This window comes from Sciurus vulgaris (assembly GCF_902686455.1).
Source record: "Sciurus vulgaris genome assembly, chromosome: 6".
In the NCBI taxonomy this organism is placed as follows: Eukaryota; Metazoa; Chordata; class Mammalia; order Rodentia; family Sciuridae; genus Sciurus; species Sciurus vulgaris.
In genome coordinates, this window is record NC_136466.1 from 66,095,556 (window position 1) to 66,239,734 (window position 144,179).

Genomic DNA, 144,179 nt, shown 5'->3' on the forward strand with positions numbered 1-144,179 from the left:
ATAAAATAGCTTTCTCCATTTCAATCCCTAATACATCCCCTGCTCACCTTCTTCTAGTCATTGGTCTGTCTTCTACTTATTTTTCAATTGGTGCATTATGGTTAGATATGACATTGGACTGTACTGTCACGCATGCATATAGCATAATTTGATTGACTTCATGCCCCGATTCTTCCCCTTTCCCTCCCCTTCTCCTCTCAAAAACTGTATTCAGCATTAACTGTGTGACCCATAATTTACCTTTCCAAATCCAACTGACCAAAAAACATCAATTAAGCTTAAGTCATAGGTAAATTGATTTTTTAAAAAAATTCTAACTCTTGCCCAGATATGAATCATTCTGGTAATATATTCATTTCAATGAGCACTGGTGACATTTCTAAGAAAAAAAAAAAAAACAAAACAAAACTCTGTGGTTCACTAGAGCTTAATCAGAGTGAATTTTATGCTAAAAGTAAATTTGAAAAGAAATGTTCACAGTTGTTTTTATCACCTGTCCTCATTAGTTGCATCTCTTCATTTTCTAATTAAACACAGTAATTATAGAGAGTTCACATTCATGCAATTATGTGAGAGAGAAATAAAGTTATGTCAGTGTCAAAATTATGGCATATCATTGCTGCCTGTGTTAAAGAACATGTAAAGCCCAGAGGAGAAAAGACCTGGAGCTACAGTAGAACCTCCTCATTGCTTGAAAGTTGGTGGTAGGGAGGAAAAGAAGGAAGGAAGGGAGCAGTTAAGTCATGCCTTGACAACACTAGAGTTGCCTAATTTCCTGTAACACTGTGAGCTTTCACTTTGCAGAGTCCCCTTAGCATCACTTCTATCTAGCTCCCAAGCACTTCTTCCCCTATCAATGATTATTTCTCAGAAGATTAGGACTATTAATTTATACTAAGGTGTAAGTGACTTATAGATAATCAACCATGCCTGCCTTTTTTAGTTTTGAAGTGTTACATTTTTGGAGGCTTCATGTGTGTCAGATCATGTGAAGAACATGATCAGTTACAACTGTTCGTATCTTCCCTCAAGGACATCATTGTTTCACAGTAGCCAGAGAACTAAATGAATATTTGAAGAATATAGTGAAAGGTGTCAGAAAAGGAAGAGAGTAGAGAGTGGTTAATTCCTCTTAAGATGTTGAACTTCCTCATTCAGCATGAGCTCCTCGTAGTCCTTATAGGCAGGAACTCTGTCTCATCTGTCATGTATCCCAGAATCTTACCACAGTGTCTGGCACATAGATGCTCAATAAATATTTGGTGATTTATTGTTTTCAGAGATAGACTAGTTGGTTTCATCTATAGGGCCTTCAGTGTATTGTTTTAGAGCCAGTGCCTTAAACAGCTTCTAGAGTGGCTCCCACTGACACCTACCTCTGGATTCCCTTGTATAATCACCTGCCCCTGAGTGCAGGCTGGACCCAGTGACTTTCTTCTCACAATAGAATATCACAAAAGTGATGTACGTCCCCTCTGAACTTACATTACAAAGACTATAACTTTGTTTTTCATTTTTATTTTGGCTCATCCACCTGATGAAGCCAGCTGCTGTGACATGAGCTGCTTTTGGAGGGGTTCACATGACAAGGAGCAGAAGGCGGCCCCCTGCCAAGAAAGAGCCAGTGGAGAAACTGAGGCCCTCAGCCAGTAACCTGCCAGGTACTAAACCCTGCCAATGACCACAGGCCTGAGCGTGGCAGGGGCTCCTTCCCACTGAGTTCAAGATGACAGTAACTGGCTAGGCATGGTGGACCATGCCTGTAATTCCAGTGACTCAAGAGACTGAGGCAGGAGGACCACAAATTTGAAGCCAGCCTCAGCAAGTTAGTGAGGCCCTAAGCAACTTAGGGAAAAACCTGTCTCGAAATAAAAACTAAATAACTAAGTAGCTAACTAAATAAATAAAAGCCAGGGATGTAGCTCAGTGGCAAAGCACCCTTAGATTCAATTCCCAGTACCAAAAAAAAGGGGGGGGGGGCAGCAACCTTAGACCACACCTTACCTACAGCCTGGGAGAGAACAGTGAGGAAAGCCACTCAGCTAGGCCAGGCCCAGACAATACACTGTGAGATGATAAGGATTGTTTTGAGATAGGAAGGAAGTTTTGGGATGATGTGTCACCCAAGAATAGATAATATAAAGTCAGACCATCTTCTATCTAGGTTTTTACTGATTGAATCTTTTATATCCAAAGGTTTTTTTGCATGGAAAGGAAAACCCACAATCATTTTTTTTTTTGTTTGATACTCAATTTATTAAGCTCATGAATCTGATACCAAAAACTGAAAACCAATTTTTCTTGGGGCCTTTAAATATTGATTACATATATATTAAGCAAATCATTTTAAACAATTTAAGCCAGATACAATTATATATTTAGATGGCCAATACTTTTAAACACTTCTACACCTTAACTCACAAACATATAAAAACAAAAATTACAGACTAATTGCCAGAGTTTCACTTAAATCTATTCTAAAACATCAATATCAAGGATCCGATGCTTTTCTCATTTCTGTGCTTGTTTTTCCATGCTCGTTTTGATATATCTGCAGGTTTCAATATTATTATTGTTACATTTTCCTTTCTGGGGGTCACAGAATCCTTAGGCAGACTCAGAGAAAAGATTATCTTATCAGAACAGCTTAGATTGCAGGAGTTGGTGCCCTGGATGATTAATTCTTGGGCAGTCTTGATTGCTTCTCCCAAGGTGATTCTAATCCGAACCACAGTTCCGTAGCAAGCTTTTCTACAGTTACTGATGTCTGTTATGCCAGTGAGACTATTTCAGGCCTTATCTTATGCCTAGGGTTTAATTTTTACAATCTAGCATCTGCCCCTGAAATGAAAAAAAAAAAAATTATCACCTGTCCATTCTTATATAACTGATTATCTTGACATAATCAAGTATTGATTTTATGTCTTAGCATTAAAAGCAGACATCCTCCCTATTGGCACTGAGATCTAACCTCCCAGGAGTTGAGGGGTAGAGCCTGTGCTTTCCTTTGCAGGTCACCTGGTGGTCTGTTACCTTGGAAAACACTGTCGAACCCTCCTTCTTGTTGGATATCGTGAGCACCCACTTGACCTGAGCGACCCTTCTCTTCCTGGCACCTACTTTCTCTGGGATTATTTGGCTTCCGGTTTCCAGTGTTCGTTCTCCTTAAGCAGACAGAGAAAGGCAGATGATTATGTCTCATGAGCATACAAAATTAATAGAAAAACTATCAAGCCCTCCTAATTATTAAAATCAGGATACAATATGCAGAGTAGATTATATTCACTATTTTTGTACTGCAATGAAGTTGGAGGCAGACGTCATGTTAAATTTTCCACCTTGAGTCATTTTGAAGTCATAGACCTTCATGAGACTCTTTCTATAAGCTATCATGATGATGATGGTGATCGTGACTTTGATGATCAAATGGTAACTTACCTCAAAAGACAGATCACCTTGTTTCTAAATGGGCAAGACTAAACGACAGTATCTGAGAATGCACATTTGGGTGATAAAACTATATTAAAAAAAAAAACCTAAAGAAAGTTATCAACATAACAGTGAACACAAAGAAAGGGAAGAAGCGTAACTGACTGAGGCTCGTGGAAGGGGCTAACGGAATGGGTCCAAATTCTAGTTTTTGACCTGGGCATACATTTATTTTGTTTTGTTTTCATTATCTGAGCTTTCTTTTTCCAAATCAATTTTTATTTTAAACACTGTCACTACTCATTGGGAGGCCCTTTATGTTGACTCTCAACCTTTACACTCCAACCCTGAAACATTTTCTGCAGCAGGAGGAGAGTGGAGAAATATTCTGAAATTTTTTTCTGTCCTAAATCATGGAATTAGCTATTTTCCAAGTGATTCTGTTTCCTTTTAGTAGAAAATAATTTTAAAGCCCAGGAACGAGGCCCTGGAAATGCTCTAGAATGTACAGTGAGCCATAGGGCTATTGATGTACTTTTAAAGGTTATCATTTCACACCGATATTCCCAATTTAACTTACTATGTTGCTATTCCATGCTTTTCTTATTCCATATAATAACTTACAAAGCTTTCTCCTTACAAAGTTTTCACTAATTTACAAAGCTTTCTCCTGAACTGACAGTACTTTGCTGTATCATCAAAAGAGCCACAACATGCCTTCTGTCAATCTCTTCTATGGTATAGAATTCCCAAACTTCTGTCATTCACATAATTCATAATTTTGGCCATATTTTCCAAATTAATAATTTTGTTTCACTCCTATTCTTGTTTTCTTGATATTTTGGCTTCATCAACATTAAATTGACCTGGAAAGAATCAGCTTCATATTAAGCAGTAATATCTATCAAGTCACAGTGTGTGAGTGCACCCGTGTGTGTGTGTGTGGTAGTGGGGATTGAAGCCATGGGTGCTGTACCACTGAGCTATGCCCCTGACCCCTTTTTATTTATTTTATTTTATTTTGGGACGAGGTCTTGCTATGTTGCCCAGGCTGGCCTCAAACTTGCCGTCCTCCTGCCTCAGTCTCCCAAGTTGCTGGGATTACAGGTGAGTGCCACCATGCCTCACAAGATAATTGTGCTTAAGTAACTGGTCATGTTTTTCCAGTACACATTAGGATAATTCATTCATGTTGGAATTTGAGGGGGCTCCATAAATGTCACTTTGTTCATGGCTTTTAAAGTTTTAAGTTATTTGAGGGGATTCAAGCACTGTTACTTTATTCATGGTCTTTAACTATTCAAGTCCATTAAGCTTGTACCATGTGGAAGGTAGACCAGGATCAGGAAGATGTAGCTTAAAACATCAGCTTCATTACTAATGAAAGCTACTTTGAGGGATGTGGCTTAAGTGCTGGACAATTATGGGCTTCCGAAGAGTGGATTGCAGGCTTTGGCAGACATTTCTACCTGTGGGTTGTCCCTATGGTGGGGCCCCATTTGCTCAGAGACCAGAACACAAGCAGATACCATCTTCCCCCCAAAAGATCCCAAAAGACCAGGAGGGAGATAAACCACATCCAATTTTTCCTTAATACTCATCAGTTAGGCAGAAGTGAGTAAGGGAGACCACAGGGGCCAGAAGTTATATTCCTGTAATTAAGTTATATTCCTGTAATTAGAACACAAAGCTAAGGGAAATGACTCCTAATAATACACGTTTGTCCATGTACCGAGTCAAAGCATCTCAAGTACACTTCTGGGGAAATTCTACTACAGTGATTAGTTACAATAACACACATGTGAGGTTCACCTCATGAGATCTTGCTTGGGCACCTCTTCTGCATCTCAGTTCACTTGCTGTATTTGGAGGAATAGGTTGATGTGGAAGAGTGTCTTAATACAGCTTAGACTGCAGCAGCACATGCACCATCTTGGCCTGCTACTGTGATTGGTCTAGCAGAGGTCAAAAGGGCTCATTCCTGGACCCACTGAGTCATCACGGTAGCCAGAGAGGGAATACACTCTCTAGCTTAGCCTAGGTCTCAGCGGCAGGGTGGCATATAGGGTAGGAATGTAAGTAGAGCATCTCTCCAGAAAGACTTGGCTATGGTTGTAGAAGGATGTGTATGGATGTTGGGGAGGGAAAAACCAAGACACATAGGACTCTTCTCTTTCATGCCCATGTTTGATGTTAATTCCTTGGGAGAGTCTCCCTGGGCACACACGGAATTAGATGCTGCTTTTATTCCCTCTCAGCATTCCATCACTTTTCCTCCAAGACAAAATATGTAATGTGTATTTAGTTTTGTGGTGACTTGTTTAGCATCTGTTTCTGTCACAGAAAATAAGCTCCTTGGATCTGGTTTGTTCATTGTTTCTTCCGTATCTAGAAGAGTGCCTAGTGTGTGGGAGGCTCCAAAAATTATTATGGAAAGAAGAAACAGCAATTACTACCGATTTAGATATTTATTGATTTTATTCTGTCTCTTCCTCTTTTGATTTTTACATTTTTACCTATTTTAGATAAGGACATGGGGCATTTCATGGTTGATTTTCTGTGTTAACTGGTAAAGGAATGCCTAAGTAACTGGTAAAACATTTCTGGGTGTTTCCTTTAGGTTGTCTCTGGATGAGATCAGCATTTGATTCAGTGGAATAGGTAGAGAAGATTCTCACCAAAGCATCATCCAGTGTGTCGAGGGTCCAGACAGACAAAACAACAGAGGAAGGGTGAATTTACTGTCTCTTCTGGAGCTGGGACATCCATCTTCTCTGACCCTTGCATATCAGAACTCCAGGTTCTCAGGCCTACAGCCTCTGGGACTGGCCCAGGGGCCCCCTGTTCTCAGGCGTTCTGCCTGACACTGAGAGATGTGCCCTCAGCTGGTTCCAGGCTTTTGGACTAGGACAGAATTACGCCATGAGCTCTCTTGGTTCTCCTGGCTGTGGATGGCAGGTTGTGGGACTTCCTGGTCTCCCTGACCACATGAGCCAACTCCCATAATAAATCCCCTTATATATCTCTATTTATTCTATTGGTTCTGTTTTTTTTCTTAAGAACCTTAATATGGATTTAAATATTGGGAGTTTTGGTCAAAAGACACATGGCTTGTTATGTCTAGGTTAACAAGTTGATACATTTTAGTAAAATGGTATGGGTAACAGATTGGACTAATAAAAGCTTGAATAATTAATGCTTCTTTAATAACATTAACAGTGTAGCAACATGTAAAAACATGTTTCTAAGAATCTATAAATCAACCTAATACATTAAAGTATTACAAAAAAAACTAAGCAAAACTGTATTTCTCATCCTCTTATCCTGTCTATAAGATGAAACACTCCTGTTATATACTGGCTTAGATAAGTTCCGTTGGTTGAAGCATGAGACTTAAAGATTTCATTTTTATTAGCCATTAGTTATCTAAGAATTTTCATTGTAGGCAAACTTTCTTATAAGCTGTTTTGCCTCAGCTTCTTCACCTATAAAATGGATAACAATAGCATGTGGCTACTGTGGTGAGGATTAAATTGATTAATCCATGCACATTACTCTAAGGCTTACAAAAAGAACAGCGCCGGGCATGTATTAAGTGCCCAATAAATGTTAGCTATTATTATTAAGAGCTTGTCTTATTTCCTTTATTATTTTATTTAAATAGCTGTTCCACTACCAGGTCCCTTATTTATGCACTCTCTTATGTGAAACACATGAAGGATTCAGCATTTAATGCTTATTGGGTGCTAGAGATACAAAGAAATATTAAGACCTCCTTGTCTTAACTACAATCTAGTTCCAGCAGAGTATTTTAACCTATGACACAATTGTAGAAAATATCTTTCCAGGGGAGCTAAGTCTAGACTGTTAGCTTTTCACTAAGGATTTTTTTTTGTTTGTTTTGTTTTGGTACTGGGGATTGAACCTTTATTGAAGCTTTATTACTGAGCTACATCTCCAGACCATTTTATTTTGTATTTTGAGACAGGGTCTTTCTGAGACTGGACTCAAACTTATGATCCTCCTGCCTCAGTCTCCCAAGTCACAGGGATTACAGGCATGCACCACCAAGCGCAGCTTACTAATTAGGCTTTTTAAGGTTGGAAATAATAGTGTAAGTTACAAAGTGGCTTAAACTATGAAGTGGATTTATTAGTATAGGACAATGAAAATAGTGTGACAAAATAGAGTTTGGTCTGGGGCCCTACAGTGTTCTCTGCAAGTCCAGCCCATAAGGAATCCCACAAAAACCACACCAGACATGGGAAATCACATAAGGGAGTTTATTAAGCAAACAGAGTGTCTCCCTGCAGGGCAAGAGAGAAAATGAGAGGAAAAGAAAGGGAAAGAGAAAGGGCGTGGGCTAGAGAGAGTGGAAAAGCGAGGAGAAAGAAAGTGAGTCGGGGGAGAGAAAAGCAAGAGAGAAAAGATGGCGGGGTAGCTACCCTGAGGCAGTTGAATTCTGCCAGGCTAACAGGGGACCAATAACGGAGAAGGATACTTGCAAGCTGACTGATGAACCAATAGCTAGCTAGGATGTTCAGACTGACAGTAGTTGGGAGGCGGGGAAATGGCTGCAACGGAAAGGGTCGGGAGAGCAGCTTTGTACATTACATTCCCCCATTTCTGTTTTTATAAGAAAATCTTTTGTTCTTCAGTTCTTTCTGAAGCCTTCTCTCTCCTTCCTGCCTAAGTGACTGGTGAGATGTAAAAAGTCCATTCTCTCAGGGGCAGTCTTCAACTTCCAGACTTCCAGAGGCAGATGGTTTTCATGGACTTCATTTCCTCGATTTGACTGATCCCCTATTTCTACACTACCTGCCTGGCCCCAATTCTGGCTTCATTCACCCCTCTAGTTTTAGGAACTCCTTTACTGCTGTAGGGAAAGGTGGGTCATGACTGATCTGGCTTCTTCAAGCTGGAAGGGGGCAGTGTAGGGTAAGGAGTTTGGAGTTCCCTTTTTAGAAATTGGGTTAATTGAGGGGTCCATGGTAGGAGTATGGATGGGGAAGAGCAGGTTGTAAAGGCATCTGGGGATGGGTGCTTCTATGAGAGAAGAACAAAAAGACATGAGTACTGAAATGAGATTAATACAATATAAATGTTGCAGAATCTGGAACATGCCAATGAATATCATAAAGATGCAGAAGTCAATAATTCCTCACCAGGAGGTGGAAGAACTGAGTTGTTCCCATAACAAGGCCTAGCAAAGGCTGGAGAGGACAAGGCCTTTATTTGGGAACTTTAACATTGTCTAGGTTATCAGGAATATAAACACAACATTTAGTAGAGATACTAGCAAACATAGATTAAGCCTACCTATGTCTGTAGGTCTTAAACTGACTAAAACTTCTGACTCTGGCAGTTTCTCTTGATAGTTATCAGGCACATTTGCCTACGAATCTCTCTTTTGTAGCTTTTAGTCTTTATTGTAGTGGGCTAACACAAGTGTACATCTTAAATTACATTTAACTATATTTCTTCTAAATGCCCAAGAATGGCTATATTTTGGTTTTAACAGTTTTGCTAGGTGTTTAAGATCAAGCTGGTCAAAGTGACCTGTTCCTGTCTGTTAAAGAGTCAGCTGAGTTCCCACAGGGGTCACTCATAGAGGACTTGAGAGCCTTAGCTTTAGTGCTGTCCATTAGGCAGGGTCTCCTTGATGAGGTGGCTTCCCTTGAAAGCACCAGGGATGTCTCCCTTTTTTCTTGACCCTCCTCTGCAGCAGGTGCACTGAGTGGCTTTTCATCCTCTAGTAGCCTCATCAATCTCCTTGATCAGGAGGTTGTGTGACCCACCCAGAGTTGCAAAGCTCCTTAGAGAAGTCCTCTTGTTCCCTGGGTTCAGGCTGACTTTGAGGGCAATACCCAAATATGGACTTTTCTTGACGTCTGTATTTAATCTCAATCTCTAAGTTTGATCTTAACCATCAAGCAAGTCAGTCTCACCAGTCATAAAGTAAGAGTACTAGGTTTTAACTTCAATGTCTATAACTTTACAGTTATTTACCCCCTTTTATCTAATTGGGGTCTACATTATCTGTCCTATAGGTGATGGCTTACTATTTATTTCAAAGTTAATCTATGATGTACTTCTACAAAATATTACAAAGAGTGACCATTCCACAATTACCAAATTTAACAAACACATTTGAGTAATCCCATACATGTCAGCTCTAATTCACTCATCTTATTGTAAAAAAACCAAGATATCAGACAAGTGTAAAAAATCCAAGATATCAGACAAGTGTACCAACAGTATTTGCCATCTCTTTCCTGTGGAAGAAAAGTCCTAGAAAAATTGATGTTAGACATTTTATAAACATCAACATTTAATGAGTTTGACCACCTAGAGACTTTTGAGTTAATTTTAAAGACATTTTGCTTCTATTAGTTTACCCAATTTAAATTGAACCTTTTAAATCACATGAATTAAAAGTATTTGGATCCATTTTTAAAATTTTAATTTTTATGCGCACTCATATTTAACACAAAAGTAAAGGCCTTGTAATGTTTATCTCCATTGCAATGTAACAGATGTTCAAAAATAACTCTAGAGTTGCATAAAAAGAACTGATCAAAAATCATTAACCTAGGTATGTAGGATCAAAATTGTGAGCTCAAAAATATAGCATTTAAGAAAAATAAGAGTCCTAGAAGAAAAATGATAATGGCCATTAATTATAGCATGAGAAAATGGGAAAGAGAAGGGCGGAGAGAAGAGGAAATGGGAGAGATAAAGTATTGTGTTGCAGCCCAGGAGAAATTTAAAATGGACACTTTTTTTCCCTTGGGTTTGAGTCTGGTCTCCCACTGCGCCTTCTGCCTTCCTCCATTTACATTTCAATGTAAGCCTTGACTCAGATCTGAAAGGAGCTAACAGGTCATACTCCTTGCTGGGACATGCCATTGATGGTTGGACTGGTTACTGGCATATATGGGACCTCATGGCAGGAGGACTTGGTGGGCTGGGCAGTGGAATGGAAGCAGAAATAGAATGGGGTAAAGGAGATGGAGAAGCAGAGGGAGATGGAGAAGCAGGGGCTGGAGGCACCGAGCCTGCAGGAAGAGCCAAGAAGCAAGAATGAAGAGACTTGAAGATAAAGAATCCCTTTCCATCTGCCCGCTTGCTCACAGAAGCTGTGTGCCATTACACAAATGAATTTTGATGGCTTTAAGCCGGGGGTCAGGCGAAGGGTTCCCAGGATTGAATCTGCCGAAATAGAGGACCCAGATCCCATGGTGGAGACTGATATAGGGAAGTCTGTGGATAGGGCATCCCAAGGCCAGAGTAGTCGACTGGAGATGAGGGGCAGCACATTGATTATGTTGTCACAGAAGCACCAATGTGTGCCAGGCAAAAGCCAAGGAGGGTTGAGGACCTGACGTCAGTATTTTCAAGAAAAACATGCGCGAAGATGAGCCTCAACCCTGAGACAGAATCTCCACCATAAAATCAGGAATCCACCCAGCAGATAAAACCGACTATAGGGGCCAGCCGTAACTATAAAAGTTGTGGCTGGGGGTACTCCCACCCCTCAGCCGCCTCGAGGGTCTTGGATAAACCAGCATAGGGGAACCCTCCTAGAGGACTCACCAATCTGAAGTCTGGTGATGGATGCAGAGCAGAGCATCCGGGCAGAATGGAAGGTGGGGCTGTGTCCGGGGGCTCTGGGGCTCAGATGGGGTTCCACTAGCTTAAGAGACAGTGGAAGAGCCCATCCTGAGTCACGGCATCAATGTAAGAAATCCCACGAAAACCACGCTGGATACGAGAAATCACATAAGGGAGTTTATTAAGCAAACAGGGTGTCTCTCTGCAGGGTAAGAGAGAAAATGAAAGGAAAAGAAAGGGAATGAGAAAGGGCGCACGCCAGAGAGAGTGGAAAAGCGAGGAGGAGAAAGAAAGTGAGTCGGGGGAGAGAAAAGCAAGAGAGAAAAGATGGCGGGGTAGCTACCCTGAGGCAGTTGAATTCTGCCAGGCTAACAGGGGACCAATAACGGAGAAGGATACTTGCAAGCTGACTGATGAACCAATAGCTAGCTAGGATGTTCAGACTGACAGTAGTTGGGAGGCGGGGAAATGGCTGCAACGGAAAGGGTCGGGAGAGCAGCTTTGTACATTACACAACCTTTTTCCGACTATTGGCTCCTCTCATCACAGGGATGGTGTCTGTTATGATTTTGATCTTAGAACGTGGGGCTTAATGGAAGGAAGTCAGGAAGTCAGGTCATTGGGGGAGGGGATGTTGGTACCTAATGCCTTCCTCTCTCTTTGCTGCCTATCTGTCATGAGGAGAGCAGTCTCCTCCACCACATGCTCTGCTCCATGATACTCTACCTCATCACAGGTCCAAAAGCAAAGGAACCAAATGACTATGGACTAAAATTTCTAAAATCATGAGCCAAAATAAACCTCTCTTCCTTTTAAGCTGATTATCTCAGGTATTTTGTCTTAGTGACAAAAGGTGGAATAACAGAATGTTTGCTCTCCTTAGCTGGGGTAGTCCTTGCCCACATTCAGAGAAGGCAGAATTAGTTTCCAGAAGCCCCCAGATGAACCTTTATTCATGTCTCATTGGTCCAGATTGGGCCTTATGTCCATTGCACTGCCAGTTCCTGGCAATGGAGGTCATTTGCAAGCCAGTCAGTTCCAATCCGAGGTTTAGGGTGGGTCAATTCCCTTCAGGTTCCTGAGCTAGTGATTATTAGAGGTGGCGTGAAACCCTGAAGGAGAACAGGATTCTATTTTAAAGACAGAAGGCAGAGGATGCTGAATAGACAACCACCAATTCCATTTCACCCTTTGAAAGAAGAACCATCTTTTTTTCTTGATACTCTGATCTGTGCCAGGTGCATAACAAATGTTTGATAAATACTAGTACAAGGGTGTGTAGAAAATAGACTTACCCAAGCATATTTATTCGCTTTACATGGGCCTTTGAATCCCAGAAACGCTTGTCCCAGCAATTAGCGCTGCCAATTTTTCTTGTTTAATTCCCCCTCTCTTAGCAACTCCATCTAGTCCCATGATTGCAAGAGGGGAGGCTGAGGCCCTTTCTTCTGGAGTCTCCTTGAGGACTAATCATAAGCTGTGACATTCGTCATTCATTCCAAGGTCATGGGGTACCTTTTGGCTGCTTGGCATCCTATGTCATGGTAGATGAATCAATCTTTTAAGATTTGTGCCCAGAAAAATTGCCATTTTTACTTCTTTTTTATTCCAGCTCTGAGGTTAGGGAAGCAGCTGTTGATGGACTAATTAACATCTTAGGGAGACTAAGAATTATCTCCTTATCCTTTGACAGTTGCTTAATCGGTTGTCCTAAGGAGATTCTGAAGGCATCACTACAATGTTGTTTCATGCAGAAACTACAGGCTGCCTAGCCTCCTGGTCACCAGATGTAACACAGTGGAAATAACTATAGTAAAGATTAGCAAAGCTGTCATGCCTGGTCACATGTAAGGATAATATTAGGGTGCATGTGAGAGGAAAATTTGCTATGTTCCTGGAATTAGCCCTTCAACTTTCACGTGTAGCGTCTGTTTTGTCTTACCTCTAACTAAGGGAAGGGTTCATACTTAGGGATAGGTTCAGGGTAACCAAGTACCTACAATCGATGCATAATACCACGCATAAGTCACTGAAGCTATTGGGAAACTAAAGCAAAGTCAGGACGCATTTTATTCTGAGCCATTGGTACCACATCAATTAGAGTGGACTTTGGTACTTGGATGTGGTGGAGAACACACCTGTAATCCCAGCTGCTTGGGAGGCTGAAGCAGGTGGATTGCAACATCAAGGTCAGCTTGGGCAATTTCTTGAGACCCTGTCTCAAAAATAAAATTAAGCTAGGTGTAGGGGGCACACCTGTTATCCCAGTGACTCAGGAGGCTAAGGCAGGAGGATCATAGGCTTGAGTCTGCCTCAGAAATCAAGAGAGGCTCTATGCAACTTAGAAAGACCCTGTCTAAAAATAAAAGGAGCTCAATATTTAGCTCAGTGGTTAAGTGCCTCTGGGTTCAAATCCCAATATCAAAACAAACAAACAAGCAAACTGTTCTTTTGATAAGATCATCCAGCTTGGTGAACTGATGAAGATGAGAATAAGCGGTTGCTTGAACTTAATTCCAATATGACAATTTTAGGACCAGAACTTTTATTTTCCCAGTGGGGAAAGAATTATTCAGTCATTATTGAATCTTCTACATCTAGGGAGTAATTTCTCCAGTATCAAAGTTTACCTTTTGAAATTTGTTTTCCCATGATTTCACAAGTCACCAACATTTCTTTTGAATAGCTTATGCTTTCTTTAAAAACATCAGAGCCTTGAATCTGTGTAGCATCCTTAGTAGAATGGCCATTTGACAATGTTAATTCTGCCTATCCAAGAACATGGGAGATCTTTCCATCTTCTAAGGTCTTTCTCAATTTCTTTCTTAATGTTTTGTAATTTTCATTGTAGATATCTTTTACCTCTTTGGTTAGATTGATTCCCCAGTATTTTATTTTTTTTTGAGGCTATTGCAAATGGAGCTGTTTTCCTCATTTCCCTTTCAGATGTTTCACGGCTTGCATATAAAAATGCTTTAGATTTATGCGTGTTGATTTTATAGCCTGCTATTTTTGCTGAATTCATTGATGAGGTCTAGAAGTTTTCTGGAGGAGTTTTTTGGATCCTCTAAATATAGAATCATGTCATCAGCAAATAGTGAGAGCTTAAGTTCTTCTTTTCCTATTCGTATCCCTTTAATTTCTTTGGTCTGTCTAATTGCTCTGGCTAGTGTGTCAAGGATGATGTTGAATAGAAGTGATAAAAGAGGGCATCCCTGTCTTGTTCCAGTTTTTAGAGAGAATGCTTTCAGTTTTTCTGTTTAGAATGATGTTGGCTGTGGGCTTAGCATAGATAGCCTTTACAACATTGAGGTATGTTCCTACTGTCCCTATTTTTTCTAGTGTTTTAAGCATGAAGGGGTGCTGTATTTTATCAAACGCTTTCTCAGCATCTATTGAATATGATGGAATATTATTCAGCCATAAAAAACAATAATATTATGGCATTTGCAGATAAATGGATGGAATTGGAGACTATCATGCTAAGCGAAATAAGCCAATCCCAAAAATCCAAAGGCTGAATGTTTTTCCTGATAAGTGGATAATGATATAAAAGGGGGGTGGGAGAATGGGTGGTAAGAGAAGAATGGAGGAACTTTAGATCACATAGAGGGAAATGAGAGGGAGAGGGGGTATGAAAAAATGGTGGAATGGGACAGACATCATTACCCAATGTACATGTATGATAACATGAATGGTATGAATCTACATCGTGTACTACCATAGAAATGAAAAGATGTACCCTATTTGTGTACAATGAATCAAAATGCAGTGTATAAAAATAAAAAAATAAAAAAAAATAAATTTAAAAAAGACAAAAAAAGAAATCAGTGTGTCCTAGTTTCCGATTATTCCAGTTTTCTTTTTCTTGTACTTACTTTGCCCCCATTATATTATATCTTTGCAGACAAAAATTTTGGGAAACCAGATTCTGCTCCCTTTGCATGAGTTATTTGCTTTCTCCATACTTCAGTCCATTCATCTGTAAATTGTGCATAATAATGGTAAGAACGCAGTAGTGCTCCCCTCCATATATCCTCTTCAGGTCCTATGATCCTCACCTACCTCACAGCTGTGTTGCTTGCTGAGACTTGTCCTCCATTGCAGGAGACTTGTCCACCCAGCCCTGGTGCTTCAATGGTGCGCTCAGCTCCAGAGCTTCCTGGAGGATTGGTTGAGGTCTCAGATGGAACCAAATTTGGGGGCAGATTATCTTTCTGCCCAATCCTGCACTCTTTATTTCCTCATGGTATATCTCTCCAAAGCACCCCCAGAACCCCTGTATGTAAATCTTTGTCTTACAGTCTGTTTCCACGCCACCCAAATTAAGATGCTCACCTCTTGAGATTGTTGAGAAGATTGAACACGTGTGTAAAGCTCTTTGGACAGCACCTAGATTTGGAACAGATTATTTCTGATAGTTGTTATTCTAGGTTGGAACTTGATTGACAGGTAATATTGCTGTTTTAGTCAATCTTCTCAATCAGTCCTTTGGGGGAAAACAAGTAATAACTAACCAGAGTTATTGTTAAAAAATAACTCAGTTTACTCTTCCTTTGCCTTGGGGTTCCTCATGGCTGCCTTCTATGCCTTTTCCCTCCTGTCCTCTTTTCCTACCCCCCATTTCACCTTCCAAGACCTTACGTTCTCTCCCTAGAAAGATCTATGGTGGGCTACAGGTATGGCTCAGGGGTAAAGCACTTGCATGCACGAACATCCTGGGTTTGATCCCCAATGCCACAAAAGGAAAAAAAAAATAAAGAAAGAACTTGTTAAAATTACATTAAGGTGCTGGGTGTGGTGGTGCACACCTGTAATCTCAGCTTACAGGGAGAGGTGAGGTAGGAGGATCTCGAGTTCAAAGCCAGCCTCAGCAAAAGCAAGGCAATAAGCAACTCAGTGAGACCCTGTCTCTAAATAAAATACAAAATAGGGCTGGGGATGTGGCTCAGTGGTCAAGTGCCCTGGAGGTCAATCCCTAGTACCCCCAAAAAAATTTCATTAAGGGGCTGGGGTTGTAGTTCAGCACTAGAACATGGGCTTAGCATGTGTGAGGTCCTGGATTAAATCCCTAGCACAAGAAAAATTGTACTCATGTTAGGCCTCATAGGTTGTCTTTCTCAGCTTTCTAAGTTACACTTCCTTTGAAATTCTCTCTGTATGCCTTTGGTCTCATCATTATTATTATCTGTGGTATGACCATAACTGCCCTTCAGTAATTTCTGGCCTTGTCAGTTTGGGATAAGATCAGTCTTTTAAAATTGGTCTTCCCAGACAGGAGGCATCTTAAGTAGATGCTTTTCAAAGTGCATACCATTAATTGCTACTGCTGTTCCAAAGAAAATTTCTCCTTTTGTACTCATAGTGTGAGGCGAATTGACCTTAAAGGATGTAATTTTACCAAACAAACAAGATGAATAAATTCCTTGTTGGATTTTTAAACAAGCAAGGTGAATGAAAACAAAGGTTGAAAAGGAAAATGTGAAAGGCAGCTGGATTTTCAAAGGTCTCAGGAGCTGGACTGGTTTGAGATGGAAGAAGTTTGGGCATTAAAGGGTCTTTTTCTTTGCATTCTTTTGACATATAAATTCACAACAGCTAATTTCCCCCACCCCCAATCTTATTAGGTAGGAGTCTCAGTTCAAAATAATAGAAAACTTATCTCAAATTAATTTAAGCACTGGAGTTCTGGGGCGGTTGCTGGGCTAGATCACAGCTCCCCGCTCCCTCCTGCGGCTCAGTGACCGTGGGAGGCCTCGGAGAGGCGGTAGAGGGGGTGGGAGCTGCGTTAGGGGATTCCTAGAGGACTGGGAAGTTGGAGGCGGGATGTTGAGGTGACCCACGGGTGGGACAGCCATTAAGCAGTCCCACTTCTTCCGTGCCAGGCACTGATCAGGGCTCTTGATGAGCATCATCTCTTAATCCCCAGCACATCCCAGGGAGCTCCACAGGGTTACATCTCTTGGGCCATTAGTGAGCTAAAGGACAGTCCGTTGCAGTTCCATGACTTCAAATCGGTGGACCACTTGAAGGTGTGTCCTCGATACACAGCAGTGCCCGCTCGGAGGATGATGGCATCTGCATTGAGAAGCTGGACACCCTGCAGCTGGAGCTTGAGACCTGCTGTCCTCTGCCAGCCGGCGCCTGTGTGTGCTCCAGGCTGAAACCCTAATCCTTACTGACTGGCAGGATAAAAAAGGTGTCCCACGATTCCTGAAGCTGGGTCAAGATCATGAGTTTGGAGTTCCCCGTAAACATGGGCAACCCAAGAAAGAGAAACTGGAAGGGAAGGTGGGATATGGGCCAGGCCCTGGCCCTGGTCGACCCAAATCCAAAAATGTTCAGCCCAAGATCCAGGAATATGAATTTACTGATGATCCAATTGATGTGCCATGGAGCCCTGGGAATGATGCCCCCAACAGTTCTGGGCTCCTATGGAGCCTCACTGTGCTGATATAACCAGTGAGGGAGTACACATGCTGGAGGAACTCCTGAAAGCCCCAGAAGATGAAGCTGAACATTGCAAGGTACAAATGCTGGACCTACACAGACCAGGAGGAGACAAGAGGGCCCAGAGGTGCCTCAGAATCAGACAGCAAAGCCACGTATCCTCTGCCTCTCCTACCCTGCCAGCCTCCTGTCTGCCTCCTTAGCCCATCAGACTCCAGGGTCAAACTCTCAGCTTTCTTCTTGTACCACCGTCCCTGGACCCCAGGCAGGGGACACCAGAGCCTCAGGCAGCTACCTCAGTGAAGTTCGTCCTTGTCCCTTAATCTCTGTCCCCTCTATTTTGGTTCAGGCCTTCATCTTTTATACAAAGAGCTTCTTTTTTTTGGGGGGGTGGGGTGGGCACCAGAGATTGAACCCAGGGGTGCTCAAACCACCAAGCCATAGCCCTTTTTATTTCTTATTTTCAGACAGGGTCTCACTCGGTCGCTGAGGCTGACCTTGAATTTGCAATATTCCTGCTTCAGACTCCTGAGTTTACTTTAATATTTGAAAATTAATTTTGAAAAAAAAATTAAGCACCAAAAGAGATTTACAGGAAGGATCCTGGTGAAGCTCAGAGGATCCCAACAGAAGCAAGAAACTGGGGAACTCAGGGAATTCAGGGGATGAAACTGGAGATCTGGTGGTACCAAAGTTTCTTTTCATTTTTCATTTTTGCTCATTTATGTCTGGCATTTTGTGTTAAATGGTGTCCTCCAAAATGATGTTGGATTTAATCCCAGTGCCAATCAATGTGATCTCATTGGAAAAGAAAGTTTTTGCAGATGACTAAGAGGATGTATTGGTTTGCTAGAGTCGTTATAACAAAGTACCGTAGACTAGGTAGAGTAACAACAGAAATTTATTTTCTCAAAGTTCTGGAGTCCCTGAGTGAGAGATGAAGATGTCAACAGGGTTGACTTCTCCTTGGCTTGTATATGGTTGTCTTTTCCCTCTGTCTTCACAAAGGTCTTTCCTCTTTGCATGTCTCTAGGCTCCAGTTGTATTGGATTAAAGCCCACACTGATAACCTAATTTTACTTTAATCACTTTCTCAAAGGTCCTGCCTCTAAATATAGTTATGTCAGTTTTGGGGGCATAGCTCAGTGGGAGACAGTGTGCTTATCATGGGTATGGGGTCCTGAGTTTAGTCCCAGCATTGAAAATAAATAAATAGTAAGTAAAGTTACATCCTCAGGCACTGGGGGTCCTTCCCAGGATATCAACACATGAATTTTGGAGTGATACAATTCAGCCCATAACCACTGAGGTCATAAGGATAGCTCTTTATTTTTTCCTTTTGTAGTGTTGGTGATTGAACTCAGGGTTGCTCTACCCTAATCCCTTTAGATTTTTTAAATTTTGAGACAAGGTCTAGCTAAGTTGTTGAGGCTGTCCTTGAACTTGCAATCCTCCTGCTTTGCCTCCCAGGTTGCTGGGATCACAGGTGTGCACCACCATACTCAGCCTAGAAGTCTTGCTAAATAATCAGGGAAGATTAACCAGAGAGGAAACCAAAAATCATCATCCACACCCAGACAGACTTTTCATCTATTCTCCAAAGGGCAGGTCCCCAGAATTACTGGGGGAACTTGACCTACATATTAACACAATTTTTGTTTCAGTGCCTTTCTTCTCCTCATTCTCTCATAATCTGTTGCCACATCCCTGCAGAAGATTCAAGCCCCTATTTCTTTCTGTAGCTCAGGATGCTACTTAAGTTTCAACTACCTGGAACTTAGAGTTTCATTCATATTTCTTATGGCTCCCATAATTAGGCATGTTAATAAAGTTTGTGTCCTTTTCTCTTGTTTCTCTTGTCTATTGTTAGTTAATTTCAGAAGACTCAATTCAAGCCTTGAGAAAGAAATTTGAACTTACTTACCAGATCATGTCTCTTCCCTGCTCAAAACTCTCTACAGCTTTCACACAGATAAAGCCAACTAGAAGAACCTGTGACCTAGGTCCTTGTTTTCTGACATTATCTCCCAGGACTTTATTCGAGTCACATTGGTGTCTTCAGTTTTCTTCTTTCTTTCTTTCTTTTTGGTACTGGTGATTGAACCTAGGGGCATGTTACCACCAAGCTATATCCCTAGTCCTTTTTATTTTTTATTTTGAAGAAAGGGTCTCACTAAATTGCTGAGGCTGGCCTTGAACTTGTGATCCTCTTGTCTTAGTGAATCTCCTTGAGTCACTAGGATTATAGGTGTGCATCATCATGCTCGGCTCTTCAAACAAACAGCAGGGAATGTCTGTCTCAGGGTTTTTGAATTTGCCATTCTCTCTGCCCAGAGTAATCATTTCCAGATATGAGCATGACTTGCTCCTTTCTTTTTTCAAATTTTCTGCTTAAATGTCACCTGAGAGGGAGGTCTTCTTTGGTTCTATTCTAAAAATTTAACACTATGCCTCTCCCTGTCACTGCTGATTATCCTTATTTTTTTAATCCTTATTTTTTTTTCCCTCAGCACCCATACTTACTTACCATGATAGGTATTTTACATATTTATTTTTCTAGGCATTGGACTTCAACAGATCTTCTAAGGTCTCTGTGACTTGTTGGATGATTCAATGATCTGTTTGCTCCTTGTCATAAAATATTTCCTTTCTGCTCAATTGAAGCTCTTGAACTTTCTTTAAGTCTATTATCAATTGCTTTGAAGATGCCATCAGAAGCCTACCAAGAAGACCAGATGGTTACTCAGCTGAGTTCTACCAGACCTTCAAAGAAGAACTTACCCCAGCATTCCTCAGAGTATTCCACGACACAGCAAAGGAGGGATCCAAACTCATTCTGTGAAGCTAGTATCACCCTGCTATCAAAACCAGACAAAGACACAGCAAGGAAAAAACCTCAGACCAATATCCCTGATGAGCATAGATGCAACAATTCTCAATAGAATACTGGCAAAATGTATACGAAAACATCAAAAACAGAGTACACCATAATCAAGTGGTGTCCTTTCCGGGGATGCAAGGTTGATTCAACATACCAGAATTAATAAACATCTCTTGTCACATCAACAGACTTACAGACAAGAATCACATGATTATTTCAATAGACTATCTCAATAGAAAAAGCATTTGACAAAAGTCAGCATCCATTCATGCTCAAAACACTAGAAAAACTGGGGATAGTAGCAACATACCTCAACATTGTAAAAACTATATACACTAAACCTAAGGCCAACATCATAAGGAGAAAAAGTGAATACATTCCCTCTAAAAACTGGAACAAGACAAGGATGGCCCTCTTTCACTTCTCCTATTCAACATAGTCCTTGAAATCCTAGCCAGAGCAATTAGAAGAAAGAAATTAAAGGAATATGAATTGGAAAAGAAGAGCTCAAACTATCCCTGTTTGCCAACAACATGGTTCTATATTTATAAGGCTCAAAAAGCTCTACTAGAAAGCATCTAGATCTCATAAATGAATTCAGCCAAGTAGCAGGGTATAAAATAAACACCAATAAATCAATAGCATTGCTATACACCAATGGTGTATCAAGTGAAAGATATCTATAATGAAAACTACATAACATAAAGAAAGAATCGAACACCTCAGAAAGTAGAAAGATCTCCCATGTTCTTGGATAGGCACAATTAATATTATCAAAATGACCATATTACCCAAAGCGTTGTATAGATTTAATGCAATTCTTATTAATGTTCCAATAATATTCTTTTTTTAAAATTTATTTTTATTGTAAACAAATGGGATACATGCTGTTTCTGTTTGTACATGGAGTAACAGCATACCATTTGCATAATCATACATTTACATAGGGTAATGATGTTTGATTCATTCTGTTATTTTTTTCCAATAACATTCTTCATAGAAATAGAAAAGGAAGTCATAAAATTCATTTGGAAAAACAAGAGACCCAGAATAGCAAAGCAAACCTCAGCAAGAAAAGTGAAGCAGGAGGCATCACAATACCAGACCTTAAATAATACTGCAGAGTTATAGGAACAAAAACAGCATGATATTGGCACCAAATCAGACATGAAGACCAATGGTATAGAATAGAAGACACAGAGAGAATCCCACATAAATACAGTTATCTCATACTAGACAAAGGCACCATAAACATATATTGCAGAAAAGATAGGATCTTTAGCACATGGTACTGGGAAACTGGAATCTATATGTAACAAAATGAAGTTAGATCCCTATCTCTTACCCTGCACTAAACTGAACTTAAAGTGGAGCAAGGACCTACACATTAGACTAGAAACCCTGTGCCTACTAGAAGAAGTAATCCCAGATCTCCATCATGTTGGCTTAGGAACTGAATTCCTCAATGAGACTCCTAAAGCACAAGAAGTAAAATCAAGAATCAATAAATGGGATGGTATCAAACTGAGAAGCTTCTTCACAGCAAAGGAAACAGTCAATGTGAAGAGAGAGCCTATAGAATGGGAATGTCACCTACACCTCAGATAGATTATTAATCTCCAAGATATTCAAAGAACTCAAAAAACTGAACACACACACACACACACAAAAAAAAAAAAAAAAAGAAAAAAAAAGAAGAAAAGAAAGAAAGAAAGAAACCAACAAATGGGCAAAGGAACTGAACAAGCACTTCACAGTAGAAGAAATATGAATGGTCAAAACAAAATATGAAAAATGCTCAACATCACTAGCAATTAGAGAAATGTAAATTAAAATTACACTGAGATTCCATCTCACTCCAGTCAGAATGGCAATTATAAAGGAAACAAGTAACAATAAATGTTGGCTAGAATGTAGGGAGTAAGGTACTCTCATACATTGCTGGTGGAGTTGCAAATTGTTGCAACCACTCTGGAAAGCAGTATGGAAATTCCTCAGAAAACTTGGAATGGAACCACCATTTGACCCAGTTATCCCACTCATTGGCATATACCCAAAGGACTTAAAATCAGCATACTACAGTGATGCAGCCACATCAATGTTTATAGCAGCTCAACTCACAATAGCCAAGCTATGGAAACAACCTAGGTGTCCTTCAACAGGTAAATGGATAAACAAAATGTTGTATATATATATATATATATATATATATATACACAATGGATATTACTCATCCATTAAGAAGAATGAAATTATGGCATTTGCTGGTAAATGGATGGAACTGGAGAGTATCATGCTAAGTGAAATAAGTCAATCCCCAAAAATCAAAGGCTGAATGTTATCTCTGATATGTGATGCTAATCCAAAATAAGGGAGGGTGGGAAGGGGAAGAATAGAAGTCCACAGGATTAGACAAAGGGGAACGAAGGGAAGGAGGGTGGAGGGGAATAGGAAGGACAGCAGATTCAAGGACATAATTTTCCTAGCCTTGCATTTGAATACCAGGGCAGCTCCACATTGTCTACAACCACACACTAATAGGATCCTCATTAGAATAATATTCTCTATATATGTATAATTTGCCAAAATACATTCTACTGTCATGTATAGCTAAAAAGAACAAATAAACAAATATACAATGTTTACTTTAAGATAATACATTGTACCTAAGCACTGTTGCTATCAGATAGTTATGAAACAATAATATAATGCACGAAAGTAAAAAAAAAAGTCTATTATCAATTTCTTCCTTTAGTGGGGAAAGAGAAGTCAGGTTCAAGGATGCCATAAGCCTTACTCATCCTCATTGAAATTTGCAGATTTTGCTTTGTTCTCCCTGTGAATTCCTATGTTGTGCCCTGGTTCCAGTAAGTATATCCCTGTTATTGCCCTGGCCTGAGTATTTAGCCAAAGTCTGAAACCTCAGGTTGCTAGAAGGGAGTTTAGAGAAACTCGGGCACGGAGGCAGGAAGGATCTTGTTTGAGGTCATTACCTATGCTAAATACATGCATAAGGGTATTTACTGTGTACTATGTGCCAGGTATTAAGTACTGGTTAGATCAGAGTGACTAATGCACTGTTTCGGGATCCCATTCTTGAGAATCTCACAGTCTAGTGGAAAGTTTTCATATACAAGCAGATTTTTATAAGACTGGATAGAAAGAATCTATGATAGATGGTTAGGATGGTCAGAAGAGGGAACTGACTCACCAGGAAAGTGAGAAAAGCATAAAGAGGAAAGGGCAAGGCAAGAGTCAGGACCGATGCTCCCTGTCCACTCAATCTCCCAGGACTTATGAGAATCATTCATTCATTCTAAAATGTATTGGATGTCTACTGTGTTCAGATCACTGTGCCTCACTTTTTTTGATACAAAAGATATTTGGTATCTTATGAAATTTCTTTCAAAATATTTCTTTCAAAATATTTTGTATCTTGAAGACCAAATATGGTCATGAGCTTCTAAAGTTGGCCAGCAAATTTCTCAACTAGAGTCCCTGACCCATTAAGTCACCCAATTGTAAAGGTAACTGGTTCCATAATCCTTTCCTCTCCCTCGGGAGATATGCACAGCAAGTAAGATTACCATTGAACAAACTGACTTTGATTCAAAGCCACAGGCCTTTGCTGTTAAGCCTGGCAAGTATTTCTCCTTTAGAGTGCCCTGATGTCCTTGGAATGGACAGGTGGCATCTGTTCTTAGACAAGTCATTCAGCCAACCAGCTCCTAGTAGTGCCAACAAGTTCTGGGTTCCCTAACCTTTCAGGACACAACCTTGGCCTTTTGTGGTCACTTGATCAGAAGTTGGTGAGCAGATGCCCAAGGACACATTCTGGAAGAAATTGGTGGTCAGAGTGGAGTGGAGACAATGGCCCTGGGCTTGACTCTCAGCTACTTTCTGGTAACAGGGGCAGCTGTAAGATTCTGTAGGCTAGAAGAGGAATTCCCCTGTCTTCTGAAGGTCTGCCAAAATGAGAGGACAACAGGAAGATTAAAGGGAGGAAAGGCTTACAGATTTATTAAGTGCAAAAAGGGAAATTGCCAAAGTGTGATTACTTGCTAGTTCAATATGTTTTAAGAAGTTTATGTACAACTTTTCCATGGGAGAGGGGGGGAATGGTAAATCAGTTTTTAGGAGAACAGTAAATGATATCAATGGGTTAGGAGAAACATATAATGGCTTGGGTCAAGGTCCCCTGGGCCCACAGTACAGCCAATGGATTGTGAATATTCTTTGGAATATTAAATTGGGGCTGAAATAGAAGACACTGTGTGACAAGTCTGTTCAACCCAGCACTACAAAAAAAGAAAAAAAAAAGTCTATCCAGGTGTGCTGAAAGACTTACAGACTTCAATCTTTCTTCCTGCTCTGTGAGTATACATAATGAAAGTTCACAGATCATTTCTTCTTTGGTGTGTCCAAACTTTAGGCAGATAAGGGAACTTTGCAGAAAGTCTCTCCTTGCCCTTGTGGGAAAAGAAGCAAGACAAGATTAGAGGGACCTTGATTCTGAACCTGCTTTTAAGACCTTTTAAATTTCTTTAGGTTAAATTGCTCAGGCCTTGTGTGGTGGTGCGTGCCTGTAATCCCAGTGTCTCTGGGCTGAGGCAGGAGGATTACAAGTTTGAGGCCAGGCTCTACAATTTAGTGAGGCCCTAGAAACTTAGCAAGACACTTCTCAAAATGAAAAATTACAAAGAGCTGGGGATGTGACTAAGTGATGAAGAGTCCTTGGGTTCAATCTCTAGTACCTAAATAAATACATAAACCAATAAATCTCTCAGTATGGCTGGGCATGGTGGTGCACACCTAACATTCCTGTGACTTGGGAGATAGGAGAATCACAAGTTTGAAGTTAGCCTCAGCAAATTAATGAGACCCTGTCTTACAAAGTGAAAAAGACTAGGGATGTAGTTCAGTAGTAAAGTGCCTCTGGCTTAAATCCCCAGTACCAAAAGCAAAAACAAAAACAAAACAACAACAACAATAAAAACATAAAAAAAAAACTCAGTATGTCAAAAAGTGCCATAAAGTTGAATTATTCTGAGCCCAACAATACTCTAAACTCCTACAAGCTATAATTACATATTAAATTATATAAATTTATAATTAATAATATTTAAAAACTCATTCCTTCCTAATTATGCTACTATATTTTCCCATTATCTGCATTCTTGTGTTTCTTTGTGTCTATCATATGTGGATGGTGGAAATACTATATAATGGTGCACTATGCACTTCTCTTTCCCACAGAGGCATCATGTTGGTGACATGATAGGAGTATTTATGCACAATAATTGGTAATCCTCAGAAATCAGGCCTTTTTTTTTTTTTCACTACTGGGATTGAACCTAGGACATGTTAAGCAAGTGATCTCCCAACAAACTACCTCCCTAAACCTATTTTTATTTATTTATTTATTTAGACACAGTCTCACCAAGTTGTGCAGAGGCTGGCCTTGAACTTTGATCCTCCGGAGCTGCTGGGATTCTAGCATGTGCCACCACTCCGGGCTTGGCTTGAATTTCAAAGGAGAGCTGTTGGTGAAGCATCCCTCAGCCTCCCCCTGGATATGGTGGACAAGTTGAGAGACTGTCTACAGTTCACCTACGGGAATAAGAGGGAAAGCAGGGCATTTGGACAAGTTAGTGAGGAAATGTTTCCTACTTACTAAGCGAAAAAGAAAGCGGTAACCACCGGAACCTAAGGTGGGAAAAGGAGGTAGGAGGTCTGAGGTGGGAGTAGCACAGGAGAGTAAGCAGATCAGAAAGATTCAGAGTCTTAGTAGAGCACTGGTCTAGGACATGAAGAGGCCCCTTGAGGTTAGTGATTATGAATTTAAAGAGGCCTGTCCCAGCGGGTATATAGCTTCCTGCAGCTTTTTTCTTTTGCCTGGGTGAGCATTATGAGGAAACTTCCTCAAGGCTAGGGTTTCGTCCGACTAATACGAATAACCATGGCAGGGGCAAATGTAGAAGTTACCACCTCAGAGGCCTTCCGTGTTCAACCCAGCACAAATCATGTCCTCTGCCCTGTAACCATCATCCTCTTTATTTTTCTACCTTGTTGACTGCGTGTTAAATCATCTGACTTATTCATTCCCCACGGTAGCAGGAATTGTATTTAAGTCACCGCTGAATGCGGTGTCGATTACAATGGTTGGCACATAGTAGGTGCTCAGAAATATGTTGAAGAACTTACTGAATAAATGGATCAGCTTGCTTATTCTAGTAACATCTGTTCCTTGGGGTAAAAAATCTTTTCATACCTTTTTACTCCTTGCTCCAGGGTGTTTCGCCTTTAGTGAGCAAAGGAACTTCCCGACAGTGTTGGATACACAAGCCAGGTTATTTCCTAGACACTCCTGGGAGATTTGGGCAATTTTACAGCACCAGAAGCCAAACCCATGCCTCAGGCAGCTGGCCGGTCTGTCGTGCGAGCAATGCAATTGCTGGCCTTTGTCCACCAGACTCAGCAACATCCAGGAGGAGGGTTATAGGATCACCCTTAAAGTTTAAGGGAGGGTAGTTTAGTATTTCTTCTTCTTCTCATTTTTTAAGTGTTGTCAACAGCGGTTTAGGTTTGTTCTGCGACTTCAGGCGGTGATGACATAAAAGCACAATCCCAAAGTCCAAGGTTTCCAGGGTGTGGTGTGGTGTGGTGGCTCGCGGGGCCTGGGAGGGGCCGGGACCGCCTGGCGCCGCCGGGCAGATACCGCGCAGCCCGGGAGCCCCGGGCGCGCTCCCGTGGCTCTCGGTTCCCCAGCGCGCCCCCGCCGCCTGCCACCTACATAGGGCGCTGGCGGAAGGGGACATGGGCGCGACCTAGTGTCTGTTTCTCCGAATGGACAATAAAGTTTGCAAAGTTTGAAAAAGCAGAGGAAAGTCCACGCCCCTGGCCGCCTGGGCGTGGGCGCCTGGGGCCCCGGCAGCGCTCCCGCGGCTCTGCGCTCGCGGAGGCGTGGTCCGTGACGGGGATGGGGGTCACGGTGGACGTGCACCAGGTGTACAAGTACCCCTTCGAGCAGGTGGTCGCCAGCTTCCTCCGAAAGGTACCAGCCCCCTCTGGCCCGGCCGGGGCTCGCGTTCTCCCGCGCCGTCCCTGCTGCGGGCTGCCTGTTGCGCTCCCTCCTAGGTCCTCTGTCCCCGCGCAAATCCGACCCACGGCCGAACCACCTCTCGCGCGCCAGTGTTGCTTCGGGGACGTGCGGGGAGAGGGAGGGGGCGAATTTCCTCGAAGACTCCCCGGCTAGGATGAGAGAAGAGGCGCCGTGCAGGGCATCACGTCCACAGCCCGCCCAGCTGAAGGGAGCAGCTTTGGGCAGAGCGTCACTTGATCGACTGACTTGTGGATCTTTCTAGTTCATCACTAACCCCTTAAAGGCTGTTGGAGGCTGTTGAAGCCATTGTCCTTACTCAGCATTATCATTCTACTACCTCAACGCTTTCTCTTTTAACACCTGTGGGGTTTTGAGCTTATCACTTACCCTCTCTGAGCCATGGTTTTGTAATCTGTAAAATGGGGAAAATGTAAAATGGTTTCAGCGCATATGGTTGTTGTGAGAATCCAAACGAGATTATTAATGTGAAGTGTTTATCATAGCGACTGTTTATTCATAAGGGCTCCAAAATATTACTGTTTGTACTATTGCAATTGTGAACCCTATTCAAAAATATCTCTGGCCCTCTTTCATCCCAAGGGCTGTTCCTAGGACTGTTGACTGGTGTTAACAGGAACATGGGAAATTTCTTTGAAAAACTGAAAGCACCCCAGCCTTGGAGTGGACTGCAGACTGATTCTACCTTTAGTTAGTTCTCCGGTGACCTTGGCCAGAGTTCTTCTCCCCAGGACTTAGTATCTGCAAGATGGGGGTGTCTGTGCCTGAAGATCTTTTTAGTTCCTGTCACTTTCAGATTCTTAAGCAAGATTTTCAAAAATTGCAATTTGCCTTGGGCAGTAGCCCTGGGTAGTGAAATCTATGTGCAACCTGGAAGCAAAGCTTGGGGCAATGCTGGGGGAGAGGAAGGTCATCTTTTTAAGTGATAAGGCTTGTTAACAGGTGACATAGTTGGGGGTCCAGGTTATTGAGGGTTAGAATGTTGGTTAACATGGTGTTACTTCTGAGGCCTTTTTTAGAGGGAATATCAGCTTGTTGATATTGTTCATTAATTCCAGTATAGTGCCCAGCACTTATTAGATATTTAGCAAAAATCTGATAAATAAATGAATGAGAGAATAAATTATGGATCTCGTGTAGACTTTGCCTTAGGCTAGGCATCTAGGCTAAAAAAAAATAGTCAAAAAGCCATCTACTTTTTGTTAAGACGAGCATTTTAGAACACTTGTGTTAGCCAGCTTTCCATCTAAATAATGAAATACCTGGGATTAATAACTTGTAAAGAGAAAAGGTTTGTTGTGGCTCATGGTTTTGGAGGTTCCTGTTCATGATCAGTTGACCCGGTTGCTTGGGCTTGTGATAAGTCAGCACATCCTGGCAGGAGGACATGGTGGAACAAAACTATATCTGAGCCAGGGAGCAAAGAAGAGAGTGAGGAGAGGGCTGAGGTCCCATAATCCCCTTCAAGGGCATAGCCCAATGACCTAAGGTACTTCCACAAGGCCCCACCTTCCAAAACTCCACCATCTCCCACTAGAGCTACCTTGAGAACCAAACCTAACATATGGGCCTCTGGGGAACTTTCAAGGTCCAAACTGAAGCACTGCCACCCCTTTGCAAAACTTGTCTGATTGTCATTATGAACAGGTTATCTCTGCCTCCTCAGAACTCAAGAAACACTGACCATCTGCTGGCTCAGATTCTGTTGGTGTCTCATTCCCCAATTAGACTAAGCTTTTTCTGGACAGAACTCACTCCTGCAGAAGCACGTAGCACAGTCCCACACTCTCATTCATAGAGTACTCAGGTAAATGTTTTTCTTTCGTTGCACAGGTGTTTTCGATACTTCTGTGTGCCGGCTCTGCCAGGTCCTAGGAAACCAAAGGAGAACCACAGGCAGGCTAGCTTCTCAGGAAGCCGATGTTATGTAGTAGGTGAGACTGCCATTAACAACGCCAGGTGGTGATAACCCAAGGAAAATACATGGTGCTGTGACCGAGTATCGCAGGGGGCTGGCTGAAGTCCCAGAGGTGGTCTTTAGGGAGGCTTCCCTGAGGAGGTGGCACTTGTGAAATGAGGCATAGAGGAGTTTCCTAGGCAAGCTATGTGCGCTTATGCGTGTGTGTCTGTGTGTGTGTGTGCATTTTCCATATATTGTCATCTTTACTCCTCCCAGCAGCCTCAGGAAGTTGTTATAGCTGACTTCCACTTCACAGAATGGAGAAACTGAGGTTCAGGAAAGTTTAAGCAACTTTCTCAAGTTTCTGCAGCCAGCAGGCAGGATGGCCAGGATTTCCAGCACACCTGCCTCCAAATCTCATACCCCTAACTGGCATGTGCTGCTGACTTGCACATTCTGGACTTTCTGGAGTACTAAGTGAATAAACTGTTTCAAAATCAACTTTTTTGTGTTCTTTGTCTGATCCTAGTCTCCTTTTGCATAGTCTCCTTTTAGGATCTGCTCAACTGGGTGGACCTATTTGTTATCCTTGACGTAAAGGTACAGCTTTGATGTGTGTTGGAGTGAGAACATGGAGTGTTTTAGTTATTCACTGCTGTATAACAAATCACTCCAAAAGTTAGTGGCTTAAACTTATGATAGTTTTTTTTTTTTCTTTTCTTTTCTTTGTGGTGCAGGGAATGGAACCCAGGGCCTTGCATGCTCGGTTAGCACTCTACCACTGAGCTACATCCCCAGTCCTGTTTATTTTGAGACAGGGTCTTGTTAAGTTGCTGAGATTGGCCTGGAACTTGTGATCCTCCTGCTTTAACCTCGTGAGTTTCTGGGATTACAAGTGTGCACCACCATGCTTGTCTCTGATAGGCTTTTAATTCTCTTGATTCTGTGGGTTTTTGTGTGCCATGTGGTATAGCCGAAGTTAATATTGTGACTGCATTCAGTTAGGATCTGCTATGCTGCTTATAAGATGCTTAGCAAAGTGCCTGCGTGGTGAATAAGAACCAAAGAGGACATTTGGGAAGGTACAGTTCTTCAGAGGCTGCCTGGAAAGAGCTATGTGAATATTTATGTGGTGTCAATAAATCAGTTTGTGTTGAGAATGTTCAACTTATATTGTTTGGAGTTATGAACTGGAAGTGAGTAGATCTGGCTTCTAGTCATTGTCCATTCATTGGAGGGATGGGTAGCTATGGGAAACAGTTTTCACAGTGCTTTGAAAGATGAGTCGCACTTTACTTTGACCTTGTGCAAAATAGGAAAGGCATCATTTAGGGTCTTCTCTGTGAGCTTCTAGAATATGGGGCTTGTGGAAAGTAAGTGGAGATATTTATGCAAATTAGAAAAGCATCCTTCTTCCTCTAGGTGGATCCAGCCCTGTGGTCACTGGCCTCCTTGACTGGGAGCCCTTGTACATTAAGCAGCATGTACAACTTGTATAAAACAGCCCTGTTTTCTCATTTGTCAAATGGTAATGCCCTCTACCCTACCTACCTCCCAGGGTTGTTGTGAGGATTAAAAGTGTAACAGTTTTACATGCATATGCTTTTTTATAAGTCTAAAATAGTAAGCATTGTCTTTTTGGCAAAGTATGCTTTTTTCTTTCAGCATATACATATGTGTGTGTGTGTGTGTGTGTGTGTGTGTGTGTGTGTGTATTCCCCCTGCCCCACCAAAGGAAAGTATTTGGCAGAAGGGACAATCATATGAGGATCTCTGGTAAACGTTTAGTCTGATTTTGCACAATGGTATGCTTGAAGCCGCTTTAGAACTGAGGAAGTTCTATTTTAAATAGAATCTACTGATCTATGACTTTTGGTATGTTAGAACTTGCCTTCCAAGTTATAATACATTACTATTTTTAAGACCTGAAGAATGTTTGCTCTTCTTACACCTGCCTATTGGATACTACAGGCAAAATTTTAGCTGCAGGATCTTAAAGATAAGCGGCACTTTGAAAACAAATAATGCAATACCCTTTGTTCATGGAACATAGTGTTTCTCAATGAACTCTTGGTGGAGGAATGCTATGAAACCCACAATGGTTTATTCATCAGATGTTAAACTGTACTTTCCATGAACTGGGGTGTCAATACTCTTGACAGTGTGTTTTGGTTTCTTTCTTTGCATGACTCTTAGCTTTCTAGCTCTCAAAGCTTACAGCTGTTTCATTCCTTTTACTTAAAATCATTGACAAAAAGAACACATTGTATAGATGAACGTAGCAGTGTGGAAGAGCAGACTGCTCTGGAAGAACATACAGGCCTTTTGAATGGGCTTACCTTTTTTGAGCTGTAAGAAAGGAAACTTCTTATATTTCATCTGCCCGGAATTTAAAGTCATTAAAAAAGGACTTAGAGAGTTGTTGTATTGAATGGATTTTCTTGTTTCTTGTTTATATCTACAGGAGGCCAGACAGGTCAATGATTTTCTTATTAGAGAGTCCTTCAGGTGGACTGTGTACTGTAGGCAAAAGACTCACTGTAAGAGTGTAAACTACCAGGGGCAGGGATTTTTGTCATTTGCTTTACATGTATCCATACCCCAAAAGGAACATGACAGAAAGGTAAAGACAGAAACATGTCTTTACCTTGAATACTGTAGTAAAACAGACAGATTAAAATAATTTCTCTGCTTCAATACATGACCTTGGGTGTTATTTATTCTAGCTGGGAGCCTAATGTGCTGAATGAAATGGCATGAGTGTTTACTCCTAAGCTCATAAAGGGGATTTATGAATGGCTATTTCCATTTAGAGTAGAAAGATGATTGGGTAATTAATAATGTTTCCATTTCTGATCTTATCTTTTCTCTCTTGCAAATCTGACACTTACATGTGTGGAACATCTCTTCCGCAAGGGCTCCAGAAATATTTAGGGCAAGCTGCATTTTCAAAATAAATGATCTGGTAAACCATAGAGCCTAACATAACATAATGGCTGTTTATCTTTTTTCACATCTGTAATGATCGTTCTTCACTTCTCTCTTCCTATCCTCAATTCTCCTGGAAGAGTAAAGACTGACTTGAAAGGGAAGGGCACAAATGGGAGGGGCAGGGACTTGACAGTTTGGAGAGCTACCAGCCATACGAGTACAGACAAGCCCATTTGTTTTTCTATGCCTCAGTTTCCCCACCTGCAAAACAAGAGTAACAGACTGTGCCCAGCTGCGTACCCTTATCATCTTAGCAACTGGCTGAGGCGGGAGCATCAGAAGTTCAAGACCAACCTGGCAATTTAGTGCCACCCTGTCTCAAAATAAAAAGGGGTAGGGATGTAGCTCAGTGGTAAACACACCTGGGCTCAATCCACAGCACTGCAAACAACAACAAAACAAAATAGGAGTGATAGTAACTATCTCAAGCCCATAGTAGTGCTTTTAATGTTCTTCATAAATGATGATGATGGTAATAATTTATTAGGTTCCTTCCATGAAGCTGAAAATGAAAAACTGAGAGAAGTAGTCTGTAGAAATCTTCACTAACTTGGAGTAATAAAGGGCAGAGTAAGCATGAATAAAGGTGTACTTTTGAAACGTAAGGAATTTTTTTTCTTTTTTTAGCATTGCTGGGGATTGAACCCAGGACCTTGTGCTTGCGAGGCAAGAACTCTACCAACTGAGCTATACCCCCGTCCCTAAGGTGTATATTTGAATGATAAATTACTTTTTTTTGTTAAATTATCTTTAAAATACTATTTAAGTAATAATTTTTGTGGTTTGAAACTTATCTATAGAAACTGTGGCTTGGTGTGTGACAGATTTTTAATTATCCAAGTATTAATAGTTATGCATTCACTATGTTTATTATTTGGCATTCATTCTAAGTCTGTACATTGTTTTGACCCTGGGAGAGGAGAAGATAGATAAAAACATGACCTTAATCTCAAGGAGCTCATTGTCAAGGGAGACAGAGAAATATACTCAGTTTTGTGACAAATGCTTTCTCAGGGACATACTGCAGACTTATAGTGAAAGGTCAAAGTTCATATTTGAATTTAAGCCTATGAGAGCTTTTAAAGTACCTGTAAACAGTTTGTTACCTTTTTTTAAGGAGTAAATGTTCCCTTTAGTACTTTTTTCACCAATACAGTGCTTTCCCTAATTTGAGTGCAGAGGAAGAGCCAGGGAGCTAATATCGTATCTTCTACAAATTCTGAATTGGTAAAGGATGTATTAGTGAAGTTTCAATGGTCTAGAAAAGTTGGAACCATTATGTTTTAATAATTTTTTAATCATTTAAATGTTTTTGGATTGCAGATAGATGCTAGCAATAAACCTAAAGCTGCCCTGCAGTAGGTTGCAAGGTGAAAACCAATGTCTTGATTCATTCCTTAGTTCCACAGCCAACTGTGTTCGTTGAGTACCTGCCTGGTGCTGGTGTCAGACTTTATAGGAGCTTCTTTCCTTTAATTCCTGTAACAACTCTTTGAGATAGGCATTTATTTTTGTTTTACGATGAAGAAACTAAGGCAGATCAAAGACATTTGCCCAAGACTCTCACGAATGCACTTCCAACTTGGGTCTCTTGGGTGCTAAAACTCATTCTGTTTTTCAACATTGTGTGTTTTAAAAATTTTAGTTTTATTTTTAAACTTCTTGTGTAGAAATAATTTGAAAAAAACATTGCAAAACCAAAGAATTCCCTTTCTAACCTTCCGTAAACCACAGCAAAATTTTTATTTTTTTATTGTTTTGGTGCTAGGGATTGAACCCATCCATGGTCTTGTGCATGCTAAGCAGATGTTCTGTCACTGAACTACACTCCCAGCTCCTAATTTTAAAACCAGGATGTTAACATTGCTACAGTGCTATTAACAAATTTAGAGACCTATCCAAATTTTTTCAGTTGTTCACTAGGCTACTGTTCTAGTCTAGGATCTAGTCCAGGATCCCACATTGCATTTAATTGTCATGTCTTAGTGTCATTGGTGGTGGGTGGGCTGTACCTTAGTTTTTATTTGCCTTTCTAGATCATGTGCTTTTGAAGAGTGCCAGGCAATTATTGTGTGACTTTGTATCTTTTTTTTTTTTTTTTTTTTTACTTTACTGGGAGTGGAACCCAGGGTCTTGCACATGCTAAGAAAGTGTTCTACCACTGAGACACACCCCCTAGCCTTTTGATTATAGGTTTAAAAACTTTGGGTTAGCTGGGCATGGTGTCCCTTGACTGTAATCCCAGCTCCTAATGGAGGCAGGAAGATCGTGTTTGGGGCCAGTCTGGGCAGCTTAGACCCTGTCTCAAAATAAAAAAATTAAAAGGACTGGAGATATAGTGCAATAGTAAAGCACCCCTTGGTTTACACAGTCATTTAAAGTTGAGATAACAGAATTTTCCTCTGTATTTCAATTATAAACTATCTTTTCAAAAAACTTCACTATGCCATTTGCTGAATATTGGAATATTTTTAAAAGAGAGAGAATGCTGTGATGTTGGCTGGCTTTTGTCTAGAATTGTAGTTTGTGCAGGGCAGGACCTTCGAAAAGCGCCTGGGGTTTACCACCATGGTTTCACCAAGGGCAGCATCGTGGTCTGCATGACTGGGCTCCTGTCCTTTGTTCTTTCTGCTTCGTCATCAGACGGTATGAAAGACCAATGAACAGCTACTCAACATATCTGTTGACTTACATGTTTAGTCCTTGATCGTTCAGGTTTTATTTAATCAATGACTCATTTGATCTTCATGTAAAATCAACTTTGCTTTTCTTCCAAGACAGAGCATTTCCAAGGAGTTCACAAAAGGGATTTGGCACAGCTCATGGTGGTTTCTTTCTGTGGCTAAACACCAAATCTCTTTTCAGCATTTTATTCCTTTGCATATACATATTTGGAAACAGCCTGGGTAGCAGATTCCCTTAAAGCTTATAAAGCAAATATGTATATGCTAATATGCAGACTTATTTTCGGTCCTCATGGCCTTCACAAGACTAATCAGAGATCTGTTAGTTCACCTGCTGCCTTAAACTCCCATTTGAAAGTTGGTACATAATGACTCCTTTTGAGGTCATTGACACTTTTGGGGAATATTACAAAAGGCAGGCATTGACTTCTGAGCTTTTTGGAAAGTTGATATTTTAAGAAGTCCTTGCTTTTGTGAGTAGGTTTTTTGAATGATGAATTTTTCCCTTAGGAAATAAGAAAGTTAAATGCCATTTCTTCGTAAGCTCCATCCACAATTGTATTGAATATTATTTCTATAATAAATGAACTCATTATTTTTGTCCTCTTAGTTTTTCCAATTGCTTTGGTTTTAATGTATACTCCTCTCCCTTCATCATTTAGTTTTTGGCCTCTGACCTTTTAATAGGTAAGAAATAAATAAAAGCAGGAGGATATGGCAACCTAGGAAAATCTACATTTTGCATTTGTTAGACTGTTACATATACTATGTATGATGATTTTTGAATAGAATGATATCTTGGCAAAGGGAAAGGAGTTATCTTACTTTGTGAAGAAAATAAAAATAATAAATAAAATCAAAATTAAGTCAATTGCACCTTGAAAAATCTCTCAAATCAACCATAAAATATGTATGTATGGTGTATGTATGCAGCATTGTGGGAAATTCTTATGCACAGGGCAGAATGTGATGTGCTGAACCAAGTTCAAGGAAGACAAGGGCATTTGGCAGAAATCTAGGTGGTCAGACCACTTTGCTTTTAGGAGAGATTCCAGTGTGGAATGGGGAAGGGAGACTCCCAGTGAGGCCCTGCTTATCTGGCAGCTTCACACCATTAGGTTTGTGACAGAAAGACTTCATATCTTAATACTGGTTAAGAGGATTTTTTTGGGACTGGGGAGGGGACTAAGTGAGATCATGTACATGGCTGTCTCTAATTCAGAGCATCCTACGTGAATACAGTAGAAACTTTGTGAATTTTTGGTTGGATCCTGATCTGGCTGGATGAATTCCACGTCACATTGTGCTTGAAAAGGTGTTCAGAATAACCTGGCTATCTGTTTATTGCCTTCCCAGGCTGATTCCTACTGGTAATCTTCCCAGAGCAGCTTTCCTTCTCTCAAACCCTTATTACTGGACTTTAGGTAAATTTTCATGAATTAAAACATGAATATTCAAGTCACCACAAGATGGCATCAGATCATTTCAAGTAATGCCAGGTAGGAGGAGCCTCAGTTCACTACTTATTCAATTAAAAAAAAAAGTTAGAATATGTGCCATTCATGTCGTGGTGTAATGGTATTTAGCTATTGCACATAAACCCCTAATTTCTTTTACCATTCTTGTATAGAAATTTGAGGCTCATGCCTATACAACGCCAAAAGTAGTTGCATAGGAAAATAACTTAAATCTTGTAAATGATTAGTTCCTAGAGTGAACAGTTCATGGTGGCTGTGTTCAGCTTAGGTTTCCATTTTACTTTTGTTATTTACAAACATTGTCTAATGAGCCATCCTTAAGTATTTTACAGTGCCCCCTTCCATGGCTTTTCATTTGCTTATCATCCCTCAGTCTGATTTATTTTCCTCTGAGCAGAACTGATGTATTTATTTATTATTTGTTTTCCCAATTAACATGTAAATTCTGTAAGAGGCTACATACAATTTTATAGCCAGACACTATATCCTGAGTGCCTGGAACAGTGTCTGACATGGTATGTTCTCAAAAAAACCCAAAAAAACCCCAAAATAAAAAAAAAAAAACCGAGATGAAGAAAAAATAGAGCATTTTCACTATTATTTAAATCAACACCTTTGTACTAATAAGCAAGTATTAAGCTTATGTAAAAGTGCCAAGTATTTGAGTTTACAAACTTTGGGAATTTCACTGACAACTCAGTGAAGAATTTGAAAACTTTTATCACTGTACTTCTGTGGTGATTACATTTCTAAATTCTTTTGTAATTTAGTAGTCTCTTAAGAACATATTCTGTATTTATAACATGATATTCAATCAGGATTTATTAGTGGGTATATAATGAGCAAACCAGAACGTGGTAGTATAGGACACAATCTTAGTTACGTTAGTGTACAAGTTATAATTTGCACACAGGCACACATGCTTTCTGGGCCTTGGGGGTCTCAGATTCTGCCTTGCTTCAAGAGCCCTGTGTTAAGTGAAGGTATCTCATGCTGAGAAGTAGATTTTCCAAACCCGACTCTGTGGTGGACATGTGTTACTGAAGGGCTAAACTTCAGAAAACCAGGTGTTGTAATTTTGAGCACTTCTTTTTAGGGGTAAAATGAATGAATGAACTTTTTAAAGCAGTTTATAAAAATCATGTTTTTTGGCCTAGGAATGTAGCTCATTGGTAAAGCATATGGAAGGCTCTGGATTTGACTTCCAGTACCACAAAACAAACAAAACAGCTAACAAACCATGTTTTTCACCAGTTACCAAGATTGCCATTGCCAGAATGGAGGCGTGAGTGACATTTGCCCATGTGGAAGGTCGGGTCCTGTTGAGGCGGTGGAAAGAGTGAGACACTACCCCCTTCACAGACTAGTTTCCAACTAAGGGAAGGCTTGTCATTGAGGTCTGTGTTCCAGATCACCCACTCACTCAGCAAATAGTTATTGGGTGCTTATCACATGCCGGACACTGTGCTGGTCGGTAGAAAAATGGGAGTAACTGAAACAGACACCTCATAGAACCCATGTTCTAAGCTAGGGTCTTTCTGGGGCCACAGATATCTTTAAGCATGTGTGAAAGTGACAAACCCTTCTCCCTGAAAATCAGTTGGTTGGACAGACTCTTAGAGACAGAGACAGGTGTGCAGGCACAGGTGCGGGTACACACCGTGGTGCCTGCAACTGCTGCTGAGTGGGGGAGACCCACGCTCACAATTTCCTGTTCCATTTTTCAGGATTTGGGGCACTTCAAGTTCCAGTCCTTCAAGTGACGGGCCCCTCTGCTCTCACCCCTCAGCTGTCCTGTTGCTCTTACCTCTTGCCCAGAATCTTCTAGTGCCCTGGAGAAGACTTCCCGCTTATTTCCTTTTTAGATTTGATCACATGAGAGGCAGGAAACCTGGGGAGGGGTAGGCCCAGGGGCTCAGCAGGCTCTAGTCAGCAGCCACCTGATTTATGACTTGGAGGGAGTCACTTCTGCACCCTCCATCTCTCTCTTCACATCTGAGTAATGGAAACGGTGGGGCTCAAGTAACTGGTGAGGTAATTTCATGGTAGGTTAAGAGGGCTGGCTTTGGAGGCAGAGAGAGAATATCTAGGGGTAAATTACATTACCCCAATACATTACTCATGAACTCTTTTGAGCAAATTATTTATTAACCAAGCCTTATTTCTCATATATGAAATGGAAAAAAAAAATAACACTTACTTCATGGAATGGTTTTTGAGAATTAACTGAGATAAGGTATGTAAATTGCCAAGGACGAAATGGTAGCTAGTATCAACCTTATTACATCCAAATTCTTTCAAGAGAATTAAATCAGCAAATTAAATATTTATAGAGCACCTACTATTTCCCTGGCATTCTGTATGTCTGTGATCATTATCCTGAGATGTTAATCCAGCCACCAGGCAATGGTTAGGATGGGAGTGAAGGAATTCTTTTTGTATCAGACAGGCCTGATTTAATTTCCTTGCTCTAGCAGGGGCCAGCTGGGTGACTCTAACCAATCCAATCTTTATTCAGTATCCATTTCTGAAAAATGGGGATAACGATATATAACCCATTCATAAGAGAGCAGCTGTTGGATTTACTCAGGATCATGCAATTAAAGCATTAGACAGTGCCTGGCATGAAGAGCACTATTGATTTATGTTAGTTTGGCTCAGTATTGGTAGTATTATATTTGTTAATTAGTTTAACCTCATATCCCCACCCCCACACACCACATCTGCCCAGGGGTAGGTTAGAACTAAATCTTCCCTGGATTTCATACAAGTCCAGTCTTCTCACTTATTCAGTCCTGATGATGAAATTAAGATCCTTGATTTAAAATTGACCTTTACTGAGTGGTTGTTTGGCAAATATTTATGGATCCTGCAAATAGCTGTGTTTACTACTAACTAATTCACTTTGGTAAAAGATGAATTGTAATTCTTCTTTATGTGTTTTTCATTTAGTATCCAAACCCCATGGATAAAAATGTCATCTCTGTAAAAATCGTGGAGGAAAAAATAGGTAAGTTCTTTGAGTGTACCCACATGTCATTGATGATTGTCAGGGATTGTCATTGCTGACTTGGGAAAGATGCATGTGTACATATGTGTGTGTCCTATTTTGTCTTAAACAATTCTCTTGTTACTTTTAATGGTAACACTGAGCTGCAAGCCGGGCACTGTGGTGCACACTTGTAATCACAGTGGCTAGGGAGGCTGAGGCAGGAGGATCGAGAGTTCAAAGCCAGCCTCAGCAACTGAGTGAGGCCCTAAGCAACTCACCAAGCCTCTTTTTCTAAATAAAATACAAAAAAGGGCTGGGGATGTGGCTCACTGGTTAAGTGCCTCTGGGTTCAATCACTGGTACAAGAACGAAAAAAAATTGAGCTACATCTTATAACAGGTAATATTTTGGGGCACTTAATATGTGCCAGGCACTCTTACTTTATTTAGTGAGTGAAGACGTTGATGTGTAGAGAGGTTAAATAATTTACCCTAGGTCTCCTGGCTGTATCTTTACCCTAAGTTTATATATCATTTTGTAGGTGGCAAAACACTGTAATAATAGCATGTTATGAGATGTGACCAGAGAATGGTTACCTTATGGAGTCTTACAGGTACCTGACAATGTGTTTCAGTGCTGGTTAGAGACAGGGTGGACCAATGATGGCTCATGATGCCTGTTTTTGAGAGTTTTGTTGGAATATAGCTACACCCATTTGTTTACCCTGGCTGCTTCCTTTCTGTAATGGCAGAGCTGAGTATTTTTGAGAGAGGCCTTAATGCCCACAAAACAAATTATTTACCATGTGACTCTTCAGAAAATGTTTTCTAACTCCTGAGCTAGAGCTTAGGCATCTCTCCTGTGCTTTGTCGTCCCCATCCTCAGTGGAAGGGTTGTCACTGTTGTTTGAACTTGAGGAATGAGCAGCGTGGGAAGCCGTGACAGTGTACCTCATCAGCGCTCAAACGTTGGAGACCCCCAGACCGCTGTCTAACATGCTCTGCAGGCTTTTTTAGAAGCCATGAGGTGCTCCTCTTGGTTACATGACTCTGAGCTCCTTCTGTGCTTGATAGATGTAAAACTATCTTTTGCTTGTAAGGGTATTTTCTGCACTTCTATAACGATATAAATATATTTAAAAAACATCTTCTTACATACCTGCATTCAGTGTGGGAGGAAGTTGTTATCTGGCATCAGACACATCTGACTCCCAGTCCTGATTTGTTACTACCTTCGTGGCTTAACTTTTGGGAGACTCAGTTTCTTCATCTGAGCACCCAGCTCAGAAAATAATCTGATTTTCAGATTGTTGTGAAGGTCAACATTGAGAAAACAATGTTCATATTCTAAAGAGGCATGGGAGTGTTGATTATAATGTCTGTCATTGTCAAGGGCATCTTCACCTCTGGGAGTGGCTCGTCCTTTTAAAGTGTAAGGATGAGATGGCCAGAGGGAATGCCGACAGGCAGATGGTTTTACAATAATTCTGGGCAGTCAGATGTTTGCAGCTGGGGTCAGGATTTTAACGTAGCTGAGTCCTAGTAATTCTCAGAGCAAATAACAGCACTTCAAAGTTTGTCTCTTTCTTTGCCTCTGTCTCCTGTTGGTTTAACTCACATTTAGTGTGTTTTTTACATACCTAGCACTATTTTGGAAACTTTTCTACAAAACCATGATTCTGCTCACAGAGGATCAATTCCTCTATGAACAAAGAATATGACTTATATAAATTGGTGCTTCAGAGTGTGGTACAGAAGCTGACAGAACTAGATTCTCCATCTTTCTTTCTTTTTTTTTTTTTTGGAACCCAAGGGCTTGTAACCACTGAGCCACATCTCCAGCTCCTTTTAATTTTGAGATAGGGCCTCACTGAGTTCTGAGGCTGGCTTTGAACTGGCGATATTCCTGTCTTAGGCTTCTAAGTCACTGGGATTATAGGCGTGTGCCATCCTGTGCAGTTTAGATTCTCCATCTTAATGGGAAACGTTCTCTTTGGGCCCTGGTCACTGACATTGATAATCCAGAGTAACACACAGTTTGTGATTCTTTTATCCTTGACTTTGGCATATGAGTTGTTTTACTCTCAGTCCCTGATCATAGATAAGGAATATCTGTGATTTGGCCCAGAAGAGTGGTGAAGGAAACTGAGTTTTGAGTTAAACATTTTCTCTAGGAATTCTACATGTAGAAAATTGAGGTTGACTTTAAAAGATTTGTCAAGAATATTTTTTCTTACTTAATTAAAAAATTTTTTTTTGTAGTTGTAGATGAACAGAATGCCTTTATTTATTGTTTTTTACTCTTATGAAATTTTCTTTTCTAGATGAATCAACGGGAATTATCTATAGAAAGAGGATTGCAATCTGCCAGAATGTGATTCCAGAAATTTTAAGAAAGGTAAATTCTTTACAAAATTTAGTCACAGTAAATGTAACACTAAGTAGCTTTTAACAGTTGTGGAGGGAGACACCATTTTCTGATGAGGAGGAGCGCTGGAACTTCCTACTCCTACTTCATTGCTCTTTGGAGGAGGAAAGCCCTTTCCTATCCACCCCACTTTTGGCAGATCTCGCTGGAGATACGCCGTCCCTGTTTCTATTTTTGTCTGTCTCTTCTGTGAAGGGCTCTTAAGGGATGTAGAAATGTTCTACTAATATTGTAAAGACATTCTTGGCATTTTTCATGAAGTGATATTGTTTTCAGTCTGTCCATGGTTAGAAATGACTCAGGTAAAAATGATTAGAAGGGGAAAGTTTGTAAATATTTAGTCTGATAGTAAGGAAGTTAATAGTGTCAGTTTCCTAATTCACTGTCAGAGATAAGTAATTTCTGATAGTATAATGTTCTTAGTGCCTTGTGTAAATCTTTTTGTGTATTTCTGTGAAATAATATTGTTGATCATGAAATCTTCATGATAGCAAATTGTTTTCTCTCTTTGAAGTCCTTAAGCACTTTGGTGATTCTTTGTTGGAAAAAAGGTGAGTGGAAAATTTTAATCGCTTGGCTTCAACCATAGAGGGACTTGTGACAAGAGTCTTTTTTGCAATTATTAGGAAGTAAGAGGAAAGCATTATGATCCACATGTTTAAAAATGCCTCAGATGGTTGTTTCAACCTGCAAGAGATTCTGTGTGTGATTTAGAACTTAACTCGGCTCCTGCTGATTAGCTTGCAAATTAAATTGCTGCGCTGTATGTAGGGAAAACGGCAGCTTCCATCACTTCCCTATCGTGGATTAAAAGACTGTCACATCCTTAGTGGAAAGAAAGCTAATATGTCAATGAAAATGAACTTTCTTTTATTTTCCAGATGGTAAAATGTGTTACACTGCAGCAGCAAAGTATTACTGGCTTTTTCCACAGAGTGCATACCCTGCCTTTGCCCTATACACTCACTTTGAATCTATTATTTAGAAAGGCATTCAACTTTCTTGTATCTCAATTCTTAAATAATTTAAGGATACCTCTGACTTGTACAATTCTGCCTTTGTAGTTTTCCATGTCTTTCCACCTAGGAAAACATACAGTTCTAAGTATTGGACAGAGTTTAAAATGAAGAAAATATTTTACCTGATAGCACCCTGCATGTGAGCCTGTAAGTGGGCCCGATTAGAATCCATCAATTTAAGGAGGCCATAACCAGCCCTAGAGGAGACACGAAGGAGGCTGATAATTTGCTTAGTGTTTAGCAGTTAGGGAAATTAGGCCAGGCACTGTACAGCCTACATAAATCCTGGACCATTTGCATGTCCTCGCCAGCTCTCGGTAAGGTCGCAGTGTGTTTGATTGCCAAAAGCTCAGCATCGGTGAGCCATTGTCCGTGTGTCAGGGGCTCTTGGCCTCTTTATTACCCAAGACTGAAAGCAGCTCTCAATTCCCTACATCACTTACTCTTCTTAAATTGAGAAAACCATCCTTCCTCTGTTGGCAGGTGAGCATTTTAAAGGTCCCTAGTATCCAGTTAGAAGAGGAATCGTGGCTCAATCCGCAGGGAAGAAACATGGCTATACGGAGTCACTGCCTTACGTGGACACAGTATGCATCCATGAAGGAAGAGTCTGTCTTTCGGGAAAGCATGGAAAATCCAAATTGGTAAGGTCGCCTCTGCACGTGTGTGTCTGTGTGTGTATTTTGGGTACAGGAATGCACATATGAGTACATACATTAAAAAACTATGATTCTGTACTTCTGACTTTGCTGCTTGCTTACAACTCCATAAATCCCACATAGTTTTTTGATCATATAAGAAATAATTGGGTAAATGTTTCTTTGGAGGAAAGATGATAGAGCTTAACTCTTCTGATCATCTCTTCTACTTCTGGTGTCTTGTCAGCCTCTCCAGAGGCAGTATTTTTAGTTTGTAGAATATTCATCCAGACCTTTAGCAGATGCCTTAGGGCACTTATATAATATATTCATAAAGGTCAAATATATAGTTTTATATATTGTTTTTACATACATGATTTTATATTGTGTAAATTATTTTACAACTTTTTTTTACTAAATGGAATGTTTGAGCTTTATCCATTTGAGACATATATGTATGTATATATCCAACTTATTCTTTTGCGTAGGATTCAATCCTATGACTATTCTACATTTTATTTAGTTACTTTTCTTTTGATAGACTTTCAGATGGTGGCTAGTTTCTCTCTGTTACAAACAAGAATATAATACCTGTGAAGTATATGTTCCTTATATGTGACCCCTTATGCTATATGTGAGCACTGCTCTAAGTAGAATTTTTAAATGTCAGGTTTGTTGAGATATTATTTACATACAGTAAAATTTACTCATAGTTTACAGTTCTATGAGTCTTGATGAACATATATAGTTTTGCTACTCCTACAATTAAGCTATTGCACATTTAATATATATTTAAAAATTATATATTACAAGACGGTTCAACAGGAGAAAGAATATTCTCTTTGACATATGGTTCTGGGACAACTGAATATCTACTTATGGAAGAATGAAGTTGGACTCCTACCTCATATCAAATATAAAAATTAACTTAAAATGGGGACTGGGGTTGAGGCTCAGTGGTAGAGCACTTGCCTAGCATGTGTGAGGCACTGGGTTTGATTCTCAGCACTACATATACATAAATGATAAAATAAAGGTCCATCAACATCTTAAAAAAAGGTTAAAAATTAACTTAAAATGGATCAAAGGATCTAAATAATGAAAAATTTAAAGCTGTAATACACTTAGAAGAAAACAGGTGTAAATTTTTGTGATCTTAGGCAGTTTTTTTTTAAATATGACAATAGGAGACTAAGCATCGCAAGAAAAAAAACATAAAATTGACTTTATTGAAATGAAAAACTTTTAAATTTCAAATGGACACTGTCAAGAAAGTAAAAAGTCAATCAGGAGCATGGGAGAAAATATTGCAAACCATATATATGATAAGAGTCTAGAATCCAGAATATGTAGAAGATTAGTACAATTGAATAATAAAGGGACAGTCCAATTAAAAAATTGGCAAGATATTTGTGTAGACATTTCTTTAAGATACAGAATAGCCAATAACCACACAAAATCTATGGGGATTATTGGGAAAATGCAAATAATAAACCCCAGTGAGATACATTTCACACTTACTAGGATAGCTATAATTGAAAAGACATACAATAGCTTGGCATGGTGACACATGCCTGTAATCCCAGCAACTTGGGAAGCTGAGGCAGGAGAATTGTGAGTTCAAAGCCAGCCTCAGCAACTTAGTGAGGGCTTAAGCAACTTAGCAAGTCCCTGTCTCAAAATTAAAAAAAAAGTATATATATATATACACACACACACTATATACATATACATATTATATATATGTGTGTATATATGTGTATATATGTGTGTGTGTGTGTGTGTGTGTATATATATATAAATATATATATATATATATAAAGGGCTGGGGATGTGGCTTAGTGGTTAAGTGCCCCTGGGTTCAATTTCCAGTACCAAAAAAAAATAAAAGCAAAAAACCAAAAAATCACACAATAACAAGTATTGGGATGGATGTTGAGAAACTGAAACCTTTATACATTACTGACAGGATGTAAAATCATGCAACCACTGTGGTTTTAATGCCTCAAAAAGTTAAACATAGAGTTATCATTTGACCCAGAAATTTTACCCTTAGATGTATATTCTAGAGAAATGAAAACATGTCCATGCAAAAACCAAAATTTATAGTGGCATTATTCATAGTATCCAAAATATGGATATAGGCCAAATGTCTAGCAACTGATGAATATTTAATGAGATATGATATACCCATAAAATGAAATACTATTCAGCCATAAAAAGGAATGGAGTGCTTATTTATGTTATGACCTGGAAAAACCTTAAAAATATTATGCTAAGTGAAAGAAGCCAGTTAAAAAGGCCACATATCATGTGGAACATCCATGTATTTGAAATGTCCAGAAAGTAAATCCATAGAGTTCGAAAGTAGGCTAGTGATTGCCACGGGCTAGTGAGATCAAACAGGGAGTAACTGCTAATGAGTATGGAATTTTTTTGAGGGAATTTATAAAAATGTTCTGAGATTGGTGGATGATTGCCCAACTCTCTGAATATATTAAATTCCACTAATTTGTACACCTTTAAAAAGTGAATCTTAGCCAGGTGTGGTGATGCACACCTGTAATCCCAGTGGCTGGGAAGGCTGAGGCATGAGGATTGTGAGTTCAAAACCAGCTTCAGCAACTTAGTGAGACCCTAAGCAACTTAGTGAGTCCCTGTCTCTAAATAAAATATAAAAAGGGTTGGAGATGTGACTCAGTCATTGAGCACCCCTGGATTCAATGCCCAGGACCGAAAAAAAAAAAAAAAAAAGGTGAATCTTATGGTATGTGAATTATATCTCAATTTGAGAACAAATTATAAGGCTGGTTCTTAGGACATGAGTGTTTGGGTGTCTGTGACAAGAATTCCATAGACTGGGTGACGTGAACAATGCATGTTAATTCCTCACGGTTCTGGAGCCTGGGAGGTCTAAGATGTAGGCACCTACAGATCCAGGTCTGGTGAGTGCTCACTTCCTGGTTTGTAGATCACTCTCTTCTGTCATCTCCACATGTGGTAGAGAAAACAAGCTCTGATCTCTTTCTCTTCTCATAAAGATACTAATCTCATGATTGGGACTCTTCCCTTTTCACTTCCTATAGATTTAATTATCTCCCAAAGGCTCTATCTCCCAGTACCATCACGTGGTGGGTTAAGGTTTCAAAAAGAATTCTGGGGGAGGTGGGAGAACAGACCTGTAGTCCATAATGTACAGATTGGGTCTCATTGTCCTCCCATGTATTATTAAGACACTAATTTGCACTCATTAATAGCACATGAGAATTTTCATTTTGCTACAACATGGCCAGCCCCTAATATTGACATGCTTTTAAATTTTTACCACTATAATGGGTAAGAAATAATTAATTCCATTGAGATCAGTTTAAATACAAAAGTGAAACGTCATAAGCATTAAATGTGTTAAGAGTAATTATTGCTCTGAATTGTGATTTCAGAGGATAACTTACTGTGTTTTTGTTATTCTGTATGGTTTGATTTTTTTTTAATGCACCTGTCGTTTTAATGGAAATAGTAGAGTTCTCAAGCCCAAATAACTAAAATGCCCAAATCTAAAATCCATTCCTAAAGTCCAGCACTTTTCCAAATCATTACTGCTCCCATAGCTTTAGCCATATAATGATAATTCTGGGATGTTCCAGCAGCCCACTGAATGAATGAGAATGTCAGGTCTTATTAGTATCACAGGTGGATTTGCTCTGGAATACCCACTGGTTGTTATTTCTTAGTTTTCCTCACGGCAAGAGCTCACATAGGACATAGACGGTTGGGATTAAGTGTAAAGGCCGTAACTGGAGAATAGAGCTTTTTTTTTTTTTTTTCCTGTAAAAGTTGTAAAAGAATGGAATTATCTGATTTTCTACAAAAAAGTCTTCCATTTCATCTATTTTACTTTAGCCTTGATTTTTGCATTTGGGCTATCAGCTAGTCTTAAAAGCTGAACCAAACCTTTAGTCATTAGAGTAAAATGGTAATTATTCCTGAGAATCCTGGGAAAGCATTCGTTAGGAACTTTTTCCTGTGTGTGTGTGTATGTGTGTGTGTGTGTGTTTGTGTTGTATGTGTGCATGTATGCACACTTTTAATTTTATTTGAGATAGGATTTCACTAACTTAACCAGATCCTCCCTCCTCAACCACAGTAACTGGGTTTATAGGCATGTACCACTGTGCCTGGCTCTTTGTGTGTGTTTGTTTAAATATTTAAAAATAGTCATTCTGATATTGGAAAAATGATACATGCCTCTTGTAAAAAATATCCATTAATTCAGGGAACAAAAAGAAAAAAATTCTCTTTACCTAGAGATAAAATCTGTTTATATAATTTTCTTGGTCAATTCCTAATTGACACTTAGGTTTTTTAAAATGAATTTTTAGCTATTACAAACAGTGCTGTAATGAAAATCTCTAGAGTCTGTATTTTTACACTTAATTACCTTTTAAGGTAGATTGAGCAAAGTGGAATTTCCAGGTCAAGGTTATATGCATTTTTAATTTTGGCACTTATGGTCTGATTTATAAAAACTTTTGACCAATTAACCCTTTTTTTTTCTTTCTTTTGTCTGTTATGACCTAATTCACTCAAAAACACTGTATTTTATATCACCCACATAGAGGACTCATATACTTTTTGATACCTAGTAGGACATCAGGGTCTAAGCTAGATCCTTTATGTGCTTCTTTTGAGGCTCAGGTTAAATAACTTGCCCGAGGTGATACAGTTGGTAAATCTCTGAGGCAAAATGTGAATCCAGGTATAGACTTCACCTTGAACAAAGGGGTTGAGGAGGGAATATGGAAATTTACAAAAGGTGGGCTTATCTGAGTCAGCAGAGTGCTTTGGGTCCTAGGTATGGAGAATGGGTTTTGTCCTTCATCAGCAAGTGGCCACAGGAAGTTTTCTGAACAAGGGCGGCTGTGCAGGAGGCTGTGAACTGGATTCTAGAGTGTGTGTTCTTAGCTCTTGATGTGGCTTTAGAGGCATTTAGGCAGGCATTCTAAGTGAGTGGGTAGTCTGGGAGTGGAGGATGTCAAAGAAAGAAAGGTACATTATTTCCTCCTTTGCCAGAGAATGTGAGTAATGACCAGCCAGCGCACCCAGAAGATGAAATATGGACAGTTTTTTCAAAAGGAAAAAAAAAAAAAAAAAACAACTCCCCAATTTATCATGGCTCCTGAACCTAAAATTAGACCTTTAAGCTGTGTGCTGGTTAGCAGGTGTGGGTATGTGACAAGAAACCAGATGTCACTTTCCCTGTGCATGGGCTACTGGCTCAATTCAGATATGGCCTTGAAATCGATTTCTGTAGATATGACTAGCCTTGCTCTTTGTCTCTTCACAGAGATCTGATTTTGGCTTTGCACTGAAGTCTCCACAGCGTGACATTTTTTTTTTTTTTTTTTTTTGGACAAGAGCTACATTGGTTGTTACCCCATCTGTTTTCTCAGACAACTGGATAGTTCTCCTCTCCCTTTTTTATGGACCTTGAGATCGAACCCAGGGTCTTGTGCATTCTGGACAAGTGCTCTACCACTGAACTATATTCCAGTCCTTTTTTTCTAAAATTTTATTTTGAGACAGGGTCTCATTAAGTTGCTCATGCTGGTCTTGAACTTGAGATCCTCCTGCTTCAGCCTCTTGAGTAGCTGGCATTACACGTATGCCAACTGGATATTTCTAATGTGCTTTCTTCCTCTACTAACTTTATTTGACATTTTCCTGCTGTAGCTTTTATGGAATGGAATTTCCATTCATTTTGGAAGATGGAGTGATGTGCTATTTTTTTTTTTTTATTCATCTATAACTCTTCCAGAGCCCAGGTTATCACTGTGCCTCAGATAGGTCTTCCGATACTTACTGTATCCTTTCTCCTGTACCGAGTAGGTTGCTTTTTGCTGCAAATAACAGAATCCATGACTCAGACAGTAACAACCCTCCATTACATAGGTTTACTATATGTCCGGCACTGTTCTAAGGGCTGTGTGTGTGTGTGTGTGTGTGTGCGCACATGCATGTGGGTTTGTATACAGTAGGTGTAAATATATCAACTTATTTAATACTTGAAATGACTCCCAGGTTTGAACTCTTATTGTCCCTGTTTTATACACTCAGGCTTAGAGAAGCTAGTAACTTATACAGGGTAAGATGACTGTGAGTAGCCGCGTCACTTTGGCTTCAGAATCTGTGCTGTTAACAGGTAGCGTGCTTTTCCTCTCAGCCAGGAATCATTTCATCTCAGAACGAAGTGGGCTGTGTTCCCATACTTTTATTCTTTTGGCTCTACCTTTCTCTGTATATCCTCCCCCGTCCCACCCGGAGTTTGGATTCCTATGGTGTCCAGGGTCAGCATGCCTCTTTGTCCACATTAGAGGAAAAGATCTGTGAGAGGGAGAGAACCTGTCTCCCAACATGGGGGAAAAGCCCTTTCCTCTGAGACCAAATGAGTCCACTTAGAGTCCCTGCTCCCCTCAGACCAATTAGAGTGATCAGAGGAATGCTGTGGACCAAGAGGCCCTGGCCAGTCAGGACCTGTCCCCAGGGCTAGCGTGAGGTCAGCGCCCTCTCTGGAGTACGTGGAAGAGGCACCACATGCCTTTCTTTCTCTCCTTCTTTTCTCTTCACCGTGGTACTTGGGGTCTTTGTTTTGCATTGGAAGTAACAGAAACTCGTTATTGCAAATGACAGGGACATCTCTGTACTAGTGATCAGGCCACACAGGAACGGGAGAGCCAGCAAGAAGTAGGCAGCCTCATGGTCCCTTTTTTTTATTCTGTCTGACTCATTGATTAAAGAATTTCCTGATCTTGTTTTCTCACACAGTCAGCTGGGCTCACCCAGGCCTGTACAGGGTCTCATGTGTCCCAGTAACTGACTAGATCCTTGGGTTGAAATCCCACCTCTGAAAATAATTGTATGGCCTTGCATAGTTTATTGCTTCTTTATGCCTTGGTTTCCTCATCTGGTATGATGGGAATAGTATCCCTACCTTGGAGTATTATCGTGAGGATTAAAATAGTACATGAGAGAGCTTGGAGTGGCACCAGTCTCTGGTAGTCAGTAAATGTCCGTGTCTGATATTATTACTTTTGCTGTTTTTATTATCAGAATCTTAAAAATTCCTGCGACTTTGATTCTAATACCCAATATTCATTTGTTATGTAGAAACAGTGCTTATAATTATTTACCATTATACCACAAGAACATGCTCCATGTTGAGATTTTGCATTTCCTCAGTACACTATCTCCACAGGTATTGTGAGCTTCCAATTCAAGACTCAAAGGAGTAAGAACCTTCTATTTTAGTCCAGAGTGGAATTTAAGCCCTGGAGAGAATAGTATTCAGGGGTTAATGCAAGCATTTGGCAGGATTCCTTTGTATTTCTAGTTCTTTTCTTGGTTCCTATAGTGACTGGTGGTTGCAGGTCCAGGGTCACCACAAGGCTCGCTTTGATGAATGACCTGAAGGTCTGTAGGCTGAAGCTCTGCTTTGCCTTAGGACACTTGGATGAAATCAGAAAATAGAAAAGTGAATCTTAATTAAAGTCAGCTCTTGTGAGAATGTGCTTTATTTATTAGGTAGAGTAAGGTACAGGCTTTTACTTTGGAAAATGGAATGTATTATTTTAGATTTTTTTTTTTAGGAGAAAGTTATAGTTTCTTCTCCCTGAAACCTTACATTTTGAGATTTTGAGATAGGCTTTTTTTTTTTTTTTTTTTTTTTGTGGTACCAGGAATTGAGCCCAGCAGCATTCAACCAGTAAGCCACTTCCTAGCCCATTTTTAATTAATTAATTTATTTATTAATTTATTAAAGATAGGTTCTCACCAAGTTGCTCAGGGCCTCGCTAAGTTACTGAGGCTGGCTTTGAACTTGTGATCCTCCTGCCTCAGCCTCCTGAGCTACTGGGTTTACAAGGCATGTGCCATTGTGCCAGGTTAAGATAGGCTTTTTAATTTCATACTGTCTTCTCTTTGCATCTGTTCTTTAAAATTTATTAGTCAGTTTTGGGTTCTTGTTCTTCTCTTCCTTATAATAGATTTTTTTTTAATTCTACACATAGTGTGGAATAGTATTATTGTGCTTTTGATTTGATTTTGTTAGTTAAGGCTTTATCCGAGTAACATACTTCTAAAAGTTAATCTTTGTGTAAAGTTGTTTCCCTGGACCTGCCCTTTCACCATAGTTGTATGCTTTTGTACCAAGTACAGGCTTTCCTTGTATCTTCTAGTTGTCACCATGAGGGGAGTCCTCCTCTGATCTTGATGTTGCAGAGCTGTTGTTTTTTGTGTGGACTTTTTGCTTGTGTAACAAGATCACCCCCCTTCCATACTCGGCGTAGCTTCCCTACGGCCACGCCTTCACTGTCCATGTCTGAGGACTTCTACTTTTCCTTTGATGGCTCACATTTCTCTCTTCTGAGATTGAAAATGTTAAGTCTAGAAGAGTGTGTGTCAATAACATTGGATAGATCCATCTGAATGTTGGTTCCACATTTACAAACATACCAGTGAAATTCCTCCTGTAGCTCAGTAAATTTTTCATTATTAGTGAAGTGACTCATATGAATATTTTTCATTCTAATAAATAGGTTTGTAACTTTTTGAAATTTTTAGTTGTGAATTTCTGGATTAAAACATCACAAGTCTCAAGTAATTATCTTATAGATTGCAAACAGTATAATTTCCATGTTTCAAGGGCAAATTTGGGGGCATTTTTCTTTGTGTGTCTATCTTTTTCCTGTCTTGAGTCTTTTTCTTCTTTATTTCTCTAGGCATTGACCTTTTTGATTGACCTCCAACTTGCTTTTGCTGAAGTATTAACATTCTCTGGCTCTGCTGACTTTACTTAGGCATTATTTGTAAGACACAAACCTGATACTAAAGAGTTTGAGGGTGTAGTAAACTAACAGCCTGAATAAATACCACTGTATTCACCCCAAACATGACTCCCTGTGCTCATATTGACCTTGATTTCCAGTACACCAGTGGGTGATGGAATGGTAGCTGAACACCACAACTGCCATGCAGAGCAGCAAGGCCTTCTGTACAGATTGACATCTGGGCTGGAGCCTTGTTTTTGGCTCCATAAGTCTGTCCTCCAGAAGATGCTCATTTGCCTTTTGATATTTGTATTCATACAATCAGGGTCTTCTCTGGTTTTCTCTCCTGTACTTACTGTCTGGTGGTTGTGCCCTGAGGTCACAGTTCTTGCTTTATCTAGCACAGTCTTTGGCTCACAGAGGATGCTTCATGGTCATTTGTCAGATGAATGACGAATGCTCACAGGGATCTAGATAGCGCTCCTTCTGGACTGAAATGAGAATGAAGGGAGGGAAGGGAAAGGGAATGGAACTGGACAAGGGCAAGTGCACATTGGGAAGTTTCTGATATGATTAGTAGGCTATGCCATGGCAGGAGACCTGAAGCAGTAATATGAGGGCAGGTACCACATGACTGCGCCAGTGAACCTGTTGTGTAGTAAGATTTGGAAATGTCTGCTAACTTGTCAGTATTCTGTGGTCATAGTGATAAGCAGATCTGCAGCTGGCACCCTTTTTTTGCAATATCCTGATTTCTCTTTGGTCACCTATGTGCTCTTTGGGCCTGGGAAGAGTTGGCTTCAGCTCCCTTACAGAGTGGTGTGAAGATTTAATAAGATAATAAATGGAATGCTGTACTCGTGGAGAGCATAAAACACTTAAATATAAGTTGTTGTTGGAATTAATGGTGAATAAATGTTGTTTTCAAAGTGGGGTGGCTTTTTAAAGGCACTACTTTTGAAAAGTTGAGTAAGCCATTTATTGAAAAGGGAGGTGATAACTGAGCTGGAAAAAATGATGTTTAGTCAAGAAAGCATTCTATGGCATTTATGAGTAAAAGCTTTTGAAATATCATAGTGGATGACTATTGATTTTTTTCATCTTCCTTTGTCCTTTGGTTTGGGGTTCTGGGTTAGTGCAAGGTTCAGGGGGAAGGTTAAAATGTAGATGCATCATGGTGCTTCTAGTTTTGTAATCAGGGCTCGTTCCAGGTGAAGCTCTAGGTAGATTTGGAAACTTGTGATAACTAGTCATATCCTGAGGTCCTAGTGATAAGCAAACCTGCTGTTGGCATGCCTTCTAGAACTCCATTTTTTGCAAAGTTCCTGTTAATCTTATAAAGCATGACCCGTTGATAATCTGACTCTCCAGCAAACAGTATACACTTATCAGCAGGAGCACAATGCTGAAAGTTTAGCAATATTCAGGTGAGGCCCCTCTTGAATGTATGTTAGAGGAACAATCAATGGAAATAAGAGATGAGGAAGGGAGACTTAAGGGAGACTGAGTAATGTCAACATTTTGTGGCATTCTCACAGAATTTTACATAGCAGACATGCCATTTTTCCTATTTTATTTTATTTTTTGATACCAGGGATTGAACCCAGGGGTGCTTACCCACTGAGGCACATCCCTAGCTCTTTATATTTTTTATTTTGAGATGGGGCCTCACTGAATTGCTTAGGGCCTTGATAATTTGCTGAGGCCGGCCCTGAACTTGCAATCCTCCCGGCAGCAGCCTCAGGAACTGCTGGGCTTACAGGCGTGTGACACCATGCCTGGTCAACCTAAAGATCTTGAGACAATAGAGAGGAACCTGATGACAGTCTACTTAGACTTGGCTCCACCTCCTCTGTCAGTCTGTGCTTGCCACCTGGGAGTGTAACTGCCATCAGGGCCGATTTTGGTAGCTATGTAAAGAGATGGAGAAGAAAACTGGCAAGCTGAGTTCCAGGTTTGCATTTGTGGCTGTATTTTGATGTGTCTGCACTCAGGTGAAGGCTGCTTCATTTCCTGTGTGCCTGACCCTGAGGGGGTGTGGCATCGAGGGGAGTTTTGTTGGTAATTCCTAGCTAGTCCTGTTCAGTTCTCCTCTTAGCTCTGGAGTGATTCAGCAGTCTCTGTGTGAAGAGAGGAAAACCTTCCAGCCTCACTTAGGTCTAGTTGGGATGGGTGCCACTCCAAGAATTCTCCATCTAATATTTTAAATAACCTTTCATATGTTTTCACAGGTATTGATTTCATATTCATTGCAGAATCGTTACAAAATACTTGTAAGAAAAAACAGGGACGTGCTCATGTCCTCTTTGATTGTGTTTCCTTCTTAGCCAGTTACCCCAGAGGAAACACAGCCAGCATCGTGTCTGTGAGCAGCACCTTGGGTGTGTTACCAGTTTGTTCTTTTTCTGTTGCTGCATAGCATTCCTTTGTGTGAGTGTTCTGTAGTTGCTGCAGATGATTTACTTATTCTGCAGAAAAATCATCCAAACATACAAATGTGGAATTGTACCATATGTGGTATTCCAGCTTTTACATTAACTTCACACTACAGTGGGGACTATCTATTTATTTTGCTTTATTTATTTGTATTTTTTGTGGTACTGGGGATTGAATGCAGGGGTGCTGTACCACTGAGCTACTCTCCCAATCCTTTATAATTTTTATTTATTTTTTGGCACCAGGGATTGAACCTAGGGGTACTTAACTACTGAGCCACTTCCCATTCCTATTTTTTATTTTGATACAGGGCTTCACTAAGTTGCTGAAGCTGGTCTTGAACTTGTAATCCTCCTGCCTCAGTCTCCCGAATCACTGGATTACAGACATATTCTTTTATGCCTGTAGTCCATAGTATCATTTTTTTTAGTCATCTTTTAATGACTGTTTGGACCTATTCATTGTATAAAATTATTCTAGTGTGTTTTATTAAGTATTCTAGTTATTGGGCATTAGCTTCTATATAAAATGATGTGATGAATCTCTTTATAGGTTGGTATAAGCCATCATCTAAGATTATTTTCTTAGGACATACTATATTTCACCACATAATCATTACAGGTTTTATGCCAATTTTTTTTTTTTTTTTTTGTAAAAAAATGGGGTGAGACCATTATGTAAAGCTTTTTTTTTTTTTTTTTTTTTTTTAATTGTGCTGGTATTACTCAAAAATTATTGGATTGGGATTGTGGCTCAATGGTAGAGCACTCACCTAGCATGTGTGAGGCACTGGGTTCGATCCTCAGCACCACATAAAAATAAATAAAATAAGGGTATTGTGTCTATCTACAACTAAAAAACTTAAAAAAAATTTTTATTAGTGAACTGTCTTTGGTGAAGATTAAAATGCATGGAATACTCATGAACACATGTTAATATGGTGACAATGATTATGTGGTGAAATACAGTATTATTAGAAGTAGATTTTATGGGTTCAGGGATTTTGTTTGAGACATTCGTTAGATATTTGTAAACTGAAGCACATATTCTTAAGCATTCCAGAAAACTTCCCAGGGACATGGCCTTTGTCAATTGTGTATAGACCTGTACTTGAAATAATATCATGAGCACTGATATTTAATTGTGGGGCCCAGTGCAAGATGACAATGCAGAGCCCTTACATTTCAAGACAGTGACATTAGAGTATTCAACCAAGTGTGTGGCCTTTCTAAATGCTGAGCCCTCTGTGACCCATACATAGCTTCTCATGAACACAACCCTGAGTGGGGTGCCTGCACTGGTGGACCTGATATCCAGAGATAAGCTTGTAGCTGGGCCAATTCACAAACTGTTATATGTTTTGGAGGTTTGCCCACCAGCTGAGGATACCAGTAAACTTTCTTAGAATAGACATATTTCTAGGTACCAGAATTGTGGGAAAGGACATGGGTTCTAGTTAACTGTGGTTTTAAATAGTGACCCTGCCATTTACTTTTGTGTGACCTTAAGCAAGTTTGCTTCCTTGAGCCTCTGTTTTTTCATCTGTAAAATGAGTTTAGTATTATGTATCTTATAAATTTGAAAGAATTAACTAAAATGCATGTGTATAAAAAACTTGATTCAGTGCTTTACAATGATAGGCTATTAAAAAGTGTTAACTGTTGTTATTCTCAATTCTTAAATACTACATTTTAAGAGATGGAACAAGACAACTCTAAAATATATACCTGCCCTAAATTGCTGGGCTTCTGAGATTCCACCGTTTGATTTATTCCTTAATGTTATGGTGTTGCCTGCTGATGCTCGCTGTTAACAATTAGGTGGCTACCCATGAATCTTCCATGGGTTAAAAGATCAGCTCAAAGCTGGTAATGTGGCTCAGTGGTAGATCACTTGCTTAGCATGTGTGGGGCCCTGGGTTCAGTTCCTCAGCACTGAAGAAAAAAAAAAAAAAAAAAAATCAGCTCATCAGGAACAGGCTCCAGGAGAGCAGGTTAGAGTGGGGACAGGTGTGTGATCTCACAGTCTCAGAGTGTGAACATGATGTGGTTGGTGGCATGGCAGGGAGGAGGCTGGGAAGATGGGAGGATTCCCAGAATTGCAGGGCCTGTCATTACCTTGTTGACAAGTGGTTTATGGTGATTGAGGGCCACCCAAAAGTTACTGAAGTATAAGCAGTTTGGAGTTCTTGCAACTGGATTTGCATGGTAGGCATTTAATTTCTCAGCCTCTGTGCTTCTCTTACTATTAATGGGACTAATAATGGGGATGGTGATAGAATAGGATTATTAGTAAGACTAGTAGTGTTAGTATTGTTTACTGACATTTGTTGAGTGCTTATAATACTTTGAGTGCTTTATGCAGATTACCTTTTTCAAACTTGGGACAAATCATGAAATAGTTATTAACCCATTTTAAAGCGAAGACCAGGCTTCAGGAACTTACCTATGTGGGTGGGTAGGAAAGATGAGATAAGATGTGAATCCAAGTGGTTTAATTCCAGGAACCACATCCTTAATCATTGTTCTGTAATTCATTCTACTATCTCTGTCTTTGAATCTATCATCATCTATTATCTATCTCCATACACTTGCACATCTGCACAAGAGAATGTATTATATAGAAATATATTTGTGTATATGTTAAGGCTGAAAACTGCATAGCATTTCTTGAGACCTCTGCTAATTTCATTGGTTCTCTGAGGCAGTTTTAGAGATGGGTTTAGCCTGACAGTGCTGGGAGACCATGCAGTCTGGTGTTGTGGAGTGCAAATATGAGCCAGGCAGTCTCCACAGCAGTGTTAGCCCCAGGGAACAGTGCAGGGAGTAAGCAGGCCTGAAGTGACCTGAAGACGCTGCATTTCCTTTGGTGCACCCTGTCACTGTGGTTACAGGAGAAGGTCCTGAACACTGTGATTAGAACTGAGATGTCATCACAGCAAGAATGTCTGTGGAACTTTTTCCCTCCCCTCAAAGACACTTTAATTAAATTCCCATCATGAAAACAATTAGGCAAGATTTGCCATACCTACCCGGTCAATAATTCAGAGACAGGATCTCATTAAGAGTTTTTGCTTTATCAGAAACTGCCATTTTGAGCATTCAGAGCTGGTAGCTGCGTGCTCTAGGGATTGATTCCTGATCCATATTTCCCCTGAATTTTTTTTTTTTTAATTTTTCCAAATTCAGAAGAAAAAAAAAATATTTAAATGACCTCAGTGGACACTGGTTGTATAAACTGCTGTTCATTTTCACAAAGCTATTCCGAGATTGGAGCACTGCTTTCTCTGTCTTGATTCTGGTGTGTTCTATGCTGAGTTATGTGCATTGAATGGGCAAAACCCTAGGTGCAACTCTCATACCGGCACTGCTTGAGGGAGAGCGAGTGAGCCTCACCATGCTGTGGGTGGCTTATCCCTCAGCCTGGTGCAGACTGCCCCTACTGAACTAGGAGGTGGAACTCCTGGGACATTTGGTTTACTTCCCCGACAAAAGCATTGGGATGTACCATAATGTCTTCCCTTTTTTTGCTGCTTCTCTTCCTCTTCCCTACCCTGCCTCCTCTCCAGCCTTTCCTTCCCACAGGCATTGATTTTCTACCCTATACTATCATTGCAATTAGATTGAGGATGTAATGAAGAAAACATTAGATAGAGCTATTTTGAAAAACATTTGCTGTTGAAAAGTTGAAATTGTACATACCTTATGGCCCAGATATTTGCTGGATACTCTGCAGTCACTCACATATATATGTACCAGGATACATTTTAAGTATTTTCATAACAGCACTGTTAGTAAGAGCCCTAGATGGGGTCCATCTAAATGACATCTTTATTAGAGTGAATAAATAATTTGGAGGGTTTTCAAACAGTAGAATACCCTACAGCAATGACAATGAACAAACAACAGCTATGTGCAACAATTTGGATGAGTTCCATGGACCTAAGTCTGAGTGTGCAGGCTATTTTCTGTGTCTACTTAGCAAACAGGCAGTGACGTGACCACTATGTGCTTAGAAAGCTGACTTTGGGCAGTGTGGAGTGCAGGGTCTCCATGTCGGAGAAAAGGATCCCAATGGGAGCCAGTTGCTGTGGTTCTAGAGAAGAAAGTGCTGTGCTAGATCAGGCAGGAGCAGAGGCCCGGGGAAGAATGCACGGATTATTGAAGGTCATTGGAAGTAACCTAAACACAATCTGGTGACTGATTGAATATTTGGATTGATTACAGAGAGAGAACCATAAGACATGTTGAGATTTCTTATCTCATGGACTAGGAGGAGGATGGATTTATCATTAGCAGAGATCAGAGGAGGAGTAAGTTTTGAGGTGATAGATAATGAATCAGCATGTCATGAAGCGATATGATTATGGATGAGTTATTTAACATTTTTTTTTGCCATAGGTTTTTTTTTTTTATTGTAAACAAATGGGATACATGCTGTTTCTCTGTTTGTACATGGTGTAAAGGCATACCATTTGTGTAATCATAAATTTACATAGGGTAATGTTGTTTGATTCATTCTGTTATTTTTTCCCTTCCCACCACCCCTCTTTTCCCTCTATATAGTCCTTCCTTCCTCCATTCTTGCCCCGCTCCCTAACCCTAACTCTAACCCTAACACTAACCCCTCCCTCCCCCCCATTATGTGTCATCATCCACTTCTTAGCGATATCATTTGTCCTTTGGATTTTTGAGATTGGCTTATCTCACTTAGCATGATATTCTCCAATTTCATCCATTTGCCTGCAAATGCCATAATTTTATCATTCTTTATGGCTGAGTAATATTCCATTGTGTGTGTGTGTGTGTGTGTGTGTGTGTATATATATATATATATATATATATATATATAATCACAGTTTCTTTATCCATTCATCAATTGAAGGGCATCTAGGTTGGTTCCACAATCTGGCTATTGTGAATTGAGCAGTTATGAACATTGATGTGGCTGTATCTCTGTAGTATGCTGATTTTAAGTCCTTTGGGTATAGGCCAAGGAGTGGGATAGCTGGGTCAAATGGTGGTTCCATTCCAAGTTTTCTAAGGAATCTCCACACTGCTTTCCAGAGTGGCTGCACTAATTTGCAGCCCCACCAGCAATGTATGAGTGTTCCTTTCTTCCCACATCCTCGCCAACACCTGTTGTTGCTTGTATTCTTGATAATGGCCATTCTAATTGGGGTGAGATGGAATCTTAGGGTGGTTTTGATTTGCATTTCTCTTATTACTAGAGATGTTGAACATTTTTCCATATGTTTGTTGATTGCTTGTAGATCTTCTTCTGTGAAGTGTCTATTCATTTCCTTAGCCCATTTGTCGATTGGATTATTTGTATTCTTGGTGTAAAGTTTTTTGAGTTCTTTATAGATTCTGGAGATTAGTGCTCTATCTGAAGTATGATTGGCAAAGATTTTCTCCCACTCTGTAGGTTCTTTCTTCGCATTGCTGATAGTTTCCTTTGCTGAGAAAAAGCTTTTTAGTTTGAATCTATCCCAGTTATTGATTCTTGCTTTTATTTCTTGTGCTATGGGAGTCCTGTTGAGGAAGTCTGGTCCTAAGCCGACATGTTGAAGATCTGGACCTACCTTTTCTTCTATAATCTGCAGGGTTTGTGGTCTGATTCCGAGGTCCTTAATCCATTTTGAGTTTAGTTTCGTGCATGGTGAGAGATATGGGTTTAGTTTCATTCTGCTGCATATGGATTTCCAATTCTCCCAGCACCATTTGTTGAAGAGGCTATCTTTTCTCCATTGCATATTTTTGGGACCTTTGTCTAGTATGAAAAAATTGTATTTATTTGGGTTTGTGTCCGTGTCCTCTGTTCTGTACCATCGATCTACCTTTCTATTTTGGTACCAACACCATGCCGTTTGGTTACTATTGCTTTGTAGTAGAGTTGAAGATCTGGTATTGCGATACCTCCTGTTTCACTCTTCCTGCTAAGGATTGCTTTAGCTATTCTGGGTTTCTTATTCTTCCAGATGAATTTCATAATTGCTTGCTCTATTTCTGTAAGGTACGTCATTGGGATTTTAATTGGAATTGCATTGAATCTATATAGCACTTTAGGTAGTATGGCCATTTTGACAATATTAATTCTTCCTATGCAAGAACATGGGAGATCTTCTTAGAAGATTTCCATCTTCTAAGGTTTTCTTCGATTTCTTTCTTTAGTGTTCTGTAGTTCTCATTGTAGAGGTCTTTCACCTCTTTTGTGAGATTGATTCCCAAATATTTTATTTTTTTCGAGGCTATTGTGAATGGGGTAGTTTTCCTAATTATTCTTTCCAAAGATTTATCACTTATGTATGCATTAGATTTATGTGCATTGATCTTATATCCCACTACTTTACTGAATTCACTTATGAGTTCTAAAAGTTTTCTGGTGGAATTTCCTGGTTCCTCTAAGTATATAATCATATCATCAGCAAATAGGGATAGTTTAAGTTCTTCTTTTCCTATTTGTATCCCTTTAATTTCTTTGGTCTGTCTAATTGCTCTTGCTAGAGTTTCAAGGACGATATTGAATAGAAGTGGTGAAAGAGGGCATCCCTGCCTTGTTCCAGTTTTTAGGGGGAATGCTTTCAGTTTTTCACCATTTAGAATGATATTAGCCATGGTCTTAGCATAGGTGGCCTTTACAATATTAAGGAATGTTCCCACTATCCCTATTTTTTCTAGTGTTTTGAGCATGAAGGGGTACTGTATTTTATCAAATACTTTTTCTGCATCTATTGAAATAATCATGTGATTCTTGACTTTAAGTCTATTGATATGGTGAATTACAAATATTGATTTCCTGATGTTAAACCAGCCTTGCATCCCTGGGATGAAACCCACTTGATCATGGTGCACTATCTTTTTAAATATGTTTTTGTATGCGATTTGCTAAAATTTTGTTGAGAATTTTTGCGTCGATGTTCATTAAGGATATTAGTCTGAAATTTTCTTTCCTCGATGTGTCTCTGTCTGGTTTAGGTATCAGTGTGATATTGACTTCATAGAATGCGTTTGGGAGGGTTCCCTCCTCTTCTATTTTATGGAATACTTTGAGAAGTATTGGAATGAGCTCTTCTTTAAAGGTTTTGTAGAACTCGGCTGAGAACCCATCTGGTCCCGGACTTTTCTTTGTTGGTAGGCTTTTGATGACTTCTTCTGTTTCATGACTTGAAATTGGTCTATTTAAATTGTGTATGTTCTCCTCGTTGAGTTTAGGCAATTCATATGTCTCTAGAAACCTGTTGATGTGTTCGAAATTTTCTATTTTGTTGGAGTATAGATTTTCAAAATAGCTTCTAATTATGTTTTGTATTTCAATCGTATCTGTTGTGATATTTCCTTGTTCATTCCGAATTTTAGTGATTTGGGTTTTCTCTCATCTTCTCTTTGTTAGTGTGGCTAAAGGTTTATCAATTTTGTTTATTTTTTCAAAGAACAAACTATTTATTTTGTCAATTTTTTGTATTGTTTCTTTTGTTTCAATTTCATTGATTTCAGCTCTGAGTTTAATTATTTCCTGTCTTCTACTACTTTTGGTGTTGGTCTGTTCTTCTTTTTCTAGGGCTTTGAGCTGTGGTGTTACGTCGTTTATTTGTTGAGTTTCACTTCTTTTATTAAGTGCGCTCCATGAAATAAATTTTCCTCTAAGTACTGCTTTCATAGTGTCCCAGAGATTTTGATATGATGTTTCTTTGTTCTCATTTACCTCTAAGAATTTTTAAGTTTCCTTCCTAATATCTTCTGTTGTCCATTCATCATATAATAGCATATTGTTAATCTCCGGGTGTTGGAGTAGCTCCTGTTTTTTACTCTTTCATTTATTTCTAACTTCAATCCATTATGATCTGATAGAGTACAAGGTAGTGTCTCTATCTTGTATTTGCTAACATTAGCTTTGTGGCATAATATATGGTCTGTTTTAGAGAAGGATCCATGTGCTGCTGAGATGAAAGTGTTTTTGCTCTTGGTTGAATGATATACTCTATAAATGTCTGTTAAGTCTAAATTATTGATTGTGTTATTGAGATCTATGGTTTCTTTGTTCAATTTTTGTTTGGAAGATCTGTCCAGTGGTGAGAGAGGCCTGTCAAAATCACCTAGTATTACTGTGTTATGGTCTATTTGGTTTCTGAAATTGAGAAGGATTTGTTTGACATACATGGATGAGCCACTGTTTGGGGCATCGATGTTTATGATTGTTATATCTTGCTGATTTATGCTTCCCTTAAGCAGTATGAAATGACCTTCTTTATCCCTTCTGACTAACTTTGGCTTGAAGTCCACATTATCGGAAATGAGGATGGATACTCCAGCTTTTTTGCTGAGTCCATGTGCATGGTATGTTTTTCCCCATCCTTTCACCTTTAGTCTATGGGTATCTTTTTCTATGAAGTGAGTCTCTTGCCGGCAACATATTGTTAGATCTTTCTTTTTAATCCAATCTGCCAGTCTATGTCTTTTGGTTGATGAATTCAGGCCATTAACATTCAGGGTTATTATTGAGATATGATTTGTATTCCCGGTCATTTGGTTCATTTATTTAATTAAATTAATTAATTAATTTATTTGTTTGACACAACTTGTTTCCTCCTTTATTTGACAATTCCTTTAGGATAATTCCTCCCTTTGCTGATTTGCTTCTTTGTTTTTCATCTCTTCCTCATGGAATATTTTGCTGAGAATGTTCTGCAATGCTGGCTTTCTTTTTCTAAATTCTTTTAGCTTTTGTTTATCATGGAAGGATTTTATTTCATCATCAAATTTGAAGGTAAGCTTTGCTGGGTATAAGATTCTTGGTTTTCATCCATTTTCTTTCAGGGCTTGAAAAATGTTGTTCCAGGCCCTTCTAGCTTTTAGGGTCTGGATTGAAAAATCTGCTGATATCCATATTGGTTCCCCCCTGAATGTAATTTGGTTCTTTTCTCTCACAGCCTTTAAAATTCTGTCTTTATTTTGTATGTTAGGTATTTTCATTATAATGTGCCTTGGTGTGGGTCTGTTGTAATTTTGTGTATTTGGAGTCCTATAAACCTCTTGAACTTGATTTTCCATTTCATTCTTCAGATTTGGGAAATTTTCTGATATTATTTCATTGAATAGATTGTTCTTTCCTTTGGTTTGTTCTTCTAAGCCTTCCTCAGTCCCAATAATTCTTAAGTTTGGCCTTTTCATGATATCCCATAGTTCTTGTAGATTCTGTTCATGATTTCTTACCATCTTCTCTGTTCGTTCAACTTTGTTTTCAAGGTTAAATATTTTGTCTTCAATGTCTGAGGTTCTGTCTTCCAGGTGTTCTATCCTATTGGTTATGCTTTCTATGGAGTTTTTAACTTGGTTTATTGTTTCCTTCATTTCAAGGATTTCTGTTTGGTTTTTTTTCAATATCTCTAACTCTTTATTGAAATGATCGTTTGCTTCCTGTATTTGCTCTTTTAACTGTCGATTGGTGCGATCATTCAATGCCTGCGTTTGCTCTTTCATCTCATCATTCAGTGCCTGCGTTTGCTCTTTCATCTCATCGTTTGCTTCCCTGATCATTTTAATTATGTACATTCTGAACTCCTTTTCTGTCATTTCTTGTGCCATGCTGTCATTGGATTTTATTGATGTAAATAAATACATTTGTTTGGGGCATTTTCTTCCCTTGTTTTCTCATATTGTTCAGGTATCAGTGGACCTCTGAGATATTGCAGATTTCCTCTATTGACTTATAATGTCCCTGAAGATTTCTAGTATATTCCCTCTTAGCCTTCAGTGGGCTGAAGTCTTGGAGGAAGTTGATAATGCGGTGCTCCACAAGGAAGCTGCCTCTCTAGGGGTGGTGGCCTTCAGGTAGGGTATATTCCCTCCTAGTGCAAAAGAGATGCCTCCACTTGTTGACCAATGGTCATCCAAAGGGGAACTAGGCTGCGGGCTGAGGCAAGGCCTGTTTGGGTCTGTGTCTCTGGTTTTACCATCCTTGTGGGAAAACCTCACCCTGCAGGGAAGACTGACCTGTCGGGGAGGTCTCGCTGGTCAGTTCCCCTCCTAGAGGTTCCCCCCAATCCACAGCTACCGCCTGGGCTGGGCTGCCTTCCTCTACAACGTTCCCCTGGGCCTGGACCTACCTCCTGGGCCTGGGAGCCTCACCCTTCGCAGACGAGTCTTCTTAGGCTGCTTCTCCTCAGAAAATCTGCCCGCAGTCCTGGAACCTTTGCTCCGCCCCTAAGCCTGTCTTTGTGCGGCTCTTCCACCAAGAAGCCTCCTAGGTCCTGGGACCCTGCTCTGCACCTAATTGCCTGCCTATGCGGCCCCTCCTCTGAGCAGCCACCTGGAGCCCCGTACAATTGCTCCGAGTCCCAGCGACCCGCTGCACGCCTCTTCCTCTGGACAGCCGCCTGGTGTTCCGGTGAGGTCACTAGGGGTCCATGCAACTCACTGTGCGCCTCCTCCTCCCATCAACCGCCCATTGCCCTGGGCAGTCATTCCAAGTTCAAGTGACCTGCCCTGTTCCTCCTCCTCCGGGCAGCCCCCTGGTGTTCAGGAGCGGTCGCTTTGAGTCCAAACAACTCACCACTCGCCTCCTCCTCTGAGCAGCCGCCTGGAGCTCTGATGCAGTTACTGCGAGTCCAAGCGACCCACCGTGCTCCTCCTCCTCCTCCAGGCAGCCCCCCAGCATTCAGGAGCGGTCACTCTGAGTCCAAATAGCTCTCCTCGCAGCTCCTCCTCTGGCAACCACCTGTAGCTCTGGTGCAGTCACTCTGAGTCCAGGCGACCCGCCGCACTCCTCCACCTCCTCCTCACCGTAGGCCCTGGTGTTCAGGAGTGGTTGCTCTGAGTCCAAACAGCTCTCCTCGCAGCTCCTCCTCTGGGCAGCCTCCCGGAGCCCCAGTGGTTGCTCCGAGTCCAAGCGCTTTGCTGAGCGGCCTCCTCTACGATGCTCTCAGTTGTCCGAGTTCACTGCTCCAGTGGGGGGAGGGGTGTCTTGCCGGGCAGCTCTACTTCACAACGTTTCCTGCGTTCCAGGACTACTGCCCCATCCGGGACGCCTCCCCAATGGGAGAGACTCACCTGGCTGCTTTGAGTTGGTCCCAAGTTTCTCAATATCTCCTCTTTTGAATCCTGAGTCCTGGAGCAACATGAAATGCAGCCACCCTCTAGTCCGCCATCTTGAAAAGCCCCGTTTTTTTTTTATGTATAAAGAGAGAAAGTAATTTTCAAAGCATAACAATCTCTGAAGATTACCCATTGTCTAGCATATAATATGCACAGTTACTGTTAATGGTTTGAATGTGAGGTGTCTCCAAAAGCTCATGTGTGAGACATTGCCAGAAAGTTTGGAGGAGAAATGATTGGGTTATAGGCTTAACCTAATCAGCAAAATAATCCCTGATGGGGTTAACTGAGTGGTAACTAGAGGCAGGTGGGGTGTGGCTAGAGGAAGCAGTTCATTGGGGCATGGCTATGGGGTGTATATTTGTATCTGGAGAGTGGAGTTTCTGCTTCCTGATCACCATGTGAGCCGCTTCCCTCTGCCATACTCTTCTGCCATGATGTTTAGCCTCACCTCGAGCCCCATGGAACAGAGCTGGTCTTCTATGGATTAAGACTTCTGAAACCATGAGCCCTCAAATTTTTCCTCCTCTACCATTGTTCTCATTGGGTCTTTTAGTCACAGCAGTGAAAAAGCTGATTAAAACAGTTACTATGAGGAGGAAGTATCACTGTGTGTGTAACATCGTAAATGCAATGCAGTCCTCCCTTCAGGATTACCAGAGATGAGAGGCACAGGAAAACCCAATTTATCTTCATGTCTCTTGAGTGAAGTACAATATACTTCAAGTGTGGGTAGGAAGAACAAGTTTTAGGACAAAAGGCACAAAGAACCCAGATTACATAGTGTGGGGAATTGAAAGCCATGAGGTTATTTAAGGAGATTTTTAAATGAAAGGCAAACTGAAAGTTAGTATGTACTTTTGCTGAAAATGGTGCTTGGTGGCACAGAGTCTTTTAAAAAGCAATGTTTTATTTATATGAAAATGATGCTCAAGACCTTACTTTATTTTCTTAATTGCCAGAGTAATACATATTTATTATAGAAAACTTGTAAACAAATGAAAGGAACTGAACGCCTATAAATAAATTGTACCTGTAATTCTAATGCCTGTAGATTCTGTTCACTATCATTTCAACTCTGTTCATCCATCCGTCCATCCCTGCATTCCTCCATCTTTTATTTCTTTCTTTAAAAAAATTTTTTTTAGTTGCAGATGAACACAATACCTTTATTTTATTTATTTATCTTTATGTGGGGCTGAGGATTGAATCCAAGGCCTCATACATGCTAGGCAAGCACTCTACCACTGAGCTACAACCCCAGTGCCCCCCCTCTGCTTTTTTTTTTTTTTTTAACAGAGATAAAATTAAACTGTATGTTGTATAAACTTCTGTGTTGCTGTGTTTTGCACAGGAACTTACATGGAGTCTAATGCTACTGAGAGGGATTTGGGTTAGCTATGTGTAGTAAGAAAAAAATGTCTGAAGTACTTTGTCAGTGAATTATTGAGGGAGAAAGCAACATTTTCTTCTTTGACAGTCTTAAAAATATAATAGGATAAACTCTCATCTCATTGATGGCAAGGGTATGACCCTGCTTTATTGCCCTGTTATTCTCTGATATGTGAACAAACCCTGAGAGTGCTTTTCTGAGGACTTACTTCTCCCAAAAGTGGCAGAAAGAAATATTGTTTAGAATATGATGTAAGAGAGACTTTTTTATTAATCCCTCACCTATACTTGCCTTGAGGACTGAGAAGTTCATCTCTCCCACGTGTGTGAGACTGCTCAACTTTTCATTTTTAAATATTAAAATCACTGTAAATTCTACTCTTACTAATCCAGAATAAAGACGGGGAAGATTAGTGTCACTAGGATATAGTTTTACATGAGCAAATCATTTTAAATAGGTTTAAATCTAAGAAGCTCCTTAGGGTGAAGATATTTATGTCAGATTGAATGGAATATCTCTGTGTGTGTGTGCGTGTGTGTGTGTGTGTGTGCGCGCGTGCACGCGTGCACGCATGGGCACATGCAAGAATGAAGCAGGAGGGAAGGAAGAAGTGAGAGGAGTTATGAAGGCTTTTTACATGTGCATGGTTTCAGTGTATAGGCTACTCCTTTTAGAAAGAAGGTCTAGGTAAAGGGCTATAATAGCTCCTTTGCTAAATTCACAACTTGTATTCATTATCTTCTCATAATGTGATTTTTAGTGTATCAGTGCCTGTGCTTACATAAACATGCATCCTTACATAGACACAAGTATGGGAGAGTTGGCTCTCAACTTGTTTTTTATAGCATGTAAGAAGGTAGGAAAAATACTTTTTTTGTTGAGTATTTTTGATTAAAAAGATATTAATTAGATTAATTTATTTAATGAATGTTCATTGAACTTGAGTATAAGCCCTGCAATTGAAGATGCAGGATAGAAAATTGTCTAGAAGTATTAAGGTGTGACAACTAGCTTTTTAGTCATTTACAATTAATCCATGTGTGTTACTAGTTGTCCACAGAGGAGACCTTCAGGATAATCTTCAGGATAACTCCTCAGCCAAAGACCATTTTCATTCTGATTTCCACTTGTCCTTTCAGCTCCATCTGTTGACATTTCCCATATTTATCTTTTACTGTAGTCCTTCTTGGGAAGATTATAGGAAGGATTTATGAAGTCCTCAAACATCTGTGGCTCTTCAAACTTCATGTCTCCGTACTTGGGTCCCTGTAGTTTTCCTCTGATGGAATGCTTTGCCTGTTTGCTCACACATGTCTTCCTATTTTCTGCTAAACAGTGAGATCCTGGAGAACAGATGTCATCTCCTTCACTGTGGCCTCTAGCACTCAATATAATACTCAGCATTTGGAAGCCACACAGTGTGTTGAACAAATGAATGAATGAGACGAAATTAAGTGGTGATGAATACAGGCAGGTTTTCTGTACCTGTGAAAGTCTTATTTTCTCTTTCATTTTTGAAGAATGGTTTTGCTGAATTCTTGGTTCATAGTTCTTTTCTTTTAGCACTTTGACTATATTATCTCTTTCTCTTTTGGCCTGCAAAGCGTCTGCTGAAAAATTCACTGAAAATCTCATGGTAGCTTTCTTGTATAATGAGTTCATTTTTTTCTTGCTGTTTTTGATATTATTTCTTTGGGACTTTTGACAGTTTGATTATAATATGTCTTGGTGTGCATCTCTTTGAATATGACTTAATTGGAGCTTGCTAACCTTTTTGAATTTGTATGCTCATTTCTTTTTCAAATCTGGGAAGTTTTGGCCATTATTTCTTCATATAGCTTCTTTGCCTTTTTATCATTCATTCTGTTTCTGAGATTTCCATAATGTGTACATTGATCCACTTAATGATGTTTTGTAAATCTCTTAGGCAGTCCTCATTTTTCTTAATTCTGTTTTCCTTTTGCTTCTCTAACTCAATAAGTCCTTTCAAATGACTTATCTTCAAGTTTGCTGATTCTTTTTTATTCTCGATCAAGTTGCTATTGAACCCCTCCAATGAATTTTTCAATTTAGTTATTATATTCTTCAACTCTTGAATTTCTGAGTTTCTCTTTGTTGATATTCTAATTTTGTTAATGCATCATATTTCTGATTTCATTTTGCTTTTCTGTGTTCTCTTTTAGCACGCTGAACATTTTAAGATGATAATTTCACATTCTTTTTCAGATAATTTTTGGATCTCTGCTTTTTCAGGGTTAGTTGCTAGAGATTTATTTGGTTCTTAGACTGGGCCATGTTTCCTTGTTTCTTTGTGTGCCTTTCTCATTTTTGTTGCTATTTAGGCACATGAACAAAAGAGTTATCTCTTCCAGTCTTTATGGATTCACTTTGTACAGTAGAAGACTGTATGATCAGCCAAGCTAGAGATTTTAAGGATCTCTCAAACATTCTCTGAGGATGTGTCTTCTCTGGCTTTTGTGTGTATTTTCTCAGTTAAAAAGAGTCCTCTGATAGTCTCAAGAGCCTGTAATCACTTGTTTCTTTTGGTATCTGTTTGTAGTACTGCAGATTCTCTAGTGCTGAAACAAGTTGCCATGTTTACATTTGTTCTCTGTGGCCACCAGGCATCCAAAATACACTGCTTTTCCATTCAGTGCCCTGATCATATAGGAAGCACCCTGAAAGACAGAAAGTAACTCATTTTCCCTCCTGAGGGAGAAGCCATAGGTTGGGAGTTTACTCCCAATTGTGCTATTCTGTGCTGGGTATGAGGGTACTGTCATGAGTGAATGCAACAAATTTTCTTATCTGCTTTGATGTGGCTTTTGGCTTTTCACTCACTTGGAGTACTGCTGACACTTAATTGGTTTCTGGAGTTCTCACAAAGTGAATTTGGTTTGTATGTTGTTGTTAAATCAATGTTTTGGTATGTTTTGCTAAATCAATGGGTATGAGGACTTGGGGCTTCCTATTCAACCATCTTACTTATCACTCTTAAAGGGAATCCAGATCTCTGTTTTGTGAGAAGGAGATAATTAATATTGCAGAGCTTTGATAATTAGCATTTGTAGAGATGGAAGCACATCTGTTTTCTCACCACCCACCTTTCAAGTCAAGGATTTAAAGAAGTCATTCCAGGCTTCTGACTTTATAATCTGCTGTCTGTCTCTCTTTAGTAATAGTGGCTAACATTTTTTTTAAATTTATTTTTTATTTTTTATTTTTTTTAATTGTAAACAAATGGGATACATGTTGTTTCTGTTTGTACATGGAGTAACAGCATACCATTTGCATAATCATACATTTATATAGAGTAATGATGTTTGATTCATTCCGTTATTTTTTTCCTCCCCCCACCCTTCCCACCTCTCTTTTCCCTCTATACAATCCCTCCTTCCTCCATTCTTGCCCCCCTTCCATCCCTCATTACGAGTCATCATCTGCTTATCAGTGAGATCATTCGTCTTTTGGATTTTTTAGATTGGCTTATCTCACTTAGCATGATATTCTCCAATTTCATCCATTTGCCTGCAAATGCCATAATTTTATTATTCTTTATGGCTGAGTAATCTTCCATTGTATATATATACCACAGTTTCTTTATCCATTCATCAATTGAAGGGCATCTAGGTTGGTTCCATAGTCTGGCTATTGTGAATTGAGCAGCTATGAACATTGATGTGGCTGTATCTCTGTAGTATGCTGATTTTAAGTCCTTTGGGTATAGGCCAAGGAGTGGGAGAGCTGGGTCAAATGGTAGGTCCATTCAAGTTTTCTAAGGAATCTCCACACTGCTTTCCAGAGTGGCTGCACTAATTTGCAGCCCCACCAGCAATATATGAGTGTACCTTTTTCCCCACATCCTCTCCAACACCTGTTGTTGCTTGTATTCTTGATAATTGCCATTCTAATTGGAGTGAGATGGAATCTTAATGTAGTTTTGATTTGCATTTCTCTTATTACTAAAGATGGTGAACATTTTTTCATATGTTTGTTGATTGCTTGTAGATCTTCGTCGGTGAAGTGTCTGTTTATTTCCTTAGCCTATTTGTTGATTGGGTTATTTGTATTCTTGGTGTAGAGTTTTTTGAGTTTTTTATGGATTCTGGAAATTAGTGCTCTATCTGAAGTATGAGTGGCAAAGATATTCTCCCACTCTGTAGGCTCTCTCTTCGCATTGCTGATAGTTTCCTTTGCTGAAAGAAAGCTTTTTAGTTTGAATCTATCCCAGTTATCAATTCTTGCTTTTATTTCTTGTGCTATGGGAGTCCTGTTAAGGAAGTCTGATCCTAAGCCAACAAGTTGAAGATTTGGACCTACTTTTTCTTCTATAAGATGCAGGGTCTCTGGTCTGATTTCAAGGTCCTTGATCCATTGTGAGTTGAGATTTGTGCAGGGTGAGAGATAGGGGTTTAGTTTCAATCTGCTGCATATGGATTTCCAGTTTTCCCAGCACCATTTGTTAAAGAGGCTCCTTTTCTCCATTGCATGTTTTTGGCACCTTTGTCTAGTATGAGAAAATTGTATTTATTTGGGTTTGTGTCCGTGTCCTCTATTCTGTACCATTGATCTACCTGTCTATTTTGGTGAAAATACCATGCTGTTTTTGTTACTATTGCTTTGTAGTATAGTTGAAGTTCTGGTATTGCGATACCCCCTGTTTCACTCTTCCTGCTAAGGATTGCTTTAGCTATTCTGGGTTTCTTATTCTTCCAGATCGATTTCATGACTGCTTGCTCTATTTCTGTAAGGTACGTCATTGGGATTTTAATTGGAATTGCATTGAATCTGTATAGCACTTTTGGTAGTATGGCCATTTTGACAATATTAATTCTGCCTATCCAAGAACATGGGAGATCTTTCCATCTTCTAAGGTTTTCCTTAATTTCTTTCTTCAATATTTTGTTGTTTTCATTGTAGAGATCTTTTACCTCTTTGGTTAGATGGATGCCCAAGTATTTTATTTGTTTTGAGGCTATTGCAAATGGAGTTGTTTTCCTCATTTCCCTTTCAGCTGTTTTGTCGCTTGCATATAAAAATGCTTTAGATTTATGTGTGTTGTTTTTATAGCCTGCTATTTTGCTGAATTCATTGCTGAGGTCTAGAAGTTTTCTGGAGGAGGTTTTTGGATCCTCTAAATATAGAATCATGTCATCCACAAATAGTGACAGCTTAAGTTCCTCTTTTCCTATTCGTATCCCTTTAATTTCTTTAGTCTGCCTAATTGCTCTGGCTAGAGTTTGGAGGACAGTGTTGAATAGAAGTGGTGAAAGAGGACATCCCTGTCTTGTTCTCGTTTTTAAAGGGAATGGTTTCAGTTTTTCTCCATTAAGAATGATGTTGGCCATGGACTTAGCATAAATAGCTTTTACAATGTTCAGGTATGTTCCTCTTATCCCTATTTTTTCTAGTGTTTTGAGCATGAAAGGGTGTTGTATTTTGTCGAACGCTTTTTCTGCATCAATTGAAATAACCATATGATTCTTATCCTTAAGTCTATTGACATGATGGATTACGTTTATTGATTTACGAATGTTGAACCATCCTTGCATTCCAGGGATGAACCCCACTTGATTGTGGTGCACAATTTTCTTAATATGTTTTTGGATATGGTTTGCCAATATTTTGTTAAGGATCTTTGCATCTATATTCATCAAGGATATTGGTCTAAAATTTTCTTTCCTTGATGTGTTTTTTCCTGGTTTGGATATGAGGGTGATATTAGCTTCATAGAATGAGTTGGTAGGGCACCCTCCTTTTCTATTTCCTGGAATACTTTGAGAAGTATTGGAATGAGTTCTTCTTTGAAGGTCTTGTAGAACTCAGCTGAGAATCCATCTGGTCCTGGGCTTTTCTTGGATGGTAAGTTTTTAATGGCTTCTTCTATTTCATTGCTTGATATTGATCTGTTTAAATCGTGTATGTCCTCCTGGTTCAGTTTGGGAGGAGCATATGTCTCTAGAAATTTGTCAATGTCTTCGGTACTTTCTATTTTGTTGGAATACAGATTTTCAAAGTAGCTTCTCATTATGTTCTGTATCTCAGTGGTGTCTGTCGTGATATTTCCTTTTGCATTATGTATTTTAGTAATTTGAGTCTTCTCTCTCCTTCTCTTTGTTAGTGTGGCTAAGGGTTTCTCTATTTTGTTTACTTTCTCAAAGAACCAACTTTTTGTCAATTTTTTGAATAGTTTCTTTTGTTTCAATTTCATTGATTTCAGCTCTGATTTTAATTATTTCCTGTCTTCTACTATTTTTTGCTGTTATTCTGTTCTTCTTTTTCTAGGGCTTTGAGCTGTAATGTTAGATCATTCAGTTGTTGACTTGTCATTCTTTTCTGGAATGCGCTCCATGCAATGAAATTTCCTTTTAATACCGCTTTCATAGTGTCCCAGAGATTTTGATATGTTATATCATCATTCTCCTTGACCTGTAAGAATTTTTTAATCTCCTCCCTGATGTTTTTTGTTATCCATGTTTCATTCAATAGCATATTATTTAGTCTCCAAGTGTTGGAGTAATTTCCCTTTTTTATTTTGTCATTGATTTCTACTCTCAGTCCATTATGATCTCATAGAACACAAGGCAGTATCTCTATTTTTTTGCATTTCCTAAGGTCTGCTTTGTGGCATAACATATGGTCTATTTTCAAGAAGGTTCCATGTGTGCTGAGAAGAAAGTGTATCTGCTCGTTGATGGATGGAATATTCTATATATGTCAATTAAGTCTAGGTTATTGATTGTGTTATTGAGTTCTATGGTTTCTTTGGTTGGATTTTGTTTGGAGGATCTAACTAGTGGTGACAGCGGTGCATTAAAGTCACCCAGAATTATTGTGTTGTGGTCTATGTGATTCCTGAAATTGAGAAGGATTTGTTTGATGTACAGGGATGCACCATTGTTTGGGGCATAAATATTTAGTATCGTTATGTCTTCCTGGTTTATGGTTCCCTTAAGCAGTATGAAATGTCCCTCTTTATCCCTTCTGACTAACTTTGGCTTGAAGTCCACTTTATCTGATATAAGGATGGAAACCCCCGCTTTTTTACTGAGTCCATATGCGTGGTAGGTTTTTTCCCATCCTTTCACCTTTAGTCTGTGGATGTCTTTTTCTATGAGATGAGTCTCTTGCAGGCAGCATATTGTTGGGTCTTTCTTTTTAATGCATTCTGCCAGTCTGTGTCTTTTGATTGATGAGTTTAGGCCATTAATGTTCAGGGTTATTATTGAGAAATAATTTGTATTCCCAGACATTTGGCTTATTATTGGTTTTTAAGTCGGCTTGGTTTCTCCTTTGAGTGCTTTTTCTCTCAGGTAGTTCCTCCCTTTGCTGACCTACATTGTTGTTTTTCATTTCCTCTTCATGGAATATTTTGTTGAGAACATTCTGTAGTGCAGGCTTTCTATTCGTAAATTCTTTTAACTTTTGTTTATCATGGAAGGATTTTATTTCATCTTCAAATCTGAAGGTTAGTTTTGCTGGGTATAGGATTCTTGGTTGGCAACCATGTTCTTTCAGAGCTTGAAATATGTTGGTCCAGGCCTTTCTAGCTTTTAGAGTCTGGGTTGCGAAATCTGCCGCTATCCGTATTGGTCTCCTCCTATATGTAATGTCATGCTTTTCTCTCACGGCCTTCAAAATCCTATCTTTATTTGAATGTTAGGCATTTTCATTATAATGTGTCTTGGTGTGGATGTGCTGTGATTCTGTGCATTTGGTGTTCTGTAAGCCTCTTGTATTTGATTTTCCATTTCATTCTTCAGGTTTGGGAAATTTTCTGATATTATTTCATTGAATAGATTGTTCATTCCTTTGGTTTGTATCTCTGTGCCTTCCTCAATCCCGATAATTCTTAAATTTGGTCTTTCCATGATGTACCATAGTTCTTGGAGATTCTGTTCATGATTTCTTACTATCTTCTCTGTTTGGGCAACTTTATTTTCAAGATTAAATATTTTGTCTTCATTGTCTGAGGTTCTGTCTTCCAGTGGTCTAGTTGTTGGTGATGCTTTCCATTGAGTTTTTTATTTGGTTATTGTCTCCTTCCTTGCAAGGGATTTCCTGTTTTTTTTTTTTTTTTTTTTTTGAGAATCTCTATCTCTGTTGAAATGATCTTTTGCTTCCTGCAGGTGCTCTTTCAGCTTATTGGTATTATCATTCATTGCCTGCATTTGCTCTCTTATCTCATCCTTTGCTTCATGAATCATCTTAATCATGTATAATCTGAAGTCCTTTTCTGACATTTCTTCTAACATACTGTCATTGGATTCTATTACTATATAATCTAGATTTGTTTGGATGATTTTCTTCCCTTGTTTTTTCATGTCGTTTATGTATCTTCCCCTCTAGCAGTGCAGATCTGGGGTATTGCAGATTTCCCCCTATAGGCTTATAGTGGCCCTATAGGTTTCCAAAACCCTTTCTTTAAGGGGAGATCAATATTAGCAGTGCCCAAATGAGACACTATGCAATCCTAGACCAAATAGCCCCTATGAGAACAATAACAAAATTGTCAGAATAAACAAAGTGAGTTCAAATATTATCTTCGGTAAAACAAACAGGTTTGCAATAAGGTCTGCAGTTTCTAATGGAGGACAAAGAGCATGCAGAGGGATGTAGAATGTGGCTGTTAATGAGATAAGAAAAGAATATACAGAAGTTCTAGAAAATAGAAAGTGTGAGAGTGTAATCAAAAGAAATCGGACGTTAGCATGCAAAAAAGGGAGAAAGAGACTCTGAGGGAACAGGTAAACAAAAGGAAAAGAGAGCAAGAAAAGTAAAGAAATAAAAACTTAAATTTTTTTAAAAAGGAGAAAAAAGAAAATCTACTGTATAGCAATCATATACTAATGAAACCTCTCAGTGTTCAGTAGCCTGATGCATGAGAAGTACCTGACAATGAGCTTCAAGCCTCCAGCAGGCGTCTCAGGATGGTATTTGCCCCACCCAAAGATCGGAGCTATGGCTTCCAGGATTATCCAAGATGGCTGCTCTGGCTTCGAAATGTGTTGGCAAATGGGGAGCTGCAGCTCAGGGATGGACGTGGTCAGCTGGAGGTCCTGGAGATGGGATGCAGTTGGTCCGGCAGGGGTCCTGGAGGTCCCGTGTGTTTGGTGTGGTTGTGGGATCCTGGAGGCCGGGTGCAATCAGTCAGTCTGGGGTCCCGGTGATAGGGCACAGTCAGTTGTTCTGGGGGTCCTGGCGGCAGGGAGCAGTCAGTCGATGTGAGGGCAGGGAGTGATCGGTCGGGCTGAGGGATGCTGGAGATGGGGCTCAGTCAGTCCTGCCAGGGGTCCTACGGGGCCTGGCTGTTGTCTCAAAATGGCGGCAGCCACGTGTAATCAAACCTGCAGGTACTGTAACAGTGAACTTCCAGGCAGCAGCAGGTAGCTGGTGCTCCACTGGCGATTGGCGATCAGTTTGCTGACTGTTGCTGGGCGATCGGGAGGTGAACCTCGAGCGTTGGGTGATGGATAGGAGTAAGGCAGGCGATGGGCAGGCGAGAGGCAGGCAAATGGCGGATGATAGATGCCTGACAGGGAGCAATCTGCTCTCAGAAAAGGTGTCAATATGCTGGCAGACTGCAGGTCCTCACAGCAGACAAATGGGTAAACACCAGGGGATCGATAAGCAGCAAAAACTGCCTAACCGAGAAGCAGATATCCTCTGCTTGAATCCGGCGTTACGGAGCGACAAGGAACGCAGCCTCCCTGTAGTCCGCCATCTTGGATCTCGTGGCTAACATTTAGTAAATGCTGATTATGTATCATTTTTCATATTCTTGTTATATGTATTAACTCACTTGTCATGATAGTTTGAAAGGAAGATAGTATGATTTCTCCCATTTTACATGTAAGAAAACTGAGTTCAGAGAGTCCATATAGCTGACGATTATCTCAGACTAAATTTTCAAAAGGCATTAAGTGAATATTTTGCAGCATTAAGTGAATATTAGAATGGCGAATTAGAATGGCTGTTGTTTATATTATATAAGTCAACTTTAAGCAAAATCATTTGTTGAAATAGACAATTATTCAATTATTATGGATATTATTTTGTGTTGATTGTAAGTAGTAATTACACTGCTGAAAATACCTATAATTTACATATCCAAATGTAGAATGACATCAAAGATGTATTTTTTTGCAGGACAGAATTCATTCAAAGAGGCAGGATTTCAATCACAGGGGCTGGATTTCTCAACTGTATTTTGGAAACTTTTGCTGGCACATTCTTAAGGCAGGGAGCACAGAAGGTAAGCTTGTTTCTACTTTTAACCAATATTAATTTTAAAAAGCCATAGGGATTCCAATAGAGCATTGAAAATGGCTTAATGAGAAAAAATGTCATGAATAGACATATTTAGAAAAAATACAGCTGATAAACAAATGTATCCCAAAATAATTTTTCTCAATAATTATTACATAAACCCAAATTGAAGTAAAACTAAAGTACCACTATTAAATTAAAAATATACTGAGGAAGAATATGTGGTAATATAGAGAATAATTTAGTCTAATTAAGAGCAATAATCATAGCAAATAATTATAGTATATGAAATATGAGAGATATAACAGCAAAATAATAGTTAATATTTATTAAGAGCTTACTATGTGATACTGACTACTAAAATAATTTTATTTATTATCTCATTTAATCCATACAAATCTTTAAAGTGACTGTTAGTGTCCTGATATTATGGATGAAGAAAATAGACCTGGAACTCTCAAGTGTCCATTCTTGTAGATTTCAAACTCTGACCTGAGGGAGCTCCGTCTTGCATGGAGGTGATTTAGAGACATCTAGGAGTTCTAAGGTCCTTTCTGCCCTCTTTAAAGTGGAGTCATTCTGTTTTTGATCTGTCTGACATAGCAGTAACATGTGACATTTATGTATCCCATTTTCTAATCTTTGTAGCACTGTTTTAAAAATTTCTTTAGGAGAAAGTCCATTTTTCATGTGTCTTCACATGCCTATTGCAGTGTTGATTATAAAGAAAGTACTCTGAAGTGTTTTATTAAGGTTGTTATTCATTGTGATGGTAATTTTATCCACTTATTTCCAGAATTTGCTCAAAATAGAGTGCACGTTACCTCAGTTTTTTTGTTTCGAGGGATAAAGTTAATGGATGGTCTAAGGCACTCGTGTTGTAAGTCCCAGAGATTTCTGGTTAATGGACTCTTGCTTTTCTTTTTTTTTTTCAAGAAGGAACCTAGACCAGGAGCCATTGGTCTGGGGGCACTAAGTGTGATGAATCAGTACTTGGTACTGTTCCATACACCATAGTCATAATGTTGAGGTTGGTGGTTCTTGACATATATTCTGACTCATTTAGATGACTTAAACCTGGGCTTGAAGGGAATAGTTGAATTTCTAGAAGTTCTGATTTTAATTTTAATCACCTAAACATTATTGCTGGGTTTTCTGCTATATCACAATGTATGCATTTGTAAAACCCCCCATGCTCTAAAAAAATTGCACTCTAAATATAATGGAGGTGGCGAAAAAAATAATTTCATTACCATGTCCTTGACTGAGTGGACTTCTTATGCATCCTTTAAATCTTGTATTACAACAACATAATAATAATTAAATATAATATTTTTTATAATACAAGTCTATTAGAAGAATTTAGAGGGATAATTTTTTGGAGGGATAACATTTAGCTGAATTAGTGTTCAAAATTGATGATGTGTTCTGTATGATCACATTGGTTGTAGTTGTGCATTGTGAAAACCATTCTTGTCCTGTGAGTCATATAAAAACAAGTGGTAAGCTGGATTTTGTGTTTGGTCTGTGGTTTGCCAACCCCTGCTTTAAATAAATGAACATTGCTCAATTAATCCAAGTGGGTCTGTATTTGATCTGCCAATTAATCTGAACCTAGTAATGACTTTCAGTCATACAGTGGTTGTGTATGACCAGGTTTGCATATTCTGGATTATGGAAAGAGTGAACATTTTTATTCCCATTTTACTAATGACAAATAACTTAAAGAGATAAATACATCCAATATGTGGGTAACTGCTTACCCACCTTCATTCTGTCAATTATATATTGACAGCCTGTTTTGTGATTGGCACCATGCTCATTGTAAGCTAAATGGATTCACTCAATGCCACAGAACTAGTATAGAACAGGATCTGGATTGAAATCCCTGTACTTTGTCAATAAAACTTGTCTCTGCATTTCTCAGATGAATGAAACAGAATCTTTACTTCTCAACAGCATGAGCTTCACAAATGCCACTGTGCATTAGGTGATTTTGAGTTGTGGTCTCATTCCCTTTTGTATTTGTTAGGATTGTTTTGTTGAAGTAACAGAAATCATTTTAGGCTAGCGCATTGTAAGGGTACAAAGGTGGTGGGGCTGGTAGGCTCCAGAAAGAGCTGTCAAGCACCCATGTGGTACTCCTTCCTCAGTGGCTGTCTGTAAAGCTGTGTGTCTGCTTGACTCTTCTGTTCCTGTAGTCTGGTTCCTGCTGCTCTCCAGGCTGCATAGTGGGATGTGGGCCTCCTCTGTCCAAGCATACATGTTATACAGGATTCTGGACAACAAAAAGACTGTTTGTTTCGTCTTTTCTTTCTCAGTTCTGTAGAAGGGACCCTTGCTGGCCTTTTGTAGCTCCAGCACCACCAAGAGGATGAGGGACAGGTTGTACAAATATGTTTCATTCTCTACCACAACCCTGTGGATCAGGGTTGGGGGGTCATTTCTCAGAGAAAGGGCTGGCAGAAGGGTAGATATTCCCAAAGGTTTCTGACATGTTCTTACAGGAGGTTCTTTGTTCCTTGATGGTAGAGAGGGGGTTTTGTTTATTTCTTTTTTTTCATTGAATCTTAAAAAAATTAGTTTATTAATTGTGATAAAGAACACATAACAAATTTTACCATTTTATCCATTTTTAAGTGTGTATATTCACATTGTTGTATAACAGATCTCCATAATATTTAAATCTTGCAAACCTGAAGCTGTAAACCCATTAATGATTCCCTTCCAACCAAGACCCGGTTAACTATCATTCTGCTCTCTGTTTCTATGATTTTGACTGCTTTAGATACCTCATGTAAGTGAAGTCATGTATTATTTGGCTTATTTCACTTAATAGCCTCAGGTTCATCTATGTTGTAGCACGTGAGGATTTCCTTCCCTTTTAGGACTATGCAATAGAACACACACACACACACACACACACACACACACACACACCATATTGAGTTTATCCATTCATCCATCCATGGACTTGTGGAGTGCTTTTGCCACCTGGTTATTGTAAAAAGTGCTACTTTGAACATGGGTGTACAAGTGTCTTTGGGATTCCCCTTTCAGTCCTTTTGAATATATGCCTATAGTGAGATTGCTAGATAATTTTTAACTTTTTGAGGAACCTCCATACTGTTTTCCTTATGGTTTTATTAATCTTAATACTGATTCCTCCCCAACCTGTAGTACCCTGGACAATGTTCAATATATTTATGTGAAAGTAAATAGAAAGGAAATAGAATGCACAGTGATGTCATATTGCTGGTTTCTGCTGAATTAATATTCAGTTAATACTGGGAAAAAATCAAGGAATTTAACTTTTAAAAGTGATAAACCCAAGTGATTCCTCTTTATTTGCACTTTTTAATTATGCTTAAAAGTAAAAATATATTTTCCCGCCAGCTTTTGCCTTTTCTGACTTTACTTTTTCTTTTTGAAGAGGCCAAGTTTAATTAGCTTTGCAATTTTAGAAACCACTCATGCTTAAGTGTCTTTTGCTTTTTATCCAAGTGGCGATGTTTTCCAGTATCATCCTGACTTCCTGATAAACCTTCACAGCTGAACCTGCATAAATGGCTTCTGCAGAAGTCCCTGTGAGAGTGTTTTATTCTCACTTTTAGTCTTTATCCCTGAGGCTGTTTAGCAGTGGTAAAGGTGGGATCTGATATCTATTTTTTTTCCCCCAGTAAAAGCAAAACTAGGTATTCACAAACTTTATATTTCTGTGTTTGTAAATTAGAATCTGTTTCTCCATTTGGTCCCCAAGCTGAGGTCACTTGCGTTTCTGTGCCTCTGGGCTCTTGTGCAGTTGCTTATTTCTTTCTCTTCACTACTGAGGCAGCTTGTAATTTTGGAGCTTTTATGACACATGCTGACTTTTTTTTTTTTTTTTGGTACATAATGTGTTCTTTTTATTAAGAATTAAAAAGAAACATAATCACATACTTCTTTGTCATAATTCCTTTTTATGGTTATTTCTTTTTCAATTTAAACTTGGGTGAATGTGTGTGATTGACACAACTAGATTTCAAATCTGGAAGGCACCTTTGGGTGTCAGTTGTGTGCCTGGCATTGGGTGGGATATTGGAGACACATGTAGGAATAAGATGTAATTCACAAGATAGAGACTGCCTGATGCAGCTTTGATTCTGAGCCATCTATCTTGGGGTGGGAAGAGTGACAGATAATGAATCAATATCTACTGAGGCTGAGAAGTTACTGAGCCCTGCTTAGTGTTCAGTGCTTGGAACTATGATCAGTGCTGAGGACACTATTAGAGTGATAGCTAGTTTTTTTATAGGCTTATTAGATGCCATCACTGTGGTTAGCATGCTTACTCTTTTCTGAACAACTCAATGAGATAAAAATGTTATCATTTTACGTATAGGAACACTGAGACCCCAAGGGGAAACACAGTTTTCTCAAGTTTATAGAATTAGCAAGTGGGGAATCTGGACTTTGAGCCAAAGTCTGTCTGACTCCGGAGTGTGCTCTTGATCTCTATACCATGCTGTCACCTCCATGCTCTCTGCACTTAAACTGTGTGGGGCAAGATGTGTGTGATGGATGTACCTAGATTGAGGTGACACAGTATGTGTGGTAAAGATGAAAGAGTTCAAGGACATGGAAGTCAGTAACAAAGAAGAACTCAGAACAGGCCAGAGGAGTGGGGCCCTGGCTACTGGAAAGGGCCTTTGAGGAGTCAGTGAATATCTTCCCTTCTGTTCAGAGGCCTCAGCCTTATTATCCATACTGTAGCTGTCCTAAATTCCAGAGTGCCATGTAGGTTCTATCATTTTTCTGTATAGCACATCCTGTCCTGTTTTCTTTTTTCTTTTTTTGCATTCCCATGTGCCACAGATTTGTTGTGATATTTGCTTTGAAAATATCTTTACATTTAAAAAGGATACTAAGAATTTGTTTTTTATTGTGACAAATATCTATATACAATATATAATTTGCCATTTTAATAATTCCTAAGTGTGTAGTTAAGTGGCAGTAAGTGTAACATACACAGTGTCTTTTTAAAGTTCTTCTTTGCTGTTGTTGTTGTTGTAGATGGACACAATACCATTATTTTATTTGTTTTTTAATTTTTATGTGGTACTGAGGATCAAACCCAGTGTTTCACACATGCTAGTCAAGTGTTCTGCCACTGAGCTACGACCCCAGCTCCTACACTGTGTTTTGTTGGTCTAGTTATCCATGGATGGATGCTTAGGTTACCTCTGCATTTTGGCTATTGTATATAATACTGTGTGTTAGTTAGGTTTTTGTTGCTGTGACCAAAATGCCTGATAAGAACAACTTAGAGGAGGGAAAGTTTATTTTGGTTCATGGTTTCAGAGATTTAGACTATGGTAGGCCAAGCCCACTACTCTGGTCCCAGGGGGAGTCAGAACATCATGCCTGAAGGATGTGGTGAAGGAAAACTACTCAGCTACGGTGGCTGGGAAGCAGAGAAAAAGGAAGGGGTCACAGGGAAGATGAATCCTTCTAGGGCATGTCCAGAGTGACCTACCTCCTTTAGCCATGTCTCACCTGCCTACAGTCACTACCAGTCAGTCCATGCAAACTAGGATGGGCTGATTTGGTCACAGCTCTCATAACCTAATCATTCTCCCCTGAATATGCCTGTCTTTGTCTAGTAGTTTCATAGTTTCAGGTCTTATGTTTAAATCTTTAGTATATTTTAATTTGATCTTTTTAATATAGAGTGAGATAAGGGTACAATTTCATTCTTATGTAGATATCCAGTTGTCCCAACACTCTTAACACTGTATATTGTAGAGAATGTTCTTTTCCCAGTGTGTTTCCTTAGTACTGTTGTTAAAAACCAATTGGCTGTAAATGCATGGGCTTATTTCTGATCTCTCTATTTTGTTCCATTTGTTGATACGTTTGTTTTTATGCCAATACCATGCTGTTTTGATATATACATAGATATATCTAATATATATTTCAAATATTGTGAATCAAATATTTGAAATATGTATATTTCAAATGAATCAGATGTTGTGATGCCTCCAGCTTTGTTCTTTTTTCTCAGATTGCTTTGACTATTCAAGGTCTTTTGTTGTTCCACATAAAATTTAGGATTTCTTTTTTTCTATTTTTGTGAAAAATGTTTTTAGAATTTTGTTGGGGATGACATTGAATCTGTGGACAGCTTTGGGTAGTATAGCTGTTTCAACAGTATTATTTCTTCCAATCTATGAACATAGTATCTATTTGCATTTATTTGCACCTGAATTTTTTTATCAGTTTTTTATAATTTTAAATGTAGGGTTCTTTGGCTGTCTTGGTTAAATTTATTCCTGAGTAGATTTTTCTTTCTTGTAGCTATTGTAAATGTCTTTTATAGATTTCTTTTTTTGGACAGTTGGTTGTTAGTGTATAGTAATACTACTGACTTTTGTATGTTTATTTTGTACCCTGAAACTTTACTAAATTTATTAGTGCCAACAGTTTTTGGTGAAGTCTTTAAGGATGTTTTATATGTAAGATCATGTCATCAACAGAGTTTTACTCCATCTTCCATTTGAAGGCCTTTGATTTCTTTTTATTGCCTAATGGCCCTGGCCAAGACTTCCAGAATTATGTTGAATAGAAGTGGTGAGAGTGGATCACTTTTTTTGATATAACTGTTGGTGTGCATGTCAGCAATGGATTGTACCATTACTGTGCATCTTTCTCAAGTCTGTACAAAAGAGTGAGTATGTACATACTAAGCTCTTGGCTGTGAGCAAAAGTAAGTGAGCCATGCAATGGGTTCCTCAATTTGAGAGGCATCCATCCACCCTCAACTCTGCCATACTATCTATTTCTCAGCCTTGATTTGATGTTATGGTGGACAATTCGACCCATGATGGCCAAGAGAAAGAGGGTTGATACTGCTGAAAACATATAAGAACAAATATCATGTTGGATGCCAAGTGCATATTTTGACATTGCTTCAGGTAAACAGTACATTCAAAAAACAGATAAAGAAAACAAAGATCTGAAGAAAAATAGGAATTAGTATAAGTCTGAGACACATAAAAGGCTTCACATTTATTTTTGCAGCTGGGGAGAATAGGCAGAGCTTTTCTGTGTGAACTGTGTGAAGCAGCACTTCAAGGAGCACAGGCCAGAGCCAAGTCATAACCTCAGGCCTCAGGCATCCAAAAAGAAGAGAGTTCACCTATGCTCTCTGGACAGCCATGGTTTCCCAACCTTTTTTTCATTATTACCTCCTAAAAAGCCTTTATATATATATTTTTTTCTCTCTAATTGCTCCTCTTATTATGAACTTTCAGTACCATAGGGATGCTGATTATATATTTTTTTTACTGTATTATGTCTTTGATTTATGCACAAAAGAATATTTTTGCTCATAAGAATGAATTTTTGCTTTTTTGTGTTATTGCCCCTGTTCAGAAAGCATGCTGTATACCAAAAGAGTATAACTATCTTTTCAGGTTTTGCCACCAACCCTCCAAGTTAAAGCAAAATAATCACTAGATATCCCCTCCAAAACCAAAACAAAAATTCAAAGAACATTTTGGTGAAGTTCCACATGGTTACTTATAAATTTCACATTTTTCTTTTCAGAGGAGGCTCAGGAGATAATATGGGTGATAACAATCTTGTCATGCAAGTATTCTTTTTTTAGCCTGGTTTGTCTCCATGCCTAAGGACTACTACAGATGCAGTAGAAATGCAGAGCTCTCATTACACAATCACATACACGTGCCTTTTTTTAAGTTTGTGAAGTACGTTTTAATGTGTGATAAAATAATTTGTTATTTCAGCCACTGTCTTAGCAACGACCCGTTATTAGTTGCACGAGCAGTCACACCCCTAAAGAAGCGTGGGCGTTTCAGAACTCGGTAATTCCAAGATATAGGAAGAGAGAAAATAAGACTGTCACTCGATAGAATAAATGGAAGCCTTGAGTGTGACATGTGGACAGCAGTGTGACAGTGTGCTGCCCACTTGTTGGAGCTTACATTTCCTGCTTGTTCATGTGCATTCTTTAAGATTCTTTACATTCCTTGAACCACTTGAGAGAACTGATGAAATATGTTCTCTCTCTAGTTTCCAGAGGGTTTATTTCCCAGCTCTGAATTTACCTCTGCTGATAATACTTTTTAATCCCACTCTTGAGTGCTCAAATAGATTGATTTAGTTGATATTTATTCATTAGGTGCCATGAGAATATTACCAAGCATTCTAATTTCTAACAACTTATTTCTGGATCAGTTAAATCATAGTAGCTGCTATTTTCTTCCATATCCCCCTCCCCATCCACTCCGCTTATACTGTTGCCTCTGGAGTTTTAGTCCCTCGAAACATAGCCTTTGCAGGGAAAGCATCTTGGTGAAAATGAGTATTCTGTGAGTGATAACAGTTTTTTGTTCCTTCCACCAAGTTTAAATCAATGCCTTTACCTTGACTGTGAGGCCTAGGAATCCGAAATCCCTGGATGGCTCATTTGAATTCATCCGGGTTGTAATAGACTTTGCTCAGTGGTAAAGCTTTCGGGAATCCCTAAATCAGTAGGCTGAAATTCTGGGACGTGCCTTCTATGAAACTAGTCAAAGTCTGGGAAGTGAAGCTCTTGCCTGAAATGACAGAAAGTGGTTTCTTGAGCTCCAGGCCCATTTGTGCGGGAATGGGAGAAAGCGTGTCCCACCCTAGTGTGGTGGGGAGAGTGCTAACGCAGCCAGGAGTTGGGAATGTGGGCTCTGGTCCTGTCTTGGCCACTCTCTAATGACTGGGTTGTTCATTCTAGTTGCTCTGAGCTTCACTGTCATTTCCCATAAAATCAGATTGGATTAGAAAAGGCATTTTTGATCCTTTCCCCTAATCTCTATATACCAAGATTTTTTTTTAATCTCTTAGTCTTTAAGCTGCATAAAAATTCAGTAGTTAAGTAGGAATCCCAAGCACCAGAGGTAATTCATCTAACAGATAGATATTAAGGGTTGAGGAAGCAATAAAATATTAAAAAATAAGGATCATATTTTTATAAAATATTGGTTAGCAAAGGGAGAGGTAAGCTTTTGGTAGAGGTGTTCCTGTTTTATATTGTAGTCCTATTCATGTGAGTGCCACTGCATATTGCAAAGACTTGTAGGTCTTTGTGATATTGGTGTCCAATAATAGATATTGGCTTATTTTTAATCCATGTCTTCTACAAACACACGGTTCTAGAAACTTTGGGGAAGTCCAGATGTATAACAGTAGTAGCTATAATTTATTGAGTGTTCACTGTGAGTCAGGCACTGCATAGTTTCATAAATATTAGTCCTCCAATAGCCTTCTGAAAGACTGTTCTTAATCCCACTTTTCCATTTTGCAGAATAGTAAATGGAGGCATACAAAGGTTAAAGTCCCTGTATAACGTCTTTAGCCAGCAAGTGGCAGAGCTGGAATTTGGCTCCAGGTGGTCTGCTCTCAGAGCCCACTCTCTTTCATGCTCTGACATTGAAGACAGAATCTTTCCACCAAAAGTGCCCTGGGGAGGAGGTGAGGCCGATGCCTGGCACATCTACACCAGCAGTAGGTGTACACTGACCTTGAAGTAGGCACTTGAGCTGCAGAATGTCCTGTCCTCAGGACACTTACTGTGACACCTGCTGTCCTGTGCTCCTCTGCTCTCACACCCAAACAGCTATCTGGAGGTTTGGGAGGTAGGTTCTTTCCACTGTTCAGGATGCATTTCCAGCCCGTATATTAGTTTTCTGAGCCTATTCTCTCATTGCGCTAAGTTCAAAGACAGAGACAAAGACAATGAAAAAACAGGAATTTGTGACCACCATAAATCTTCACCTACCTCATATAAATCTAAGGCAGCACCAAATTGCAAGCTGGAACACTTCTGGCCAGGCTGCATTGAAATACTAAAAAAGAAAAAAAAAACGGAGGGGTCAGTGTCTGAGCATTGTGTGGCCTAAGTGCAATTGAGATACAAATCTGTTGTGGCTCAAAAATGTTACTTGCAGGATTGGGCTTGCATTCAGCCAGGCTCTTTGTGCTAAATTAAGGCTCTTAGTTTGATCAAAAAGACCAGGAAAGTGTCATTCAATCATCTCAACTCAGGCGTAAATACAGAACTCTGGGTAGAGCTACTTGAATTGGAAAGGTAATTTCATTTCTTAATGGCACGTCCAGTGGTTAAACTGCGGTTGTGTCCTTGAGCCATGCAGCATGCCAATTAAAAGCTCCTTGGGTTTTCTGAGGAATCTGGCTGTTCCTTTTGGTCATCTTTCTTCTCTTTCTTTATGGTGGTTTCTTTTTTTTTAAATTTTGTTCTTTTTAGCTATATATGACAGTAGAGTGTATTTTGACATATTGTACATACCTGGAGTATAACTTATTCTAATTAGGATCCCATTCTTGTGGTTGTACATGATGTGGAGTTTCCCTGGTCATGTATTCATATGTGAGCATAGGAAAGTTATGTCCCATTCATTCTTCTGTCTTTCCTATTCTCATCCCTCCTCCCTTCCCTTCATTTCCCCTTGTCTAATCCAGTGAATGTTTATTCTCCTTATTGTGTGTTAGCATCCACATATCAGAGAGAACATTTGGCCTTTGGTGTTTTGGGATTGGCTTATTTCAGTTGGCATGATATTCTCCAGTTCCATCCATTTACCGGCAAAAGCCCTAATTTCATTCTTTTTTTTCAGGTTGTGTAATATTCCATGGTGTATATATACAGCATATTTTCTTTATCCATTTATCTGTTGAAGGGCACCTAGGTTGGTTCCATAGCTTTGCTATTATGAATTGAGCTGCTATAAATATAGATGTGGTTGCGCCACTGTAGTGTGATGATTTTTAAGTCCTTTGGGTATAAACAGAGGAGTGGAATAGCTGGGTCAAATGGTGGTTCCATTCCAGGTGTTCCAAGGAATCTCCATACTGCTTTCCAGAGTGGCTGCACCAATTTGCAGCAATGTATAAGTGTACCAGTTTCCCCACATCCTCGCCAACATGTGTTGTTACTTGTATTCTTGGTAATCGTCTATGGCGATTTCTTATGCTGACTCCCCACTCTGGTAGGATTTTATCTTTTGCTGCTGGAACCTTAGGTTGTGCCTACCCTGAGACTTGGGTCGTGGGCAGAGCCCAGGCAGGTGGTAGGGAGGCGGCTGCAGTGCATGCATTGTAGGGAGAAAAGAATTGGGTCTAGTGGACCCAGGTTTGTTGGAGTGATATTTCTTTGATGCTTCTGGTATTTTTGGAATCCCACTAAGGGGTGTGGGACTTAATCTCCTATTCCCTGGCTAGCTATCTTTCTTCACTATTTCTAACTAATCTGTTTTTCTATTTTTCTCTGCATTTCCTTAGTGAAGAAAAATGATGGCTTTTGCAGAGTTAATTAACTCCTTTCATATTGATTCTCAGTATAAGTAGAATTTAAAGGCTGTAATTAAATACTTTCTTGATCAGTGGCCTTTCGTGAGGTATAGCTTTTGTTACTTTAAAAGATATTAACATTTGTTAAAACCTACTGGTTTTTCTATTATTCTCTAATCTTGATATACTTGAAATGGTTCAGATTTAAAGAAATTATTACATACCTCACCTAAAGACGCTAAGTCTCTCAGCACTTGTTTAAAATGTTTTTGTTCAGACCCTACCTGCACGTGCATTTTAAAATTGCATTTCCAGGAGAACCACTTGTATTTTTTTGCCTCAGCTCCCCCTGACACCTGTAGACTATCCTGCCAAGACCAACTATGAGACCTTGGGCAACCATTAATTTTCTGTGCTGCATTTTACTCATCTCTAAAATGAGGACAGTAATGGAGCCTTCCTCATAGATTACTCCAAGGAGTAAATGCGCCACATACATAAAATGCCTAGGGTGATGCTTGGCACACTGCAGACGATAAGCTGTTGTTTTGTTACTGTTATTTAAAAAGCCAAATGCAAGGAAGTTAAAATCACAAACATACTTTCCCACTATGAAGTTTGGATGTTCAGTGGCTGTGATGAGCCTGTGTTTGGAGTCACCTTGACCTGCATTTAAATTGCAGTTCCTTCCCTCATAGGTCTGTACAAATTCAGCCTCTGAGTGAAATGTGAACAATACCATCTACCTTAGGAATATGAGTTAAGGGATATGCATTAAGAAGTATTTAAAATGCCTTGGCACACCAAAAATACTCCATAAATGAAATCTTTATTCATTTATCTGTTGAAGGGCACCTAGGTTGGTTCCATAGCTTAGCTATTGTGAATTGAACTGCTATAAACAAAGAATGACTTTATGAGATTTACCAGAAAATGGATAGATCTGGAGACCATCATGCTAAGTGAAGTAAGTCAGTCCCCCAAAACCAAAGGTCGAATGTCTTCTCTGATATGTGGAAGCTAACCCATAATAAGGGGTTTAGAATGGAGAGGGAAGAATAGAAGTGCAGTAGATTAGACAATGGGGAATGGAGGGAAGAGGGGGATAGGAAAAGGAAAGACAGTGAGATGAATCTCACAAAACTTTCCCGTGTGTGTGTGTGTGTGTGTGTGTGTGTGTGTGTGTGTGTGTGTGTAAACAACACAGCGAATCCCACCATCATGTATATTCATAAAAATAGGATTCTAAGATGTATTTTATGCTTGTATAATTTATCAAAATGGATTCTGCTGTCATGTATAACTAAAAACCAATAAATTAAAAAAACCCCTCCAATTTGGCATATTTCCTTTTAGTCTTTTATATGCAGATTTTAAACATCACCATAACATTCGTACAATTTTGTCTTAATTTTTTAAAAATAACATTTTGTCACAATTGCCTTTCATGGTAACTACATAAACTTCAAAGTCATTGTTTTAATGACTGCATAATATTTCATCAATTAGTTATATAATAATTTATTTCACTCTTTCATATTGTGCATTGAGGTTATTTCCAATCTACACCATTATAAACCACACAATATGAAATGTCTTTAGATATAGAAACTTTCATGTTTTGCACTACTGCCTTAGAAAAGATTTCCCAAAGTACCCTTATCCAAATGTGACTGTTTTCATGACTCATTTTATGTACTCTTTGTTTCCCTCACAGCATGACTTCTGTGTGGGACTCACCACTTTATTCTTGGTGCCTATCACATAGTTAGTGTTCAGCTATTATTTTGCTTTAAATGATTAGCCCTTTATTTCTTTATTTTATTTTTTCCAAATGGTCATACCACCAAAAGTGCTATACAGATTTAATGCAATTCCCACTAAAATTCCAACGATGTTCTTCATAGCAATAGAAAAAGCAATCTTGAAATCCATTTGGAAAAATAAGAGACCCTGAATAGTCAAAGTAATCCTTAACAAGAAAAGCAAAACAGGAAGCATCATAATATCAGACCTTAAATTATACTACAGAGCTATAGGAACAAAAACATCATGGGACTGACACCAAAACAGGCATGAAAACTAATGGAACAGAACAGGACACACAGAGATAACCCACATAAATACAGTCATCTCATACTAGATAAAGGTGCCAAAAACATACCTTGGAGAGAAAAATAGCCTATTCAGCAAATGGCACTGGGAAAACTGGAAATCCACATGTAGTAGAATGAAATCCCTGTCTCTCATCCTGCACAAAGCTCAAGTCAAAGTGAACCTCGCATTAGACCTGCCAGGAGAAAATGTAGGCCCAAAACTCTAATATGTCAGCTCAGGAGCTGACTTCCTCAACAGGACTCTTAAAGCACAAGAAGTAAAATTAAAAAATCTTAAATGGGATGGCATCAAACTTCTTCATAGCAAAGGAAACGATCAAGAGTGTGAAGAGAGAGGCCTACAGAATGGGAGAAAATCTTTACTACTTGCACCTTGGATGGGGTGCAAGTAGTAAATTTCCAGAATATAAAAAGAACTCAAAAAAAATTTAACATCAAAAAACAAAAACAAAAACAAAAACAAATAACTCAGTCAATAAATGGACAAAGGAACTTAATAGATACTTCTCAAATGGAGAAATAAGAATGGCCAATAAATATATTAAAAAATGTTCATGATCTCTAGCAATTAGAGAAATACAAATTAAACTACACTGAGGTTTCATTTCACTTCAGTCAGAATGGCAATTATCAAGAATACAAGCAACAATAAATGTTGATTAGAATGTGGGGAAAAGGGTACCTTCATACCTTATTGGTGTACCTGCAAATTGGTGCAACCACTCTGGAAATCAGTTTGGAGATTCCTCAAAAAATTAGGAATGGAACCACCAAATGACCCAGCTATCCCACTCCTCAGTATATATCCAAAGGATTTAAAATCAACATACTACAGGGATACAGCCACATCAATGTTTATAGCAGCACAATTCACATTAGCTAAGCTGTTATCACCCTTTATTTTAAATTGTTTAGTCGATATTATTTTCTACAAATGGTAAGACTTCCTTATGTTTCCATTCTATTTTAACTAGTCTTAAAAGCAAAGGACCTTCTTGTCAATCATAGGACTACTAGAGAAGGTAAGATGCTTATTCTGCATAGGCAATAGTTATTGTGAACTATGTCTCAGGCATCATCCTGAGTACTTTGCATGCATTACCTTATTCAGTTTGCTCAGGAGTTCTGTGTGGTGGTATTCTCATCACCATTTTATAGATGAGAAGGTACAGAGAGGTGAGTTGACTTGCCCAGGATCACATGGGTGGTGGCTGATGGTACCTAGATCCAAACTGGACCCTCAGTCTGGGCACTGACTGATTAGGTGGCTTTATGATGCTGAAAATTCTCCTTCATTTGACTTTTCCTGCAGCCCACCCTTTACCTCAGCCAGTGTAACACTGTTTTCCAGAGAACCTGGACTGGTTGTCCAAATTCCAAACACGGTGTTGATCAGAGTTGTCCTTCAGCCTTGAGGATTTTGTATCAGTTTCCAAACAAGAGCTCAAATGGCTCACAGGGCTTGGTTTTAAAAACTAAGGTCACCAAGGGAAGGATGTGGGAACATATATTTTTATAAGCCTTAGATTTTTTTATTGAAGGGAAGAATTTCATTATGTTAACACAAAAGACAGCTGGCGGCTTTAGAACTTCATCCATGTGGGAGTTATTAGTCCATGAAGGATGACATCTGAGACTGAACGTTACAAGTGATGATTCTAGGGGATTAACCAATAATGTTTCCTATTTAGTTGGTAATTGACCTGGTAGAGCAACTTTTAAAAAGTATCAACCATGTGGTCATTATGTCCATTTCTTCAGTCTCTGCTTTCCATTTACCAGTTTATTATGGGGTTTGGGAGTTGTAAAAATGTATCTATAAACACTACAAGGCTTTTTTTCTTCTCTTTGTAAAAAGATGACTTAAAAAGGAGCAACTGCAAATTCAGACTTCAGGTATCTGAGATCCAGAAAACTGGGCATGAAGCTAAACTGGAGAGTGAATCTGAGCAGAGTCACTCAAGGTGCCAAGAGATGTGCAGAAAACCTAAAGAAGGAGAAGGACTCAGTATGCACCAAGGAAATAAGAAGCAGAAGTCGTTGGGACTGTGAAGATATTTAGCAAAGAAATTTAAGAGGGAAAAAACATAATAAAGTTAGTTTAGTGATAAATTTTTAGTTTTTTTTTTTTTTTTTTTTTTTTTTTTCCTGTACTAGGGATTGAACCCAGGGCCGTGTGCTTGACAGGCAAACAGTCTACAAACTGAGCTATATCCCCAGCCCCCTAGTATAATTTTTGATACCAGTATAAAAGTGAATTCTGTAAATAACTATATAGGCATGTTTATGGGAAGAAAGCTGAGAATTTTCCGGCTCTGGTTTGTCTTTAGAACCCTGCATGGGATCCACAAGGGGCATTGCTGGCCAGTACCTGAGTTGTAACAATTTATGTCTGGGCCAGGTGGGCAAAGCCTATTTCCTCCATGTTGCAGAATAAAGCCCTGCTTCCTGGGGAGGGGGTGGGCAGGAACAACAAAAACTGCTGGGAGTTTGTCTTTTACCTTTGTGTAGAGATTTGATTTTTTTTTTTTTTTTGTCACTTAGTAGCTTCCTATATATAGTTTCTATTCTGATTATGCTAATTTGTAATGATGCTTGAACTTGCCATGGACTTACTGTTCTGCCACCCCACAGATGAAGGAAGCAGAACAAAGGCAAGCCGTGTGTTTGTGGTGCAGTTGTTAGTGATAGCACTCTGGCTCCAAGTCGTAACCTGATACTTGGTTCACCAACTGTGAGTTTTGTCCCCAAGAAATAATGATCATGTTTATCATCAGTGGAAAGTAAAGGGACTTCCTGGTTGGTGTTAGACTCCAACCCAAAAGTTCTAATTGGCAGGTACAATGTTGGAACAGAAAAGCTTCTGTGGATATGCTCGTCCTTTGTCCTCTCCAGAAGGCAGGAGCCAGCTTCACCTGGTAGAAACAGGAAACAGCGTAGTTGGAGATATGCTGGGGGCCCTTGTTCTTAGGGTAATTTCAAGAACTACTTGTGGTTTGTTCTTACCCTGCCTCCTATAAATTTATAAAATTAAAACCATCTAGATTTAGATGGAAATGGCAGGGAGGACTTTGCTTGAAGTGACATGCCCTCATTTTGTAATTTTAGACGAGAACCCTATAAACGCACCTTTTAAAGGAGGTCATGTTCTAAGAACCCAGAGTGACAGAAAACTGGGTGTTAACCTGTGTTCTCTACTTGTGAATCAGGCCATTGGTCAAGTTTCTTTTTTTTTTATTTATTTATTTATTTATTTATTTTTTTTATTTTATTGTAAACAAATGGGATACATGTTGCCTCTCTGTTTGTACATGGCGCAAAGACATACCATTTGTGTAATCATAAATCCACATACAGTAATGTTGTTTGATTCATTCTGTTATTTTTTCCCCTTCCCCCCACCCCTCCCACCCCTCTTTACCCTCTATACAGTACTTTCTTCCTCCATCCTTGGTCAAGTTTCTTTACCTTTCTGAGTTCCATTTTCCTCATGACCACCAACTCATCAATTTGGGTGTGAGGTGAGACAGACCAGGTGGTCAGTGCGTTCAGCACACCCTCGTGTTGCTTTAGCCTGCTCAGTGATTGGTCTTCCCCCTGACCTGGATTCCAGTTCTGTCTCTGTTGTGGAAGACCACTGTGACCTTGGGAAAGCTGGTTTACCTCAGTGGTGTTTCGGCATTGTAAAAGCATCAGCGACTCTTACGGGTGAAGTGAAGAGCAAGAGAAATACTTTGTGAAATACGAACAAGCATCAGGGGAGCCTCTGCTGACATTTCCTACATGCCATCGATCGCTGACTGAATGGGGGGTGCCTTGCAGTGAGAGCACCATTGTGAGGGGCTCCTGCTCAGATCTAGTCCATAAAGAAATTCAAGCCACAGGGAGAATGGACAGAATGGCTAATATAAGTCCGTGTGTGCAGTGGCTTTTTATGTTGTCTCATTTAATCCTTAAAATTAATCCTGCAAGGAAGGATTTCCCATTTTATGGGCAAAGAAATAAATTCAAGTGAGGTAAATACCCATTGCTGAAAAGAGCTGGAGAAACCCAGTTTAAATCTTAGGTCTGACACCTGGTAACCCCTCTGTAACCTTTAGCAAGTTGTTTTCCTTTCTGAGGCTGTTTCCTTACCTGGAAATGGTAAGAGTAAAAGTTAAGAGGATTAACTGAGATAATAAATTCCTGGCATGTAGAGAACCCATAATAAATTATCATTAACCTCAGTATTGTTCAGATTTGGTGAGAGATTTGACTGAAAGATGGCTTCAAAAATTATGTTTTGCTCAAAGGGAACATCTGATTGGAAGACCCAGGAGCCTGGCCCTGCATATAAAGATCACTGACTTATAGAAATGCATGAATCTGGGAGAAGGAGAAGGGTAGAAATAAAACATAAAAGGAGAATTATCTGGGCATCTATTGGATTTATTTATTATCTGGGCATCAATGGGATTTATTTATTCTGTTAGACAATTCACTGGTAAAATGTATAAGCATGCTGCTCACCATTTCATCTTTCAGAATAGGGAAGAAATAAAGAGAAATTACGAGTGAGTATAAGTTTGATGAAGAGTGAAGAAATGGCTGATAAAAGGGAATTGATAAGAACCTGGTTAATTTTTTTTAGTAGGTCACAACCAAGGGTTAGTATTGGGACCCAGAATGGTTCTGTTTGCCTATGAGGGAGAGTTGTCTTATAACTAGGACAATTCCCACGAATGGGGGTTTCTAAGGCATAACAGGTAATCAGTTGCCAGAAGTGTCATGGATGGTGTGAAGCCTGGGGTGAGAGGCTGTCCTTGATTACTGGTGAGAAAAAGCCCTATTTTATATTAAATCTGAGTCAGGAAAAGTAAAACTGTGCACAGGTTACATGTTTTGAAATTTAAAATGAAAGTGAACTGGGTCACACAGGAGGGAAGGCGAAGTAACTTTATGAAATAGAGAACACCACGTGACTTCAGGGTTCACATCTGGACAGGGATTATTTGGAAATTGGCAATGTGGAAATGACTTTCATTCTGATATTTGATCACAGGACACTTCTATAAATCAGATGGGTACTTTCTTTGCTGAGAGTTTCCTATCTGAACTAGATAATACAAGGTCCTTTCTAATTTTTAGATTTTTTTTTTTTTAAATTTTGGGGACATATTCTTTACAAGTTGTGAGAAATATTTTTCTTAAGGAGAGAGAAAAGATTCATAATGTGAAATAGGGATATCTGAATGATTGTATGCATTTAATGTTTTGCAGTTACACCTAAAGATTTGGGGTTACTAATGAAAATAAAAATGAATCTCACTCAAGAGTCCATTCACCACCATGGGAAAATGTATTGAAGCTGTACATTCTATCAAGCTATTCCTACTTGAGAAGTATTGTGTTTAAAATAATTTGTGGATGTGATTAGATATTGATTCATATATTAAGATTCATGGCATTTTGTTTGGGAGCAGGGCTAAAATATCTGATTTGTTTACCAGGACTTTTGAGAGTAGGCAATAGGGAAGAAAGAAAACTCTTGCTGTGAACTGGGCTTTCTAAATGGTGTTTGCACATTCATGTTCTCATTTAAACTTTCCGGTCCTCTCCTGTCAGATCTGGATTCTGGGTCCTCCTTCCTGATTGCTTTGAGTGGAATCAATGCTATGTAGTTACTGTGTGGCTTTTGGATAGGATCTTTAATTGTTTAAATTCTCTGAGCCTTGGTCTCATCTGAAAAAAAAAAAAAAAAAAAAAAGGAGGATTGCTCTAAGGCAGATGACAGGGTAAAGTAGGCCAACACAGTATAGAGGTCCATTATTAGGTAGAGGGAAATGAGAGGGGTGGGGTATGAAAAATGGTGGAATGAGACAGACATCATTGCCCTATGTACATGGATGATTACACAAATGGTGTGACTCTGCATCATGCACAACCATAGAAATGAAAAGATGTATTCCATTTGTGTACAATGAATCCAAATGTGGTCTGTAAAAATAAAAAAGAATTAAAAAAAAGAAGTCCTCACAGCTTGGCACATGGCATATGCCAATACATTTTAACTATATTATTAGGTGTTATTCCAGTTTTATAGATGAGTAAGCATTAAATTTAAAAGAATTGGATAGCCTCAGATTAAAAGGTGCTTTATTGTGGTGAAAGATCTCTTCCTGGAGAGTTTAGAGTCATGTTTCTCTTTTAGAAAATTGGATGCTTGTTCTTCTCTCTCCCTGTCCCTGCTCCTGTGCTCTCTTCCTTTCTTCCTTCTCAGATGCTCTCTACTGTGCTGCGTTCTAGTGGGGGTGCTAAGGGCTCAGCAGTGAACACTGGCCAGATCGCTCCTCCTTCTCCCAGAGCTTACCTTCTAGTGTGGTGGCAGACAGTGTGAAATATTTTACAAGGCTGAGATTTTCTCACAGGTATGAATGCTGCTGTATAGAGAGCAGGACATGCAGATGTGATCCCGGCTGCGTCTGGGCAGTCTGAGCCAGGTAATGAGGGGAGCAGGTGACCTCTGAGGAGGTGCTGGGCATGTTGGTATCTGAGTTCTGCAAGGAGCTAGCCAGTCACTAACTGGCCAGTTGAAGATCTGGAGCTGTTCCTCAGAACAGTGAATGAAAAAGAAGGAACTGAGCCTGTTCCCTGAATAGGAAGCAGGCCTGGGTGCTTGTAGTTGGTGGGGGGAGAATGGAGGGAGCTGTGGTTGGAGAAGGGCCTGGAAGATCAGACGGAGCCTGATAGCCTTGCTGAGGAGTGTGGATTTTATTATAAGAGCAATGGAACACTGTCCAAGAGTCGAAAATAGGGAGTGACGTTTCTTACTCTTTTATTCATACTGTTTAGTCAGCTTTTCCACTGCTGTGACTAAAAGACCTGACAGGAACAGTTTTAGGAGAGAAAGTTTATTTGGGGCCTCACAGTTTCAGAGGTGGCCAACTCCATTCCTCAGGGTTTGAGGTTACGCAGAATATCATGGCGGAAGTGTGCAGTGGAGGGAAGCAGCTCAAGATGTCACAACAGGAAGCAGACAGAGACTAAGCTCAGCTCATCAAATATATACCCCAGTGACTCACCTGCAATGCCCAACTCCTTCAGCCACACCCTACTCACCTGTAGTTACCCCTCAGTTAATCCCTATGGAGAGTAATTCATGGATTGGTTTAAGGCTCTCATAACCCAATCATTTTACCTTTACACCTTGTACGATCTCACACATGAGCTTTTGGGGGACAACTCATATCTAAACCATAACACATACCTTCATGATTCTGCATCAAGTAAACAAAAAGATTCTGAGAAAGAATCATTTTATCAAGAATTTATTCTTGAGAAAAAATTAGCACCAAAAGGGAAGTGAGGTTCTTGAAGTAAACTTGATACAGATCTTTCTGTCCAGGCTTTTATAATGCAAACTTCAACATCTGAAGCTACCCCACAGGTGTTTCTGTTGCTAATCCAGATTCCTCAGGACCCACAGAGTCCTGCCATTCTGTCTGCATCATTGCCTCCTTCCTTCCTTCTTTCTTTCAGGCTTTCATCCTTCATTCCTTCCTTGTTTTGGCCTTTCATCTCCCATGGGAGTCCTTGTTATTCTAACTCTTTCAACCACACCTCACGGGCGCTGAGTACCAGGCAGGTGGCACTGAAATTCCAGACTCATCAGCCTGGCACTCAGGAGTTGATTAGGTTTACAGTCCACTGACATGGAGGGCCTACTGGTATGTCAAATTCTGCACTAGATAATAAGATGCAAATGAAGTGAATTCTGTTCCCCTGACTCTGAGCACCTTACCATCTCATGTGGCAGACATGTAAACGGAAGACTGATTGGCTGGTTGATGGATTCGTTCATTCTTTCAGTAGACATTTACTGCAGGCCTTCTCTGTCCCGCAGCCTTGTTCTTTTACAGGATACATCTTGAACAAGATAGAAAGTCTTCCAGCTTCATGAGGTTTATGTTATAATGGTATTAGATGATTACTGAAGAGATTTAGCTCTTTATTTACTGAGTATTTAGCAGAAACAAGTGTTTTAGCACTGAATACTATGATTATTAGGCATTATTTAACTAATTCTTAGGACAAGTCTGTGTTGCTAACCCTATTCAAAGATGAGGCAGTTGAAAATTACAAAATTTAAGATCTTGCTCAAGATCTTACAGCTAGCTTAGATGTGACCCTAAATCTCTCTAATAGAGTCATTGCACAATTATAGTGCCATTCGTGGTTAAATGCAGAGAGGTTTTATGTGCTATTGTGTCCTCCAGGGAAGAGTAGAGCTAAGGTGGGAAGAAAGTGCTTTGCAAGGGTGCAAGGGTGGGATGTGTAAATGTGTAATAGTCTTGTCACTTGCTACCTTCAGTCCATCTTCCCATCCTTCAGTGTGGCTTGACTGTGAGAGTGCACCCTGCAGTTTCCTCCCTCATGCCTTTTCTTTCTTCTCCTCCTCCTCCTCCTCCTCCTCTTCTTCCTCTTCCTCCTCTTCCCTTTTCTTTTCTTTTCTTTTCTTTTTTTTTTTTTTTATACTTGGAATTGAATCCAGGGCTGCACTACAACTGAGCTATGCCCCCAGCCCTTTTTTATTTTTAGACAGAGTCTTGCTGAATTGTCCAAGCTGGTGTCAAACTTGAAATCCTCCTGCCTCAGCCTCCCAAGTCTCTGAGATTATGGGCAGGATCCATGGTGCCTGACCCTCATGCCTTTTCTTCAGCCTCCCTCTGCTTGGTCTTCTCCTCCTCCTCAGAATGTCACTCAAGACCACACTTTGTGTCTTATATCTCTCCTCTTCTGGTGGCTTCTGCAAGTCCTCCTTTCCTGCATGTTTAGTGTCTGCTTACTTTCTTCTATGGCATTCTAAGTTGTAGTTCAAAGCCCCCAGAATCTACTCCGGATGTGGGAACTCACACAAGAGATTTTATTAAGTGGACAGGCAGAGTGTCTGCCCGCAGGGTGAGAGAGAGAGAAAATAAGAGAGAGAGAGAGAGAGACACACACACATAAAGTATGGCAGTGGAACTATTCTTAAGTAGTGGAATTTCGTGGGCTAATAACAAGAGCCAGTGGCTAGTGAGGAGGTTCGCGGACTAACAATCTGGGTTGTAAAATGGTGTGTGTGGGGGGAGAAAATGGAGGCAGCAAAATAACAGATCTGATGCCAATAGTAGTACTTCTCAGAGACTCTCTTGCCTTTCAGGTAGTTTTCATTCTTCCATTTCCTCTCAAGAGATCAGTGAACCCTTGAGTTGAGGCTTCCTGTCCCATGTGCGTCCCTGTGCTGCACAGTGGATGCTCAGACAATTTATAGTGCTTGCTCCAAAGCCATGACCTGCAGGAAGGTGTTATTTCCTGCCATTGTGTGAACAATTCTCTTTTCTTGAGAGCTCTGGATGGATGTGCCTTTTGAAAACTGCTGTAGAAGTTTGTAATTTTTGTAAGGTCTAATATAACTCTGCTTGGAGCTTCCTAGGTAAATCAGAGCTTCTTCAGGAAGCATCAGTTTGATAAAATAAACGTTCCTTCTGGATTTAGCATCTTTGTTTCCAACTTATTCTTGTTCCTCTGAAACTTTTTTTTTCCTTCAGTAATAATCAGCTATTTCTCAGAAGCAGAGTGGGAAATATGTGAAATTTTCTGAATCCAAAAGGCAGCACAGAAGACTCCTTCAGGCAGCATAGCTCTGGTATTAGGGAAATGAGGCAAGCTAACTTGTTTGTACATTGACAAATGGAGAAAGATAGCCTTGAAAGAGAGAAAAAAAATATTCTCTGAGGGGAAAGAAATAATAAAATCAAGCTGGTTTATGGTTTGTCAGTCCAAAAAGCTTTTAAGCTGTATCTATAAAGGTGTTTCCACTTAATGTTTGTTCTGCATTTCAGGCATCATTGTGTGATAAGTGGTGTAAATTTAGCCCCTTTAAGCCTGATCTCCTGGGGCTAGAGATTTAAGTGTTGGAAAGAACTTTATTTGAAAGGACTCTATTGATTGGGCTTTGATTTGGTCCTTCCTTACCAAAGAGAGGTACTAAATAATGGTTGACTTCCCTGTTTTTTATTTTTTATTTTTTTTAAGGTTTACTTTATAGGCCTCTCCTCTTGCCCCACATTCTCCTCCTTCTAACCATTCTCTTAAAAAGACTAAAGTGGTATTAGAGAGGGGAAAAGAGGGGAAAGAAAAATCAACTGTCACATTGGGAACATAATTGATTCAATAAATAACGTTCTTCAGTTCCCAGGGCAAACCTCCGAGTCCTCACTGATGTCAATTAGTGCTCAGCTCAATAAGTGGTGGCGGTCTTCATTTAGACAGATGGGAGAGTTCACGGGTACCACCTCCCAAGGAAAGAGTGTACTTTTCTTATTTTAAAGACATACTAGCTGGATTTGTGCACTTACTCTGCAAAAAGAAATTTGAAAAGGAATTTACATGACAGTTTTTAGTCTTCCTGAAAGAAGAGGGAGGACATTTAATTTATTGTCCAGGGGTTTGTTAAAACAGAAAAACAAAACAAAATAAAAATGGGAATGACAATTGCCTGAAATTCACTGGATTGTAAGCTCTATGAGGTGGGGTCTGTCTTGTTCATTTGCCATTTAATCTCCAATGGGTACATAATAAATATGTTAATTGGATTGGTGAGGGTTTGAATTCATGAAAACAGAAATGAGCATGATCCAGGTTTTATGTTAAGAATTTGCCATACTTGTGTAATTACGTCAAAATGGATTCTACTGTCATGTATAACTAAAAAGAACCAATAAAAAAAAAAAAGAATTTGGCCATCAGTGGATGAATGGATAAAGAAAATGTGGCATATATACATAATGGAGTTTTATTCAGTTATTAAAAAAATGAAATGATGTCATTTGCAGGAAAATGAATGTTAAGTGAAATAAACCAAACTTAGGTCAAGGTTGCATGTTTTCTCTCACATGTGGAAGCTATAGAGGAAAAAGGAATATAAGGGTGGGGAATATATCTTATGAAAATCAAAGATCAGTAGAGGAAAGGGACTAGGGGAGGGAGAAGGAGAGGGAAAGGAGAAATAGTGAGGAATGAAGTTGTCCAAATTATATTGTTATATTTTGTGCATGTACAAATATGTAACAATAAATCCCACCATTATGTACAAATATGACATACCAATAAAATATGGAAAAAAAAAAGATACTAATAAAGGAGGAAAGAAAGAAAGATAACATTTAAAAAAAGAATTAAGTTAACTTTTGTTCTGCTGGTTGTTGCATCCCCTACCTCTGTTTCTTTCCTCCAATTATTTAAAGGAGAGAACTCTAGGAGTACAGTATATATTGCATCTTCAGAAATGATTAAGGAGATCCTATTTTGTCAGTTCCCAGACTGGCAGAGTTGGAAGGGATCTCAGAGGTGGTATAAAGCTGCTACTTACAAATTCTACTAAATGAACTTGTGTTTCAGAATCACATGAAACATGTTATAAATGCACGGCCTCAACCCTGGGATTTCTGATAGAGTAGTGACTTCATCGCTACTGATGGGGAGTCTGTTTGGGAGTTTAGTTGCTTTTGTGGATTGCTCTAGGAATTCTGGTGTACAGTGGGTGTAGAAGGCACTAATCTAATTTGCCTTGCAGACTCCTGACCTCTGTAGTCTGAGGCATTCTTAGGTAAAGCGATCAGCATAAGGTACCTGGAAGAATGGCTGGTGAAGCAGTGACTGGGACCCAAGTCTCCTTGTTTGGAACACAGGCCTTGGGCTGTGCAGTTTGCTGCTGTGGTTTGGCCGATGCTCCATGGTACTCGCCTATCTCAAGATCCTTTAATCCTTCTTCCTTCTAAGACAGTGGTAGTGTTTGAGGTGATGGCCCTAGTATTATCTGAAGGACCTTCTGGATCAGAACTCATTCATTTTACTTTGGTGTTAATGTATTTTATTGTTTTCTCTAGTGATGCCTTTTATTACCTCCATCTCCATCCTTTGGCTCAGGAGTAGAAAGTCCTTGCCTTTGTCCTGTAAGCCACTCAGTGTTTCCCAGCCCTGCTTGATCATAAGAGAATCACATGAGTGCTGTTTTGGGTGTAGGGACCTGGCGCCTGCTTGAGTCCTGTTACAGCAGAATCTTCCTGGGAGGGATTGGGGAACTGTATTATATTATTATTATTATTATTATTATTATTTTGGTGCTGGGGATTGAAACCAGGGACACTTTGCCACTGAGCTACATCCCTAATCCTTTTTAATTTTTATTTTATTTTGAGACAGGACCTCGTTAAGTTACTGAGGCTGGCCTCAAATTTATGATCCTCCTGCTTCAGCCTCCTGAATCACTAGGATTATAGTGTGTACAATCATGCCCAGAAAGGAACTGTATTTTAAATTCCCTTCATAATGTTCATTCAGTCTAAAGCTTTTCCAGTTTGTCTCTGAGAAGAGTGGGTCCCTAGATGCAGCTTTGAGGCCTTAAGACACTTCTTCAAATTTACATATCATTCTCTCTTGCCAAAGAACTCGTCCTTGAAGGAGGGAAAGATATCTGGTGTCTTCTTTCTTCCAAGGTGGAATTCTACTGCACAGGGCAGGGGTGTAGGAGGTTGGGTGGACAGTTGTGGACTGAGCGGTACAGGAAGGTTAAGGGGTGCCGCTGGAACTGGAGCAGAGGGCCTGTGTGCGTTCCCTGGCCTCATCACGTGAAAGCTGTGTAACTTTGGGCAAATTACTTAAAACTCTTCGAATTTGTTTCCTCACTAGTGAAATGGGGGTAAGAATACAACTTGCTTGGGGCTTTTGTGTGTATCAAGGAAGGGGTTAGATTGGGCTCTGGGGACAGGTTCAGAGATGGAGGTTAGCATGCAGAGTGTATTGGAGACAACTTATAGGAGCGGCTTTGTGATAGAATGAGGGAAGCAGGATAAGGAGAAGGTGACGCTGACCAGGATGCTCTTGCAATGAAGGTCCCAGCTCATGCTGTGGGGTGCAACAGGGGTAGGGTGCCCTTCAATATTGTCCTGAATTTGTACCCCTGTGTCCACCAGCCATTGGATGAGGCTGTCCCTGGAGGCGGGCATGGCCTTAGCTGAGGTGGCTCCCTTTGGGTGTGCACAGTAGCTTACAGTCCTGGTCAATGGAGGAAGGAGTGCTTGTGAGCTGACAGAGAGCTCACTGGGCGCTCCGGCTCCCACTGCACTGGGGAGCGCACAGGACGTCCTGGCAGTGAAACCAGCCTACTTGTCACTGCCAGCAAATATTAACTCACTGCTGTTCCACCTCTGGCAATGCTGCTTAGTAGCTGGGCACTTTCAAGAAGTTGCCTAACTTCTCTTGGGCTGTTTTCTTATGTTAAACGTGGAGATCTCAAACTCTGCTTTGCCTATCTCCCCGAGAGGGTCTGAACACATGTGGAGATAGTGTATATGAAATTTGTGAGTAAAATATTATGAAAATGCACTGGATGACTCTGAGCTTACTTTTTTTTTTTGAAATGAATATCTGACTGTGACCTGGATTCCTTGAAGGGACAAGAAAGTGATAAATATAAAAGTGCTTGCCTATGAAATCTGGCATTTTGATTTTTCTTTCTCTTTCTTTATAGGGAATTAGAATCATGGAGATGCTGCTAAAAGAACAGTGTGGTGCCCCCTTAGCTGAATAAAGAATCATCAGTGAGTACCAAAAGCAAAATCAGAATCATTTCCTTAAGCCACGTGTTCGTGTTTATGAGCCTGGCATTATGAATCAGCCTCCCTGGGCTACTCATGCTGTATATTTTCCAGCTATGTCTACAGAACGCTATTTCGCAGGTGTTTTGTTATCTGTTCAGTACCTTTATTTACTTGGTTCTTTGATTTTCAAAGCGGTTTTGTACTACGTGCTGGGTCACAACTGCACTCAAATTGTTAAAACTGCTTAGTACAATCTACCCTGATTGAGACCCTCAAGGTGGCATAGATTTGTAAAGAATGCAGCTCAGGATTAACTGAAGCTTAATTTTATTGTTCAGAGAACAACAAAAGGAAAGGTTTAAAGCTGTAATTGGAGCAGGAAGGGAAAATGTTGATTGGCCAGTGAAACAAATGTTACCTTATTAGTCATACAAGTTGAGCATTCCTAATCTGGAAACCCAAAAGAAGAAATTCTTCAAATTCTGAAACTTTTTGAGTGCTGACATAATGTCACAAGTGGAAAATTTCATACCTGACCTTATGTGATGGCAGTCAAAATGCAGGTGCACTAAATATATTTCCTAAACTTACCCTTAGACTATGAGTATGAGGAGTACATGAAACATAAATGAATTTCATGTTTGGGTCCCATTTCCAGGATATTTTATTATGTATATGTGAATATTCCCAAATCTGAAAAGACCCAAATCCAACACACTTCTGGTTCCAAGCATTTTGGAACAGGGATCCTCAAACCACCGATTGAAGGTGTCTGCCTGAAATGCTGTTCTGAAGGATTCTGAAGCTTGAGAATAGTGCTAAGGCTATGGGTAAGAGTGCCTTGAGTGATTGGTAAAGCCCTACCTCCGTCACAGGCAGGAAGCCAGACAGTTCTTGTGCTGGAGCGTGTCACTTCTAGTGTAGGGAAAATGGTGAAGGGTTTACAGATACCGGGGATTCACAGAACTATTCACCTTCCCTCCCCTGGTAATTTCTATTGTCGACATCAAGGAGAATGTTTTTTATAGTGGAAAGGATGGGACAAAGCTGTTTAATATAGAATAAAACCCAGAATAAATGATTAATATCTTGCTGAATTTATAGGTAGGTTTTGAACATTTGAGAGAAGGTAAACCTTCAAGGAAAGCAAACAGTGCTTTGGATGTTTCAGAATTACCTAATGTTGGCTTAAAAACACAGTACATGGTTTTGTATAAGCAACCCAGTGTTCTAATTGTAATGCACAATGAACTCAGAGAGCAATTTATGAAAGAATAAGCAAAAGGAACCCTTGTATACAAATGCCTTGGTATTCAAAGCATGCTGGCCAGGCCTGTGAATGAACATCAGTTGGAGAACTGTAAAGTGTTTCTGTTTGTTGCAAGTTGGACTCCATTCTGATTAAGCTTCCATATACTTGACACATATTAATAGATTTCATTATTACTGGAAAGGCTAAACAAGATCATTTTACATAGCACACACAGCAGGTTCTCATAAAATGTCAGAATTGAATCTAAATGTTTTACATCCTTAAGATGTTGTAGAGAAGAATGTAGCCATGTCCACCCTTGAGGCTCACTGAGTCTCCTTGTCCTTGGGCACTTATCTTACCCTGGCTGGTGGGATCTAAAGTCAGGTTCTGATTCCATAAGGGCATGAGGGACCTCCAATTATATATGCAAGTTATATACCTGTCAGTTTTCAAATCAAATTAGTGTTGTTAAAACTTTAGTAGATGTGGCTGCGTTACTGTAGTATGCTAATTTTAAGTCCTTTGGGTATAAACTAAGGAGTGGGATAACTGGGTCAAAAGGTGAGTCCATTCCAGGTTTTCTGAGGATTCTCCACACTGCTTTCTAGAGTGGCTGCACCAATTTGCAACTCTACCAGCAATGTAAAAGTGTGCCTTTCCCCCCCACATCCACGCCAATATGTATTCTTATTTGTGTTCTTGGTAATAGCCATTCTAATTGGAGTAATGGGGTGTGAGAGAAGAATGGAGGAACTTAAGATTATGTAGAAGGAAATGAGGGGGGGTATGAAAAATGGTGGAATGAGACAGACATCATTACATGTATGATTACACGAATGGTATGAATGGTATGAATCTACATCGTGTACAACCATAGAAACGAAATGATGTACTCCATTTGTGTACAATGAATCAAAGTACAGTCTGTAAAAAATTTAAAAAAAATAAAAAAATGAAATAAAATTTCAGCAGACATCAGAATCATCTGGAGGATTTGGTGAGCATAGAATGGTAATTCAGTAAGTTGGGTGGTCTTCTGAGCATTTGTATTTCTAGAACATGTTACAGGTAATGATGATGCGGGACCCAGGACCACACTTTGAGAATGACTGCCTTAAGTGAGTTCCCATTTTTAGATGGAGACAGGTTCAGTGCTCGGGCACTGAGGAGGCTTAGAGCTAGGATTTAGGAATTGGTGCCATGTATTTGGCCAACTCTAAATTAATTGAAAGAATGGTTTTCTTTGTATGCCTTTTCCTTGATTTTAGCATCTCAGTCTTGTTTGCCTTTTTGGTTGTTTGAATGTTGATAAGCTCCAGGGTGAAGTAGACACAATTGAAGAGAGAGCTGAGACTCAGGTCAACTTGTGCTTTGAGCAGCTTGGATTTAAAGTGTTGTTAGTAAAGATGAGTAATTTAAATAAGTTAAGTTAGTAGTATTACCTACTGATTATCTGTTTTTTTTTTTTTTTGGTGTTTTCTGTGATTGAGGCCTAAGCCATGAACTCAGGGCTCTGCATTGTTTGCAAAACAAAAACGAAAACAATTTATTCTCTTTTCTTTTAAGTGAAGTGATTGATGTCCGAATATAGCCAGGAGTTTAGTATAGGATAGTTGCATTTGTTGCAGTCAATACAATAGAATTCTTGAAGGATTTGCATAATTTAAACTCAAAATTCATAACCAGTTTTCTCAGGAGAGAATATGTAAAGTGAGCATACCCACATTTACTCTCACCAGTAAATCTACAATTATTGTGAACTAAAGGCTATTGTAAGGCTTTAAGTTTTTCTCAAAATCAGCTTCAATGCTGTATTACAACTATATCCAATTAAATTGACTAATTTTAAGAGTACGATTTGTTGAATTTTGAAAAACACAGTTGTGTAAACATTGACACAAATATGGTACAGAAAATTTGATGCTTCGATGTTACCAGCTTATCAGCTCCCCCCCCCCCATTTTCTTGACTATTTTTACAAAGCTTTTCAATTTTGAAATGTTTCTGTTTTAATGGAACTTTTCATTTTCTTAAAAATAACTCTGTGGAAAATGTGGGGATGGTTTTAGGTGTGGGGAGGGATTACTTGTTTTTGAATAGCATAACGCTTCAAAATTAAAAGAAAGGGGACTCCGTGCTTAGACAGTGGGGATGAGAATATGATAGTCCATAAGGTAAATCCAGCCTGCTGTCTGCTTTATAAATAAAGTTTTATTAGAACACAGCTATGTACCTGGGTTCAGCAGAGTTGAGTACTTGTGATAGTAGAGACCTTATCGTCTGCAAAGCCTAAAATATTTCTTATCTGACATTTTAAGGAAAGGTTTATTGCTTCCTGAGTTAGAATCCCAAATTAATCCAAATTAACGTAAAGAAGTGTTGTGATTGTCTTTTATTTTTTTTTGTGATACTGGGAATCAAACCCAGGACCCTGTACATGCCATGTAAGCACTCTGTCACTGAGTTACATTCACAGCCCTGGCCTTTTTTATTTTTCATTTCATTTCATTTATTTATTTATTTTTATTGGTGTTGACCTTTTAAAATACAGTATTTAGCCAGACACAGTGAAGAATGAAGAATCTCAAAATCATCCAAGCACAGTGGTGCACACCCATAATCTCAGCAGCTCCGGAGGCTAAGGCAGGAGAGTTCAAAGCCAACCTCAGCAACTTAGCAAGACCCTATCTCAAAATAAAAAAGAACTGGGGATGTGGCTCAGTGGTTAAGCGCTCCTGGGTTCAATCCCTAGTACCAAAAAAAAAAAAAAAGAAACAAAAAAATGGTATTTGATTATATCTTACCTCTGTTCCAAAGTTTGTAGTTTGGCAGTTTATGTCCCCTGCATTGAGTCTAGTATTATCACTTTTGTGATTTGGATAATGCTATTTTAAGGATACATAAAAATATTAAAAGTGACCAGCAACAGTGGTCACTAAAATTGCTCATAAAGCTTCGTCTGACACACAATGGAGTAGAAGGACAGGCATATTGTTAGCATATAAAGTGGTGCTATGTTGTGACAGTAGGAGAGGTGCTGTTTACAAACTACACAATATTACAGACTGTGGATTTTGCAGTTCTCAGTTTTTAAAAGATATTTTGTTGGATTTATAAAAGTGTACATAAGGAGAGTTATTTAATAGTTTGTATCATGCCACATTTCACATTTGCATAACTTAAATGCAGATAGAATGTGACTATATTTTATATGGTTCCTAGAATTAAAGATAACTTTCTCAAATTCTCTGTCCTGTATATCCAAACATATGTTTGAAAATTAGAAAACTTAGGTGATTTTGTCATGAGCCAAAATGGAGACACATAAATCTCAGTAGCCAGCCTGCTTGTGGCATTGCTGCTGACACATCATTTGATAGATTTTTGATTTCCTGTCATTTTTGAATAAAACAAATAGCCCTGACATCTGTTTGTTCTTGCCGCTGGCAGTTAGGAGACAGGGCTTGGTGAGGTTTGATAACACAGCAGCGTTCTATCATATTCTGATGATTAAGACCTCAATTTTAGCTATATCTTAAACTCCTTTCTGAACCAACTCCTCTAGGTAGTTGGACTTAATAAAATGAGGCGCTTGCTTAGTTCGAAGATCATTAGGAGTTAGGAATGTGATTTCTTCAAGAATTATCCATAGTGATAGAATTCAACTCTGAGGGGTTGCTTCAGGAAAGAGGGCAAATAAGTATCGTTCGGTGAGACTTGTATATTAGTGATAAAGCCTGTTTGCTTTCTCTTGCAGGGGAGCTGTGTCCAAGTGTGCTTTTTTCCAACAATGACTTCTTGGCCACAACATATCACAGGCACAGTTCCTGGAATACAGGTTTGAGGATATGGTGTTGGCAGCATAAAGAAGAGGAGACCTCCCTGCCAGGACATAAAACGATACCGTCCCCTTGGAACCTGCTTCAAACAGTGGGACTCATGGCGATGAGACCATCTAGCTGGGTTTTTATGACACAGTCTTTTTATGATTTTATAAATAAAGAAAAAGATCCATGTGAGATGATGTCCACTCTTCCTCAGGATGTCCAGCCAGTTTTTTGTGATAGTGCCTGGGCCTGGGGTGGTGGTGCTTGTACCCATATTTTAAGGGCATGATTGTTCATGGAATTCATGGGAGAATTCTGGAACATATAAACTTGTGGACTCTATCAACTGTTTCTAGGGGGCCTGGAAACAGACAGGCATGTGCCAGACCTGTGTTGAAGCTAAGCCATATGTATGCCAATGTTTAAGATTCTTTGATTTCTGTCCACAAGTGATGTGTAAGCACTGTTGGTATAGCTCTCATAATGTATCATAAATTAACTGTGCTGTGGTCCTCTGGAAGAACATGGAATGGAGTGTGGAAGGCAGATTCTAGCTGTGGCTCCTAGTAACTCATCCAGTGATCTGGAGCAAACCATTCATCTCTGTTTTTTTCCTGGGACGGCGGGGATAATCAGGCACAGGTCTTTCACCTCTGGGTAGTGATGACTGACAAGAAGATAGTTTAGTTTGAAGAACACAAGTTTGGGAGTCAGATAGATAGACATGGGTTTGAATAAAACCCGTCTATGAGTTCATTGATCATGTCCATTATTTTAAATCTTCCTGAAGCTCATTTTTTTTAATTTGTAAAATGAGGTGATGGAATGAACTCTGTGAGGTTGTTGGACTGCTTTGAGATCATGTATATAAAGTGCCCACCATACTGCTAGATGCCTAGAAACCCAATAAATAGAAGCTGTTATTCTGTGAAACCATTTGAACGTATACTTTTCAACTGTAATGTAAGGGAGTATTATTGTTTGAAAATTAGATGACAGTAGTTTGCTTTTCCCATGATGAGAAGCCAAAATATGAATGCATGCTACCTAACAGAAAGCTTGAAGAGAGGCAATAATTTGGAATTCATCTTCTTAAGATAAAAATTTGGCCATTACTGGAAATTCTTGGGGAGATTGTTCTTTTTTTTAATATTTGAAGATTTTCCACTTAGTGCAGTGATGACTTTCTGAGCAACTGCACTTTCTCATACAAGCCTGCCACTGTGAGCCTCCTCTCATGTTCTGAGCTGTTTGTGCTGCCTGAGTCTTGTCCCTTGGGATGATTTCCCTTCATTTCCTCTGTGTTTTATTCTTCAGTTGTGTTGGAGGGAAAATGAATGGTAGAAACCAGAACACATTTTGACCTTCTCTTCCAGTTTATAAATGGCATTTAGTAGGCTTTTGGAATAATAGCCTTTTTCCAAAAGTAAGAGGTGATATAAATTATTGTGAAGGTGAGAGGCAAGAAACTTTTATTTGGAGAATGTGTTGGAATAAACTTAACCCTTCCTACTGACCGACTTGCATCTTCTGCCAGCCAGAGTTCTCAACCTTGGCTGTCCGTTAGAGTCACCTGGGGAACTTAATGCCGTCCTGATGGTCTGGGCTACATCTAGAGTAAGAAATCAGTATCGAGATGAAACCCCAGGCATTAGTGTTTTTAAAAGTTCCCCATGTGATTCCAATGGGCATCTAAGGATGAGAACTCTATAATAAATTAGAGGTAATTTGCAGACATTTATCTGATTTCTTTCATAATATCTCAGAGGTAGGAAAGGAACTCTGTAGCAGGAACTTTTACTAGAAGCTGAGTGGAGCACAGAGAGGCTGAACTGGTGCCTTGGTTCCCTGCAGCAGTGGCCAACATGAGCAGCACCCTGGCAGCTGGTCTGATGAGTGAAACAGGCTGTAGCTGTCCTAGAGGTCCTGGGAGTGCGTGTCTGGTTGAAGCCAAGCAACTGCTGTCCAGCACCAGCACAGCGTAGCAGTGTGGCTGGTTTTTCTATTTTATTTTCAGTTTTCCAGGAAAAGACAAAAATTCTTTTTCAAAAGAAATCTCTTAATTTCATGTGTTACAAAAAAAGACAGGATTGCTTAAAGCCTTCTTCTAGCCAAACATGTTTGTAGCCAGTACTTTTCAGCCTGTGTTTTTTGGGTGTTAAGCACTGGCCTGCACATCCTAGCCAATTTTTAATAGATTTGCATGTTTGTATTCTGGACATAAAATGCATCCTGCCTTTCCTCCAAGATTGCTTTTGGATGCAATTTCCTCCTCATTCCTGAGTAATCCTCTGGACCTGCATCAGACACTTTTCCTCACTCAGTATTTTTCCCCTACAGGCATCTTTTACTTCAAACTTCATATACACAGTTTCAAAATCTTACGGAGTTTTCAGAATTAATTAAGTCTTGTTAGATTTTTTAAACTTATATGCATATTATAAAAGCCTACATTTAAATTTGTCATTTGATGCATAGTGTAAGAAATGTCAAAGCTGGGAGTGTGCAACTTTGATGGACACACTAGAACCCGGGTGGGAAGTGTGAATTCACAGACCTGGTCATTCTCCTCCTGACTGGGCCAATGATTTTGCCCTTCAAGGAGAGGATGTACCAGACACCCCTGGAGAGTTTTGCTGACATTCAAGTCCTCTGGTCCTTCCCTCAGAGATCCTGATTCATGTACTTTCAGTTGGGATTTAGGAACTGCATTTTGAAACAAGTTCTTCAGGTGATTTGGTTGTGATGTTCCACAGACCACATTGTGAGAAACACTCATTTGGGAAAGGTATTTTTGGCCTCAATGTCTCCTATCATTTAAGGAGGTTTCAGAGTCATTTTGGCCCCCTGATCAATGTAGTTGATCACTCAAAATCCAATATGTAGTTCCTATGCAGAGAGAGGCTAATTCAAGTTATCCCTATAGTGATTGAGATGCTTTTCCCAGGAAGGGTATTAGGATTTAAATTATATATAGATGAAAAAGGTGCTGTATTGTTTTTATATATGAATTACTTTGTGTATCTCTTTTCTTTATTGTGGTGCTAGGGATGGAACCCAGGGCCCTGTGCGTGCTAAGCACATGATCTACCACTGAGCTGCATCCCCAGCTGTACTCTGTGTATTTTATAAGCAGTGCATATGTACTAACAATCCCATTTATCAGTTTTTGTAGGGTACACAGTATAGACAACTTGAGGTTATTCTTTTAAGTTGTACTCTTTTTTTTTTTTTTTTTTTTTTTTTGCTTTATTTTGACCATTTGCATGGAATTATTTCTTAATTTAGCATACATTTCCCTGCTTTGAAAAACAGAAGTATCAAAGATAATGAAATCTTTTCAGGGTCGTCATTTGTGTTTTTAATTATGACATTTCTGTCTAGGTTTGTTAGAACCCTACACCGAATAGCCCCAGAAACGTTTGCTCTTTGAGTTCCATGGCGGCTTTAGAGTTTTTCTTTTCTCCCACTGTTAACTGTCATTTCTCTCTGCTGTTTTGGTGCCTGCCTCTGGAAGCTTCTGCTAGTTTTCTGCAGGGCTGGGAAATTGTGTAATTGCATCCTCTACCTCATGACATGAACAACAGCCGAATGAGGCTTTTTGAGCCTTAAAATGGGTGAACTTGGCTACCTTGACTTGTGACATTATTTGTGACTTGGCGCCCTCCTTCCAACTTATTTTCTGATCTTCAACTGCAGTTGTCAGATCTGTGACCTCAAGATAAGCCAGATGTTGATAGAAATCATTTCTTTTGATGTGTGAACCATTGCCTTTCTCAATGGTGTTAATGTTTTATATATACCGTCCTATAATGTGAAATGTAATGGATTAAAATTCAAACAAAAATTTCTCAGGCCAGGTTTTTATATAAGATAAAGTTTTAAATTCAGTATTACTATGACTTTGAGTTATAAATTAATTATATGCCTATGAAATTCCATCCTGCAGTCTTTCTGAAATAAAGGTGTTACAGTCAGTACTTATGTGTGAATTCTAATTTCTTGGGGGCCTCACATCTCTTTGTGTAGTTTGTGTCTATTCTTTCTAATAAGGATCCCGGTCCAGCTGCCCTGACGAGGGTGTTATAGCAACCACAAGATGTTAGCACCCTTAGTGAGCTGATACCTTCTTCCAGAAATAAGCAGAGGCCACCATTGTTAGGTGACCCAGGAGGGCCATGCACTAATGAAACGAAAGCCCTGGGTCCACAGAGGGAGAAGAGATGAAGCATGTGGGTCCAGGCAGTAGCACAAAACTAAATCATCCCTGAGACGAAGGGATGGAGTAACTTCTCATTGACCTGTGTGGCTCAGCTGTTCTTTCCATACTTGTTTCTTTGAGATGCACTTTTGTCCTTTTATTTGTCCCCTTTTATTGTATGTGGTTGGGTTTTCTATGTCTTGCTTCTAAAATGCCTCATCCAAGCCCTGTTAATGCTCTTCCTTTCCTAGAGCTACGGTGTGGTTATGATCTTACTTTCAGGAGTACAGTCCTTGTTTGACCAGCATTTATTGAGAACCAGCTGTACACAACAGAAAGACAGCGTTTGTCTTCTCTTTTGACTTGATCCAGTGGGTAACTAGAAAGCTTGCACTTTCATTACACTGCCAGATGACAGCAGTGCGTACTGATGGTAGGACCACACACAGCCACTTCATTTGGGGCGTTAAGCAAATGATAATGACTTACTTAAAGGATGTAGGAGGGAAAAGTCAGCATAGGATGCACAGTGGAGAGATCCACATAAAAATGTGTGAATTGGTGGTCTCAAGGTCACCAGCAGATGCACAGTTGCAGATAATGATGTCTGAGTTAGTGTGGGATATGCCACAATACTTCGGAAGATATCACTTCGTTCTAGGCCCCGCCTCATAGAAGGGTGGAGCAGTCCTGCGTGAGGTCAGCCCATCTGAGTCAGGCAGGAGCTTCAGAGTGTGCAGTGACTGCAGGTGACAGGACACCAGGCACAACCTCCTTTTCCTTCGGACTCTTCTATTACAGTCTGGTCTAAGGACATGCCTGAATTCAGGGCTGTAGAATCAGTACAGTGCTTCCCAAATGTCTCTGGAGGTGGCAGGATGGTGTGCCAGCTACTGAAGGATAATACTACAACCCAGAACCTTAACACAAACCTTGGAGAAAATGAGGCAGGTAGAGAGAAGAAATCCTGAGAAAGACAGACCCAGCACATTGGGGATCCAGAATAGAAGTTAGCTTAGAGAAACTTACCAAATAGAAATCTAAAATGCAGTATTACTTGTAATCCTTCAGAATCCTCTGAGACATTTTAAGAAATACTGATGTCCAGGTGCCACCTCCAGAGATTCCTTTTGGTTAACTGGCCTGGGTTGTGGCCATTTTATCAGAGCTTCATAAAGCTTCCTAGATAGTTCTTAAGGCATGAACAGTAATTCCCATCAACTTCAGAAGTAAGGTTCGTCCATCAGTGGTAACCTTTAAGAAGCTAGCCAGGGGAAGCAATTTGAGATAGGAGATCTCTCCTTTATCGTGTTCTGCCTCCACTCCCTCAGAAAGATATAATTCACCATTCCAGGGGGGTGGGAGGGAAACTCTAACTAATAGAAGAAAAAAGATGCTAAAAATACTCCACCACGGGCAACCATTTTGTTATGATCAAAAAAAACAAACAAAAAAATTGAGTTCCATTTGTTGGAAGAGGATCCCATGCAGAAAAAGGGTCTCATAATAACTCCAGATCCATGATCATCTTGAAGGGTTAACCTGAGTAGCTGTACGCCAGACCGTAAGATGTAGTTCTTTGAACTATGGACAGGCATGCTGTGCAAGAGGCAGCAGAGAGAAAATAGCAGCCACCATCCTGTTAAATTAGACTCCACGGAGCTATTCTCCAGCATTCTCAGAGAAGGTTAGAGCCATTTCGTGCCTGCCATCTGTTAGGGCTGCTGATGGAATCATTCCTTTTTTGTGTGGGCCAGGATGAACTTTTAGATCCGGAAACAAAGGAGAATATGCTAACTCTTCCATTGTTTTTGTTTTCCCATTTGGAGTTTAGGTGACTCCCTAAATTCAAAAATTCATTGCCCAATCTTTGAAATTGCCACATTGCCAGTTTCTTTAGAGGTTTAGGGAAATTGTTTTCTGGACTGACACGCCCTCTGTCATTTGTGTTTAAGGACGTGCTCATTAGTTGCTCTTGTTGACCAGGCTAAAAAGCAAACCCCCCTGGTTCCCAGGATAGTAACTTTACAAAACGAAAAAGCAATCAAATATAAAATATAAAATTATTATACTCACAGTTTAGGGTCATTTACAAAGTTGCAAATTGAACTAAGACTCCTTTGATTCTCAACAAATGTTTCTGAATTGCTATTTTCCTACCAAGATTAAAAGCCCACACAATGAAAAAGAGAGAGGAAAAGAGTTTAATGAATGAGTGATTCCAGAGTATAGGTATCACAATGAAAATAGGCTATGGGGCAGAGGGGAAAAGAGTAGGGTAAACCTACCACGACCATACCTGTCACTGATTGAATTAGGGCAGCTGTGAGGAAAACTTACTGTCTGATGTTTTCTTTTACAAATGACATTCAAAGAATTGGACCCTGTGGCATGCAGGTTTAGAGTGTCCAATTTTATTTTCCTTCCTTGGTCTTTTTTCCTAAACGTATCCTTAGATTTAGCAGAAACAAAATTCAGTGTAGTTTTCTTGCTGTTTTCCTGGTGAGTGGACATAAAGCCTTGGAACAATCCAGAGTCACATGCAAGGCACTCGATAGCTGCAGTTTTTAATTACAGTTTAAATTGGATTAAACACTATGCATCAGATTGCAATTGGAGTCCTTCCAGCATGGAAAATAGTCTTTTTGTATGTGTGAAGTCAGAAGCTAGCATTGTAACTTTTCACCTTAGGTGTTAATTGTTCTGTCAAGTGCCACCAGAACCATTTCTTCCTGGAAGAAATAAACGCTGGCAATGTTTTTGAGTCTTATTAAAGGGAAGGGTTTTGTAGAGATGAATTGGGGAAGAGCAAAGAGTCAGGTAGACTTTTATTTTTCCCCTGAAACCTCTTCCTGAGAGGCATTGTCTGTGATTTGCAGAGCAGGGTGCTTGTTCCCCTGGGATCTGCAGTCATCTGTGAATGGGACGGGAAGCCTCTCAGAGCATTTGTTTTTCTCCAAGCTTTGTGGGAAAAACATTTTTTCAAATATATAAATAAGGAGATAACTTTGTAGACTGTAAAGTTGGAATGTATTCTTGACTAAAAAAGAAAATAAGAAACCAGACTTAAATTTTTCCATTCTTGGGGGTATTGGAAATGCTTGTAATGATTCCTAGCACAGCAAATGTCACGGTAGGTTGAACTTAATGGACATGCTTAATAAACTTAATGGGACAAATCTCTAGTAAACATGGGCCAATCTTGCCATCAGATGCAGCACAGATTATGTTGAATACTGAGTTAATGTAGAGTCCTTAGTTGTTGAAGCTCATTGAGAAGAACATATGTAAGTATGAAGAACATTTATTGAACATTAAATTATAAGTTATTTTTCTTTGTGTGTGTGTGTGTGTGTGTGTTGGCAGTCTTATTTTGATTTCCTACTCAGGGAAATATTCACTGATCAGTATAATACTCCTAACGTCCTGTTGCTTCCAAATAGGAGGCAATTCAGATATACCTATATGCCACAATTTTCTCTAACTAGTCAATCTGCAGTGTTTGATTCAGGGTACTTGCTAAAATCATGGGAAGGAGTATAATTAGTCTTGAATGGGTAAAATGACAAGGGAAATATTAATGAAGTGGTGCTTTGATTCTTGATTCTACTAATTACAGAGGTGAGGCTGGCTCTGCCATCCTGAAGCTCACCCTTTCCAATATTAAACCACTTTTCTGGTTTATTCTCTCAGACCTATTTTAACTGTCATTTGGATGGAAATTGCATGGCAGTTACCAGCAGCAATAACCTTGCTTTTTGTTTAAAAAACACATACATTTCAAATAAGGATGGTAGTTCCTACTTTCTTTGTTGAAATAGTATGTGCTGGACAGATCTAAATTTCCTTTCACAAAGTGAAGATTGAAAGTAAATTTTAGCCAGGTGCAGTGGTGCACACCTGTAATCCCAATGGCTCAGGAGGCTGAGGCAGGAGGATGGAAAGTTCAGTTAACCTCAGCAAAAGTTGAGGGGCTAAGCAACTCAGTGAGACCCTGTCTCTACATAAAATACAAAACGAGGCTGGGGATGTGGCTCAGTGGTCGAGTGCCCCTGAGTTCCATCCTTGGTAACCCTCCCCTCACAAAAAAAGAAAGTAAATTTTATAACAGACATGAAATCTTAGCATCTGATTTGATTCAAATATCCATTGAGCAATGGCCACGGACCCGGCTCTAGAGGTTGTGGTGGGTGAGTCAGGGCCTGAGATCAGAACTCACATGGGATCCTGGAAGCTTGGGTGCCCCCTGTGCTGGGGATGCCCTGTGGATTTCTTGTCTTCTATGAGAGGGAATAAGAATAGTGCTGCCTTTACTGGGTTATTGAAAGGATTTAATGAATTAAGACATGTAGAAAGAACTAGAACAGTGTATGGCTGGCACAAAGTGAACAATCTGAGATCTCTAGAAGCTGTTGTATAGAGTTGGTATAAAGCCCTTAAACATTTGGGTCAGTTCTCCAGTGAAAACACAGAGACTTTGAAATTTCTTTTTTGGAGACATTTTAAATTATGAAATTAATTTCCCTAATACTCTTAGGGCTCTTCAAAATTTCTATGTCACATTGAGTGAATTGTGGTAATTTGTGTTTTTTAAGATAAATCAGTCCCTATCAACTAAATTGTCAATTTTTGCTCATAGTTTTTCCTTTTCCTGTCTGTCTGGTCTTTAGTGATATCCCATTTTATTCCTGATGTTGCTGATTTGTGTCTTCCTTCTCTTTCCTTTTGTCAGTCTTGTGAGGCATTTGTCAATTTTATTGATGTTTTCAAAGAACCAGCTCTGTTTCATTTCAGCTATTCACTTTTTGTAGTCTTCTTATATTTGTTTCATATAATGCGCATGGGTTTTAGTTGTACCACCACTGACTTTTTAAAGTCCTAAGTATTTGGCCCCTTCTTTACTTAAGCCCCACCTTTTCTTCACTTCTCAGCTGTAGCTTTGCTTCCTCTGGAAACTCTGAGGCTGCACAACAGGCTGAGTCCCCTGCTGCACCCTCCGTAGAACCCTGCGTGACTCCTTGTGTAATGGTGCTTAGAGACTGATCCCATCTTGAGTGAGTGACAGGCTTGGGTATAAAATGGAAGAACTGGAACCCAGAAGAATTCAAAGACTCTCCCTCTCTTTGTTTTGGCTTTTGACTTCTCTCCCCTTTCTCTTTCCACCCATGTTTCCCCTTCATTTCCTTTTCTCTGTCCCTACTCACCCGAATAATTACCCCAAATAGAATTATACCTGAAATTTTCTACTCCCTGTGAACATTAGGTTTTAGCAAGAAAAACAAAATTGAAATTTTGGTTATCTGTAAAATGAAAAATGACATCTAATTGCCTATATATATTTATATATATAGTCATTATATATAGGCAAATATATATATACACATACATATATATTTATTTTATTTTATTATTTTATTTTATTTTATTTTGTACTAGGGATTGAACCCAGGGACAGTCAACCACTAAGTCACATCCACAGTCCTTTTTCATGTTTTATTTTGAGACAAGGTGCTTAGGGCCTTGCCAAGTTGTTGAGGCTGGCTTTGAACTCGTGATTCTCCTGCCTCAGAATCCCTAGCCACTGGTGCCCTTATATCTTGCACTTATTTGAATACAAAGAAAATTCATTCATCCAATGCATAACTACCGAGTCTCTTTTATGTTCCAAGCTCTGTGGAAGGCCATAGGATAAGAACGGTTCACAAAACGAAGTCCCTTTTCTCATGGAACTTATGAAGTTGTTTTTTACTGGTAGATTTATTGAGTACTTCCATATCTTTTGTGAATTACCTCTCCACATGGTTGTTCAACTGCCTGCCACCCTCCCTCCCCCAATGTTGTTTATTTAACAAATATTTTGCTCGGGAGTAGGGGAGATAAAACACAAAAACAACCCTTCTTACAGTTTACTGAGTATGCATTCTGTCTTACCAGTTCATCCGTCCAAAAGAAAAAGTCTTCTGTGAAGAACTGGTGTGGGCAGCCTACTTATCATCACTAATTGTTTATCATCTTAAGTAACTACATTTGAATTTAAACTAAATCTGGTAGGACTGTGCTCTTGAACTAGTCACACTCTGGGGGTCTTTGATTCACCATCATCTTGATGGTGAGGAAAAAACAGAATGAGATAACCAATTGAACTTAAAGAATATGGGTAAATTTAAAATGAAACAGACTGAAGAACTTGTGACTTTTGGCATTTTGTATTTATAATAAATGTGTGGAACCAACTGTATACAATTATGTACTGCAAAAGGGAATTGAACATTTGCATTTAATGAAAACATTTTGACAAGAGCCAGTTGCAGTGCTAGGTTGTAATTGCAAACGAACCTGCCTGGACTTTGTCATCTTGTTTTATTTTAAAATGATACTCGATTTGCAGTTCCCAGAAGCAGTGATGAGAGGTCCTGGGCAACGGGACTGTAATATCAGCAAGGTGTTAAACAAAACCCAGCATTTCTCTGAAGAGCTAGACCTCTTACTTCTGGGGGAGCCTGAGTAAGATGGTTTTAGCCTCACAATGTCATTGGTCATGCTGATCATCCATTTCACTTATTTCACACATAATTGTAATTCCGCAGGAGGATGTTTAAGTTCATTAAGCACTTTATAGCCATCATCTCATTTAATCCCTGAAAGTAGCCTTGTGAAATGGTAGCAGGTGGTTTAAAGATGAGAACTCAAAGACTCACAGTGGGGAAAAGACTTGTCCAGGAGCAATAGCCAGTAAGTGGCTGGATGGAGCCATTGCATGGCTATATCCTTTTTTTTTTTTTTTTTTTTTTTTGGCGGTGCTGGGGACCGAACCCAGGGCCCTGTGTTTGCAAGACAAGCACTCTACCGACTAAGCTATCTCCCCAGCCCCTGGCTATATCTTTATTACACTGTAAATGTAATTGCGTAGTAATGTTGTATAATGATAGACACATCAAAAACAGATACCTATAGGTACCGATTTATAGTTTCTCATCTATCCCTGAGGTGAAAGGAGCTCCATTTTAACTCCCTTGATGAGCTTCAGAGTATGTATAGAAATTTATCTTTGTGGAAGTTATTAAATTCCCTTTATCCATTGCAATTATTCTTTTTTTTTTTTTTTTTTTTTTTTTCGGTGCTGGGCATTGAACCCAGGGCCTTGTGCTTGACAGGCAAGCACCCAGCCCTCCCAGACCTTTTTATATTTTATTTAGAGACAGGGTCTCACTAAGTTGCTGAAGCTGGCTTTGAACTTGTGATCCTTCTGCTTCAACCTCCCAAGCCGCTGGGATTACAAGGGTGTACCATTATGCCTGGAAAATTATTCTTGCTGTGATCTTGATTATCATAGTGATAAAGCTATGACAGGTTAAACTAATTGTAGTTTTTACCTGCAGAATGAAACATGGGGCTAAGCATCTGAGAAATACAGCTAGAGTCTGCTGCTTACTAGCTAGGTGATGAGATGACTCCTTTTATAGGAGGCTCAAGTTTTCAAACTTGTCAGGGTGGAGATACACAAATTATTTGCTAAATTTGACCACTGTTCATAGCATAATTGCAATAGGAATGAGGGGTAGAAGAAACAAATTGAGGTACAGAAAGCAGAAATCACTTGTTATAATTAGCCTCATTTTCACTGATGAGGAGACTGAGACTAAGAATGGTTCAATGTCATATCCTAAATTGTTCAGTGTCTGTGCTCTTTGGCATCCAGGGTTCTTTCCCATGTTGCACTTTCTAACAATTTGGAATAAAGAATTCACTGTGCCTAGAACACTCTGATGTGTGACTGTTACATTGGACTCATTAGGTTACCATCAGAATGAACCTTAGTCACTGTGAATATATTTTAAACTTTTTACTTGTTCTAATTAGTGATACATGACAGTAGAGTGCACTTTGACACACCATACATATGTGGAGTATGACTTCTCATTCTCCTGTTTGTAAGTGATGTAGAATCACACTGGGCCTGTAATCATGTATGTACATAGCGTAATGTCCAGTTCATTCTACTAGCCTTTCTACCCCCATACCTCCTCCCCTCTCTACACTCCCCTCTGCCTAATTCAAGTTACCTCTACTCTTCCCTAGCTGCCCGCCGTATGATATTCTCCAGCTCCATTCATTTACCTGCAAATGCCATCATTTCATTCTTCTTTAAGACTGATTAATATTTCATTGTGTATATATATCACAGTTTATCCATTAATCTGTGGAAGGGCATCCAGGTTGTGAATTGAGCTACTATTAATAACCCTGATGTGGCTGTGTCACTGTAGTATGCTGATTTTAAGTCCTTTAGGTATAAACTGAGAAGTGGGATAGCTGGGTCAAATGGTGGTTCCATACCAGGTTTTCTGAGGAATCTCTACACTGCTTTCCATAATGGTTGCACCAATTTGCAGTTCCGCCAGTAATGTATGAGTATATATTTTCCATCACAGTCTTGCCAACATTTATTGTTGCTTGTATTTTTGCTAATTGCCATTCAGTCACTGTGAATCTTATGAGCACAGGAACTAATATGAAAATTCACTGTGGTCAATAGATATGATCGAAGATCAGTAAATAGATCCTTATGTTCAAAACTATTCTGAGAATTTCCAAATTCACAGCAGGTAATTTCCCTGTGAAATGTAAATATACTTTATGAGTACAAGTCCATACACCCCAATTGAGAATAGGGAAGTTGTCATCTTGGCCCCCACACAGGTAAGAAACTTGCTTGTATGCTTCCATCAACAACCTCATCTTCTTTAGTATGTGTGATTCTGTTTCATGCCTCAGAAAAATTACAAATGACTCCTTGTCCTGGGTCTTCATGACATATGTGAAGTCAGGACCATCTCAGTTTGGCATTTTCAGAGCGCTAGTTAGTCTTTAGTGATGATCATTAAATATCAGCTGCTCTGTACTTTTTGGGCAAAAGGTAGAATTGTGCTTCTCTTCCCTTCTTTGAAATTGGGCTTGACTCTGAGGATTGCTTTGGCCAATAGAATGTTCCTGGAACGGACATAGAGTCACTTCTAGACAGAAGCCTTGAGAGCCAGTGTACAATGTATGTGAGCATAGCAATCTCTCAAATTTGGGTAAAAGTCCTAAACTATTGATAGAGACACAGCTAAAGAAGCCAAGAGACTTCTCACAATTTCTCCCAGAGTGACCCCTGAGGAATCTTAGCTGACTCTTAACAGTAGATAGGAATAAGGCCAATTTTCACCAACTTGGTCTTAAACACCTGGCAGGAGAGTATACCAAAGCACAGTCATACACGGACATTTAAAAGGAAAGACAATAGTTCTTTTAATGTAACTTAAGATGTATACCAAGGTCAGCCCTACTAAAAGTAAGTTAAGCTGGAGGCTATAAAGGCAGGGTTCTCAGATAGGAGTACCTGATAACTATCATAAAAGACTGTGAGGCAGGCTTGATCTGTGTTTTTGTGTTTTGCTGCTGTGATTACCTAGCCCTGATATTTATCCCTATACTGCAGCTCTAGGGGACACCTGTGACATTATAAAAACTAAATGTTGTATATATGTTTCTAACAACTCTGCTTATGTTTCTGAAGCCTTAAATGGCCTGCACTCACAAACCATTGCTTCGATGGACACCACTTTAAACTTTAATGAGTTTCTATCTTCATGGTTTTCATACACATGACCAATAATACTAATTGCTTTTGTGCTAATTGCAAGAAAATGATGTTTTGCTATCTGCTTTGTTATTATCCTGGTATGATACCTGCCCTATGTATGCTTCATTCAGTTGCCCACCAGCTGCCACCATGGATCTCTGGACTCCCTTGATGCTTAATGCCCTTAGTTATCCATGCTTCACCTCATAGAAAACCATAAAAAAATCTAAGCTATCAAACTCCAGTTAGTACTACGGTAAGGCCACACGCCTGCAAAACTACAAACTGATCCCACAAAGGGCCTCCAACACTCTGCTGTTTGATCTTGACCAGCTAGCATGAGAGTTCTGTGAATTCCAAAAAATTGACCTTATTCCTATCTACTGTTAAGAGTCAGCTAAGATTCCTCAGGGGTCACTCTGGGAGAAATTGTGAGAAGTCTCTTGGCTTCTTTAGCTGTGTCTCTATCAAAAGTTTAGGACTTTTACCCAAACTTTGAGAGAATTTTCCACTGTCAGCCTGATGCAACTATAAAAAGATAAGATATCCAACCCCCTGACCACCCCCAAAGAATCTTGGGATCACATCTCTCAGGGGAAATCGTTAGGTAAGAGTTCAAGGACTCCAAGATGGTGGAGGCAGGGTATAAGAAAACTGATGCTGAAGGACAAGACAGGGAGATGAGTTATGTTGTCCCTGTTTGTGATAAGTCCCTTTACTGATAGATCTCCCATCACAGGTTTAGTATTCAATGGAGGTAAAGTAGACAGTATTCTAACTGGGTTTTCTAAAGTAACCAATAAGGGAAAATGGGACAATATTCTAATCAGGTATTATAAGGTAACCAATGGGAACAAATAGGGAATCAGGTCTTTAATCAGGTCTGTATAGGGAAGAGAACACCTCACAGATCAGCATATGACACTAATTTCCAGACACGGGACTTTGAGCCTCTCTCTTTTGCTCTGCCCACTCTGCTCTACCACATGGAGTGGAACTTCCATCCTCACCTTCAATAAATCTGTACTTTGCCTGTTACTTCAGTGTGTCTTGCTCAATTCTTTGTTCAGGACACCAAGGGCCTGGACCCCAACTGGACACCCCAAAGGTTATAATGTGACATGGACTTACAGTAAAAAGCTGAAGTGTAAAAAAATTACAGCTGAAGTCAAAACTGGGTGAAGGGGACTAGTGAGGACAGTTCCTGCTTAATCTATAGTATGTATCCACCACAATGGGCCCATCCATTCTCCCAGTGTGTGGACTCCAACTCCCAGCTTCTCAATGGAGTCTCTCTGGACTTAGTGTAGTGCTCCAGGGGCAGGCTTGTACAAATATGTCTGTCTGTCTATGTATGTACGTATGTGTGTATGTATGTATGTATCTATCTATCCATCCATCCATCCATCCATGAATCCAACTCCAGGGGTGGAACTGTTAGCTGGTATTGACCAAGATGACTTAATGTTCTTTTCAACTTGACTACAGACCTACAGACCGCTTTGACCTTCCTTTTTTTTTAATTTTTATTTTTTTAGATAAGTCACTTAAAACATGCAATTGTAAATTATTTCCATTTAAATTTTTAAATTGTTTATCTATCTATTTATTTTGGTGCTGGTGATGGAGCCCAGGGCCTTGTACATACTAGGTAAGTGCTCAACCACTGATCTACCTCTTCATCCCCTTTAATTCTAATTGTTAAATTATTTTCTTTGAGATGTAGATCTTCTACAACCTAGAAGATTCTTCTTTTAGGAACTTTGAATATCCTTTTGAAATGTAGTTATCAGAGGAGATGACTCTCTGTATTTCCCAGACTCTGTGGTAGGATGGGAGCCTAACTTCAAAAAATGACAATTAGGAAACAATCACATTGTTCATTGGCTCACCCCACCATTTAAAAACCTTCCTGCCTTTTGTTTCAGTAAAGGTCGATCTCTCTCTTATTTTAATAATCTTGAATAAAGTGTCCTACGCAGTGTTTCTTCAATAGTCAGCATATATTTAATTTGACTAATAGTGTTATTTGTTTTCCAGATGGTCATTCCAGTTTATATTCCCATATGTACCTATTAGGAATGCGTAAGGGTTCTTACATTCTAACATTTCTACCACTCTAGTAATTACTCAGAATTCTGTTTGTGCTTTTAATAGGGGTTATACAGTGATATCTCATTATTTTTAAAATTTCCATTTCTCAAATTACCCATGATTCTGAGTACTTTATTATATGTTTGATAGTTTTGGGGTTTCCTCCTTTGTAAATTGTTCATGACTTTTGTCTTTCTTCCTTTTGGAATTGCTCTTGTTCCTTTGTTGAAGAATTACTTTCACAGTCAGTAAAGGACTTGTGACTTTTAGACATTTCAAATACTTTCTTCATGCTTTCAATCACCAGTGAACTTGGTCTATATTTTTGAATAGAAATTCACATTTTGAAATGATTTGCTTTGAATTTCAAAGTTGCAAAACAGTTGCAAAAATAGTACATATGAACCCTAATGTATTGTGAGAATTCTAAACCATAACAGAAGTATAAATATATTTGCATGTTGAATAAGTAATTTATGAATATATACCAAATTTGGTTCATATTAGCTTATAGAAATCTCCCTTATTCTGTATTTATTTTTTCCCCTTATCCTTTATTACAAATGTATAGTACTCCACTGCTTGAATGTATCATAATTTATTCTACCAATCTCTTATGTGTAGATATTTAGGCTGTTTCCAATATTTTGCATTTTCAAATAACATTGCATTGGATAACCAAATGAAATGTTCTTATCGTGATGTGCATCAACATAAATTTCTAGAAATGAGATTGTTGTGTTAAAAAGAAATATATACATATATAATTTTATTAGGCTGTCCAATTTCCCCAGCATAAGGGCTGTGTCGTTCACACTCCGACCAGTAATGAATGAGAATGCCTTTCAGCCTTGCCAAAGAATGTGTTGCCAAGCTTTTTAATTTTTTGCCAATCTGATAGAAGAGAAGTGGTATGTCAGTGTAATTTTATTTGCATTTCTCTTATTATGAGGAACATTGAAGTAGTTTCATATGATTGAGAACTATTGTGTGTGTTTTAATGAATTGTTTACTTGTGCCATTGACTCATTGTTCTACTGAAGCTTTGGTCATGTATTCCCTTTATTTTAAAAGTTTTCAAATATATTAAGAATACTAGTTTTTTGTCTGTGATACATTTTATAAACCTTTTATTACCCAGATTGTCATTCTGCTTTGTAGTATTTTTCCATGGATTTTTAACATTTTTATATAGTTAATTTTCTCTCTCCTTTTTAAAAAGTGTTTTTTCAATATGAACTTTTGGAGCAGCATATCCAACTTCATAAAAACCATATTTTTATTATTGTTGCCTTAAATTTATAAATGAATGTAGGGAGAAGCAGCCTTTTTATAATGTTTATAATGTGCAAGGACTACCTGTTCATTCAAATCTACTTTTGTGTCTTTCAGTATTTTTAAGGATCATATAGATTTCTATTGCTACATAACAAATTACCTTAAACTTAGTGGTTTAAAAACAAAAAACTTTTATGGTTATGATTCTGGGGCCTCGTGCATGCTAGGCAAGTGTATTGTACTATTGAGCTGTACCCACAACCAACAAACATTTATTATCTCTAACACTTTCTGTAAGTGTGGAATTTGGGAGAAGCCTAGCAAGACAGTTCTGCTTTGGGGAGTGGAGTCTCTTGTCATGTAGCTGTCAAGATGGTGACTAGGGTTTCTGACAACTGAGAACTTGGTTGGTACTTCCAAGATGAATCATTCACAGAGCGGCAAGTTAGTGGCAGGGGGCCCTATTTCCCTTCCGTGTGGTCCTCTCCAAAGTTTGCTCCAGTGTCCTCTCAATGTGGTAACTGGTTTCCACTGGACAAATGATCCAAGACAGAAGAAGATGGAAGCTACAGTTGATTTCATAACTTAACACTGGATGTCATGTAACAGCATTTCCATAATATTCTACTGGGTACACAGGACAGGGCTAGTCAATGTGGAGGGATCTACTTAAGAGTGATGTAATTAAATAAATCACCTTATTTTCTGTATATGAACATTTTTATCGTGTTTCATTTATTTTGTTTATTTATGAGGTCCAAGATATTTTCTTCTATTGAACTTGTAGTTTTACCTGTTATCTTTGTTTTAAAATGATCAAGAGTTTCCCTTTTTATACAGCATTATGAAGGAATCCATTTTTATTTTCCTGTATGGCCTTCTTTTATTTTGCTATATAGCTTTTTAAAAATAAATACTAATGCTCATAATAAGCATATTATTTTAATTATTTTTCCTTACTATTGCATCCATATCATCTTTCATATTTCTGTGTATTTTAATGGTATGTTGGTGTGCACAGACCAGATGTATCATAGTTTATCTATACATTCTGTTGTTAATGGATGTATTAATTACACCAGTTTTATCAATAATCTCATATGAAACACTTGTTTGTACATATAGTGTGTATGTGCAAGTCTATAAGGGAAAAAAGAAACTGGAAAGAGTAATGGTACTCACCTTAAAAAGTTATTGTGCTGATAAAACAAGATACTACCTTTGCTTAGAACAATGCCTGCTTCATAGAAAATTCTTAATAAATAGTAGCTATTATTAATATTATGAACAATTCACATCTTCCATGGCATACCAAATGTTTATGATATAACAATAATGTAAAAAGCAACCCTGAAAATGACATGTATTATTTGGTTGCATTTTGTGAAAATTATGTGTGATTATGAATAAAGACTCAGAGGGAATATGTGTATGAAAATTGCTTTGTTATGATGATAATATTATAGATTGAGCTTTTTACATTTTTAAAATCTTTTTAATGTTACATTGGTATAAAATTAGAAAGTAATGTAGAGAAAGAAGAAGAAATCCTGACTTGCCTTTGAAGGTGAGAAGGGGCTTCCTGAGCACCCTCGGACTGGGGCTATGCCCTGACTATTGTTCTGACACAGCTCACTGTGTTTTCTCTGTGGTGTTTTTTTTTTCTCTCTTCATTATAAACAGTTTTGCTTTGTCTACTTGGTTGTTCAGCCATCCATTTATTCAATAATGTTTGTGAAGAGCCCACTGTGTGCTAGGCACTGTTGTAGGCATTGGGTACAGCGGTGAACAAGGGGGAAAGATCTTGGATCTGGATTAGAATAGACAACATGGGCTGAAGCAAATAAATAAATGAAAAATAACCAATGACCAGTATCATGCTGATAACTGAAATATGATAATGTGATGGTCTCTGTCTTGGTGACTACTCTAGATTGGTGGTCAAGAAAGACTTCTATGCAGAAGTAGCAGTTTCCTTGCTGAGATTGTCCATGAGGAGATCACAGGGCTGAGTGTTTCTGGAGAGTGAACAGTACACATGAAATTTCCAACACAGAAGCCAGCTTGGTGGGCTTGAAGCTCAAGAGTGTGGCTGGGTAATGGGAGTGAAGTAGGAGCAGAGTGAGGACAGAGGAAGGTGGACATCAGATCATGTGGGGTTTTGTGAGTCAGGGTAGGGAGTTTGGACTTTGTCCTAAGTGAGTGGAAGCATTGAATGATTTAAGTGGGAGAATAACTTCCCTGGGATTATGTCTTTAAAACTATCCACTGACTGTATGTAGAAAAATGCATTTTAGGGAGGCTAGAATCAGGGATATCAGTTAGAAGGTATACCATGGTGGAGGCAAGAGATGACAGTAGCCCAGATTAGGATAGTAGAAAAGAAAAATGGTTGTCGGGATTTTTTGGAAGATAAGTTAGCTGAATTTGTTTTTGAATTGATTGTGGGGCATACAGGGAATGAAGCAACTCAAGATAACTTCTAGAGCTTTGGCTTGAGTAATTGGGATGTGGTGATATTATTTATTCTGAAGAAGTTCTGGAGAATAAAAAAAAGTTCTGGGACCACTGGAGTCCTGGCAGTTGTTGTTAGCAAAGCTGTTGCTTCCAGTTGTCTGTTTTCTGTTACACAATATCTCAGATGGGTAAATTACAGAGAAAAGAGGTTCGTTTGGGCTCATTGTAGTTGGAGGTTCAGGGGCTGTAACTGGTGATGGCCTTGTTGGGGCAGCACAGGCCATCACATGGCAAGAGGCAGAGAGCATGTGTGCTTCCTGGTCTCCTCCCTCTTTTCATGAAGCCACCAGTATTCAATCGTAGGGGCTCCACCTGGGTAACCTTTTCTAATCCTAATCGCCTCCCAAAGGCTCTCTCTCCCTCTGAATACCATAGTTGGAGTAAGTTTCCAACCTCTTAATATTTCACAGTGGAGTTTCGATTCCACCATGAATTTCCAAAGGGGGCAAACCACAGCAGCAGGGAAAAGGGTCCTTGGATCTGGAGTGTTGAGACTTCAGAGACGTTCTTCTATCCCAGGGTACAAAAGCAAGTTTATTCCCTGGGGTCCCATGGAGATCTCTTCTTAGCTCTTGCTTGGTTCCTTGAATATTTATGCTGGTTAATTCCAGGTCACCGAGTTTCATACCAATCCATCATCCTCATTTAGTTCTACTCTGAACAGGGTGGATGAAGGCTAAAGGTGGTTAAGACATCGTGGCTAAAACACTGATCAAGCATAGGAGTTCCTCTGGTGAGCTAGTTCTTAGGAGTCCACTGTAGAAGCTCAGGAGATGACCAGTAACCATTCTGTTGTACTTTATTTCTTTCTTCAGAGTATCATTTCCCATCAGCCTAAAGAATTTCTTGTGGTATGTTTCTGCTATAGAATACTTATTTTCAGTTTTTGTCTATGTGGAATGTGCTTATTTCAAGGGAGTTTTCATTGCGTATAGAATTCTAAGTGATAGGTTTCTGCCACCACCCTCCCTTGAAGCACTTTGGTATGTTCCTCAATTTTTTTTCTTTTTTCTTTTCTCAGAACTGGGACTAGGGATTGGACTCAGGGCCATATGCATGCTAGGCAAGCACTCTACCACTGAGCTACATCCCCAGCTTTAAAAATTGTATTTTGAGACAGGGTCTCACTAAGTTGCCTAGACTGGTTTCAAACTTGCTTCTCCTGTCTCAGCCTCTCAAGTAGCTGGGATGACGGGTGTGGGCCACCATATCTAGCTTGCTTGCTTTCTCTCTCTCTCTCTCTCTTTCTTTCTTTCTTTCTTTCTTTCTTTCTTTCTTTCTTTCTTTCTTTCTTTCTTTCTTTCTTTCTTTTTCCCTCCCTCCCTTCCTTCCTTCCTTCCTTCCGTCCTTCCTTCCTTCCTTCCTTCCTTCCTTCCTTCCTTCCTTCCTTCCTTCCTTCCATCTCTCTCTCTCTCTCTCTCTCTCTCCCTCTCTCTCTCTCTCTCTCTCTCTCTCTCTCTCCATCTCTATCTCTCTCTTTCTTACTTTCTTTCTTTTTACTAATGATTAACCCAGCAGTGCTGAACCACATCCCCAGCCTTATTTCATATTTTATTTAGAGATAGAGTCTCGCTAAGTTGCTTTGGGCCTCACTAGGTTGCTGAGACTGGCTTTGAATGTGCAATCCTCCTGCCTCAGTCTCCTGAGCTGCTGGGATTACAAGCAAGTGTCACTGTGCATGCCTGGCTTTTAGCAACACTCTGAGATGTAATTCCAATGTTTTCTGGTTTGTATTTTTCTTATCAGTAGTCTGATATCTTACTTCTAGTTGTTCTCTTGCATGTAACCCCCTACCTTCATTTGCTTTTAAGATTTTTCTCTGTATCTTTGGTTTTTGGCAGTTTAATCATGAGGTGTCTAGGTGTGTTTTTGTTGTATTTATCGTGTTTAGGATTATCTAAACTTTTTGGATATATGGTTGAAGGTTAGTCATCAACTTTGGGAGATTCTTAGGCACTTTAATTCATGTATTTCCTTTAGTTCAGTCTCTCTTCTGTCTGTCAGGGACTCCAATTTCTATATTTGTCCCATAATTAATTCTTTTTCCTCTGTGTATTTCAATTTAGATAATTTCTATTGACTTGTTTTTAGCCATTGCTTATTTCTTCTGCTGCTTTCAGTCTTATGATAAGCTTATCAAACAAATTCAACTCTGATATTTTTTCTTCACTTTTCATATTTACAGTGATTGTTAAAATTTTCATATGTGCATAATAGCTTTTGTGTCTGCTGAAATAAACCACTTTTGTTAACCTTTAGCACTACAGCCATTTATCTTAACTCTTAAATTTATTGTCTTATTTTTAACATGTGGGACATATCTAGATCTCTTTCTATTGAGTATTTTCTTTTTTCTTCTTCTTTTTTTTAATTGTACTGGAGATTGAACCATCTCCACCCCTTTTTAAAATTTCATTTTTAAAAAATTTTTTTAATTAAAAATCATAAATTTACATAGGGCAATGTGGTTTGAATCATTCTGTTATTTTTCCCTTCCCCCACCCCTCCCACCCCTCTTTTCCCTCTATACAGTCCTTCCTTCGTTCATTCTTACCACCCTCCTTATCCCTAACCCTAAACCTAACCCTAACCCTAATGCTAACCCCTCCTACCCCCCCTTATATGTCCTCATTCGTTTATCAGCGAGATCATTCGTCCTTTAGTTTTTTGAGATTGGCTTATCTCACTTAGCATGATATCCTCCAATTTCATCCATTTGCCTGCAAATGCCATAATTTTATCATTCTTCATGGCAGAGTAATATTCCATTGTATATATATGCCACAGTTTCTTTATCCATTCATCAACTGAAGGGCATCTAGGTTGGTTCCACAATCTGGCTATTGTGAATTGAGCAGCTATGAACATTGATGTGGCTGTATCTCTGTAGTATGCTGATTTTAAGTCCTTTGGGTATAGGCCAAGGAGTGGGAGAGCTGGGTCAAATGGTGGCTCCATTCCAAGTTTTCTAAGGAATCTCCACACTGCTTTCCAGAGTGGCTGCACTAATTTGCAACCCCACCAGCAATGTATGAGTGTACCTTTTCCCCACATCCTCGTCAACACCTATTTTTTTTTTCTTTTTTTTTTTTTTTTATTGCAAACAAATGGGATACTTGTTGTTTCTCTGTTTGTACATGGCGTAAAGGCATACCATTTGTGCAATCATAAATTTACATAGAGTAATGTTGTTTGATTCATTCTGTTATTTTTTCCCTTCCCCCCACCCCTCCCACCCCTCTTTACCCTCTATACAGTCCTTCCTTCCTCCACTCTTGCCCCCCTCCCTAACCCTAACTCTAACCCTAACACTAACCCGTCCCTCCCCCCCATTATGTGTCATCCTCCACTTATTAGTGATATCATTCGTCCTTTGGCTTTTTGAGATTGGCTTATCTCACTTAGCATGATATCCTCCAATTTCATCCATTTGCCTGCAAATGCCATAATTTTATCATTCTTTATGGCTGAGTAATATTCCATTGTATATATATACCACAGTTTCTTTATCCATTCATCAATTGAAGGGCATCTAGGTTGGTTCCACAGTCTGGCTATTGTGAATTGAGCAGCTATGAACATTGATGTGGCTGTATCTCTGTAGTATGCAGATTTTAAGTCCTTTGGGTATAGGCCAAGGAGTGGGATAGCTGGGTCAAATGGAGGGTCCATTCCAAGTTTTCTAAGGAATCTCCACACTGCTTTCCAGAGTGGCTGCACTAATTTGCAGCCCCACCAGCAATGTATGAGTGTACCTTTCTCCCCACATCCTCGCCAACACCTGTTGTTGCTCGTATTCTTGATAATCGCCATTCTAATTGGGGTGAGATGGAATCTTAGGGTGGTTTTGATTTGCATTTCTCTTATTACTAGAGATGTTGAAGATTTTTCCATATGTTTGTTGATTGCTTGTAGATCTTCTTCTGTGAAGTGTCTATTCATTTCCTCAGCCCATTTGTTGACTGGATTATTTGAATTCTTGGAGTAGAGTTTTTTGAGTTCTTTATAGATTCTGGAGATTAGTGCTCTATCTGAAGTATGATTGGCAAAGATATTCTCCCACTCTGTAGGCTCTTTCTTCGCATTGCTGATAGTTTCCTTTGCTGAGAGAAAGCTTTTTAGTTTGAATCTATCCCAGTGGTTGATTCTAGCTTTTATTTCTTGTGCTATGGGAGTCCTGTTAAGGAAGTCTGGTCCTAGACCAACAAGGTGAAGATTTGGACCTACTTTCTCTTCTATAATCTGCAGGGTCTCTGGTCTGACTCCGAGGTCCTTAATCCATTTTGAGTTTAGTTTCGTGCATGGTGAGAGATATGGGTTTAGTTTCATTCTGTTGCATATGGATTTCCAATTTCCCCAGCACCATTTGTTGAAGAGGCTATCTTTTTCTCCATTGCATATTTTTGGCACCTTTGTCCAGTATGAGAAATTGTATTTATTGGGTTTGGGTCTGTGTCCTCTATTCTGTACCATTGATCTACCTCTCTACTTTGGTACCAATACCATGACGTTGTTGTTACTATTGCTTATTGCTTTGTAGTAGAGTTGAAGATTTGGTATTGCAATACCCCCTGTTTCACTCTTCCTGCTAAGGATCGTTTTAGCTATTCTTGGTTTCTTATTCTTCCAGATGAATTTCATAATTGCTTGTTCTATTTCTGTAAGGTATGTCATTGGGATTTTGATTGGAATTGCAATTGCAATTTGTATAGCACTTTAGGTAGTATGGCCATTTTGACAATATTAATTCTTCCTATCCAAGAACATGGAAGATCTTTCCATCTTCTAAGGTGTTCTTTAATTTCTTTCTTTAGTGTTGTATAGTTTCTCATTGTAGAGGTCTTCACCTCTTTTGTGAGATTGATTCCCAAGTATTTTATTTTTTTCGAGGGCTATTGTGAATGGGGTAGTTTTCCTAATTTCTCTTCTGAAGATTCATCACTTATGTATAAAAATGCGTTGGATTTATGAGCATTGATCTTGTAACCTGCTACTTTACTGAAATCACTTATGAGTTCTAAGAGTTTTCTGGTGGAATTTCCAGGTTCCTCTAAATATATAATCATGTCATCAGCGAACAGGGATAGTTTGAGTTCTTCTTTCCCAATTCGTATCCCTTTAATTTCTTTGGTTTGTCTAATTGCTCTGGCCAGAGTCTCAAGAACGATGTTGAATAGAAGTGGTGAAAGAGGGCATCCCTGCCTTGTTCCAGTTTTTAGGGGGAATGCTTTCAGTTTTTCACCATTTAGAATGATATTAGCCATGGGCTTAGCATAAATGGCCTTTACAAATATTAAGGAATGTTCCCACTATCCCTATTTTTTCTAGTGTTTTGAGCATGAAGGGGGTGCTGTATTTTATCAATGCTTTTTCTGCATCTATTGAAATAATCATGTGATTCTTGACTTTAAGTCTATTAATATGGTGAATTACGTTTATTGATTTCCTGATGTTGAACCAACCTTGCATCCCTGGGATGAAACCCACTTGATCATGGTGCACTATCTTTTTAATATGTTTTTTGTATGCGATTTGCTAAAATTTTGTTGAGAATTTTTGCGTCGATGTTCATTAAGGATATTGGTCTGAAATTTTCTTTCCTTGATGAGTCTCTGTCTGGTTTAGGTATCAGTGTGATATTGGCTTCATAGAATGAGTTTGGGAGGGTTCCCCTCCTCTTCTATTTTATGGAATACTTTGAGAAGTATTGGAATGAGCTCTTCTTTAAAGGTTTTGTAGAAACTCGGCTGAGAACCCATCTGGTCCCGGACTTTTCTTTGTTGATAGGCTTTTGATGACTTCTTCTATTTCAGTACTTGAAATTGGTCTATTTAAATTGTTTATGTCCTCCTCGTTCAGTTTAGGCAATTCATATGTCTCTAGAAACCTGTTGATGTCTTCGAAATTTTCTATTTTGTTGGAGTATAGATTTTCAAAATAGCTTCTAATTATGTTTGTATTTCACTCCTGTCTGTTTGTGATATTTCCTTGTTCATTCCGAATTTTAGTGATTTGGGTTTTCTCTTGTCTTCTCTTTGTTAGTGTGGCTAAAGGTTTATCAATTTTGTTTATTTTTTCAAAGAACCAACTATTTATTTTGTCAATTTTTGTATTGTTTCTTTTGTTTCAATTTCATTGATTTCAGCTCTGAGTTTAACTATTTCCTGTCTTCTACTACTTTTGGTGCTGTTCTGTTCTTCTTTTTCTAGGGCTTTGAGCTGTAGTGTTAGGTTGTTTATTTGTTGAGTTTTACTTCTTTTATTAAATGCGCTCCATGAAATAAATTTCCCTCTAAGTTACTGCTTTCATAGTGTCCCAGAGATTTTGATATGATGTTTCTTTGTTCTCATTTACCTCTAAGAATTTTTTAATTTCCTTCCTAATATCTTCTGTTATCCATTCATCTATAATAGCATATTGTTTAATCTCCAGATGTTGGAATAGTTTCTGTGTTTTACTCTTTCATTTATTTCTAACTTCAATCCATTATGATCTGGTAGAATACATGGTAGTGTCTCTATCTTCTTGTATTTGCTAACATTAGCTTTGTGGCATAATATATGGTCTATTTTAGAGAAGGATCCATGTGCTGCTGAGAAGAAAGTGTATTCGCTCTTGGTTGGATGGTATATTCTATAAATGTCCGTTAAGTGTAAATTATTGATTGTGTTATGGAGATCTATGGTTTCTTTGTTCAATTTTTGTCTGGAAGATCTGTCCCGTGGTGAGAGAGGCGTGTTAAAATCACCTAGTATTATTGTGTTGTGGTCTATTTGGTTTCTGAAATTGAGAAGGATTTGTTTGACATACATAGATGAGCCACTGTTTGGGGCATAGATGTTTATGATTGTTATATCTTGCTGATTTATGCTTCCCTAAGCGTATGAAATGACCTTCTTTATCCCTTCTGACTAACTTTGGCTTGAAGTCCACATTATCGGAAATGAGGATGGCTACTCCAGCTTTTTGGCTGAGTCCATGTGCATGGTATGTTTTTCCCCATCCTTTCACCTTTAGTCTATGGGTATCTTTTTCTATGAGGTGAGTCTCTTGCAGGCAACATATTGTTGGATCTTTCTTTTTAATCCAGTCTGACAGTCTATGTCTTTTTGATTGATGAATTTCAGGCCATTAACATTCAGGGTATTATAGAGAAATGATTGGTTTCCCGGTCATTTGGTTCATTTTTAAAATTTTGTTTATTTATTTGTTTGACACAACTTGTTTCCTCCTTTATTTGACAATTCCTTTAGGATAATTCCTCCCTTTGCTGATTTGCTTCTTTGTTTTCATCTCTTCCTCATGGAATATTTTGCTGAGAATGTTCTGTAATGCTGGCTTTCTTTTTGTAAATTCTTTTAGCTTTTGTTTATCATGGAAGGATTTTATTTCATCGTCAAATTTGAAGGTAAGTTTTGCTGGGTATAAGATTCTGGTTGGCATCCATTTTCTTTCAGGGCTTGAAAAATGTTGTTCCAGGCCCTTCTAGCTTTTAGGGTCTGGATTGAAAAATCTGCTGATATGCGTATTGGTTTCCCCCTGAATGTAATTTGGTTCTTTTCTCTCACAGCCTTTAAAATTCTGTCTTTATTTGTATGTTAGGTATTTTCATTATAATGTGCCTTGGTGTGGGTCTGTTGTAATTTTGTGTATTTGGAGTCCTATAAGCCTCTTGAACTTGATTTTCCATTTCATTCTTCAGATTTGGGAAATTTTCTGATATTATTCATTGAATAGGTTTGTTCATTCCTTTGGCTTGTTTCTCTAGACCTTCCTCAATCACAATAATTCTTAAATTTGGCCTTTTCATGATATCCCATAGTTCTTGTAGATTCTGTTCATGATTTCTTACCATCTTCTCTGTTTGTTCAACTGTGTTTTTCAAGGTTAAATATTTGTCTCAATGTCTGAGGTTCTGTCTTCCAGGTGTTCAATCCTATTGGATATGCTTTCTATGGAGTTCTTAATTTGGTTTATTGTTTCCTTCATGTCAAGGATTTCTGTTTGGTTTTTTTTCAATATCTCTAACTCTTTATTGAAATGATCTTTGCTTCCTGTATTTGTTCTTTTAAACTGTCGATTGGTGCGATCATTCAATGCTTGCATTTGCTCTTTCATCTCATCGTTTGCTTCTCTGATCATTTTAATTATGTACATTCTGAACTCCTTTTCTGTCATTTCTTCTGCCATGCTGTCATTGGGTTTTATTGATGTAACATCTAGATTTGTTTGCATCATTTTCTTTCCTTGTTTTCTCATATTGTTCAGGTATCAGTGGACTGCTGAGATATTGCAGATTTCCTCTGTTGATTTACAATGTCCCTGAAGATTTCTATATATATCCCCCCTTAGCCTTCAGTAGGCTGAAGTCTTGGAGGAAGTTGATAATGCGGTGCTCCACAAGGAAGCTGCCTCTCTAGGAGTGGTGGCCTTCAGGTGGGGTATATTCCCTGCTAGAGGGCAGAGGTGCCTCCACTTGTTGACCAATGGTCATCCAAAGGGGACCTAGGCTGTGGGCTGAGGCAAGGCCTGTTTGGGCCTGTGTCTCTGGTTTTACTGTCCTTGTGGGGAAACCTCACCAGGCAGGGAAGACTCACCCAGTGGGGAGTTCTCGCTGGTCAGTTTCCTCCTAGAGGTTCCCCTCAATTTACAGCTATTGCCTGGGCTGGGCTGCCTTCCTCTGCAAAGCTTCCAGGGGCCCGGCCCTACCTCCTGGGCCTGGGAGCCTCACCCTTCGCAGATGAATCTCCTTAGGCTGCCCCTCCTCAGAGAATTTGCCCACAGGCCTGGAACCTTCGCTCCGCCCTAAGCCTGTCTCTGTGCGGCTCTTCCACCCAGAAGCCTCCTAGATCCTGGGACCCTGCTCTGCACCTAATCTCCTGGCTGCGTGGCCCCTCCTCTGAGCAGCCACCTGTGGCCCCGAACAATCGCTCTGAGTCCCAGAGACCCCTGCCACAGGCCTCTTCCTCCAGACAGCTGCCCAGTATGCCGGTGCGGTCACTAGGAGTCCAAGAAACTCACTTCGTGCCTCCTCCTCCCACCAACCACCCGTAGCCCTGGGCAATCAATCACTCCGAGTCGAAGTGACCCTCCCCGTTCCTCCTCCTTCTCCAGATAACCCCCCGGGTGTTCAGGAGCAGTCCCTCTGAGTGGCTCTGAATCCACGTGACCCGCTGCACGCGTCCTCTGGGCACCGCCCGGAGCTCAGGTGAGGCCACTCAAGACCTAGCGTCCCACCACGCTTCTCCTCCAGGCAGCCCCCCTGTGTTCAGGAGCTGTCACTTTAAGACCAAACAACTCACCACTCGCCTTCTCCTCTGAGCAGCCGCCTGGAGCGCTAATGCAGTCACTGCGAGTCCAAAGGACACGCCGCGCTCCTTCTCCTCCTTCTCCTACTCCTCCGGGCAGGCCCCGGGGTTCAGAAGTGGTCAGAGTCCAAACAGCTCGCCACGCAGCCCCTTCTCTGGCAACCGCCTGTAGCTCTGATGTAGTCACCCGAATCCAAGCGGCCGCTCCTCTTCCTCCTCGTCCTCAGGGCAGGCCCCGGGGTTCAGAAGCGTCGTTCTGATTACAAACAGCTCGCCGCGTAGCTTCTCCTCTGGCAACCGCCTGTAGCTCTGGTGCAGTCTCTCCGAATCCAAGTGGCCACGCTCCTCTCCTCCTCCTCAGGGCAGGCCCCGGTGTCCTGAGTCCACACAGTTCTCCTCGCCACTCTTCCCCTGGGCAGCCGCCGGAGCCCCAGTGGCTGCTCCGAGTCCCAGCGCTGTGCCGAGCGGCCTCCTCTACGGCGCTCCCAGCTGTCCGAGTTCACTGCTCCAGCGGGGGGAGGGGCGTTTCGCCGGCAGCTCTACTTCACAAAGTTTCCTGCGTTTCGGGACCCCCGTCCCATCCGGGATGCCCCCCCAGGGGGTGAGAGTCACCCGGCTGCTTTGAGTTGGTCCCAAGCGTCTCAATATCTCCTCTTTTGAATCCTGAGTCCTGGAACAACATGAAATGCAGCCACCCTCTAGGCCGCCATCTTGAAACCCCCTCGTCAACACCTATTGTTGCTTGTGTTCTTGATAATCGCCATTCTAATTGGTGTGAGATGAAATCTTAGGGTAGTTTGATTTGCATTTCTCTTATTATTAGAGATGTTGAACATTTTTTCATATATCTGTTGATTGCTTGTACATCTTCTTCTGTGAAGTGTCTTCATTTCCTTAGCCCATTTGTTGATTGGATTATTTGTATTCTTGGTGTAGAGTTTTTTGAGTTCTTTATAGATTCTGGAAATTAGAGCTCTATCTAAAGTATGAGTGGCAAAGATATTCTCCCACTCTGTAGGCTCTCTCTTCACATTACTGATAGTTTCCTTTGCTGAGAGAAAGTTTTTTAGTTTGAATCTATCCCAGTTGTTGATTCTAGCTTTTATTTCTTGTGCTATGGGAGTTCTGTTAAGGAAGTCTTCTCCTAAGCCAACAAGTTGAAGGTTTGGACCTACTTTTTCTTCTATAAGATGCACGGTCTCTGGTCTGATTCCAAGGTCCTTGATCCATTGTGAGTTGAGTTTTGTGCAGGGTGAGAGATAGGGGTTTAATTTTATTCTGTTGGATATGGTTTTCCAGTTTTCCCAGCACCATTTGTTGAAGAGGCTATCTTTTCTCCATTGCATATTTTTGGCACCTTTTGTCTAGTATGAGAAAATTGTATTTATTTGGGTTTGTGTCCATGTCCTCTATTCTGTACCACTGATCTACCTGTCTATTTTGGTGCCAATACCATGCCGTTTTTGTTACTATTGCTTTGTAGTAGAGTTGAAGATCTGGTATTGCGATACCCCCTGCTTCGCTCTTTCTACTGAGGATTGCTTTAGCTATTCTGGGTTTCTTATCTTCCAGATGAATTTCATAATTGCTTGCTCTATTTTTGTAAGGTACATCATTGGGATTTAATTGGAATTGCATTGAATCTGTATAGCACTTTTGGCTGTATGGCCATTTTGACAATATTAATTCTTCCTATCCAAGAACATGGAAGATCTTTCCATCTTCTAAGGTTTTCTTTAATTTCTTCTTTAGTGTTCTGTAGTTCTCATTGTAGAGGTCTTTCACCTCTTTTGTGAGATTGATTCCCAAGTATTTTATTTTTTTCGAGGCTATTGTGAATGGGGTAGTTTTCCTAATTTCTCTTTCTGAAGATTCATCACTTATGTATAAAAATGCGTTGGATTTATGAGCATTGATCTTGTAACCTGCAACTTTACTGAATTCACTTATGAGTTCTTAAAGTTTTCTGGTGGAATTTCCAGGTTCCTCTAACTATATAATCATGTCATCAGTGAACAGGGATAGTTTGAGTTCTTCTTTTCCAATTTGTATCCCTTTAATTTCTTTGGTTTGTCTAATTGCTCTGGCTAGTTTCAAGTTCGATGTTGAATAGAAGTGGGTGAATGAGGGCATCCCTGCCTTGTTCCAGTTTTTAGGGGGAATGCTTTCAGTTTTTCACCATTTAGAATGATATTGGCCATGGGCTTAGCGTAGATGGCCTTTACAATGTTAAGGAATGTTCCCACTACCCCAATTTTTTCTAGTGTTTTGAGCATGAAGGGATGCTGTATTTTATTGAATGCTTTTTCTCCATCTATTGAAATAATCGTGTGATTCTTAACTTTTAGTCTGTTGATATGGTGAATGACATTTATTGATTTCCAGATGTTGAACCAACCTTGCATCCCTGGGATAAATCCCACTTGATTGTGGTGCACTATCTTTTTAATATATTTTTGTATGCGATTTGCTAAAATTTTGTTGAGAATTTTTGCGTCGATGTTCATTAAGGATATTGGTCTGAAATTTTCTTTCCTTGATGTGTCTCTGTCTGGTTTAGGTAGTAGGGTGATATTGGCTTCATGGAATGAGTTTGGGAGGGTTCCCTCCTCTTCTATTTTATGGAATACTTTGAGGAGTATTGGAATGAGCTCTTCTTTAAAGGTTTTGTAGAACTCGGCTGAGAACCCATCTGGTCCCGGACTTTTCTTTGTTGGTAGACTTTTGATGACCTCTTCTATTTCATTGCTTGAAATTGATTTATTTAAGTTGTGTATGTCGTCCTCGTTCAGTTTAGGTAATTCATATTTCTCTAGAAACTTGTTGATGTCTTCAAGGTTTTCTGTTTTGTTGGAGTATAGATTTTCAAAATAGCTTCTAATTATGTTTTGTATTTCACCTGTGTCTGTTGTGATATTTCCTTGTTCATTCCAAATTTTAGTAATTTGAGTTTTCTCCCTCTTTCTCTTTGTTAGTGTGGCTAAGGGTTTATCAATTTTGTTTATTTTTTCAAAGATCCAACTATTTATTTTGTTAATTTTTCCAATTGTTTCTTTTGTTTCAATTTCGTTGATTTCGGCTCCGATTTTAACTATTTCCTGTCTTCTACTACTTTTGGTGTTGGTCTGCTCTTCTTTTTGTAGGGTTTTGAGCTGTAGTGTTAAGTTGTTTATTTGTTGATATCTACTTCTTTTGTTGAATGCACCCCATGAAATAAATCTTCCTCTAAGTACTGTTTTCATAGCGTCCTAGAGGTTTTGATATGATGCGTCTTTGTTCTTGTTAACTTCTAAGAATTTTTAAATTTCCCTCCTGATGTCTTCTGTTATCCATTCATCATATAATAGTGTGTATTTAATCTCCAAGTATTGGAGAAGTTTCTGTTTTTTATTCTGTCATTTATTTCTAATTTCAATCCATTATGATCTGATAGAGTACAAGGTAGTATCTCTATCTTCTTGTATTTGCTAACATTAGCTTTGTGGCATAATATATGGTCTATCTTAAAGAAGGATCCATGTGCTGCTGAGAAGAAAGTGCATTCGTTCTTTGTTGGATGATATATTCTATATAAGTCTGTTAATTCTAAGTTGTTGATTGTGTTATTGAAATCTATGGTTTCTTTATTCAATTTTGTTTGGACGATCTATCCAGTGGTGAGAGAGGTGTGTTAAAATCGCCTAAGTATTATTGTGTTGTGGTCTATTTGATTTCTGGAATTGAGAAGGATTTGTTTTGACGTACATGGATGAGCCAATGTTCGGGGCATAGATGTTTATGATTGTTATGTCTTGCTGATTTATGCTTCCCTTAAGCAGTATGTAATGTCCTTCTTTATCCCTTCTGACTGGTTTTTGGCTTGAAGTCGACATTATCTGAACTGAGGATGGATACTAAGGGGACTGGAGGGATTTTCTCAGTTCTCTGTCCTCAGCCTTCAGCAGACACTGAGGATCTCACCACTGTCTACATTTCCCTTAGGCAGCTAGCAAAGATCTGTGTGAGACAGTGGCTGCGGCTGCAGATTTGTGGCCGGGGCTCCTGGGGGATCTGGGCAGTCATGATGGCTCATGCTTGGCCTTTAAAGGTCTGAAAAGGTTGAGGTGGTTTCACTAGCAGCCTCCTCCCTGTCCTAATGCTCTGTCGAGGATGAAGCAAACGTGGGGATCTTCTCTCTTGCAGGAGTTCACCATTTTGGGGGGCTTAGTGTTTTATCAGATTTCTTTTGCAAACTCCAGATTAATCAATGAATTAAAAAATGTGGTGATTTTTGTCGGTCATCTGGTCTGTTGTCAGGATGGGAAAAACACGTTTTCCATGAACTTCTATTCTCCAGGTGAAAGTGAAATTGTCCTTGAATTTAATTCTAAGCATGAATTTTGTTTAGTTAAATATGTATCAATCGTTGGAAAATTACCACTAAAAGTAAGTGGAAGCTAGTAGACAGATTCTCTTTAAATTTCATTCAGGAGATTAAATGGTTTGAACTGAGGGTAAGTGGGTTTGAAAGAAAAGGTAAGTGAACTTGTAGTATGTGGTTTGATGTATATGTGGCAGAGGTGACTATTGCCTATTCTAATGCCATTTTTCTTCCCTAACAATAGGAACCTGAATGTTTAGCTGACTCATGATCACCAGAATTAAATCTTTTTCCCAACTTCCCTTAAGGATAGGTTTAGCAATGTGTCTTCAGTTCTGGCCATTGAGATGGGCAGAGATGTCTTATGACAGCTTATGGAAAAATCTCTATAAAGAATCTTCTTTTTCACCCCTTCCTCATTTTCTGCTATGTAGTATGAAGATGAAATGGCATGAGCCTCAGCAGCCATCCTGGACTATGCCTGTGTCCTTCAGAGAGGGTGCCATTCACTGGGGTTGGTGGGAGCAGTAAGAAAAAAGGACTCTGAAACTGATTATTTATGCCATGTCGGGTTACTTTCCTCCTGAACTTCTTTCATGGGAGAGACAGTAAATTTTCTGTTGTTTGTGGGAGGGAAAGGGCATCCACTCACATGAAGCTATTACCAAACACTAACTGATCAAATAGATGAACTGGAATCATGCAGTCAGTCTCAGAATTTTAGAGCTAGAAGAATCCTTTAAAATCACTTAATTCAATTTTCTTTCTCTTTTTAAATGGGAAATCTGAGACCCAGGGAGCTTAATTTACTTTCTAAAGAAATTTTAGACTAATGGCAGTTTGATTTCAGTAGGGAATCGGGAAAGTCCTCAAGATGGGCCCTGAATCCATTAGTACAGTCAGGCAACACAATTCCCTCTGTTTTCTTACTAGAAATAGAGATATCACTAAAGATAGTACATTTCTTGATAGTTATCACACTTGTATGTATCTGTT

The 144,179-nt window shown here is 39.4% G+C and overlaps 1 protein-coding gene and 1 long non-coding RNA gene across 5 annotated transcripts; one reads left to right on the forward strand and one right to left on the reverse strand.

Annotated features, from left to right (window-relative positions):
* Nucleotides 1–2,270: 2,270 nt before the first annotated feature.
* LOC306664541 lies at nt 2,271–21,992 on the reverse strand. The gene is made up of 3 exons (XR_013764735.1): nt 20,021–21,992; nt 15,382–15,532; nt 2,271–2,841 (listed from the first exon to the last, which is right to left on the reverse strand). It is a non-coding gene; the product is annotated as an uncharacterized lncRNA (long non-coding RNA).
* Nucleotides 21,993–27,220: 5,228 nt separating this feature from the next.
* Nucleotides 27,221–113,780, forward strand: PRELID2 (PRELI domain containing 2). Of its 4 annotated transcripts, none has more exons than XM_079145482.1 (8): nt 27,221–27,428; nt 39,500–39,557; nt 41,863–41,936; nt 42,481–42,521; nt 43,474–43,629; nt 77,517–77,622; nt 92,071–92,118; nt 92,955–93,216. In XM_079145482.1, exons 1-7 carry the CDS (start codon nt 27,354–27,356, stop codon nt 92,074–92,076), a joined length of 516 nt encoding a protein of 171 aa, XP_079001608.1. In that variant the 5' UTR covers nt 27,221–27,353; the 3' UTR covers nt 92,077–92,118; nt 92,955–93,216. The 4 variants fall into 4 exon arrangements, with proteins under 4 accessions (XP_079001608.1, XP_079001607.1, XP_079001605.1 ...); XM_079145479.1 differs by lacking the exons at nt 92,071–92,118; nt 92,955–93,216 and adding exons at nt 104,649–104,718; nt 109,731–113,780 and having other exon boundaries at nt 27,238–27,428; XM_079145481.1 differs by lacking the exon at nt 92,071–92,118 and having other exon boundaries at nt 92,955–93,214.
* Nucleotides 113,781–144,179: the final 30,399 nt, after the last annotated feature.

Coding starts and splice junctions, on each gene's coding strand:
- PRELID2 (XM_079145479.1), top strand. CDS start 27,354: ATGGGGGTCACGGTGGACGTGCACCAGGTGTACAAGTACCCCTTCGAG. Junction 39,558..41,862: donor AATCGTGGAGGAAAAAATAG/GTAAGTTCTTTG, acceptor TTTCTTTTCTAG/ATGAATCAACGGGAATTATC. Junction 43,630..77,516: donor AGCATGGAAAATCCAAATTG/GTAAGGTCGCCT, acceptor ATTTTTTTGCAG/GACAGAATTCATTCAAAGAG.